General features: G+C 36.9%; 6 protein-coding genes across 9 annotated transcripts; 3 read left to right on the top strand and 3 right to left on the bottom strand.

Moving 5' to 3' along the window:
* The first annotated feature begins 8,675 nt into the window (after positions 1–8,675).
* Positions 8,676–54,453, top strand: LOC127803634 (uncharacterized). 2 transcript variants are annotated; one of them, XM_052340029.1, is made up of 7 exons: positions 8,676–8,996; positions 9,218–9,329; positions 34,474–34,665; positions 41,082–41,128; positions 43,624–43,744; positions 54,008–54,074; positions 54,150–54,453. In XM_052340029.1, the coding sequence occupies exons 1-7, from the start codon at positions 8,805–8,807 to the stop codon at positions 54,202–54,204; spliced, it is 786 nt and encodes a 261-aa protein (XP_052195989.1). In that variant the 5' UTR covers positions 8,676–8,804; the 3' UTR covers positions 54,205–54,453. The 2 variants fall into 2 exon arrangements, with proteins under 2 accessions (XP_052195989.1, XP_052195990.1); XM_052340030.1 differs by having other exon boundaries at positions 34,501–34,665.
* LOC127803633 (zinc finger BED domain-containing protein RICESLEEPER 3-like) lies at positions 17,987–20,437 on the top strand. Its single transcript, XM_052340028.1, has 3 exons — positions 17,987–19,774; positions 19,858–20,167; positions 20,266–20,437. The coding sequence occupies exons 1-3, from the start codon at positions 19,214–19,216 to the stop codon at positions 20,355–20,357; spliced, it is 963 nt and encodes a 320-aa protein (XP_052195988.1). The 5' UTR covers positions 17,987–19,213; the 3' UTR covers positions 20,358–20,437.
* A 2,084-nt stretch (positions 54,454–56,537) lies between the features above and the next one.
* LOC127804112 (uncharacterized) lies at positions 56,538–58,813 on the bottom strand. The gene is made up of 2 exons (XM_052340848.1): positions 57,846–58,813; positions 56,538–57,040 (listed from the first exon to the last, which is right to left on the bottom strand). Exons 1-2 carry the CDS (start codon positions 58,622–58,624, stop codon positions 56,971–56,973), a joined length of 849 nt encoding a protein of 282 aa, XP_052196808.1. The 5' UTR covers positions 58,625–58,813; the 3' UTR covers positions 56,538–56,970.
* A 3,420-nt stretch (positions 58,814–62,233) lies between these two features.
* Positions 62,234–82,946, top strand: LOC127803810 (pentatricopeptide repeat-containing protein At2g13600). 3 transcript variants are annotated; one of them, XM_052340337.1, is made up of 4 exons: positions 62,234–64,578; positions 65,176–65,340; positions 79,356–79,500; positions 82,799–82,946. In XM_052340337.1, the coding sequence occupies exons 1-2, from the start codon at positions 62,467–62,469 to the stop codon at positions 65,203–65,205; spliced, it is 2,142 nt and encodes a 713-aa protein (XP_052196297.1). In that variant the 5' UTR covers positions 62,234–62,466; the 3' UTR covers positions 65,206–65,340; positions 79,356–79,500; positions 82,799–82,946. The 3 variants fall into 3 exon arrangements, with proteins under 3 accessions (XP_052196297.1, XP_052196298.1, XP_052196299.1); XM_052340338.1 differs by lacking the exon at positions 79,356–79,500 and having other exon boundaries at positions 82,799–82,944; XM_052340339.1 differs by lacking the exons at positions 79,356–79,500; positions 82,799–82,946 and having other exon boundaries at positions 62,235–64,646.
* LOC127803812 (ABC transporter G family member 5) lies at positions 81,087–83,719 on the bottom strand. The gene has a single exon (XM_052340340.1). It carries the CDS (start codon positions 83,717–83,719, stop codon positions 81,809–81,811), a length of 1,911 nt encoding a protein of 636 aa, XP_052196300.1. The 3' UTR covers positions 81,087–81,808.
* Positions 83,720–106,944: 23,225 nt separating this feature from the next.
* On the bottom strand, positions 106,945–108,144 carry LOC127804398 (uncharacterized). The gene is made up of 2 exons (XM_052341257.1): positions 107,673–108,144; positions 106,945–107,456 (listed from the first exon to the last, which is right to left on the bottom strand). Exons 1-2 carry the CDS (start codon positions 108,142–108,144, stop codon positions 106,945–106,947), a joined length of 984 nt encoding a protein of 327 aa, XP_052197217.1.
* Positions 108,145–141,933: the final 33,789 nt, after the last annotated feature.

Here is a 141,933-nt window from a genome sequence, read left to right on the forward strand (position 1 = left end):
GCTAATGATGCTAAAAATTTGGACAATATCAATGTAGAGGTTGGTGATCATGTTGAAAAGCCTAGTTTTCTCTCATATTTGAGATTATCAATAGTTAGTTTGAGAACATCATTGGCGATGTCAAAAGTTGAGTTAAACTAAATTTTTGTGTCAAAATCAAGATTTCATCAATGGATGAGTTTGTTCACTTTGAAGAAGAATTATGAATACAAAATGGTCAAATCAACTAAGAAGCTAGTGTACGTGAAATATAAGAACTGTGATTGTAAATGAAAGTTGAGGGCAACCACCTTTAGCACTTCTTTTGGTTGGACAGTTAGGAAATATGTAAATATTCATTCGTGTTCATCTTCAATAATGCATCGTGATCATTGTTAGGCGAAGAACAGAGTAATTGGTTTTTATATAAAAATCAAATCCAATGATGTTAAGTGTATTTATAAGCCTAAGAGCATTGTCAACGACTTTCACAAGGACCTTGGGGTCAACATAAGTTATGATAAGGCATAGCGATCGTGGGAAAAGGCTTTGGACATGATCAGGGGGTACGGAGAAGTTATTTTAGTTGCTTCGATCTTTTCTGTATATGTTGAAGTTGAATAACCCTGGGATTATTACAGAATTCAAGAGTGATAGTGGCAACAGATTCAAGTACCTTTTTATGGCCATTGGTGCATGCCTTGTTAGATTTCGAGAATGGCATTGGCAACAGATTCAAGTACACGCTCATTACTCTGGGTCTTCTGCTAGTTCAGATTCAAAGAATATTGCAAAATGGCAAACCACCTGGCATTAGCAATGTACTTTGTATCTGAACTAGTAGAAGAGGTAAAGTACGTAAATAAACCTACTCCACTATCTAAGAAGACTGAGGAAAGTAATCTATCTTCTTAGCTATAGACAAGGATTATTACAAACATTGTGAATGCAAAACATGGAAAAGCTTTGGGTAGCAGTAAGCATTGGTTCGCATACTTCATTTATATAATCGATATCCGTGTGTAAATTACAATGCAATGTAAAAAGAAACGTAAAATTTCCAAAACAATATTGATTTTGATGCATCAATTATCAACGGATAGTCCTTCACCGATGTCCATTGCATCTGTTATCATCTGTTTACATACATCGGTTAGGAATCGATATATTGGGTTCATGAAGAGATAGAGAGGAGGAATGGCCAAGTCAGAGAGATAAATTTGCATTCCTATCTGAACGGTGAGTTTTTCGATCAGCCTGAGTCCTGGCTTTGATTGGTTCTCTGAAAAGATAGAGTGTAAGAATGGCCAAGTGAGAGAAAGACGTAAGAAGCGATCAAGGGGAAGAATGGCTAAATGAGCGAAAGATAGTTTTAACAAATGAGGGGAGTGAATAACTATTTATAAAGAGTTGTAGCGGCTTCCCAATAAAGCATACCAAAAGTCGGGCAACCATTCAGATGGTCACAAATCACAAAGAGATTTTCGTACTCTTCAGATCACAACCGATATGATAGGTTTGTATAATGCTGGGAGTCGTCACTCATGACAGTGTTATCAGTGTTAAGGCACCTCTTCATTGGAGGTTGTGGGAGGTAATCATGTGTCATTGTCTCATTTGCCTCAGATGAGGTGTCACATCAGTGATGACACCCTCATCAGTGATGAATCCTAGCATTATTCGATAGGGTTTGATCGAAGTTAATATATCTGATGTGCTAATATTTTCTATATTATTCTTACTTGATTTTACGCCTAATTCTTATGCTTATATATGTTTTCTATATTAATTTTAGGTAATTTATCATGTTGATAGGATTTGAAATAAAAATGAGAAAGAAAAACAAAAGTTATGAATTTTCGCTGCTCAAGGGTCCGATTAAAAATTAAACTTGTATCAATTGGAAAGTGAAAAAATTCTGAAAAAAATATAATTGGAACGGAAGTAAAAATTTGACTTGTGTGGTTAATCATCATTGTATAAATAATTAAATTTAGATTGTCAACCATTTAAATTAAATTGGATTAAATAAGTGAAATCAAAATACCCTAGTACTCTCCAAATCTTGAAATTCTCCATATTTATTTTTCGTGTTATTATTTTGTTTTCATAAATTAATTCTCCTTAATTAATTGTTTAAATAACATTTGGGTTAATATAATTTTAGTAATTATCACTCGATCCTCGAGGGAACGATATTCTTCTCACTACTCTATTATTGGTGTGATTTGTACACTTGCGAAAAATCGTTATTAAGTTTTTGGCGCCATTGTCGGGGATCGACAGTTGATAATATCACTTTCAAATAACTCATTTATTAATTTAAACCTATTTTATTCTGTATTAAATTTTCTTTTAATTTTGCATATTTTATCTTTTGTATAAGTGTCAGTATATATATTGTATTTTTAGTATTTCTTGTTCCATTACCTATTATTATAATTCGGTGTTTGTGTGTTTCATCTTCCATTTTTATTGTTATATATTTGATTTTTAAAAAAATTATATATTCCGCTGTTTCTTTCTGAATCTCTTATGATGCAATAACTTCTCCATCTTTCTCTATCACAATAACTTCCCCACATTTCTCGTCTTTGATCTCTTCTGTTGCTACAACAACTTCTCAATCTTTCTAGTCTTTATCCCTTCTCCTGCAACCATTTCTCTCCCTTCATCCTTTTTCGCCTTTTTTGCCACAACTACTACAATTTCATCTTCTTTCACCTCTTTTGCTACAACCACGTGTTTTTGACCCCTCTTATGAACATTCAACACTTTCTTATTGAAGGCTTCAACCTGATACAACTCAAACCAGAAACTAAACTTCTGACGTCCTGCCTCATACGAGGTCTTGTTTTTCACGTCAATCACATACAAAGATATATCAGTCATGTACTTATATTTTTTTGCATCAATATCATATTACCACTGACCTCCATACATCACAGGTACAAAGATAGGTCTCGAAGTTGCCATTCCTAGAATATAAATTGAATCAATTTCTAAATTAAATACAAACATATCGGTTCTGTAAGTATAAAAATATATCGGTTGTTTAAGGTTATATTGGTTTCTTAATATCGGTTGTGTAAGGATATGTTGATTAATAGATATCGATTTATATAAGATCTTAACTAATAACATGTTATTGATATATCAGTTGAGAAAGGATGAGTACATACATTTTTCATGACCGATATAGAAATCAATATAAAACATTTTTTATGATGCTTCTTGTGTTTAATTTGAACTTATATCAGTTGAAATATATCATGACGTAAATTATCGATATATCAATCGATATATGTTCAAACCAGTGAAATGCATACTCTTCACTCAATCGAGCTTTTGAATGAAAAACCAGAGCTAAGTTCATTTATGTTTTCATTCAAAAACTAGCAGATGAAAAGGACAAGATTCTCTGAAATCACTCAGTCTACAAAGATTGATTGGCTAACATTTTTCAAAGATAAGAAAATGAATATATGCCTGGTATGGAAACAAGCAATTGGATCTGTAAAACGAAGAACAACAATGGCTTTGAAGAAGCATCAACACTCAAATTGAGAGAGAGAAAAACAAGCGAGAGAGATTGACAGTGGGCGAGTGAGAATGTTCGTTAAAGAAGAATAAAATAAGACAGGGTCCTATCGTTGATTTAAAGCAGGGGCATTTTTGTCCAATCAATTTTCAAAACTCATAGTTTTGCAAATATTTTAAAAAATATCTTATTTTTCCAAAGTTTAGTACCGAGATTCCTATTTTTTCAAATTTCCCTTATACAAATAGTTCAAACCGACATAAAATGAGAGTGCAATGGTTATTATTGCTTCATTTGGCTAAGCCATTTGACTGCTTACTAGCTATTCATTTAGCCTATAAGCTATCAAACTTATTTTATTATGTGTTTGGATAGTTTAAAGAGCTTAAAAGCTCCGATACCAGCTTTTTCCAAAAGCTATCCAGCTCTAATTTTTTCAAAACGTTGCCTTAACTTATTTGAGTTAACCGAGTAAATGACGATTTTACCTTTATAACTTCAAGTCATTTCCAACCATACCCCCATCTTTATCCCCTGCATCAACTCATCTTCCGCCGTTAGACCTATCTCCAATGCCGGCTCAACCAATTTGAAGGCTTTAGGCAAAAAAAAATAAAAAATTTAGGCCTTCTTAAGAGTATTAATTTTTTTTTTGTAAAAAAATAAATAATATATATTTTTACAATTTTTTTATCATTTTATTAAATAAAAAAAAATTAAAGTTCAATCAACTACAAAATGCCATAAGTTAAAGTTCACCAATAATAAACAAATTTTCATTTCACAAACATTTGTTGAGCTATGTTCAACTTTGTATAAAATCAATTTTTCTTGCCTTTTGAGATGCAAAATTGTTGATTAAATCTTCACAATCAAGTTTATCTAATAAATCATATTCAATGGATAATATTGCTAATCCATTCATTCTTTCTTGCGACATAGTTGATCTCAAATATGACTTTATTAACTTCAATTTTGAAAATTTTCCTTTTGCAGAAGCCACTAAAATTTGAATTGTGAATAATATTCTATAAACAATATATGTATTCAGAAAATAATCGATTTTTTTTATGTAATGAAGAATTTTCATTGGACTATTTTTTTTCTCTTGAAAGTTTCTCTTAACACTCTTAATTCTAAAAATAAATCTAAACCGTCTATATCAAAAAGTCCATCAAATTTAAAAACATTTTCAAGATTCAAATAATACCCTTTTAAAACATCTTTATCCATTGATTTTTAATTTCTTGAAATTGTATAGAAATCCAATTTTTTTTTTCCATATGTTTCAAATTGCTCAAATCTATTTTGAAGTGAAGAAATGAGTTGATCAATCATATAAATAAAATAATTAACTCTAAAGGATTCTATTATATTTTATCATCATTGACATTTTCATCAAATTATTTTTTCTTATGAATCACGCGTTTTTCATGAAATACGGGTTTTATTTCCATTTCATTTGCAAGTTTTTGGGCTGAAAGATAGCAGATTGAAATTTATTTTCCCTATAAGTTTGAAAAAAAGAAAGAAGACTTTTTAATCGATCTATAGCAACATCAATATGCATATCTTCATTTTAAAAGTTCTTACCAAGTGAATTAACTGCATACAAAATATCATATCAAATAGTCATGTCGAATAAAAATTCAAAATTCTCTAATTCATACATTGCAAGACATTTAGTTTCACTTTTTATTTTAGGATCATCACTACTTTTTGCTAATTCAAACAAAACATCTCTTATTTTTAGAGCTTGAAATCTAATTATCTTGATACTTTCAATATGACTTTACTAGCGAGTTTGTGACAATGATTTGACAGTTAAATTAGTTATGTTATCTTTTAATATTTTTCATCTTTGGGGTGAAGAAGAGAATAATAAATATATGCGTTGTAGAACTCCGAAAAATTATACAACTCTAACACAAGATGTGGCAACATCAAAAATTACTAAATTAAGACTATGACAACCACATGGTGTATGTAATGCTCTAGAATTTATCTCCAATAGTTTTTTTTGAACACCTTATTGTTTTCCTTTCATGTTAGATCTATCATCATATCCTTGCCCTCTTATATCATTGATATCGAGATTCAAATTTTTAATTTCTCTTATAAGTTCAGTAAAAAGGCCTTTTCCAGAAGTGTCATCCACTTTTAGAAATCCTACAAAGAATTCTTAAATTATTATTGGACTAGTTGAAATATCCACACACCTCAATATGAGAGATATTTGTTCTTGGTGACTTAAATCTGGAGTACAATCAAGTATAATGGAAAAATATTTTGCCTTTTTAATTTTCTTTAAAATCATGCTCTTGATTTCATGTGCTAACATCTGTATCAATTCATTTTGGATATTATGTCCCAAGTAATGATTATGAATTCCACTATTTTGAATACGTTGGACATGTTTTTCTAACACTAGATCAAATTTAACTATCATCTCAATTAAACTTAAAAAATTTTCATTATTCACATGATAAATTTTTTCATTAGTCCACGAAATGTCAAATTATTTTTAGCTAAAGTTTTTACCACAACAATGATTTTTTTTGAAACATTTCTCCAATATTCTTTTTCTTTACTAATTCTTACTTGTACATACCTGTCAATTTATTTACTCTTAGAAAATCTCAATTCTAAATCAAACCAAGCATTCATGTTAAGTAAGTGGTCCTTTCTTGTTTCATGACTTTTCAACTTAGTATCTAGATTTTTCCAATCTTTAGTTCCTTCGTTGCCAAATTAGATTCCACTAGGTTTTGCACCAAACAATTTACACCAATAACAATAAACTTTGTCAAAATCCTTTGAATATATCAACCATCTTCTATCATGAGTTCCCCCATTTTATAGTCTCCTCATATAATAAAAAATAGAGAAATGTCTAGAAGTTTTATCTTAAGAACAATCTATATCACTTTCTTTAATTAGACATTTTTCGTTTAACAAGTCTCTTAACTTAATATCAATATTTTTCTATCTTCCCGGATCATAAATATTAATAGAAACATGACTCGGGTTATTGTCAATATCTTCAGTTTGCACGTTAATTTTCTTTTCTTCTGTATTTTCTTGACATTCTCCATCAACCATATTATTATCACAGTTTTCATCGTTATAATTCTCTATGATTTGTTCTACCATCATCTCATTATCTCCTATTTTATTTAAAGTTGTGTATTCAGTTGTTTCATTATTTTGACTATTTACATTTTTCTTATTACTCGTGATAAATTTTTTAAAAGCCCTTTTTTGAGATTGAATTAAATTATTTATTCTCTTCTTTTTCTTAAGTTTCTCATATCTTGATGCACATTTTCTATTTGACATATTAACTTTGTAATAAAAATCATGTAATTGAGTACAAAGAAAGGTATAATTTGGAAAGTCTTATAAACTCCAAGGATATAGCAATTTCTCAACAATGATCAAATCGATTGAATCCTAACATGAATCAAAATAAATTTTTGAGTGTTAATTGAATGAAAATCAATTGAATCATAACATTCAATTTTATAGAAGAATATAAATACATATTAAAATTCAAAAAAAAAAAATTGACAAACAAATTTTTAAAAAATTATTATTTCACCGCTCTCATTTTTGTGAGAATCCAACATTATTTTAAGAGAGAGGGATATGGTTGCCACTTTGTTTATTACTTTATTATTGTTCTAATATCATCCCATTCTTTGTCTAAATAAAGGGAAACTTCACTGGAATCATTGCTTTACATTCCATTCTTTTTCAAACGTGCTTCCCACCACTTTTTTTTTTTTTTATCATATATAGGCATAGATACACTGTATTTTTATTTTATTTAAATTTATGTCATTTTTTTATTTTAATTTATTAATTTTAAAAAATAAATTAGATGAATGATTTAATTAAATATTAAAAATAACCTAATAATTTTTTTTAAAATTTACATTAAACCTATGAAAAATATATTATAAATTTAGATTAGACCACATCTCAAATCATCTGTACTAAAGAAAAATAGTTGGAGATACATCATACATATATGTTGGTTGAAACTTGAAAGGTAACCAAAATAATAATAATAATAATAATAAAATAGTCACAACACAACAATGAACAATTAGCTAATCAAAGGCAGATAAATACTACAAGAATACAAAAGTTAGAGTATAAAAGAAATTAAAATTACTGAATAAATGTTACAGTCTACCGAAACGACGAAGCCTCAAGATTGAAGATTGAAGTTGAAGCAAGAAAACATAATGAGCAGATTGCAAAAAGAGAGAGAGCAGATTGCAAAAAAAGAGAGAGGGAGAACAGATTTCTTCTTCTCTCAATGTCAACGAAGAAGAAAAATACACAATGAGCACTGAGCAGATTGCAGAGAGAGAGAGAGGGGAGAGCACGGGGGGTTTAATGAGGAAGGGAAATGGGGTTTGGTGGGAGACAAAAAAAAGTTAGTGGGTTTAGAATGGTGGGAAGATAATAGGGAAGATAAAATTATATTTTATATTTAATTATTTAATAAATTATTTATTATTAATAAATACAAAAATATAAATTAAATATTTTTAAGATGATGGGCCTCCCTGATTTGGAAGGCCCTAGGCAATCGCCTAGTTGGCTTTATTATGGAGCTGACTTTGCCTATCTCCGGTTATTGCCATTGTTGTTGCCGTCGTCTCAACTCGTCACTGTCGGCGTCACCTCAGCTGATCATCGTCGATGTTCATATCTCACCGTCGTTATTGTTCATGTTTCTCACCCTCATTTCAATTTTATAATTTATATATATATATTGTATATATATTAATCTATAATATATTTGAAGAAAAAAATAAAAGATGTATATATATTTTTAATAATTATATATAATTTATTAATACCTAATGATAAAATTTTATATTATTCAAATATCAATAATATATCTATTTTTATTTTTTTATCAAATTATAATAACTTATTAGTTCTTTCAAATTAAATACATAATTATTAGCTAATAATTTAAAAACATATTTATCTAAAATATATTATTATTTTAAACATTATCTAACTTAAAAAATTTAGATCACTTACAAATTAAATAGCTTAAAAATTACAACCCAAAACGCATAGGCAAAGTAAGCCTATAAAAGGAGCGACTCTTTACCAATTGAGGAAAAAGCAATAGAACTCATCTTCTCTCTCCTTGTGTCACGACCTAAAACATGAAATAGACCCCGAAATTGTAATCGCCTGTTCGGTCTATTGCTTTGTACGGACGAGGTCTGGAAGTACAGCGAAGTTGACAGCAATGGGGTTGGAGGGATTCGAACCCATATTTGGGGAGACCAGAGCAGAGTGCTCGGCCCCAAATCCGTCACCGCTGCGCCCGTTTTTGTTCTATGTTCATGCTTCTGGTTCTTCTGCTCTAAGATTTCATGCCACCGATTTCCATTCCAGAACTTTCGAGGCCGTTCGCACCGTTGAACAGCTCGAGGACATGGTTAGCTCCTCTTTCTTTCTTTCTTTCTGAGATTGCAATAGAGACTCTAATTCTTGCGTTCGTGGTATGTAGATTTGAACATTGGCTTTTATGGTTGAAAACTATTTTTGACCTAAGTCAGAGAGAAGTAGTTTTGGTAGATTAATTGTCTGGAATCTGTGGTGAATATAGCATGGTTATTTTATAGAATTATTGCCATTAATATCCTTAATCTCCTACAGAGAGAGATGACTGGAATTGTGGGCTCGTGGTCTGAGTTTATGGATTATGTCAGGGCTTCCATAAAATCTGATGATGTAAAGCTTATCTTGGAGGGGCACCCAGGACGAGAGGGTAATTTTTTTTTTTTAACACTCCTTTTCTACATTATCATTTATAGTAAATAAAGTTGTTTATAATTGCCTACTTATCCTTCGAGCGTTAGTGTTTTTTTTTTTTTTTTTTTTTTTGTGGCATGAACAATTGCTAATATTTGTTGTTTTTACGTCTTGCTCTAAGAAAGTGGTTTCTTTTCAAGTAAGTGGGTGCTGTCTATACTTAAATGTTTCTAACTTTGGCTGACATTTTGCATTTTTTTTCTAAGTGCTGTATGAAGTAGATGGCTCCCCTTCCTTTTCCCTTTTTTCCCTCCCTTGCTTGTTTTTTGCAGGAAGTGTGAACCACAATTCTGTTAGTTTAGTTATGGTTCTGTTCTTGTCTGATCCTTCAACAGTTAATTTGATTTTTGTAGTTACTGGATTTAATTTACAGATAAAGTTTTATATGTATTATGGTATTATTTGTAATCTCATGCTGTCTTAGGTGCTTAAGTTTTTGTACTTTGACAAGTTTCATTCCCCAAGAAATCAGTTTGTTCTTTTCAGAGACTATTGGATTAACATTTACTTAATTTTTGTCCTATTGTTTGGATTGCTTGTGATTTTTTAACCTCTAGGTGACTATGGAGGTGGTATTGATGGTTTCTGGGTGACCACTTCCTCAAGTTGACTTTTGAAAGTTTTTGTTAATGATGCAAAAAGAACCCTGCCTTTTTATCATAATTATGAACATAATAATCAAAAAGCAATTAGTGAAAAAATACCACCAGTCCAACATGAATATACAAAGTTAATATGTAATAGTTGAAAAAGTACCACTGATTGAACATAGAGATACTACTTAATTTAGAGGCTTGAGTTTAATTAATGCTCAAGTCCATGATCATCCAAATATTTATTTACTTGTTCATTCATTTTAGCTTGTATGTGATGCTTGTTGGAATGAATGGTTGTGAATGATGAGACGTATTGTAGAAGCCCTAGAAATCTTCTCATGTGCAAACCAATATTAGATTTAAGCGGTGAATCGGATTCATCATAGCCTTCCACTGTTGTAGGGGTTTATTAGTCTGATTGGGTGTGTTCTGGCTGGGGAAACATAGTAGGGCACATTTCATGAAAGATTCCTTGATTTATCCTATTTAGACTATATGATGGGGCAGTGCTAAACGATACACTAGGGGTGTGCAAAAAAACCGTCAAACCGCGGAAACCGCCCGCACCAAACCGCACTGCACCAAACCGTGCGGTTTTTTGGGGGTGCGGTTTGGCACGGTTTGAGAAATTCTCAAACCGTGCGGTTTGCGGTTTGTGGTTTTTTTGGTTTGGTTAAAACCAAACCGGCCAAGTAATATATTAATAAAAAAAATAAAAATATCTAATAATTTAAAAATTAAAAAAATAAATTAAAAATATATACTTTCTGGACCATGAATTATATTGTGGATTTTTGTGTTATTTTTATATTATGAGCATGTGGTTATGTTGTACATTTAAAACTTTTAAATTTACATTTTTTATTAGATAGTAACTTATTTTAGTTTTAAACTCCAAGATACTATAAAAATTTAAAAATTATGATTTTATGCATTGATTTTTATGTTTTAATTAAAAATTTATAAGTTAGTGAAGGAAACACCAAATGAAACAATAAAGAAGCATCAAACCGCGGAAACCGCACCAAACCGCACCGCAAATGCGGTGCGGTCTGGTGCGGTTTGTGCACACCAAACAAGACCGCGTGGTCTGGTTTAATGCCAAACCGCACATGCGGTTTGGCTTATTAAATCCTTCCCAAACCGCCCAAACCGCATCGTGCACACCCCTACGATACACATTAGACCAAAAACTAAAATGTGAGGTTTGGTGTGTTCAAATCATTGCACTTAGTCGAGACAGTGGGTGGGATCTAACTAATCAATCCAACCAAAACTAAAATGTGAGGTTTTTAATGGCTTAGAGGCTAAAGATCGAGTTCCACATATGATGTGGTGACAAGTTGTTGTCTACTCAATTATGTGAATACTTCAAGACCTGTAAATGTGAGGGGTATTCATATGAAAGAGAATTCGATCGCTCGCTATTGGATCCCAACGGATCACGTTTTTTGCTTGAAAAGTGTAGGATTCAAAAAATTTAGTGGGAGTAACCATTTACTTTAAAGTCCTTAATTAGATGGTGTTTTACAAAGATAAATCTACTAATATATCTATTTATTTTTTGCAGTACAAACAATAAGCAATGTGATTCTACTCACACATATTTTGGATACCAATAGACTTACTGGCCCTAATTTCTTGGACTGGTTTAGAAATCTCAAAATACTGCTCAGTATGGAAAAAATTGACGATGTTCTGTACCTTAGTCCGCCCCAAACCTTACCTGAAGGTGTGACTGATGAGGAGCGAGCTACTTGGGAGATTTTGAAAGATCATGACCTGAGGGCCCGTACCTATATACTTGCCTCCATGTCCAATGACTTGCAGCGTCAGCATGAGAATATGCCTAATGCAATGAGTATGATTCATAATCTGAGGGACTTGTTTGGCAAGTATAGTTGTACAGCTCGATATGAGATATCGAAAAAGCTGTTTCAGACCAAAATGATGGAGGGGTCGGATGTGAGAGATCATGTCATCAACATGATCAATTGGATTGGTCAACTTGATGAACTGGATGTCTCCATCAATCCCCATCTCAGGATAGATCTGATCCTGCAATCGCTGCCGGATTCATTCTCCTCTTTTATAACTTTTTTTTATATGTACAAAATTGAGTGCTCGCTCCTAGAGTTGTTAAACAGGTTAACAATGGTGCAGTCACATATGCAGGGAAAGGGCAAGGAAGGTGTTCTTGCCGTGGCCTCTTCTTCTTCACAAAAGAAAAATAAGAAGAAGAAAAAGAAAGTCTTAGGGCCACAGAGGGACATAGGGAAGACAAAGTCGAAGGGTAAAGAAGTGGCCGGTAAGGGAAAGTGTTTCTTTTGCCAAAATAAGGGTCATTGGAAGAGGAATTGTCCCGACTATCTTCGAAGTTTAAAGGTCAAGCGACAGGGAGGTCAAGGTATTTCTTCTTTATCTGTGATTGAGGCTGATCTCACGATTGGTGGTCAATGTCCTATTTCTTGGATTGTGGATTCTAGTGCAACTTCTCATATTTGTTTGTCCTTGCAGGATCTCAGTCGAAGTAGGATACTTGGGAAGTGTGAGGTGGTTTTGAAAGTGGGAAATAAGGCAACAGTTGCTGCATTAGCCATAGGAACTACTTTTGTATTGTTAACTTCTGGACATGTTTTGAATTTAAATGACTGTTTACATATGCCAAATGTTATAAGGAATGTAGTGTCCATTCCTAAGCTTGTACAGAAAAATTATGTTTTCGTTTGCTAACAATTGTTGTTACATTCACTACTATAATGAGTGTGTTGGCAAAGCTGTAATGGTAAATGGTCTTGTTAAGAGAGACTAGTTCCGAAGATTTTTGGTTTTTTAAATATTTATGTTCCTAATATAGTGGTTTAGATATTTTCTTCATCCCTTATCTTCTTATCTCTTTATCCCTTTGTTTTAGGAAGTCAAAGACTAGTGGTTAGTTCCTATTTTAGGGGAAGTTAGTGGAAAAGTCAGTTTCCTTTCTTTAGGGAAATAGATTTCCCATTCCTTTCCAAATTATGTGTATATATTTTTGACTTCTCGAATAAAATGACACAAAGTTATTCAATTTTTTCCTAATTTGTGTCATGGTATCAGAGCCAGGCCTTTCTTGAGAACTGGATGTTAGTGTACAGCTTAAGTGTTAAGTTGTACTTGATACACTAAGATTTGATATTGTTAAGTGTATGGCCTATAGCTTAAGTGTTAAGTTGTACATGATACATTAAGGTTGGATATATTATGAGTAATATATCTACTTATTTCATGTTCATGATATTCAATTTGCACATCCTTGTCTTTTATATCTAATTATATATAGGATGCCTAAAGACAAAGTCCCTAGAGATAGTGTAGAAAAGAATTAAAGTGTGACTTTAATTGTAAGGTCTTTGATACACACAAGAGTATACCTTAAAACGTCTCTAGTTAAAAGTGTCACTGACGCAAAGAGATCAATGTGTACTATGCTGTCACCTTAGGGAAGGTGGTCGTTGATCTTACAGACTGTGGGCATTGGATGCCTAAGCTAGTACATGGGTACTTGTTGGAGAACAAGTTCACTGGATAGTGACTCGACTCGAGGATTTCAAATGGCTCTTACATAAAGAGTCTAAGGAAACCTCTTGTGGCAGTTGTGCAAGTGATCCTTCGACTTGAGATCACCATAGTGCCTTGCATGTGGATTTGTATACTCTTGACATTGGTATGGAAGCATCTCGATAAGGGGTGTGAGTGCTGCAATGATTGGGTATGTCATGAAGTATGTGAAGGCTGTGAGTGGTCAAGATAGGATGCATTGACCTTAGTTAAAGGGAGATGGGTCTCATGGGCCTTTTGGTGAAAGATGACTTGAAATTTGTGGCCACAACTGGATATTAATCCAAAGGAAGTCATCCTTTAAGGAGAAAAGAGTATTATGATCAAACTTGTTGGATTAGCAGTCAATTAGCTATTAGACTAGCTATGATTAGTAGACAACTAGGCCTTAATTTTAGGAGTAATTTTAGCCTTAATTATTGTACATTCATACTATAAATCTTAATAGAAAGAGGCTAGACTTCACTAAGTTCTCTGATTCAACATGGTATCAGAGCTACCATACAAACCCTAGATCTAGCCTCCACTGCATGAGTCTCCTCCACCTACGGCGTGCATCCCCTTCATTCCAGCAGTGGCTGTTTCCTCCCTAGCGTGTAATCTCCGACATTGCTGTAGCTACCTCTAGCCCCTCGTTGCCTCGCTGAAGGGATTTCGTTAGATCTTGTTTGGATGTGTCAAATCTAGAAGAGATCTCATTAGATCTCGTCCGAGCATTGCTGTTGATCCTGCTTCACACGCGACCACTATTGCTGTAACACCCCGCCTTCTAGGGCATTAATATATGCTAGGATTTTTTTTTTTATCAAATATAAACTAACAATAAATCCTTAACATAACTTTTATAAATTAACACTCCCAAATATAGTGAAGGAATGATACACTTTGAACATAAGCGGAAGCAAGATCAGAACCTGAAAGAAATCTCGAAAACATAACATACATGGGTACATACACATTGTTCACCCAACATAATATTACAAATATTGTTAAAATCTAAACAATACAATCGAATGAAATAGATCGTCCTAGCCCCACATGGGCCCACAAAATTTCCATTAAGCTCATGCCTCGATCACTTCCTTACCCTTTTGGCTGCTTGTCTCGCCTATAACGTGGAATATTCCAGGGACATAATCCAATATTAAAAGATGAAATCTTTTAAGTGAAGGTTATATAAGCATGAATGAATGAATGATGCATGGACATTTATAATAGATATCCTAGTGTAACTTCCCTAGCCCACCAGCCCGGCACGGAACCCTAGGCAGAATCCCGAACCTTTGCCAGATAAGCCTAACATTGTTTCATCAATTGCCCTTGGAGAATTACGGCTACACCTTTAGGGTGACATCCCAATCCCATGCACAAGTTTTAATATGACAATAATAACGTGTCATGCATACATCACGACTTCCCATGCAACAATATATGAAAAAATATGACGAAAATGATTATAACATACGTAAATATCATGCATAGAAAGGTAATCATATCGTATATGGGTTATAGGGACAAAACCACTCACTTTTCACAAAGTTCAGGTTACCTCGAAAAGCGTGCACCTGCCTCGGTTTTCATGCCAAACTTTGAAATTCGCACCAACTACTTCACCTCAAATCCAAAAGTACCCTAAGCAAGATATTTATTTAGATAATCAATAAAAACTATTTTTCCTTATTTTTCTTGCCATTTTCTCTATTTTTCTCTAATTTTTTTCTCTCTAATAATTAAAAATAAATACCTACGCCCATTTTTCTCCAAATCTTTTTCCATGATAAATCCTAGAATATTTTTCTAAGCATATTAAAAAAAATTACAGAAAAATCCAAGCCCGCACGTGCCAGCGCATATTAGGGCGAGTGAGATTGACGTGTGAAGCCCACGCACCGGTCATCTTCTTCGGCGACAGCTTACCGAAAAACTGAGATTTTTACATCTCGATAATCTACAGGCTTAATCGATCACGATGGTACTTGAATCGGCTCGAAAGGAGGTCGGGAAGAGGCTCAACAGAGAGCTCGAACTCTCGGCCAGGCGGTCCGCCTAGGTTTCCGGTGAGGTCTCAGATCTCCTTCGTTTCTGCTCTGTTCCTCACCAAACCCTCCAGAAATGATCTACTACTCTTGGGCAACAAAAGCCCTTTATCCTTAGCTCTCAATTCGTTCAAAAATGCCTTCGATTTGAGCTTCCAACTTCTGAAAATTTCAGCTTCTTCGAGCTCTATTTATAGGTGAAAATCGAGCCCTAAAACGACAACTTTCGCTTCAACCAAAGCCACTAGTGTCTCCCCAAGCCTTAGATCCACCAAAAACCCACCGAAAGCAACTCAAAAGCTTGCTTTAAACGATCAATTTTCTGGCCACTTTCGGCCGAAAGGTTTGTCCATTTTCGGCCATTCCAAGGTCGATTGACGGCCAAGATTGGTTCTAGGGTCTTGCCCTGAGGTCCCTTGCCACTTTCTCGAGCCTCCTATGGTCGAATTCGGTGATGGGATGGAGGTTGGTCGGCCATGGCTTCCAAGCTCTTTTGAAAATTACACTTTCACCCCTCTCTCATCCTTTAATTGCATTTTGGCTCTTTCCATAAGGCCCTTGGGTTTTCCAACATTACTATTGAGACCCTTACGTTCTAAATTTCTCACTTGACCCCTGAGATTCTAGGAATTACGTCATTTTGACCTCCCTCTGACAATTTCGAAAAACTGCACTCAGACCTGAATCTTCATTTTAGCCGTAAACCTTTTTGTTTCTTCTTGAAACCGCTGAAGGGTTGTCTTATATATCGAATATGAACCCCCTCAAGGTTTCGTTGACTTTTCAGAAGTCCCTTGTGTCAATTCGATTTTTCAGCCCAATCCAGAGCTGTACTAAAAATTGTCTCTGATCCAATTTCTCTTGATGCTAAAACTCATTTCTCATGATGCTTGCTAGAGACATTCCTATTTCCTCAGACATTTAATCTTTAGGGTACTCCCTTCGGCTATATTTTTCGGGCTTTTTTAGATACCAATTTTTCCTGAATTTCCAATTTTTCTTTAAAATAATAACCCAAAGTTCTTGGGTATTACATTCTCCCATTCTTAAAGAAATTTCGTCATCGAAATTTTTGCATTTTTACTTACTAAAACACCAATATCTGGCTAACAACTTGCAAGAGCAACGATTTTTATTTTCGTAAACACATCAATCTGCACTATTTACACATACATTGCTTATCGGCATATTATGTCTCTTACAGAATATCTCGTTTTAACTCTTTACCATTGGTCACATACATCAAGAATAGTCTATATTTTCTCAAACGTAAATGTGCTATTCATAATCAATATTTTTGGTAACATTTCTTAGAAAATCACATAAATTTGCTGCTACTCATTCTATTTCCTCGAATAACTGGGGATATTTTTCCCTAATCGTATCCTCGAGCTCCTATGTAGCTTCTTCCTCAGTGTGATTCCTCCATTGAATCTTTACCAGCGGGATGACTTTATTCTTCAAAGCTTGGTCGCGACGATCTAGGATTCGTTCAAGCGACTCTGGATAAGTCAAATCATCTCTTAGCTCGATTACCTCCACTCGAATTTCTTGGGTTAGGTCCGGTATATGCCTCCGAAGTTGAGACACATGGAAAACATCGTGGATGTTGGACATGCTAAGGGAAAGTTCTAGTCGGTAAGGCAACGGTCCAACTCGTCCTTTGATCGGATAGGGTCTTATAAATCGGAGTCTCAACTTACCTTTCTTCTTTTCCCGTGTATCCAAATTAGAGATGGAAAAATGGGCCCGGCCCGGGACCGGGCTAGGGCCAGCAGTTTGCTGGCCCATTTAAGGTCGGGCCGATTTGGCTCGGCCCGCTTGGCCTGGCGGGCCAAATGGTGGCGGGCCGGGCTGGCCCGCCGGCCCGTTAATCGCCCACAAAATGCCCCACCCTCAGCCTTGCCTCTCGCCCTCGCCCTCGCCCTCTGCCTCGCCCTCACCCTCATCTCTCCCTCTGTCATCCTCGCCCTCACCCTCGTCTCGCCCTCTGTCATTCTCGCCCTCGCCCTCGCCTGCGCCCCTTGCTCTCGCCCTAGCCCTCGCCCGCGCCCCTTGCTCGCCCTCACCCTCGCCCTAGCCCTCGCCCGCGCCCCTCGCTCTCACCCTCGCTCGCCCTCTGTCTCGCCCTCGCCCTAGCCCTCGCCCGCGCCCCTGTCTCGCCCTCTGTCTCGCCCTCTGTCTCGCCCTTGCCCTCGCCCTCGCTCTCGCCCGCGCCCCTCTCCCTCACTCGCGCTCGCCCTCTGTCTCGCCCTCGCCCGCGCTCGCCCTCTGTCTTGCCCTCACCCGCGCCCGCGCCTGAGCCCCTGGCCCGCGCCTCTCGTTCTCGCCCTCGCTCGCCGCCCTCGCCTCTCAGTCGCCCTCGCTCCCCCTCTGTCGCCCGCACCCCTCGCCCTCTCTCGCTCACTGCCTCGCTCACGCTGCCTGCCTCTATTGCCTAGCTAAAGCAAGGTAAGTTAAGTTTTTTTTTGTTAATTATTTGCCTACCTAAAGTTTTGTGTTAATTATTTAAAATGAATTATTTTAATTATTTACAGTGAGGATTCTTCTGTTTGAAATTTAGAATGGATGGTGATGATCAAATTTCGAGAGGAATCCCTAGTAATGTTAATGAGGAATTCATCTCACAATCACAATCAAAAAAGCCTAAGATTTTAACCTCTGATGTGTGGAACCATTTTGTGAAAATTGGTGTTGGTAGTGATGGCAAACCAAGGTGTAAATGCAAGGGGTGTGGTAAAGAATATTCATGTCCATCTAAATCAGGAACCTCTCATTTAAGTCGTCATATTCCTAAATGTATGATGATTTCTAAGTATAATGATGCGGGAGATATGCTTATTGATTATGAAGGAAAGTTGAAGAGAAAAAAATTTGACCCTAAAGTAAATCGTGAACTTATTGCTCAGATGATTATTTCACATGGTGCTCCCTTTAATATGGTTGAGTGGAAGGGGTTTAGAAATTACCAAAAGTTTCTGAATGAACATTGTAAGTTCATTTGTAGAAATACTGTTAAAGCGGATGTCTTGAGAATATATGAAATAGAGAAAGAGAAGTTAAAATAACAATTGGCCCAAATTCCTAGTAGAGTTTGTTTGACTTCTGATGTTTGGACTGCATGCACTAATCATGGATTTATTTCTCTTACTGTTCATTATGTTGATGGCAATTGGAAGTTAAATAGTAAGATATTGTCATTTGCTCATATGAAGCCACCACATAGTGGACATGAATTATCATTGAAGGTGTTGGAATTTTTAAAGGATTGGGGATTGGAGAAAATTTTTTTTTCCCTCACTTTGGACAATGCCACTTCAAATGACAACATGCAAAATATATTGAAAGAACATTTAAATTTGTCGAATACTTTGTTGCTTAATGGAGAGTTCTTTCACATTAGATGTTGTGCTCATATACTGAACCTTATTGTTCAAGATGGTTTGAAGGTAGCTAGTGAGGCATTGCATAAAATAAGACAAAGTGTTCATTATGTGAGGGGTTCAGAAGCTAGGATGAGACAATTTTATCAATGTATTGAGCAAGTTGGTGGAATTGATACATGAATTGGGTTGAGACCGGATGTTGTCACTAGATGGAACTCCACCTACATAATGCTTGAGAGTGCACTCAAGTATCGTCGTGCATTTCATAGTTTAAGCTTATGTGATAAAAATTATAGGTGGTGTCTATCAAGTGATGAGTGGACAAGAGGGGAGATAATTTGTGAATTCTTGAAGCCATTTTATATTATCACTAATTTGATTTCTGGATCCTCTTACCCTATATCTAATTTGTATTTTGGGGAAATTTGGAGGATAGTGTGTCTCTTGATATCCAACTTGGAAAATGATGATGAGTTGATTGCAAGTATGAGTGCAAGGATGAAAGAAAAATTTGATAAGTATTGGAGTGATTATAGAGTGGTTCTTGCATTTGGGGCAATTCTTGATCCAACCAAGAAGTTTAACTTTTTGAGGTACACTTATTCAAAGCTCAATCCTTATAACTATGAAGAGAAGTTGGAAAGGGTGAAGACGGCTTTGTATAGGCTTTATGGTGAATATGTTAACAATGGTTTATCAAGTTCAAGTTCAATGCCTTCCTCAAATGTTAGTGGATCACAAATTTCCATTGGAGGTGAACAAGCAAAGAAGTCAAAAAATATATATGATGTAAGTCTATATTTTTTTAAAACACTTGTTCATATATAATTGATATAAATATTTGGTTGACTATTTTTTTGATTATTTGATAGGATTTTGAAGCATTTGATTGCCAAGTTTCTAACGATGCCGGAAAATCCCAACTTGATCTTTATTTGGAAGAGCCAAGGATTCCAATATCGGGAGCATTTGATGTCTTGGCATATTGGAGAGAGCGAGCTAATAGAGGGAAAATTATTGCAAAGATGGCTTATGATATATTGAGTATTCCAATAACAACCGTATCATCGGAGTCCGCTTTTAGCATTGGATCTCGTATTTTGAACAAGTATAGAAGTCGTTTGCATGATGAAACAGTTCAAGCTCTCTTGTGCACACAAAGTTGGTTACATGGTTTTGGAGGTAATTTTTTTTAAACTTTCTAATATCTAGGATTTAACATAATATTAAACATTTCTCTTATATGATAAATAATTAACATATGTAATTTTTTATTATAGATGATGAGGAGGAGGAGGAGTCAAGCATTGATGATATAAGACTTTCTAAACAAGACTCAAATGTTGTTGTTGATGAAGAGGATGAAGATTAGAGGCATAATTTTTAATTGTTTTTTTTTTCTTATTTGTAATTTGGCCTCCAGAAATGACTTTTTGAGCAGGTTGTTTTTCTTCAAAGTTGGCTAAATGGCCAAATATGGTATCTAAAAAAAAAAAAAAAAAAATTGGGCGGGCCTGTTTGGCCCGCAGGCCCGTGGCGGGCCGGGCTAGGGCCAGCAATCTGCTGGCCCGTTTTTAAGCGGGCCGATTTGGCCCGGCCCGTTTGCCATCTTTAATCCAAATGTTGAGGAGACACTTTTAGATATACATGATTCCCTACCTCAAATTCCAAATCTCGCTTCCTTTTGTTTGCATAAGACTTTTGTCGACTTTGTGCAGTTCGGATTCTCTCTTGAATCTTCCAGATCTTTTTTGAAGTTTGCTGTACCAGCTCGGGTCCCAATATTTGTCTCTCTCCTACCTCGGTCCAACAGATAGGCGATCGACATTTTCTTCCATACAATGCCTCATAGGGTGCCATTCCTATACTGTTATGGTAACTGTTGTTATAAGCAAACTCCACTAAGGGTAGATGCTCTTCCCAGTTACCCTCAAAATCCAAGGCACATGACCTTAGCATGTCTTCTAACGTTTGAATGGTCCTTTCAGATTGTCCATCGGTCTGCGGGTGATAAGCTGTACTAAGATTCAATTGCGTCCCCACGCACTCCTGCAAGCTTCCCCAAAATCTTGAGGTAAATCTCGAATCCCGATCGGAGACTATGCTTACCGGTGTGCCATGAAGTCTAATTATCTCTCCAATATACTGCTCCGCAAACTTTTGGACAAGCCTATCCATCCGCGTAGGTAAGAAATGTGCCGATTTCGTTAGCTTATCTGCAATAACCCAAATCGCATCGTTACCTCTCTGACCCTTGGGAAAACCTGTCACAAAATCCATCGTGACATGTTCCTATTTCCATTCTGGGATATCTAATGGTCTCATGAGTCCAGCCGGTTTTTGGTGCTCGATCTTTACTCTCTAGCATGTGTCGCACTGCGCTACTTTCCTTGCCACACTTGTCTTCATTCCCGGCCATCAGTAGACCTCTCGGAGATCTCTATACATTTTTGTGGCTCCTGGGTGTATTGTATAACGAGTTCTGTGGGCTTCATTCAAAATTCTTTGTCTCAAGTCTTTCAGGTTTGGCACGTAGATCCTTTCCCGAAATCTTAGTATGCCATCATGCATTTCAAAATCGGATCTCTTAGGCTAGCCATGCTCGTCCACCCATAGATGTATTCGCTTATCGTCTACATATGCCTCCCGTATTTCGTTCACCAAATCCAATTGAACTACCATGCCAGTGATAAGGATGGACGATTTCTTCGGCACTACACTCACCGCCAGTTGGCTAAAAGCCTTCAACATCTGCCACTCACGAGCCATCATCCCGGCCATTGAAATAGGCACATTCCTACTCAGTGCGTCAGCCACCACATTGGCACGCCCCAGGTGATACTGTATGGTGCAGTCGTAATCTTTAAGAAACTCCATCCACCGTTGCTGTCTAAGGTTCAACTCTTTTTGCGAGAATACATACTTCAGGCTCTTGTGGTTCGTGAACATCTCAAAGGTTTCACCATACAGGTAATGTCTCCATAGTTTCAGAGCATATATCACGGTTGCTAGTTCCAGATCATGAGTCGGGTAATTTATCTCGTGCCTCTTTAATTGTCGTGACCCATATGCGATCACTCGACCATTTTGCATTAATACGCAACCCAAGCCTATCTTCGAGGCATCCGTGTATACAACGTATCCACCTGGCGCACTAGGCATTGCTAGAACAGGTGCTGAGGTTAGCCTATCCTTGAGCTCCTGGAAGCCTTCCTTGCACTTGGCAGTCCATTCGAACTTGACTTCTTTTCGTATGAGCTTCGTCATAGGCGCGACTATCTTCGAAAACTCCTCTACAAATCTCCGATAATAGCCTGTCAATCCTAAAAAGTTTCGTATCTCGGTTACACATGTTGGTTGCTTCCATCCTTGAACAGCCTCAATCTTGGTTGGATCTATCGAGATTCCCTCAGTCGATATCACATGACCCAAGAACGCAACTTGAGATAGCCAAAACTCGCATTTCGAGAACTTGACATATAGTTGATGTTTCTTGAGAGTTTCTAGCACTGCTCTCAAGTGCCCCTCGTGCTCGTTCTCGTTCTCGGAATACACCAATATATCGTCTATAAACACGATTACAAATTGATCTAGTAGGATGCAAATGGGTATTCATAGTCAAGTACAACTATGATGGGTCTTTAGAGAGGTTTAAGTCTAGGTTGGTGGCTAAGGGGTATACTCAAACCTATGGGGTGGACTACTTAGAAACTTTTGCCTCTGTAGCAAAAATGAATATTGTCATGGTACTATTGTCCGTAGCAGCTCACTACGACTGGTCATTGCATCAATTTGATGTAAAAAATGTCTTCCTACATGGGGAGTTAGAGGAGGAGATATATATGGAGGTTCCCCCAGCATTTGGGCTGCAAATTGAAGGGAAAAATGTTGTACGCAAATTGAAAAAGGCCCTTTATGGGCTGAAGTAGTCACCTAGGGCCTGGTTTGGGAGATTTACCAAGGTCATGCTCAAGTTAGGCTTCAAACAAACTCAAGGTGACCACACCTTGTTTATCCATCACTTGGTTACAGGTATGATAACTGTGCTTTTTGTGTATGTTGATGACATTATTGTAACCAAAAACAACATAGAAGGGATGGATCAGTTAAGAGTGTGTTTGGCAAAGGAGTTTGAAATCAAGGAGCTGGGAAAATTGAAGTACTTCTTAGGTATAGAAGTAGTAAGATTTAAGGAGGGGATTTTTATTTCTCAGCACAAATATGTACTTGACCTATTGAAAGAAATTGGCTTCCTTGGAGGAAGGACTGTTGATACTCTTATCGAACAAAACCATAGGATTAGGGTTGATCTTGACACGGGTACAGTTGACAAGGGCGCTTATCAAAGGTTGGTTGGGAGGCTTATCTATTTGTCACATACTAGGCCAGATATTGCCTATGCCGTGAGTGTGGCCAGCCAATTCATGCATGATCCTAGGGAGAGTCATATAAAGGCAGTACAAAGGATCTTTCACTATCTAAAGGGCACACCGGGTAAAGAAATTTTGTTTGAGAAGCAGAAAATCTTAATTTCGGAAGTCTACATTGATGCAGACTATGCTGGGTCTCTTATGGATAGAAGATCCACTTCGGTTATTGCACATTCTTAGGGGGGAATCTTATCACTTGGAGAAGTAAAAGACAAAATGTGGTTTTAAGATCAAGTGTTGAGGCTGAATTTAGAGCTATGGCTTTAGATGTTTGTGAGTGATTGTGGTTAAAAATCGTGTTGAATGATTTGCAGTTAAGTGGACAGCTCCTATGCGGCTTTATTGTGACAATAAGTCCGCAATTAGCATAGCCCATAAGCTGATTTAATATGATCGGACTAAATATGTGGAAGTAGACTGACATTTTATCAAAGAAAAGCTTGAAAGTGGTATGATATGTACTCCATTTGTCCCTACAAGAGAACATTTGGCAAACATTTTGACCAAGGGATTATCAAGCCAAATGTTTCACAAACTCTTGAGCAAGCTAGGAATGTATGACATACGCTCACCAGCTTAAGGGGGAGTGTTGGTGGACGACTACTTCTTTCATATTTGTGCTCCTTACCTATTTGTTCTTCTTTCCTAATTTAGTGCACATTGATATTATGCACGATCAGTATGATTGATTTCCTTAGGTGCTCTTTCCTTATTTGCTTGATTGCTTTATTCATAATCAATTGTACATTTTTTTCCTTTTGTATATATTTCCTAATATAATCTAGAAATCATCTAATTGGGAATATGCCTAATTAGACTTAGGAATGTTGCCTATTATGATAGGTGTGTATGTGTAAATATCAGCTGTGGGTTTAGCCTCAATAGAATAAGATTGGAGATTATTTTTTATCCTTTTGACACATCAATTACTAATTTACATCAATCAATCAATCCCAACAATTAAGATTGATTATAATAAATCCCATAGATTGTGGAATTGTTATAGCCTTTAAATCTACAAAATACTTGGATCAATCACAGCCTTGATTCACGACAGATGGGTATAAGATACTTGATGATGATGTATTAGTATTATATAAATTAACATTAGTGCTAGTGGGAGATTGCCAATGATGTGCCCTAATGCTAAATTTGGATGACATCTATTGGGTATAAAACATGTGATGTTTCTTTGTGTATAATTAATGGTAAGTTTATCTTCATTCATTACTCTCAAATTTTTGTATGAATGAGTCTTTAAATTTCTTGTTAGAGATGTCATTCTTAAGTTGTTAATAATAGGTGATGAGATTATCTAGTAATAGGATTTTTTAAATGTTCCTTGTTCTTAGATTTTTCAAATGGGGACTTTGATTACTTAATTATGGATTAGCATGTAAGTTTACTACTTTGATTAGTATGTGATACTACTGATAAATGATGGTGAGTCACATATCACAAAGCATGTGATGTGTTGAGTTGTATATAGAGACAGTTAGCATGATGCCATGACATCATCATGACATAAGCCATGACATCATGCTAACTATTTTTATATACAACTCAACACTACCCTTTAAGGTGGAGCATAGATATCATATGCATCATGGGGAAAGGCGTTTTTAATATCCAACTGACGCATAGCAGCCACGGAGAGAAATAGGCGAACAAAGGCCATTTTAGCAACAAGAGAGAATGTATCATTGTAATCCAACCCATAGATCTGTGTAAAGGCTTTGGCAACCAAGTGAGCCTTAAGACGATCCACTTGTCTATCGGAGTCCACTTTTGGAGTGAACACCCACTGGTAACCAACGAGAGTCTTTCCTGGTGGTAGAAGCATCAAATCTCAAGTACCATTTGAGTGTAAGGCTTCAATCTCATCGAACATAGCCTGTTGCCAACTTAGATGCAACAGGACTTCACCCGTGGTTTTAGGAACAACAACAGAGGAAAGACTCGAAACAAAGGCATTATAAGTAGGTGACAAAACGGTTATAGCACAAAAAATTATAAAAATGATGTGGATTACGAGTGGACCGTGTACCTTTGCGGAGAACAACAAGAAGGCTAGCTGGCTTAGGATCCGTGGTAGGAGGAACCATTAACGAAGAGAGTGAGTCAGGAGAGTCCTGTTAAATGTTGGCGTCGATAATGGGCTGAGGACGATGATGATATGTAAGAAGTGGATGGATCCATGGAGTGTGTGTTGGTCCCTTGACACACAATGACCACTCAAGAGGGGGGGTGAATTGAGTGATTAAAACTAATTAAACCAAATTCTTCCCTTTTAAAAACTTTTGAGATTTTCTTATACAAAATACACTTGTTATAAATATATATGTTGTTTGAGTGTGATAGTAATATAAATATGCAAATAACAATAATAACACAAGAATATATAGTGGTTCGGTGTTTCCAACACCTACTCGACTCTCTCAAGATCAACCCGGCACTTGAGGTTCCACTATAACCACACCTAGGTTTTCAACGAGCTCACCTAGGGAACTTTGACACAATACCGAGGTTTTCCCCTTAGTTCACCCCAGAAACTAATACAACAAATACATCTAGATTACTTGGGCTCTAGGAGGCCACTCAAAATCCACAATTAATACAAATAAATAATCCTATGTCCAACAAACTTGGACTAATATGGATATGAATATAATGAAAATATACAAGGCAAATGAATAAATATAATGATACAATTTTTACCACACTTGGAGAGAATATCTTCTTGTCCTTTGCCTTGGGCTCCAATGGATATATTTTTGAGCTTGAGCCTTGGATTGCTTTTCTTGAGAGCTTGGGTGTGCTTTAGAATGATAGATCTTGGAAGAGCATTAGCCTTCTCCAAAAATCCTTTCTTGATATTTATAATAGAGCTTCTAACAGATCTGTAACGGCTAGAAAAAATTCGATCGTTGGACCCGAGAGTCGACTTCTCTAAAACAGGAGTCGACTCCTATTTTAAGTGGGAGTTGACTCTAGTTATACGAGAGTCGACTTCTTTAATGCTAGAGTCGACTCTTAGAAAAACATCAATGCTGCTAGGTCGACTCTGCATAAAACTACTCTCGGCTGAGTTGCCTCTAGCTTTGCAAGAGTCGACTCCAGCTTAAGGGGAGTCGATTCTAAATATACAAGAGTCGACTTCTGAGGCCGGATTTTATAGAAAATAGATTTTATACATATAGCAACTGTTTGAAGACATAATCCATATAGCATGTATACATTACAAGATATTTACATTTTTTTAGTTTAAGTAAATGTTCTCATTTTATTTTATTTTATTTTATTTATATTTTACCTTCCATTTACTTTAATTCATAAATGTAAATAAGAAAGTATCCCCCATATGGATTCAATAAAAATATCTAAAAAATCAAAATGCAAATCAATAAGAAAGTAGAATTTTGGTTTTAATACAAAATCGGAATTTAACGATTTTACCACCCCAAAATACATACCTTTTATTTCTTGAAAAATTCATTAAAAATCATTTTAACAACAATGAATATTAGCTATCGAAATACTGGAAAATAGTTTTCCAAAATGAAAATATTTTTTTATATGTCCCCTTATAATGTGCTAATATTTTACTTAGAGCAAATAACATTTCTTGGCTCATTTTGATACACAAAATACTATAATACTTGAAATATGTTATCCAACATAAGATATATCAAAATTCCATTAGGGGATTTTAAATATACCAAAAATAGTTTTACTAAAATTATATTTTGTTAATCATCAAAACACACAATAGGTTGATTGGAGCAATTTGGCTTAACAGTGTGGACCTAGAGATAGTGTTGGTCCCGTAAGGTATGGCCACTCAAGATTGGGGGGGGGGGGGTTGGGTGAATTGAGTGCTCTTAAAAATTTATTTATTTAATTCCAAACAACAATTACGATTACTGAGTTCAAAATATCAAGCTCACTACAATAACAAATAGAATAAAAATGACCAATGGAGAATACGACGATATATAGTGGTTCGATGTCGATACACACACCTACTCCACTCTTCCAAGGTCGTAATCACCCCTGGGGTTCCACTAAATCAAACACCAAGGTTTCCACACTAGTTCACCTTGGAAACTAAAACCACATACACACCTCGATTCACAATGGTTCTAGGTAACCACTACTATCCACGAGAATGTTTAAGGGTTACAAAAATTTCAACTTGTCCACACTTGGATTGAATATAAACAATGAAAACGCAATAACACAAAGCAGTAAAACAAAATAGATATACCCTCGATCTGATGACCGAAAGATGACAAGTAAACGATTGCTGCTTTGACGGCTTATTGAAGGAAGATCAGTGTGCTTAGAAGCCGTTCGGTATTTGGATTTTGCGGGAACGCTTTGAGAAGGCTTTTGTATGCTATGAGAGCTCAAAGTTGCATTAGGGTTCTTCTGGTCGAAGAATAGAGGCTTATATATGAGAAAACGACTACCTGTAGAAAAATATACCAAAAATGTGTCCGCTGAACCCATCGAGTCAACTTGGCTAAACATCGAGTCGACTCAGTTTAAACTCGAGTCGACTCAGCTGACCGAGCATCAAACCAGCGAAAAACTACCTTCTCGGCCGAGTCAACTTGGGAGTCGACTCAATCAATATAGAGGGCTATTTTATGCTTTAAAACATGAAAAATTATATTAATACTTTTCAAAAATTCTTTGAACAATATTCTAAAACAATAATAGCATTTAAAAAATATTTTTGCAACTTAAAATATTTTATACGATAATTTAGGGTCAACATTTTATATGATGGATGTGAGTTTTGTTAATCATCAAAATTTAACAATTATAAGAAAATACGAAGTTGGCTCAATAGATAGTAGGGGGGGTCCACAAAGGAGGAGACAGACGGACCTGAAGAGAGCAATAGAAGAGAAGAAAAAGGAATAGTCAATACCTAGTTAATACTTTGTGAATCCAGCTAAGCAACCGAGAAGAAAGACTATTGTTCAAGGAAGGTGATATTAGCAGATATAAGATAGCAGTTCAACTCAGGAGAGTAACACTTATAGCCTTTCTGCAATCGGGAGTTGCCGAGAAAGATACAGTTGAGAGATTTGGCAGCAAGTTTATCTTGTCTAGGTGAAAAAGAATGCACAAAATTGATACATCCAAATACATGAAGAGGAATAGAATAAAGTGATTGTGTTGGGAACAAAAGAGAATGAGGAATTTGGTCCTCTAACATGGAAGATGGCATGCGATTTATCAGATAGCAGGTAGTAAGAACAACATCACTCCAAAATTTGGTGGGAAGATTGGCATGTAGAAATAGCGTTCGTGCAGTTTCAATGAGATGGCCATTTTTATGCTTAGCAACATCATTTTGTTGTGTGTAAAGACAGAAAGATTGATGTAAGATGCCATTAACAGTCATGAAAGTAGTAAACTGAGAAGAAAAGTACTTAGGGGCATTATCACTACGGAAAATACATATAGAAACTCCAAATTGGGTTTTTATTTAGGCAATAAATGTTTGAAAGATAGAACATGATTAAAACATAGTTTGGGGTTGAATTAAAAAGGTTTAGGTCTGATAATGCTAAAGATTACTTCAATCTATCCTTATCTTTGTTTCTTTTAGCAGAAAGGCATAATCCATGAATCTTCCTGCATTCATACCCCTTAGTAAAATGAAGTGGCTGAGAGAAAGAATGGCCATCTCTTGGTTGTTACTAGGGCTCTTCTCTTCCACCATAATGTTCCCAAATATGGGGAGAAATACCCTTAACAACCACATTCCTCATTAACAGGCTACCCTCTCGAAGTCTTGATTCCCAAAGTCCAATTCAACTCCTCACCAAGACCTTCCCTGAATTTCATGCCTCTAATTGTTTGACACCCAAAGTGTTTGGTTGTATCACTTTTGTTCATGTCCATACTCCTAATAGAAGCAAACTTGATCCTCAGTGCCCTCAAGTGTGTATTTATTGGATATTCCTCCTCTCAAAAAGGTTATAAGTGCTATCACCCTCCTACCAATAAAATTTTTATTTCAGCCAATGTTACCTTTGTTGAGGATACACCTTACTTTGCTCAAACTTATCCTCAGGGGGAGACTATAGTACCAGAGGATAAGGATAGGGATTTGTTCCTAACCTAACCAATTATCTTCTTTTCTCCTTTTTGTCACCTCAATGGACTCATCAAGCATGATATGATACCAGGGAAGTCTCAACCACTTACTTCCTGTCCACTGTATGTTTACTCAAGGAGAAAAGCACCAATTCCTCCACCTATGCAGGTTACAACATCTAATTCAAGTCCTGCTACTAATTTTTCCCTTCCTATTGACATTTCACTAGGTATTTAACCTACTAAACCTGAAACATCAGTTATTATACCAAATGTTGAACCTGAATCAAGTAAGCATGAGCTACCTCCTGGCACAACCCTAAGGGTAAATTAGTAAAGGTTCCAGTAGTAACCAGTTGTAGGAGCCATTAGTTGTTAACTAGCTGAGGGGTTAAGAGGTTAAGAGATTAGCTAATTGTACAACAGCTTATTGCTTTGCTATTACGTTAGTTAGCTTTGTTGTTATACTATTAGAAAGGTTGTTAATGTTGTTAGAGGCTCTATAAGAGACCTACAACAGTAAGAAGAAGGCATCGAGAATAATAACAAGTTCTTTACTTTCAATACACTTTCTTAACTTTCCCTCATTCTCTCTCGTTCTTCCTTTTCCTCATTCTATTTGTTTCTTCTTAAATTCATATATTTTTTCTTAGAATTCAACTCGAATTCACACAATAGCCCAGCTCTCAATCTGAGGGCTTGACAAGTGGTATTAGAGGTAGTGATCCCCGACGGCTTTAAGGCGCGATTGAAGACAAAAGCAGAGTGGTGATGAATGTAAGCAAGAGCAGCTATCAAAGGAGTGGTCGGATTGATGGACACTAGCAAATGCGCGACCTAAGGCGCGACCTAAGACAAGGCAGAATTAAAGGATGTGATGTGACCCAAGACGAGGCAGAATTGACGGAAACAAGCAAGGGCAACGACCGAAGTGGTGAATTGCGATTAAGGCAGATGGCGGAGGGCACTAGGTTGAAGCAATTGGAGGTTAGGGTGGAAGCTTTGGAGTTTGGGATGTCACAAACTCAAGAGGCGATGGTTCAAAGTAGGGAAGAGATGTCAAATTTGAGGGAAACAGTGCGGAAGGAGTTGGAGAAAAATTGGGAGGCTTTGGAGCAGTGTAGGGAAACCATGGAACTGTACATGCAGAGGCTCAACAACGTGCTTAGCATGCTGTCCTCCTTGCCCCAATTCTGATTGTGTCCAGATTTTTCACCATGACAAATCTCTGATTCGATTTTACCACACCAGGGCAGTTGTCCAAGAACTCGTGGGGTTCTTGAAGTAGAGGACCAGCCTACGGGGGAGTAGGAGATGCAGGTTAGGAATTTTTCGCCTTTGACTCATAATCATCCACCCATGCCAAGATTAGAGATTCAGATGTTTGATGGGATGAAACCAAGATGATGGGTAAGGAGATGTGTAAGATTCTTTCAATTCTATACGGTATGAGAAGAGTAGAGGATAAACCTGGCTGCAACTTATTTGAACGATATAGCTGATTCTTGGTATCAAGGTTGGATCCAAGATGAGGAAATCAAGGGAGTTGGGTAGAATTTGCTGAAGGGTTGTGTAAGCGATTTGGTGAAAGAAGCATGGCCTATGTGATTGAGGAATTTAGTAAATTGAAGCAAGGGTTGGTGGTGGAGTATCAAGTGCAGTTTGTAGAATTGAGATCTATTGTGTGTACTATGCAATCGGGATTGATAGAGCAATATTTGGTGTCCAGTTTCATCAGTAGGCTAAGGGAAGAATTGCAATCAATGGTGAAGATGATGATGCCTACATCGATGAGGCAGGCAGTTGAGAAGGCAAAGCTACGGGAGCTCACATTGGAAGTGATCTCCAATAAGTACACGATGGCAATAGAAATTCAGGTTAGATCCTAAGATCTAACAATGGTAATTTTGGTATAAACAAAGAGAAAAATGGGGAAGAATTAGATTGAAGGGGAAGAGTAGCAAGAGTTAGAGGAAGATAGAAGGTTTGGGAGAGAGAATTTAGAGAGGGGGAAAGGATTTCATTCATAGCATCAAAATTATCCCCATCCCCTTACAATCAGCCTTTTATAGGTAGTTCCATGGCTGTAACAACCGTATTAGCCATATGACTAACCAATTCATGACAGAATGCACTATTACAAATATACCCTCCTATTACCTTGGGGTTGTGACAATTTAGCCTTCGTTCTATCAACCATCGGAAGGGGATCAAGTGAACGTGAATTCTAAGGTTTTTCCCAACCCTAATGTAGCCAAATCAATTACTATGGAGTAGTGACGAAAGTTAGGATTATGTTATAAGTGTGGAGACAAATTCAGCCCCGGTCATCGATGCAAAAAACAGTTACTTAACATGGATGGAATAGAGGATGAAAATGAAGAAGAAGAACCAGCAGGAATTGGGTGACGAAGAAACCAAAGTTATTCTAAATTCTTAGGGACAAGGATTGTTTGATGAAGAGGGGATTGTCACGACCCTAAGGGTAAATCAGTAAAGGTGCCGGTAGTAACCACTTGTAGGAGTCATTATTTGTTAACTAACTAGGGGGTTAAGAGGTTAGGGGGTTAGCTAACTGTACAATAGCCTACTGCTTTGTTGTTACGTTAGTTAGCTTTGTTGTTATATTGTTAGAAGGGTTGTTAATGTTGTTAGAGGCTTTATAAGAGACCTATGGTAGTAAGAAGAAGGCATCGAGAATAATAACAAATTCTTTACTTTTAATACTCTCTCTTGACTTTCTCTCATTCTTCCTTTTCCTCATTCTATCTGTTTCTTCTTAAATACATATCTTCTTTCTTAGAATTCAACTCGAATTCCCACAATTGCCCAACTCTCAATCTGAGGGCTTGACACCTCCTAATTGTGATCTTAATCTTCCTATTGCCTTTAGAAAGGAAACAAGGACCTGCACAAAACATCCCCTACATTTATTAATGACCTATTCCAAACTGTCACCTAGACATAAAGCTTTTCTCACTAGCTTACACACTATTCCTATTCCCAAAACCTTTTCTGAAGCCATAGGTAATGAGAATTGGAAGAATGCCATGGAGGCAGAGATGGCAGCTCTAGAGAAGAATCAAACCTAAGAATTGGTCCATTTGCCTAAAGAGAAACATCCAGTGGGATGTAAGTGGGAATACACTGTTAAGTACAAATCAGATGAGTCCTTAGATAGGTACAAAGTAAGGTTGGTGGCTAAAGGATATACACAGATTTATGGGGTAGACTATCTAGATACTTTTGCTTCAGTTGCAAAACTAAATATGGTAAGGGTGTTATTATCCTTAGCTGTTAATTTAGGCTAGCCACTACAGCAGTTTGATGTCAAAAATGCCTTTTTGCATGGTGACCTAGAGGAGGAGATTTACATGGAGTTGCCACCTGGTTTTGGGCCACAAATTAAGGAAAAAGTGGTGTGCAGATTAAAGAAGGCTCTGTGCTTTGTATGGACTGGAACAGTCACTAAGAGCCTAGTTTGGCCATTTTACAAAGGTTATGTTGGGTATGGGATACAAACAAACTCAAGGAGATCATACTTTGTACATCGCTCAGCTATAGGGGGGAGTGACAACATTTTTGGTATATGTGGATGACATTATAGTCACTAGTGATGATATAAAAGGCATGGAAATGTTGAGAGAATGTTTGATCAAAAAGTTTGAAATTAAAGAGCTGGGCAGATTAAAGTATTTCTTGGGAATAAAATGGCTTATTCTAAGGAGGGGTTTTTTATTTTACAACAGAAATACATACTCGATTTACTCACTGAAATAGGAATGTTTGGAAGCAACGCAGTTGACACCCCAATTAAACCTAATCACCAGTTAGAAGAGGTCTTAGAGGATGGTGTGGTAGACAAAGGATCCTATCAAAGACTAGTAGGGAGGCTCATTTACCCAGCAAACACTCGGTTGAACATGCTTATGCAGTGAGTGTGGTCAACTGGTTCATGCACAATCTAAAGGAAACTCACCTAAAAGCAATATATAGGATCTTGCATTGCTTAAAGGGGACCCCCAAAAAAAGGTATTCTATTCAAAAAGAGAGAAACCATGTCTCTTGAAGCATACATAGATGTTGATTATGCAGGGTCCATGGTGGATAAAAGGTCTACATCCAGATATTGCACATTCATAGGGTGTAATCTTGTGACTTGGAGAAGTAAAAAGCAAAATGATGTAGCTCGGTCGAGTGCTAAAACAGAGTTCGAGTCAATGGCTCTAGGGATCTACGAATTATTGTGAATTAAGATACTACTGGATGACCTTAAGATCAATTGGACTACCCCTATGAGACTCTACTATGACAATAAATTGGCTATAAGTATTGCACATAATCCAGTTCAACATGATCGAACAAAGCATGTTGAAGTGGATAGACATTTTATTAAGAAAAAATTGGACAGTGGCCTGATTTGCACTCCATTTGTATCCTCAAATGATTAATTGGAAGATATTTTAACAAAAGGCCTGCCTGTGTATGTCAAAGATTGCTAAGCAAGATTGAAATGCATGACATTCACTCACAATCTTGAGGAGTGTTGAAAATACACGAGATATCTTATCCATATTCTTCGACATGATATGCTTACTTGATTGATCTTACTTTCTATAGTTGTGTGATTTATCTTCTAGAAGATTATGTTTTTGTTTTTGGTTGTATCCTAAATTGTATAGGTTTATAAATCTAGATTTGGAAGCTGCCCATTGTTATAGACTATTTTGTATACATTTTCATTGAACCCTTAAAAGGCGAAGAAGATTGAATATTTTTCAGCCATTTTTGACAAAAATTGTCCTTTGAAATTTCTTCTGTATTGTTGTTATAGGTTCTCTCTAAATGTTCCGTTTTCTCCTTTTTTGCATCTTCTTTCCTAAAATGAACAGTTCTGTGTATTATGTATTGATTTTCATTACTTGGTTTTGGAACTTGAAGAATACCATATCTGGTATGTTTGTTTAGGTGCTTCATATGCAAAATTAATTGCCCGGAGATCAAAAGGAATGCCAGTAATCTCTATTTCTCTTGCTAAACTGGAGGATGCTGCTGCTGCTCATGATGCCATGGCAAATCTTTCACTGGAGCTCTTTAAAGAATCCAAAAGCATGCATAATTTATCTAAAAATGGTGGGTGGTTTGCTCCTCAAGGATAGTTTGTTACTCATATCATGTCTTTTGCAAATAAGATTTTCATCTTTTGCTTCTTGAGATGAAACCTCAGTTGTATTTATTTTAGATTCTAGAGAATGCCTTTTATTCAGCATGTTTTCTCATCCTCTATCAGCCATAGAACATGTTACATATTGTAGTCATGGTTTGGCAGAAAAGTATGTTTTTTGTTTGATTCCTTAAATCTAAATTCAACTTCGTTGTTGTGCTTTTAGGGGAGAACGGGTTTATTTATAACCTTCAAAAATTATAATTTATATCTTTAGATTAATTTGCTCTTAGAGGAGAACATGTTTATTTATAACCTTCAATAATTATAACTTATTATCTTTAGATTAACTTTTGTTTGTAGGGTATGGGTTTGATATTTTTGCTATCATGATAGAACTTGTAGAAAAATGAGAAAGAGAAACGGTATTCCCGTATGATTTTATTGATATGAGCAAAAATATTTATACTTTGAGGAGCTAGTAAGCAAGCTAGAAATGGTAGATATCTATTCACCAGCTTGAGGGGGAATGTTGAAGATTATGAATAAGAATAAAGAAGTCTTTCAAGCCAAAGAGTCTTTCAAGACAAGAAGACTTGGAGATAATTAGATAATTAGAGTTTAGTGTTTTATTTATCTGTTTTATCTTTTCTTTTATCTTTTTGTTTTATCATTTTTATCTTTTTGTTGTATGTTTAAATAGTGTCGTAATCTAGTCCTAGATATAAGGAAATCTAGATAATATAGATGTAATCTAGGAGAATTCTTAGGGTCTTAATGGGCAATCATTTAATAAGGATGTTTGCCACCTATTGATTAGATAAAATATAGGAGATGTGTAGCAATATAGATTCCAATATTTCTTTAATAAAATGCTTATCAATCTCAATGTGCTTGGTTTAGTCATGTTGTACCAGGTTATGAGCAATATTTATTGCTGATTGGTTATCACATATTAGCTTAATGGGGTGTTGTATTTGAATCTTCAAGTCTTCAAGAATTATCTTTAGCCACAAAAGTTCACATACACCAAGGGCCATAGCCCTGAATTCAGCCTTAACACTTGATCTTGCTACCACCCCTTGTTTTTTACTCCTCTAAGACACTAGATGTAACGCCCCGTTTTCCAAATATACAACGATGCTCAATATAAGCTAACATCGTACACGGGTGTTATGGAAATTCTTACCGACGAAAGTGAAGGATCGAACTTGAAAGCTAACTAAAAGCTATATAACAAGGATTTCCACTATGTAGTCTCTGTATATGTACAATTGCTATACATAAATTCCAAAATCCAACAAATAAACTCCTATCACAACAACTTCCTTATATAATGTCCACAATGCGTCATTCGAGATACATACATAGTAATTACGACACGCAACCCTTAGTAGAACAAAGATAAACCCAAGCCTTTCGTAACCTCTGTTTATACAACTGTGATACACAAGTCCTAAAACAAACCCATATTAGTAGCCTCTTTATACAGTGTCTAATTTAGAAATAGACAGAAAAATCCAAAGATTACACAAGATCCATAGTACATGAATAACAGAAAGTTAAACTAAACTTCGGTCACCTCTTAACCTTTTCTCTTGCTTGACTCTGGGGTACCTGGTACGTTTGATATACCTGGAACGTTGAATATTCCAGGGGTATGAAACACCTAAGTTAGATAATTACTTCTAAGTGAGATGGTTCAGGAAAGAAGATACATGCGTGTGTATGCAAGTATGTCAAATATCATAAAATCCTTCCCCTCTATAGAAGCCCTAGACAGGATGTTGTCATGTCCAAACTCCTCGGCTCCTTTACACAGGCCCACGTGGTCAGCCCCTTTACATAAGCCCCTATGGTAGATCACACATGACAACCCACCGGCTAGCCACAAACGTCGAGATGCATGACAAATAGAGATACAATGCAATTTCAAAGAAACACATGTTATGCAAGTCACATACGACACACAAATGAAACCATAAATGATCAAGATGAAGCAAGAAGCATGCAGGAACCACTCACCTTAGCTTTTTACTTGTCGAGTGTACTGTTCACAACAAGCGGGCCTAGGTTTTTGTAGAAAACATTAGGTGGTGTTCTCTTTGTGTTTTAATTTTGAGTTTTGAGTTTTGAAATTATTTTCAGTTTTGTGTTTTGAGTGTTTATTTTGAAATTTTTGAAAACATGTTCTTTTTGTCATTCTGAAAAACTATTTCTGAAAACAAAAAATTAAAAAACGCGTTTACTTTGAAATTTTGAAAAACTATTTCTTTTTTGTTATTATGATATTTTATTTGATAAATTTAATTATTAAATAATAAAATTAATTCTTTTTAATAAAATTTTACCATTAAAGTAAAATAATAAATTACTAACATACATCTTAACAATAATTTATGTTAAATTATACATTTAATAATATAACATATGTTATCTTATATTTTTAGTTATAATCTAGATATATTACATTTTTTAAATTTTAAATAAATATATAATTTTATTTTTAAAATTTAATAATAATTTTTTTAATTCTGTTTTCTCTTCTTTTTTGTTTTTTTTCTTTTCTTCCTTTTCTTTTTTTCGTTTTCCTTTTTTCTCCTTTCTTCTTCTCCAACGCCCTGCATCTTCTCCAGCGCTGACGACCACTGCCGGCCGGAGATATAGACGATCAGAACCTACCATTAGAATCTCCAAGCCAAGGGGGTTAACATACCCCAAAACCAAGAAGATCCAACGGCCAAATCTCCTTAAATCTAAAGTTAATTGTTCGACCCATCTGCCAATCGCGCTACTAGTTGCCACCGGCCACCATGGCCGGTGGTTTCAGGCGATCTGAGGTAGCCATTCTACACCGCCCATCGACCAACATACCCAAAAACAAACAAGAGAAGGAAGAAGAGAGAGGAGCAAACAGAGGAGAGAGAGACGAAGACCAGCAAGATAAAACGGCGAGGGCGGTGGCTGGCGTAGTTGATGGCGGTGGTGGTGGCAGTTCACGACGATGACGAAGATGGCGGGTGCAGTTGATGGCCGACGCTGGAGAAATGAGGCGAAATGAGAGAAGGAATGGAAGAGAAGAGATGAGAGAGAGAGAGAAAGGAGTGATCTGCAGTTGGGGGGCCGAGATTGGGGGGGGGGGGTGTTGCGCGCATTTTCCGTGTTTTGGTGTTTTCAGTGAATTTTCATTGAAAACACCCAAAACAACAAAATCTTGTTTTGGGTTTTCTTTACAAATTTTTTTCTTGTTTTCAAAAACGCGTTTTTGAAAATAACAAAAAGAACACGTTTTCAGTGTTTTGAAAAATTGAAAACAGAAAACGCCCCGAAAACGCCAAAGAGAACAAGCCCTTAGTTTCTGTAATTCAAACATCAAATATTTTTACATAATCTTGTTTTACTTGATCTAACTTATTTTTTCTAGGAAGTTGCAGGGAAAAAAGAGCTCGAACGCACCCTGGGAAGGGTGCCCACGCGCAACTTGCTTAGCACACGTGCCTCCTTCTTCTCTGGTGACAACAAGCATCCCTTCTGATTTTTCGGCCATATCTCCCTTGTTTTAGTTTCGATTCGACTCTCGTTATTTTTCTATAACTTCTTTTCTCCCCCTCTACAGGAATACAAGCTTAGATCAGACTTATCTCGTTGTTTTTTGGTAGTTTCGACCCCAGATTTCGGTGAAGTTTCGAATTTTCCAGCGAAGCCCGTTTCTTCCTTGTTTCTCTACCGATTCCGCTCTTTTTTTTTTTTTTTTTTTTTTACAGAATTTCCCTCTCAATCTCAAGAACAAGTTCCTCACCTTTGATTCTCTCAATTTGGCATCAAATCACCTCAAACTCACTCGGTATGCTTTGTGAACAACCCAAGGCCCCTATTTATAAACTTTTCCGGGCAATCACGCTTCGCCACCTCAAGGTCATTTATGAGGCTTCATCATTACTTCCAATTGGCCAATAGATCGTTGCCACATACCCCGCCACCTATGCGTCTTGATTTGCGTGCCTCATCATGACTTCCAACGACGCATTCCACCGGTTCGTTTCTTTAATGATTCCGTTATGAGTTTTCAACAATTATATTGCGGCCCAAAGCTTTACTCTATTACACTTTGGCCTATGTTATCGCACCTTGACTCGAACCTTTCAAAGATTGCACTCTCGGAACGCTCATTGAAAACATATCATTTTCCTTAGACAATTTCACCCCAAGGCATTCCCTCCAACTGATTCAGTATTTATAACTACTATCAAACCAATTTTTCGGTATTCTAAACTTATCGAAATTACGTGGCAATCTCATACGAACATGGGGTATTACATGGGTATTGCACTGCGTGATGGCAGCAGAACAATCAGATCTGGACAACCAGATCTGGCGGCTGTACAATCAGATCTGGATGACCCAATAGTGACCCACAGATCTGGGCGCTTCAGAGTATGGGATCAACTCTGATGCGCGAACAGGGGCGGCTCATGAATGGCGACCAGGGATGGCGCTAAACGGTGGATAGGAGCGAATCTGATACGCGGACAGGGTCGGCTTTGATTTGCGATGCCGAGGCAACAAGAGCAGCGATAGGTCCGACGAAGAGAGGTCGACCTTCGCGAGACGCTAGGAGGCCACAACCGTTCCAGAGGTGGGAATCCCACTAGAGAACAACCGTGGTGGCGGTAGCGACAGGGATGTCGGATCGCAGAGGCTGCGGCCTGTGTAAGGGCAGCAGTTGCATGACTGGCGACCGATGTAAAGGCGGCAGCAGATCTAGGGTATAGCAAAGGAATAGGAGAAATTAGGGTTTCACAGTGGACAACTATGATTTAATCCCTAATTCCCGCTCTGATACCATATAAACTAGGCTGTGAAAAAGATATTTCTCTATTTCTTAAGATACATAATATATTGATTCTCTTTATAGAGGTAGAGAATAATACAAAAGGAAAGAGGAATATACACAGAATATATATAGTTTCTAAAATATACAAAGAATATTTTATATCCAAAAATACTTCTATTTCTACAATTATAAATAATATTTAATCATATAAATAAAAAATGTTGCAATCATTTTTATTCAAATAGTTTTAATTATAAAACACTTCTTTCAATGTCTTTGGTAATTTGATCAAAAGCACATTTTTTATTTGATAGCCAAACACATGTAATAACTTTATAAGCATTTTTAATTGATCTTACCAAATGATAAATTACATTTTATAATAAGGAATTCTTATAAAAGTGCTTATCACAAAAGTGATTTTCATGACTGCAGAAATTTTACAACAATATCAAATGGACCCTAAATGTAGTGTGCCTGCATATATCTGGCTTTGGTGTTATACTCTGCAAGGAATAACTCCAATGGGACAGTGGAACAACTTTGTCATACTCAGCAAGGAATAACTCCAATGGAGATGAATATTGACCTTGGAGTTTTCAGGATGGTGGACCTAGGGACCGTTATTAATGTCAGGGCTTTTGATGGCCCTTTGTGCACACCCCTTCCGTCCATATTTCCCAAAGCAGGAGGGGTAGATTGGGGTTTTTTCTTTTTCTTTTTCTTTTCTTTCTTTTTTTTTTTTTTGGGGGGGGGGGGGGGGGGGGGGGGGTGTCGTTAGATGTGGCTAGAAATTAGGCTAGGATCAGGCACCACAAGGCCTCCTGGTGCTCCATTATTCCTCTCTCAAGCTTTTCAGAGGTTTGTGTATGAGAACCTGTCGGAGGAGATCCTCAAAGGGGGTTGGGGTTAGCTATTCCTGGAAGGTGGTGTTCCAGCTAGGGATGCACCATAAAGGTTTTAGTGTAAGGGGAGCTTGGGTCTTAGGAATTACCTTAAAAGGCTTACTTGAGTGATTAGGTTTCTTGAGGCAATTCCATGTGATGATCATGGTCCATGCTTCCTAGGGGTAAAGACTTGCATTGGACTCCACTGGGCCTGCAGCTTGATGTGCAAAGGAGGTGGACCTTTCCCATCTTGTGGTGTTCCAGGATTGGAAGGCATGTTGCAGTTTTTAGTGGAAGATGACCATGGATCTTTCAGGAATTACCTTAAAGGGATTGTGTGCAGTGGTTACATTGATCAACATGATTTGATCATAGTTATTCCACAGTTATCTTTGTTGAGAGGATGGCGGATTGTGTTTGGCCCAGGCTGCAGCAGTGAAGTGCTATTCCACAGCTATCTTATGATAGCTATTGAAGTTTGCTGCAGTTGACATTTTTTCACTGTCTGAACGAACATCCCATTACTAAGGGCCTTCCTGCAATTGCTGGAAAGTTAAAAGTTTTGTTCATTGGTTGAACTATAATTCCCCAGTAGCTCTTAAAATCTGATCATGATGGAACTACAGGAGAATTAACTGTGAATCTGCCTGGATTATGTCTTTAGTGCAGGAGCAATGTTTTCATCTGACAAAAGAAATATCAGCAGAACAGGTACAGCTACTTAACATTGGTTCCCTGCACATTTCATTTCCTTTTATATTTCTAATTTATGAAGCTCTAATTCCATGATACTTTACTTACCTTCTTTTCTTTATTGTCAAAAGGTGTCAGATAAAATGACTTGATAACTAGTTATTAGCATATCTTTTGTGTTTCCACTTATGATGGACTCTTATAGTTTTGTGGCATACCCATGTTTGACGCGTGACACCGATGTATGGATGCTGTATGTGTATCTTCAACATGTCTAGTTGGACATGCAGTAGACATGAATGTCTTAGTGGTTCAGTATATTGTAAAACTATGTAGAAGAGACTTATTTTATCCTTAAAAAAGCTTTAGTTTAGTTTGTAATAGCACATTACTATAAAAGAGAGAATTGGTTGAGAGAATGCTGTATATCTTCAACATTGGACATGCAGAAGACATGAATGTTTTAGGGCCCCTTTCAAACCCATTTTCTTTTCAGTTTCCTGCTTTTGTTTTTAATATTTTGAAAACAAAAACAGAAAAAGGCATTTAATTGCTTGTTTTCATTTTCAAAAAATTTGAAAACTTCTGAAAAGAAATGAAAACAAAAAAAGAAAGGTGTTTTCATATTTTTTATTTTTTTTTATTTCATTTTCTTCCTATCATCTACATTTCCATTGCCAGCAAAGGTGTTTCTAGACTCCTAACGATCCCTATGGTGAACTGCTGGCAACTCCCATGGGAGTTGTTGACATCTTCCCAACTCTAGTTGCTGATGGCAGGGAGGCTGGGGAGGGGGAAGTAAAAAATGATAAAAGACAAGTAAAAACAAATGATTGTGATCAAATATGTTTTCATTTTTTTAAAATGAAAATGAATACTGAACTCCAAAAAAATGAAACCAACCAGAAAACTGAAAGCTTTTTCAAATGGGCCCTTGGTGGTTCAGGACTCCTTATTTTCTTTTATAAGTTACTGTCCTGGGGCATTAAAATTACATGAATTGGATGTCTCCTATCCACCCTAAACCCATACACTGATTTGAATTTATTAGTTGGGTAACCCCGATGTACATATAATTCATGTTGTAATTTCTTCTATGTAGGAAATTAGATTGCTCATTCACAAATAGAAATAAAATTGCTATAGCCTTTATAAAAGAAGTTGTTGGATTGTGGATTCAGTTCTTGAACATGGTAGTGAAAATATCAATCATGGTAATGAGCTGAACTTCATCTTTTTAGTTTCTCTTGATTTGTAGTTGAGTTCATTGTTGGTGCTTGGCCTACATGCCTTGTGAGACTTATTGATAGGATATTTAGCTGATTTATCTTATTTTATTTATTATAGACTTTATACTTTATCTTTTAGGTGGTTTAATTTTTTATTTATTTTGTTAAGATAATTGTAGTTAGGATAGACTTTCAGCCTATAAACAGGCCTATGATGTAATAAAAATTACCCTTTGACGACATTGAATAAAGAATTTGCTAATTTTCCTGCTTATTCTCTCTCTCTCTCTCTCTCTCTCTCAGGTTCTTCAACTTCATTTTCTTCTTCTCTTCCCCATAAATTCTTCTCTTTCTCTGTTCTTTTTCTACTGTCCCATATCACCTATCTTAATTTTGGGTTGTTACTCTTTATCTTTCATATGATATTATCTCAAAACTTTCCAAGCTTCAATTCTATTTTTTTCTTTTTGGTGCATGACACCCTTACAGGTCAACTATAGCTGTATATACTCTATATGGTAGTCTCTTTGATATAGGACAGGTCTGGTATTCTGAGGATACCTAATGATTGGAGGCTTACTTAGAGTTTGAAGCTAGGAAAATTTGTTGAATTGGCTAGGTTTAGGCATGTAATTGGTTGGTTTTAGAGGCAAAATATTGCTCAAAAGATGAAATTTGGGGCCTGAGAACATGCTGGAAGTAGGGTTACAAAAATACGAAGCTGAAATTGAAACATTAAAGAAGATAGATATGTATTCTAGGTGTCACACCTAGGGCATAGGCATCAGACCTACGGTTAGAATTGCATCACACAATTCAAAGAAAGCATCCATAGTTGTTCTATTCACCAATGAAAAAGGAGAGATTACTACGGTATTTATAGAGTTCTAGTAATCCTACTCCTAGGTTAGGAAAATCCTTTTCCTATTATGAAACTAAAGAAAACTGAAATTACTAATAATAAGACTAGAAAAATACTGTAAATAAAACCTAAATACTGTAAGAAAAATCTGAACACATAATTGGAGTTACAAAAGAACCCTAGGAGACATTATGTAGAATATAAAAATATCCTTAATATATAAAACATCAAAATTATTCCTAACAAAGCTCCCAAAAGGGTCCTTCATCCAAAACATTTCCAAATCAATGCTTGGAATCCTTGGAAGTTAGAACTAATTTTAACATGCCTCTTATATGTTATAAGTTGCTTCCTATGTCTTCCATCACTCTTGGCCCACAAACTTATCTTTTATGAGCTATTTGTTCCCTTTATTTTGGCAGGAAAAGAATGAAATTTTGCAGAGGCAACTTGATACAGTTCTATATTCAAAGAGGCAGAAGAAAATGAATGACAAATCAAACTCTCATGCATCGTCAGTTGCTGGTTTACAAGATTCACCAGGTTTGTATGTTTCTTTTTCTTGTTTTACATAGATTATTACTACACATTTTCAAATTAACAATATACTGTATTTTAGGAGTGGGTGAGTGAATGATTTTTTGTGAAGCTCGATCCCGATCATGACAAACATTGCCTACCTTTTCAAGCTTCGGGCATCCTTCTCATCCTTTGGGATATCCCCTCTGGCCAAATATGCCACTATCAGGGCCATCCAGCTGGGCCCATTTTCAACACATAAGTGCTTGGTCTCTTCCTTAATGCTCCTTTATAGGAAAGACTCGATGAGTATGCCTAGGAGTTATTTGGGAAGGGCAAAGAAGCAATCTTTGAAAGTGCATCCACGGATGCATTCTGAGATCGAGGAATATGCTCGATATTGATAGCTTTGAACTTCATAGTCAATTCCTTGACCAACGCTATTAGATCATTCCCTCATCTCCGGCTTCATATTCACCTATTACCTGGAGGACCACCAGGTTAGAATCAGAATGCACCTGTAAATATTTTGCTCCCATTTGCTCAACCAACCTAATTCTAATGATAAGGGTCTCATAATCCATGTCATTGTTGGAGGCCTTAAACTTGAAGTATAATGTGTATGGCCAAGTTTGGCCCTCAATCCCTTAGTTGATGTCTTTGAGGGCTTGATCCACGTGGTCTCAGCAATGAAATTGTCAAGATTTGCCCTTTGATAGCTTGCCTAGGTTGGTATTCAGTATCGTAGTTGGTCAGTTCCATGGACCACATCAACATCCAACCTAAGAGATCTGGCTTTCCCAAGATCTACTTCAAAGGGTGGCTCTTTAGAACAATCATTGGATTTTCTTGAAAATAAGGTCTTAACTCTTGAGGTGGTCACTAGGGCATAGGCCAACTTCTCCATCAAAGTATATTGAACCTCGACCCCTATGAGTCTCTTGCTTATATAGTGCACTAGTTTTTGTTTTTTATCTTCCTCGTGGATCAAGATTGAGTTGATTGTTTCTTTGTCCATCACAAGGTAAAAGTATAGAGGCTTGTGCAGCTCGGGCTTGGTCAACATTGGGGGCAAGCATAGGTATTGTTTAAGCTTATTGAAAGCCTCTTAACACTCTTGGGACTAGACAAATTTTTGAATTTGGGAAAAGGGCTCAAAAGAAAATGAGTCCCCTTTCTGCTGACCGAGAAGGGAATTAACAGAGTGCTACCATTCTACCAATCAATCTTTGCATCTCCTTCAAACTCCTCAGTGGAACCATATTGAGGATGGCTTGTATCTTCTTGGGATTGGCCTCGATTCCTTGGTGATGGATAATAAACTTGAGGAACTTTCCTACTGTAACCCCAAAATTGCATTTGGTCAAGTTTAACTTGTGTTGAACTTCCTCAAATTTTGGAAGCATTCCTCGAGATTTGCCTTGTGTTGCTTAGCTTTGTGGCTTTGATGAGCATGTCGTCGACATAGGCCTCCATATTTTGACCAAGCTAAACCTTGAAGATCTTATTGACAAGCCATTTGTAAGTGGCCTAGGCATTCTTGAGGTTGAAGGGCATGACCTGGTAGCAATAGGTGGCTTTATCAATGATGAAGGTTATCTTCTCTTGGTCATCGGGATGAAGTGGAATCTAGTGATAGCCTTGAAGGCATGAAAAAAGCTCATTAACTCTCATCCCACCGTGCCCTTCAATAAGAGCATCAATGCTCGACAGAGGGTAGCTATCCTTTGGGAAAGCCTTATTCAAATCTATGAAGTCAACACAGAGCCTCCACTTGCTCAAATCTTTTGAGATGAGCATTATGTTAGCTAACCACTCAGGATAGTCAACTTCTTAGACATATCCAACTTTCAAGAGCTTATTCACTTCTTCCTCGATAGCTTGAGCCCTTTTTGAAGCCAACTTCTTCCTCTACTTTACCGACCTAATGTTCAGCTTATGGATCATGATGGAAAGATCAATCCTAAGCATTTCATTGGCTGACCAAGCAAACTCGGCCACATAATTCCTCAATAAAGAGACTATTTAGCTTTTGGTAGGATCCACCAACCAAGAGTTGATCCTCAATATTGGGTCAAGTTGGTCTACTTGTAGTGGAATTTCCATCAATTCATCCACCGACCTGCCAACATTAGTCTCTTCAAAACTCTTAAATGAATAGTTTGTACCTCACGGGGGCATCATTGTCAACCACTAGTTAGGATGATTGGGTACAATAGGCTCTAGGTTGATCGAGGAAGGATTTGGCTCACTCCTTAAGCCCTTCACACCACCCAAGCGAGCGAGTGACGCTAAGTAGGATTCTCGCATCATTTTTCAACACAATAAAATCAAGGTTCGCCATTATCTTTCTCAACCCTAAGCCTATTGTCATCAGGATCTTGATGGTCCCATCATCCCATACTGTGCTTCCGTCAAAGCTGATCAAAGGGGCTTTAACAAGATTGAGTTGCTCATTTTGTACCCCATACCAAGGAAAACCCTTTTGTATAAGATATTAGAGGAGCATCCAATGTCCACTAGGATTTTTCTGAGGTCCCATCTTCCCACCATTGTTGAGATAACAAATGGGTCTTCAAATTTTGGTTGAGGGGGGAGGTCAACATCTAAGAAGGCCACCATCCCACTCGACCTCAAGTTCTTTTTGAGACTCGCGAGGCTTGTGATAGTTGTTGTCTGACCTTTCTACTTTGAGTCTCCCTCAAGGATTGGGCCTTGTGACCAAGATGTAAAACATTGGTGGAGGATTTTCATCTACCTTTTGCTTTCCTTCTTGATTATTTTTTTTTTTAGGGAGGGGAGGGGGGGAGTCTGAGTCTTATCCCGCCAGGGTGGACTAGGATGGATTCTTCCCTCCTTGGTTTCCTCATCTAGTTATTTCCACCTCACGAGAGCCACGAATTGTCAGAGATAGCCTTGATTTAGCAGGTCTTAAATTTCTTCCCCCAGTTGCTTGCATTCCTCTGTGTCGTGATCATGGTTGTTTTTCAGAGAAAAGAACTGAAAATAACAGGAAAATGTTTGGAGAACAAGAGAGGGCAATCTCTCCATTCATTTCAGCATGATATATATGGAAAAATTCAATTACAACACTGTTTGGTCAATACCAAACTTAGACAGCTTTTACACAATTTTTCCAAGACAAGGATCCTTAAATCTAGGATTTCCATACCTTTCTGACAGATCTTGACAGAAGATAGAAGATTTCATAGCAAAAATACAAAAAGTAATACTTGCTTTTAGAGTATCTAGAAAAATCTCACAGCTCAACACTCCTTGAGATTTTTCTTGGAGACTCCCAGCTTAATTCTCAAGAACTCAAATTTAGCTTTGGGCAACGCGTTAGTCATTATATCAGCAATCTGATTTTGTGAAGAGCAATGAGCCAACTTAATTTCGCCACGTTTTTCAGCTTCTCTAATAGCATGAAACTTGACATTTATGTGCTTTGTTCTCCCATGCTGAACTGGATTCTTTGTTATGGCAATGGCTGACTTGTTGTCCACCCACATCACAGTTGCTTCATTTAAATTTTGTCCCAAATCTGATAGAATTTTTCTTAACCATATTGCTTGATTTGCTGCACTGGCAGCAGAGATATACTCAGCTTCAGCTGAGGATTGGGCCACCACTTCTTGCTTTCATGAATTCCAGGAGAAGACACCACTGCCAAATGAAAAAACATAGCCTGATGTACTCTTTGAATCTTCTAAACTTCCAGCCCAATCACTATCTGCATAACCCATTAATTGCTTACTTTCATTCTTCAAATACCATACACCATAATCAGTTGTAACCCTGACGTATCTCAACACTCTTTTGGCTGCACCGAGATGAAATTAGCTAGGAGAATGCATGAACCTAGAGAGCAAACTTGCTGGATACATAACATCAGGTCTTGTAGCTAGCAAATACAATAAACTTCCGATTAGGCTTCTATAGATTGAAGCATCTGCTTTGCTACCATTATCATTCTTGGTTAACTTCTCATTTACTACTAAAGGAGTACTCACAGGCTTTGATCTCTCCATATGGAACTTCTTTTGAATTTCCCAGGCATATTTTCTTTGACAAAGGAATATACCGACTTCATTTTGATCCATCTCCATTCCCGAAAAATACTTCATTTCACCTAGGTCAGACATCTCAAATTCCTTTTCCATACTCAACTTGAATTGATTCAAAGAGTTTAAATCACCACCTGTGATCAAGTGATCATCAAGATATAAAGAAACAATGAGTTCCACTTCACTTCCAGCCCTTTTCACATGGAGAGTTGCTTCACTTTCACTTCTGTCGAACCCTTGTTGCAGCAAATAGGAGTCAATTATGCTGTACCAGGCTCTAGGCGCCTGTTTAAGCCCATAGAAGGCTTTGTGCAGCTTATAAACTGTCTTCACTTCCAGCAACTTGAAAGCCTTTAGGTTGTTCAACATAAACATTTTCAAGTCCATTTAGAAATGCAGATTTGACATCTAAATGGTAAATTTTCCAACCCAATCTCGCTGCTAGTGCCACCAAAAGCCTTATGGTATCAATGTATCATGTCTTGCAACTGGAGCAAAAGTGTCAGTGAAATCCACACCAAACTGCTGAAAATAACCCTTCACTACAAGTCTGGCCTTTAGTTTGTTCAGAGAACCATCTGGGTTGAGTTTGGTTCTATAAATCCACTTAACACCTATTACCTTTTGATCTTCAGGTCTGTCTACTAAGCTCCATGTCTCATTCTTTTCAATCATACCCGTCTCCTCCTGCATTGCAAGTCTCCAATCAGCATTACTAGCAGCTTCAACATAGCTAGCAGGTTCAAGTGAAGCCATATGACATCTTTCATAAATTTCTTCGAGAGTTCTAGTTCCCCTAACTGGAGCATCATCAACCATATTAGAATCCTCTTCTTCTGTTGTGACATCTTGTTCTTGGGATATATTTCCCCAATTCAAAATCTTCTTTGAGGCTTCAACTTTCTTTTTATTCCAATTCCACTTTGAGAGCTCATCAAATTTGACATTTCTACCGATAATGATTTTTTCAGTTTTCAAACTGAAAATTTTATAACCTTTGGTGGTGGTACTATATCCCATGAAGATGCCCATTTCAGATTTTTTATCTAACTTATCCCTTTTTTGTTCTGGAACATGAACATAACACGCACAACCAAATACTCTAAGGTAATTCACTGAGGGCTTGAATCCATACCATTCTTCAAAGGGAGTTTTTCCACTGAAGGCTCTAGTTGGCAGCACATTCAATAGATAGACTGACGTGTTTATAGCCTCAGCCCAAAATTGCTTGGGAAGGTCCTTCTCATATAGTAGACATCTAGCTATTTCCATCACTGATCTGTTTTTCCTTTCACTCACTCCATTTTGTTGAGGAGTGTAGGGAACAATCAATTGATGTTGTATCCCTTCCTTATCACATAAATTCTTGAACTCTCTTGAGACATACTCTAACCCATTATCAGATATGAGAATTTTCAGTTTGCAGCCAGCTTGCTTCTCAACCATAGCTTTAAATTTTTGAAATTCCATTAGAACCTCATATTTTTGTTTCAAAAAATAAACCCAACACATCCTAGAGAAATCATCAATAAATAACAAGAAATATCTATTGCCATTCGGAGATGAAATACTCATGGGACCACAAACATCGGTGTGTATAAGTTGAAGTTTTTCTGAAGCTCTCCAATTATTGTCCATAAATGGTAATTTGCTTTGCTTCCCATATTGACACACATCACAAACCATGTCATTTGCATTAATAGCAGGCAGGTCTTGAACTAATTCTTTAGAATGCATGAGTTTTAATGTGGAGTAACTGAAATGACTGAGTCTCTTATGCCATAGGCTTGAATCATCCTGAACAATATGATAAGCATGCATGGCTATTTGATTCCATTCAACCAAAAAATTCCTTTCTTTCATTTTCATAGTCATTAATTCATTCCCGGAGGATCATATATAATGCAGGACTTGTCTTTAAAGTGCAAAGCATAATGGTTCTCAAGCATTTGTCCTACACTTAACAAATTCTGCCTAATCTCAAGAACAAGTAAAACATCAAAGATGAACTTTGTACCTGAGGGTGTTTCAACAGCAATATCACCTTTTCCCTTGCTGCCATTTTGATCTCTCTTTTCATCATTCCTTTTTTCACCTCCAGATTTCCTTCCTCCTTCACTTTGTGCCTTGCCTTTATGAGTTGTCAAAAGAGCATGTTCACTGGTTTCTTCAAGTCTGTAAGCTTTTCTTTGCTCCACAACTTGAAGTGAATTGACTAATTCAGCTAATGAAAGCTGAGACAAGTCTCTTGAGTCTTCCAAGGAGGAGATCTTGGACTCAAATCTCTCTGGTAAACTCACCAACACTTTTTCAGCCACCCTTCTTTCAGGAAAATCTTCACCAAGCAACCTTATCTGGTTTACTGTCTTCATAAGTCTATCTGAATAATTTATCACAGACTCTGACTCCTTCATTCTGAGAAGTTCAAACTCTCTTCTCAAATTTAGTACTTGCATTTGCTTGGTCTTTTCACTTCCTTGAAACTCATCCCTCAATCTATCCCAAGCCTCTTTACCAGTTTCACAAGCCATTATTCTTATGAATATGGTCTTTGTCACGGCTGTATGAATAAGAGATAGAGATTTAAATTTTTTAGCACACTCATCTGCATGGTGCTTTATTTGAGTCACTATTGGGTTGTTTCTCAGGGGTGGAGGATCTCTTCCAGTCTCTACTTCTTCCCAGAGGTCCAAGTCTCTTAGAAAAGCCTTCATCTTCACAGCCCACATCCGATAATTTTGCCCATCAAAGACAGGAGGTGAGCCTAAACCAAAACTACTGGAAGCCATAGCAAGGTCTTGGAATTTCTGGTATTTACTTTTTGGTTAGTGAGGGGAAATCTTACTAGTTTTCTCTCGTTTGCACACAGGCCCTTAAGAACAATAGGGCTCTGATACCATGTTGTTTTTTAGAGAAAAAAATTGAAAAATAACAGAAAAATGTTTAGAGAACAAGAGAGGGCAATCTCTCCATTCATTTCAGCATAATATATATAGAAAATTTCAAGTACAACACTGTTTGCTCAATACCAAACTTAGATAGCTTTTACACAATTTTTCCAAGACAAGGATCCTTAAATCTAGGATATCCATACCTTTCTGACAAATCTTGACAGAAGATAGAAGATTTCACAGCAAAAATACAAAAAGTAATACTTGCTTTTAGAGTATCTAGAAAAATCTCACAGCTCAGCAATGGTCCTTATGGAATTAGCAATATTTTGCCTGATCTTGCTTGCGAGCCAGTGTTTTCATCTTGTTCGGCCTTTTGTACTCCTTGTCCTCAATGGCCACGAGGATTCCAATTCTTGAGGCGTTCAGAGGAGTATACCTCATCGGACTCCTCCAATGGTTGGATCGACTATCCAGCACTATCCCTTTGCAAGGATCCAATTGGCTCTCCTGCTTTGGATCTTTCTTCTCTTTCTCCTTTCTCTCGGCCTGCTCAACTCTCATTTTGTGGTGCACCGTCTCCACATTGATGTATTTGGTTGCCTGATTAAGGACATAAAAAAGGCAAGTAGGAGGATTCTTGACTAAGGAATTAAAGCAGTCAGCCTCCTTCAATCAATTTTAAAATGCAACCATTGCAATACATTGGTCAAATTCTTTGATCCAAAGGGCTTCTTCATTAAACTGGGCTACATAATCCCTTAACAACTTGCCTATCCCCTACTGGATGTTGACTAAAAGCCATGGTCTTTGGCAATCGTCTTAGCAGAGCAAAGTGAGTGAAGAAGCTCACCTTAATCTTTTTGAAGGAATGGAGAGACTTATCAGGAGGGCCAGAGTACCAATATTGGGTATTATTATCCAAGCTTGCCGGGAAGGACTGACACCACATGTGTGAGGTGAAGAGCTCTATATGGTCGAAGGGGTTAGTGGTCCCATTGTAGAGCTTGATGGCTGAATGCAAAACCTCTCGAGTGGAGATTCTGTCATTATAACCTAATTGAGGGGTTGAAAAGGGCCCCTTCCCTGCACTTCTTTCTTTTCTTATCCGTTCCATTTTCTTCTAAATGCCTAAGGTGCCTCTCCTGCGGGGGCTCTCCTTCCCAGGTTCAAGAGGAAGTCAAACCCTCACTTTCTGAGTGCTAATGGTTGCACTCCTCTCCTCAAGAGTTACTGACTCTCCCTTCATTAACAATGATGTTCCTTGTTTTGGGAGACATGTCGATATTCCCTCTGGGATCAACATCTTTCCTCCTGGGAGTGTGAATGGAGACTGTTGAAGTTGGCCCCATGTTGGGTGCCAAAATGATGATGTTCTGGAGTTGATCACCACTTGATTTGTCCAGCAGTCATGCCCATGATTGGCTTCTCTCGATCTAGAGGCATTCCTAGCTATCCTCGAGTCCAACATTGTCTAGGACTTCCTAGACTTGCAAAAGGAAGGCGAGGGTTGGTCACTCGATGAGTCCTCCAATGCTCAAGTCAATCATTAACCCAAGACTGAATGATGCAATTAATATGCTATTTATGAGGTACCTAACTCCTAGAAAGTAGTGCCCTTATATAGTTGCACTGTAGGGTCGGCGAAGGACCATGATCGTGCCACATGGTCGATTAGATGTTGGCCTGGTGTTGGGCTAGGATTGCACCATGAGGACAGTTGGATCTTGGACTTGTGGATTGACCTAGCCAGCAGGTGGTATTTTCTAGGCTTGGGCTTGGGTCTTGGCCTAAATCTTTGGGCTGGATTTCTCACCTTGCCTTGAATGGCCTTCTAGCTAAATTCGGGCCTTGTTCGAATCCAACCCTCTTAAGGGGCATTTCTGTCTTTTCACTAGGAGTTGAGACTTCCCCATATGCAACTCATGCAATAATCAGGCAACTTTTCACATAGCATCCAATCTAGTTTTTCGTGAGCAAACTAAACATATAGAGATAGGCTGTCATTTTTGTGAAGGAGAAGCTGATTTCTGGAAACATTAGCATCTCTTTTGTTGGTTCTAATAGTCAGGTGGCTAATTTGTTTACTAAGGCCTTACAAGGTCCAAGAATTGACTATATACATACTAAGCTAGGCACATATGATATGTGTGCCTGCTTGAGGAGTGTTGAAGGGTAGTTTTGTAAATATGCATAATGTATATATTGTAGTAGTTAGATTCTTTGAACTGTCTTCTCTTCACTCATCAATCCATTGTATCTGTCTGTGATGAGAGTGAAAATAATGAATTTCTTATCTATAAAAACAAATTTTTAGAAATACTCTTTGAAGCTTAAGCAAAGTGTTTAATCAATATAAATTGTAAAATTGGTGTCCCCGCCTTTCAATGTTGTCTTTCATAAGAATCTTCTAGACTAGATTCTTCTCTCTCCATTCGATGTTGTCTTTCATAAGAATCTTCTAGACTAGATTCTTCTCTCTCTCTCTCTCTCTGAACTCGTTCAAAGATCTCCTGTTCTATTTCCCTGTTAATCTGTGGGTGGATGTGGGGGTGATTTTGTTTTTATTTACTTGCTAGCAGATGACCTGGGTGATGCATGTTATGACGGAGAATTTCTATTGACAAAATAAATTGAAAAAATATTATTTCAGATCACAATCTACTCAAACTGTCTAACAACGATTATAATTGTGTGAAATTTATGTTATTGGTGATTTTTGTTGCTTGTAATTTTTATATGTGGAATATAATAGCATAATGAATGGCTATATATTGTGCTAAGGCTGTTTATTAATCAAATAATTTTTTATACAATTATAATTAGATGGTTAAAAGAGATAATGGGAAGTCAATTTTTAAGGTTGGAAAGAGTTAATAAATTCGTTAAATTATAATAAAGAAAAATGTTAATGCAAAGAAAAAAAAATAATTGGAGGGATGCAGGTGAATGTGATGGTGGGGAATATTGTTGTTTGAAACATATTCAAGTTATATAAATGATAGATCAAGATAAAGTTTAATAGTTTACCCATCTATTATTGAAGTTCTTGTTGTCACTCACATGCATGCGCACGCAGATATGACATAATTGAATAGAGTTTGTAGTTTAGAAACTTAAAACAGAGTAGTGTAGGCTTGCCTCCATTATACAGCTATAGGAATTTGAAAGGAACTAGAAATATAGGTATCATATGGGAGAAACAATGTTTAGGGGCATACACGTTTTAAATATGCATTTGTGTTTGTCCCTTTTTATTTTTGTTTTTCATTTCTTTTATGGTGGGTGGGAGGACTGGGGTAATAACTGCTTTATGTTTGCAATTGCAGATAAGCAGGCTGCTCAAAATCTTGACTCAACTAAAATGGCCAAACGTGTTGTGCCGGCATACCGCAGGTTATTTTGTATTTCCAGAATTCTAAATGTTGAAATATTTTATTATTTTGTTATTTAGATTCTAATTTTTTGCAGGGCCAAAGTACGAGGAGCTGTTTTGCAGGATACAGATGATGATGAAGATAAATAGAGTATCTTGACACCCTAAATCACAATGTTCATTTATGAAGTACTGAAGGCCCAAAACTTCGATGTTCTTTTTTTCTTTTTTAGTTCTAGCATGCGATGATATGGCATAAAAAGGACAGGGATAAGTCTCATGTAGAGTGTCAGGTTTTAACTAGTGTAAGTGGGTAATTGAGGGCCTATACAGCATGTACATTTGAGTTTTATCGCCATTACAATGGAAATTTAATGTGCAGTTATGCATTTTCCGCAATTTTTTGTTTTCTTGATGGATTTCTCTTGATATCAGAAGTTGTTAAATATAGTCAGAGATGCTGTGTATATGTAGACGTTGGTGGTGGGATCCATGCATACCTGTTGGAGGATTTTCATTCATATTAATTCACATGTAGGAAGAGGAATGGGGGAGTTCCATAGCTGATGTGATTTGAGACATGCTTGATATAAAAAAAATTATGGATTTATTTTACTGATGTAAATAAGTATATAACTGAAAGTTAAACAAGATTGCTACGGGACAACCAACGTAGTTTAAAATTTTTGAACTTTACTCCGATTCTAATGATTGAATCAATGTCGAAATCAAATTATTCACATATAAATAAAATAAATCTAATTTTTAAATTTTGAGTCATTCGCGGATTCAAGTCGTCCAAGCGTCCGGTCTCTAACTCGTGATGTGCGACACGCGTCCGTTGGTAAGGAGAGCGGAATAGAGTGTTAACTCCTTCTTTTTTTTGCAGCTTGTGTATGGACAGAAAATAACTTTCACGTTTCAAATCAATGCCAAAAAGAAACAAGAAGAGTGAATGCCATTTGTTTTTCAACTCTTGAAAAACTACACAATCAACTATTAATTTTGGGCAACTCATAAAGGGATATTTATAGAGTAAATATCTTAGGATTTTTTAAACCCTAATAGATTGGGTTAGTCCATTAATCATAGTTAAACTAGAATCTTAAGTGGATTTATCTTAGTCCAACTAGAAATATAATTAAATGGCCCAAATTTATTTATAAAATATTTATCCCAAATCTAATTCAAACTCAAATATTTATTATTTAATATTTGATCCAAATTTAATTTAACCAAAATATAATATTTAATATTTGGCTCAAATCTAATTTAGTACAAATATAATATTTAATTTAATATTTTGCTCAAATACTTTATTTAGTTTAAATATTAATTTAAACCTAAATATATTTTATTTCCTATTTGTCACTCCAACAAATAGAAAATTATTAAATTATAAACTCCTTCCTAATTTAATTAATTGTTATTTTAGGAAATTCTTTCATTTATAACGACTCATTGTCATATCGACGTCATTATGTCTATTTGTTCTTTTTTCGTGAAAATCTACGACACCATAACTTCTTGCCGAAGTGTCCCAGTTAACTGTACGTCTGCTATCCTGGTTTAAGCCAGAGATCGTGCCTATTGCACATAACTCATTAGGCTTCCGAATATGTTGGCAATGTGTCGGTACGAACACGTAAGACAAGATTAGCCTCTAGCAAGGCATCGTGGCTATCCAATTATTCAAAAGGATTCACAATCCGCAAATAACCTTTCACAAGCATAGTTACCGTGTAATTCGATCTTCTCGTCAATGTATCTTATGTAATCTCAAGTATGGTGATGTATTGCTTGATTATGATCACATGAATTTTCTTCGGTCATCCGAATATCTTCACTTAATAGAAAGTGAATCAATAACTCCTTATTGATCTTTTTCACCATGGCCATAAATTTAAAATGAATATCCATCGAAAGTGCCTTAGATACATCATCCTCTATCAAGGGATAGACGTGTCCCATCTTGGTTATACACCCATCTCCATAAGCTTCACGATATGCCCAACGATTGCCTACATGCAGCCTTTATTTAGGCTCATCGAAACGATGTCAAAGCATACCGATCTTCTTATGAAATGACCGTGACAACCTCAGGTCCAATGATTAGTTACACTCATCTCGTATGAGAATACCATCAACATATAATCAAAATAGATTCTCATGGCGAGTCATGTCCAGTGACACGTTCTCCAACATTAATCACCTATGTACTTGTCTAAGCATCTCAATACCTATGGGTGTAAGACCCCCATTACTATTACATAGCAAAAATATAGTACATACAAGTCTTACCACAATTGTCAATGTCCATTCTTGACATTGCTACGACTTGGGACGTTTAATGATATCTAGAAATTGTGATGCATCATCTCACATCTTTATAGATTAATCACAGTATATATCATATAGACTTCTATCTAGTTTCATTCAGTTATTACAATAATAACAAGAAACTAATAAAATAACTTCTTGTGAATTTGAACAACTCCTTATTCAAATAATAAATATGATTACAATTATCAGTGTACAACATGCTCAATCTGATTGGGTCTAGAGCACATACACTAACAATAACGTCAAGAAAAGAGGGGGGGGGGGGGGGGGGGGGGTGACTACCGACTTTCTTGGCAATCAGCTCTATAAACTAAGAAATACATTTAGATCTGCATCTGCACCTTGCAGAATATATATGTAAGCTCATGGGGAAATCGATTATTCTGAACCTGTATGTTACAGTTTTCCAAGAGCGTGACATCTAGCTTGATAACAGTAAGTGTGGATTATTATATCTTCGGATGCCACAAGATTGGCATGCAAGTGCCTCACTTGTAGCTGGTAACTATTGTAGTAGTAGTTGCATTGAACGATTTTCATAAAGTGAGCTCATTCACAGGAGGCAGCCCCTCTCTACTGTCTCCTGAATCTGTTTTTTTTGAAAAAGGACCAGCAGCTGGGTGTAAAGCTCATGTCTTCGTGCCTGCATCAAATAACGACACTGGATAAGCTGGTGAGCACACATTATCTTTTACGTGCCCTGTTGCGCATACTGTGTGTTTTGTTGGCCATAAATTTGGAGACTTTTCTTGTACGCAAAAGGGAAAACGTTTGAGAATGATATTGGGTTAATCAGGAGGAAAAAAAAATAAGGGTCAAAGTGCATGCAACACGAAAAGGGAATCTGATTTTGGTCAAACTTGATCTGAATTGCAAGTCTGACTCAAGTGGGTTCAGTGGGATGTCCATTTTGGAAAAGATTGATCTTTACTATTTATATCTAGACTTTGCCATTATGCTTCCTTGTAGCTTTTGAGGTGAGTCAAAAGCGCATGAGGCTACATTCTGTGTGAGGGTAGGTGAGGGTTGTTTTAATAGGTAGTCTTACTCTTATTTTATAAGGAAGTTTTCTACACCTTAAACGTGTGACTTTTCAGGTCACAGAGGAGCAATTTGTGACCTTCCCTTCAATTTCAAGATCTTAAATCATTTAACTTGGTCAAGCCAACTTCTTGTTACCTTAATCTAGGAAGAGTTCAGTAATATAAACACGAATATCATTACATGTGTGACAGATATTTTAAATTATTTAACAGCCCTCCTGGACTTATTTAAGAATAAGAAATAGGAAAATCTGGTAAAGAGTTCTTAATTTCTCTCTCTGTTATTATTGCTATTTTTTTTTTTTTAAGTTTTTTTGTGTACTGGTACATCTTAAGTGGGGTTTTAATCTGTGTTGATTCAATACTGAAGAGTTTTAGCATATGAATTCCCACAACAAAATATACCTGTTCCTGATGCTAGTAGTGCTTCCAGTGCTGCTGCTGCTGCTGTTGCTATTGCTGCTGCTACTTCTACTGTTCTTACCATTTCCCATAGACAGAGACTTCCACCATCCCTTTTGATCAACTGCCTTCTCCGGTGCCTCCATCAATGGTCTTGGAGAAACCTTCGAGCGGTTACTCGTTGTCGATCTCCGCTTCAGTCCCCAAGAAACTGGGGCAAACGTTTTCAGAAGGAAAACTCCAGTATCCATGCTTTGGCTTCGCGATATCTGACGGTTCGTGCACTTTTTCCTCCTCTGTTGCTTTAGTTTATCCGAATTCAGACTCCCACATGCCATTACACCATCTTTATGACCGGCTTCCAACCTCTGCTGTTCCAAGCTCTTCTGCTCATCAACGATATCTTTCAGGGAGAGTTCGTATGAAGACTCAGGCAAGTCCTTGATCATCTCCATGATTTCCTTTCTGCCGTCCATGATTGCCTGCAACCGCGATCTCGGGGATGGATAACTGTAACAATGATCGCCGGGGAGTAAAGGGGTCGTGCTTGTCCATAATGGAGGTGAGCAGGCGCCACAGCCGTCGCCTTCATGATCTATTGTTTGAGCCTGCAACTCCTCTGCTTCAGCAAAGCTTGAAAAACCACAGGCATCATGATTCCTGGTTCTCTGTTGGCCCCAGAAATCAAAATCTGCCGTCCATTTCCCGAACGCCGAGAAGTCAGTCGACTGACAGACTGTATTGAAAGAGGAAAGGCGGCGAAGATCATGAAGCCTGGACATGGGTATGGTCTGAGAAGAGAGGGTGGAAGCAGCAGCTTGAGAGTGTTATTTGGAGGTGTTTGCTGGGGGTATATACATAGGAGAAAATGAAGTCCCTTGTGAATCTTATTCTTCATGGACTTCAAAAGGGTGAATTTTGAAGTCTTTGCCGTCCTCTTTGGGAGAAATGGAAAGTGTCCACTACCCTCCATTTGTCTTCCACTTGTCTTTCTTTCTGGAAGGTCTTGTTACCATGTTAGAGGGTTTGATTTGAATTTTCAGGCTTAAGTAATGTGACGTTACCATCTCTGCTTTTCAATTACAAAGATGACAACTGGGTGGGTTACAATTTATTTATTCCATTCTACTGTGTTGTTTTGTTATTATTATTTGTATATATATTAAACATAAATAGATTTTGTTATTTGTATTTTTGTACACAATTTTATTATTGCTTGGAAGGATGCCCAGTCGTTGATAGATTAAAACCCATAATAGTAAATCAAATAAAGGCAGTTTTAGATACTTAAAACCCCTTTAAATGATTTCTTTTGGGACTCACCACTTTAAGATCACTCTCGTTTATTTTCACTATTTTAAATAAGGGCACGAGTGCCCGAGGCTGTGCAAGGTGATCATTAGTGACAAATTTAATAAAAATATATATATATTATAATACATTTAAGTAATTATCTCAATTTTTTTACAAATTATATGTATTGATATTTAAAAAGAGAGATTGTTGTTTAGTTAATTAGACGCAACTATAGTTTTAAAACAAACAGTTGCGGTTCTATTTTTTGGTAAAATTGGAACCAAATTATCTATAGATATTCTTGTTTTGATTCTTTGATAGTTTGATTTTGATTTCAATTCTCGATGATTCTTATTTTAATTCAAACTAATTTAATAAAAAAAGAAGTTAAATTTAATTTATATAAATCAAGTTATTTACGTATTCTTTTAGGGTTTAAAGGAATCACAACTCACGTATTTTATTTACTATTTATTTGAATTTGTAATCTCCTTATTTTAATAGAAATTATTTTTAAATGTAGTGATTTATATATTTTATATTTATTTATTAACGATTCAAATCGATTCCAATTTTGATTTCAGTTTTGCTTCTTTATTTTTAGAAATCAGAAATCAATTGTAAGTCTTCAATTTCAATTCCAATTCCAATTTTCGAATCGAAACCTAGAAAATAATTTCAATTGTTTGTAGTTGGATTCACGGTTAAAATCTAACTGTGGTCAGACCTATAGTTAATTTCAAGGACTGATGACTGATGACTGATGAGAGTCTTGTGCTGGCATTCTAGAAACTGTCAACTTTTCAAAGGATATTTATGTGGATACCCCTTGGGATTAAGACAGGGTTTAAGGTCCATCCCAACGTACATGAACAGCCCATCCCCAACCTACCCAATATAATGTGAATTAATAATTAATTTGATTTATGACGATGACGACGACGATAACAACCACTACTATTAAAGATTCTTTATTTAATCGGGAAGATATAAATTGAGTGATCAGATTCGATAGATTATGAATTCAATTCTTGTCCTGAGTAAGGGCTAAAGACCCAATATATAATTTACCTTTTCTAAAATTATTAAGAACATGAGCGTCGAAAATCACGCAAAAAAAGATAGATTCTCTATCTATTATATAAATCAACCAATCAAACCTTATTTTCAATTTTTATGATCAAAATAATAAAAACAAACACTAAAAATTAAAAATCTCAAATTTATCAAAATCATTTAAGTGAATCGAGCAATTCATTCTCTTACTAGGCTTTATTATGTTTTGATTCTTAATATTTTAATAGTTTAATTTATATTTATTAATTTTTCCCCTAGTTTACTTTTTACCCCCTCAAACAAAAAAGGATAAAATACTTTATAGGCCAAATTATCAAAAAAAAAAAAAAAAAATCTATCTTTGAATGTGTTTTGCATTAAATATACTCGAACTTCTTAAGTAATTATCAATGATAATAAGATTGTAAAAGAAATCTTTTTTTTGGTTAACGTATCATCAATAGCACCTCTCATTGATCTCCCCCACGATTTCAGCAGAAGAGGTAAATCAGGAAATCTAGTAAGCAGGTTTCGACCCCTAAAACAACCGCAAACATGAGGGCGACAAGTATTTTTTATTTTTTAAGATCGCTCATTGCCTATTAAACTATTTCCTAAGCAGGGTGCGAACATAAAATCTGGAGCTCAAAGAGCAACACCTCAGCACGTTCTTCCTTTGCCAGTTGATTTACGTCATGGGAGCGATAGCAAAAGAAATCTTTTATTCCTTATATTTGTATGTTTCTTGTATTTAGATACTTAATTTTTTTGTTATTTCAACTATATTCATAAATTATCCATTTCAAGTCAATTATACCCTTAAACTTTTTATTGTTTCAATTATACTCTTAAATTGTGTTTAATTTATTATTCTCAACAAATTTATTGAGATATGCAATTAACTTAGGGGCGTAATTGAAAAAATAAAAATTTTATGAATATAATTGAAACAATAAAAAGTTTGAATATTTAAATAGAAAAAATTGTATAAGTACAAGAGTTAAAAAATTTATTTGGCCATAATAAGATTATTAATGTTTTAAAGATTGATTTTGCAGTGAACAAACATTAAAAACAATTTAAAAATATGAAAAAATTCTCACTCATTTGAATTAAACGAAAACACTATTTATAGAATTATTTATACCCTTTTCAAAAATGGCCAAATTGTTAATCGTCAAACTAAAATGTATTTGTATTAACTAAATAAATGTATAATAATTAAAATTATAATTTAATACTAAAAAAATAACATTCATAACAAATTATGATATTAATCACATATTATAAAAACATTCTCATAATCTCATCACAAATAATTTAAAAAAAAAAATTAAGCCATTGTTTAATCAATTATTATTTGAATAGTCATTTAATTAGTATTGAAGGGGGTGTGAGCAAGTTCCTTTCATTTTGAAAATGATAAATTGCATTTAGACCCCTAATTTTTAGTGTTAAGAACTCTGTTAATAACCTATTTTTTAATAATATATTTTTATTTTATTTAAAAAATAAAAATTTAGCTATATTAACAATATTTGAGAGTGACAAAATTTATGAAGATTCAATTGTTACATCTTATTCTATATTAAAGAATTCGATCTCAATATTCATATTGCGACCAATATGAAACTTGTGATTAATAGTGAAATATCAATTCTTTTGCCGAGACTTAATTCTATCTTCATAAATTTCACGAGATATTTTTTGACAAAATTTTGTTATAGTATTTATAATTGTTTTCAGTTTATGCGAAGAGACTGACAAATAAACATTTATAGAAACTAATTTATCAACTCCTCAAAAAGTATTATAAGAATCGACATTAAATATCTCTCGTATTATCTAAATAATAATTTATTTTTGAAATAATTTTATCGAAACTCATTATATTTAAATTGTTACTTAAAAAATTAAGATTGAAAGGGTTATTATCAAATGATATTTAATAAATTTTTATTTCTTTTTATATACATAATAATAGCATCAACCATCATTTTAGTCTAAAATTCAAACGAAAAAAAGACTTGTTAACATCTAAGCGTTGAATTTCGGGGAGTTGGGTTTTAAGGAAGGAAGAAGAACGTTCAACCGTCGGGACCCAATTGGTGGAGAACACCTGGGCCAACGGCCTCCAGTGCACGTTGGCTGGAAATTCAAATCCTTCAGCGGCCGTGCTTCCTCCAACTCCAAACTTGTCAGGGTGGTCTAATGTTTTGATCTGAGTTGGACTTTCCAATTCCAACGATACTTTCTTCTCCAGGACTATGGAATGGCAAGGCATGGATTGTTTAGACAAGCAGTGGCTGATTTTTCCCTGGTTGATTCGTCGCCCTTTTCCAAGCTATTGGACGTCTGTCTTCAGTCAAAGTCGGTAAGGGACGCTCGCCGTATCCATGCACGCATCATCAAGTCCCAGTTTTCGGCGGAAATTTTCATACAGAACAGGCTTATAGACGTTTACGGGAAATGTGGTTGTTTGGATGATGCGCGCAAGCTGTTCGACCGAATGCCCGAGAGGAATACGTTCTCTTGGAATCCGATTATAACGGCGTTATCAAGATCGGGTTTTCTTGATGAAGCTGCGAGGCTTTTTGGGTCTATGCCTGGACCTGATCAGTGCTCCTGGAACTCCATGGTTTCGGGTTTTGCTCAGCATGGTCGCTTTGAGGAATCACTTGATTATTTTGTTAGGATGCATAGGGAGAATTTTGTGCTCAATGAATACTCGTTCGGAAGTGCACTTAGTGCCTGTGCTGGGTCATTGGATCAGGAAATGGGTACCCAAATCCATGCTTTGGTATCAAAGTCTCCATTCTCATCAGACGTTTATATGGGATCTGCCCTTATTGATATGTACGCCAAATGTGGGAATGTGGCCTGTGCTCAAATAGTGTTTGATGAGATGACTGATCGCAACATAGTCTCTTGGAATAGCTTGATCACATGCTACGAACAGAATGGTCCAGCCAGTGTGGCTCTTGATGTTTTTATGAGGATGGTGGATTGCGGGGTTGAACCTGATGAGGTTACATTTGCCAGTGTGGTTAGTGCTTGTGCAAGTTTGTCGGCCATCAAAGAAGGTCAACAAATTCATGCCCGTGCTCTGAAAGATGATAAGTTCAGAGATGACCTTATTTTAAGCAATGCATTGGTTGATATGTATGCCAAATGCGGTAAAGTTGTAGAAGCTAGGCTTGTTTTTGATAGGATGACAAATAGAAATGTTGTGTCTGAAACCTCCATGGTAAGTGGTTATGCAAAAGCAGCAAGTGTGAGAACTGCAAGATTAATGTTTGCCAAGATGACAGAAAAAAATATAGTATCTTGGAATGCACTTATTGCAGGCTATACCCAGAATGGGGACAATGAAGAAGCTGTAAGACTCTTTTGCCTTTTGAAAAGAGAAGCCATTTTCCCAACACATTATACCTTCGGGAATTTGCTCAATGCTTGTGCAAATTTAGCTGATTTGAAGCTTGGGAAGCAGGCTCATGCCCATGTCTTGAAGCATGGTTTTCGCTTCCAGTCTGGACCAGAGTCTGATATTTTTGTGGGCAACTCTCTTATAGATATGTACTTGAAATGTGGATTGGTTGAAGATGGGAGCTTGGTGTTTAAGAACATGACTGAAAGAGATTTGGTTTCATGGAATGCTGTGATAGTTGGGTATGCCCAAAATGGGCATGGGGTAGAAGCTCTTGCTGCCTTCAGACAAATGTTGGTAGGTGGAGAGAAACCGGATCATGTTACGATGATTGGAGTTCTTTGTGCTTGCAGCCATGCAGGGCTGGTTGAGGAGGGACGCCATTATTTCCTCTCTATGAGCAAGGACCATGGTTTGGAACCCTTGAAGGACCATTACACATGCATGGTTGATTTACTTGGTCGAGCTGGTTGCCTTGATGAAGCTAAGGATTTGATAGAATCAATGCCAATGCAGCCCGATGGGGTTGTATGGGGCTCTTTGCTTGCTGCTTGCAAAGTTCATGGTAACATGTGCTTGGGAAAATATGTGGCTCAGAAGCTCCTAGACGTTGATCCCAATAACTCTGGTCCTTATGTTCTTCTCTCAAACATGTATGCTGAGCTTAGGAGATGGAAGGATGTTGTTAGAATTCGGAAGCTTATGAGTCAGCGAGGAGTTGTTAAGCAGCCTGGTTGCAGCTGGATTGAGATACAGAGCCATGTGCATGTTTTCATGGTGAAAGATAAAAGGCATCCTCAAAAGAAAGAAATATACCTACTTCTGAAATCACTTATTCAACAGATGAGGCTAGCTGGATATGTTCCACATACTGATGATTTGGATACTGATGAGGAGCAGAACAACTCAGATTTTACCCTTTCTGACCATTTGGAATTGCCGCAAGTTGCTGTTGTTGTATGATTGTTTGGCATCCTGTCAAATGCATTCTTCTTGGTTCTTTATTCTTATAATAATGTTCTAACGTATTCAGGTTCTTTAGAAACTAAATTATGTGACCAATTTTCTCACACTATAAACGTATAATTCTGACATTTATATTTTGTGTTATTATGGACAAGAAATGATCCATCATGGTTAGTTGTCATCAATTTTTCTGTGTCTCAAATGTTCAAGTCTTGGAAGACATTTACTGGTCCATTTTCGTATATTTTATTTATTTGTTTATTTATATCTTTTATGTAGCTGTGTAACCAATCGTAAGGCAGAAGAAAAGAGCAGGATCGTAAAGGGAAACTGCAAAATATCCTCACTGCCTTTCCATTAACACATTCTTCTAATTGTATTTTTATACTACCTGCAGATAACTTTCACCTATAGTATAATACAAGAACTACTTTCAATGGTAAAATCCAATTAGTTGGACATTGGTGGTTGATTGTAATGCTCAGTTTGCTGCTTGTGCAATGCTTAAAGCCACAAGGCTTTTATTCTGATCCCATCTTGTTTTTTGTTTTATTTATTTATTTATTTATTTATTTTTGTTTTTTGCAGTTGGAAGAAAAGAATGAAATTATCTTTTAGTCAGAAAAAAGAATGAAGAATATCCAAACCCATCTAGACTCGAATTGCAAAAAGGAATGCTTTGGTGAATGGAAGTATCTCTGCTCCTTATAGACCTCAAACCTTCTTAGCTCATTGACTCACATAATTGTGCAAGTAAGTTATTCTTTTTCTTTAATGTCAATAGTGGCTTTTAGGTACTTAAAATGCATTAATTAAGCTGCTATATAAGAATCTGTTAAGTCTGTTAAGATATGCCATTAATTGCGTACAAAATGCATATTGATTCCAATTTTTCCAATTGGAATAATCCTAGAGAACTCTCTCTCTCTCTCTCTGTATGTATGGATAATCTTGTGTAGCCTCATCTGCATGTTTTCTTTCCTTTTCTTTTTCTTTTTGAACCATAATATCAGGAAAGCAGTCCAATAAATAGGCTATTTGGCATTCTTCTGATCATTGACCTAAATCATTCTAGCTGAAATTGAACTAACGGGCAGCCCTCGTAATTATATCTCTTAGGGATTTAATATTTGGCTTCCTCATACCTTAACGTATTTGACTGACACGATTTCATTTATGTTGTCCCTAATTTGTTGATTCTGTCTTCCAACTAAAGAGAGGCTGCCAGATAAGAGGGAGGATAGGTGTGTGTCTCTTTTAGTGGGATTGGTATATGATGAATAATATAACATGCTTTTTTAGAATCACAAAACAAGAAAAATGAGAAATGAAGGACCCAGAAAAGAATACAAGAACAACATTAGGAATCAGCCATATCAAGCTTATCCAATTATTGGACAAATCTTACTAACTCCCTCATTCAATAACATAGGCATTTGCAAAGTTGGGCCTAGTGTGGAAGAGGACCTTCCTTTAAATCATCAAAACAGAACTTGGGTTACAACATTTTCCAAAAAGGCTTTCAGGGACTGGTTTGTTATTTTTCTCACAGAAGTTTGTGAAGATAAAATTTTAGTTATACCTTTCCTTGGGATTCATGTCATGAACAAGGAATTGGGGACTTGGTAGGAAAAGGATGTTTAGATGACCTGTTAAGCTAGGATGCTTTGAAGTTCTAACATTATGAAATTATGAACATTATATTGTTTCATATGACCGCTTGCATATCATCTGCCCAAAAGGGGAAAAAATATTACATCACTAGTTGTCTAAAATGTATTAAGACACTTAAAATTGGCCACAGAACACATTTTAAACCATTTTCACTTGTTCCTGAATTGAATTCAATATTTGGGACAATTAAAAGGATGACCTTTCTATCATTCTTTGAGGTAGGATTAGACTACGTGGTAGAAAAATATGGGCTTTTACAGTAGTATTTTTACATCAGAACAAACATTTAACAGTCTGGTTGAAGGCTTCTAAAGCAAAGTGCTAAATGAGGAAAAGGAAGAAAAACAGCAAATGATGGCATCATACTGAAATTTCTTTTGTGCCACAACTAATGTTAGAATTGCATCACACATGGAAGAAAACACTGAAAAATTCTAGGCATTACCATCTTGAAGGTACAACCTTGATAGTGTTAGTGTTAGTACTCTAATGCTAGATTTAGATGACATCTAGTGACTGTAATCATCGGACTAATGATGTAATTCTTGCAAATGTAATAAAATATGTTTTCATATTTTAAGGTCATATCTTCATTCATACCTCTCCAATCAATCATATGAATGAACTTTTAGATTTCTTGACAATAGTCTTATTCTTAAGTGTTAAGAATATGTGACAGACTTTTGGGTTAAGGTTTTCTTAAAGGTTAATTCCCAATCCTTAGATTTATCAGAAGTGGGCTATGATTAATCGATTACGGATTGGCACACAGGCTACTATCTTTGATTAGTATGAGATGCTAATGATAAAGGATGGTGAGTCGCATGCTATAATCCATGTGATGGATATAGTAGACATGTGGGTAAATGTTAGTTAAACATCTATTGAATGTGGTGCACGTGATGGATCACATGGTTGAGAGGATCTATGATCTATCACAGGTTTCAATTGTGTTGCTGGTCTTTAGACTGGAGGCAACACAGTTGTCTTGTATGTTGATGTTAGAGATTTGTCGCTGTTAAGAACCATTCAGTTATCGGGTGGGAGACATACTGTGTGGTCTCTGTGTAGTGGCGTATGGATGCAGGTGATTGCTAATGAAATCCGTCGACCTCCGGTGTTATGTGAACATCCTATGCAATCAGTGGTGGTTTTGATTGGAGAAATCCCTGGTTAGGGTACACTTGATTGGAAAGCGTTTTCGATATTGAAAGGAGTTTTGATATGTCATCTCAATTACACCACACTGATTCTTGTCATAGTTATCGAGTTAGTGAGTTTGATCAACCCATGACTCTCACTCAATCAGGATGTTAGTTGATGGAGGGATTATAGTACATGGGAATCGGAAGTTCTAATAGGTTCTCAAGGAAGTTAGACTTCATTACTGGTAGAATCGCCCTAACATAATGATAGTTGTCAATCAGGATCTTTCGGGATATATCGAGGAAATGAAGAGATTCTTGTTGCAGACCAAAGTGTTTGGTCAGCGCCTGTCATGACCCTATGAGCAATAAAAGGGTATTATTGTAATAGGATAAAATAGTTTGTTAGGGATATTTTAGCAAGTAGTTAGAAGCACATGGGGGCATGTGCTAGGCTCTTAGAAGGCAAATATACCTATAAAAGATTGTTGTAATGGTTTGTTTTGTTATCCTAGAAATTAATGAATTGAAATATGTTTTTCTCCTCTTCCAAATTCTCTCCCCTTTCTTGATCTTCATCTCCCTCTTTTTTTGTTCTCTAATCTCCCTAACACTTCTTCTAATCTCTCCCTCATTCTTCCCATTTCCTCCTTAATTCCCTTATGTTCTTGGCTTAGCTGAATCGGATTCTTCCGATTCCCAAACTGATCCTAGGTTAAGCCCTAGGATCATGACAAATTGGTATCAGAGCCATCGTTTCTCGGCGACTTTCCTTGTTGATTCTCGAAATTAGAAGGCGTCACAGAGTGAGGTGCCTTGTAAGAGGCCGAATTGAGCCGATTAGATCACAAGAAGTTGCGAATTCCAGCGATTGCAGTGGCGAAACAAGGCCAGGCGACTTTAGCGATAAACGAATTCAACCTCAGCCCAAAAGGTCGTGACTGGAGTGGGTGACCAGAGGTGAAGCGAACGGCCCAGAGGGTTGTGATTGTCCAAGGCGAGCGTGAGTCCGTCGAAGGTGAAGTGGACGGCCCAACGAGTTGCGACTAGACTGATAAGCTTCCTACAGGTGCGGTTGTGTTGTGGCGGTTTTGATTGGAATTCCGATCAGAGTTTTGGGGTGTTGCTGCTTCGATCGGAAGGTATCGTGTGCTACGGTTTTGGTTGCCTTCCGACTTGTGTTGGTGAAGCGACTGAGGGGTGTTGCGATGCAGTGGGTTGGACTCGGGAGTAGGTGTAGCTATTGAACCAGCAGTGAGTTATGGTGATTTTGGAATCAGAAACGATTGCAAATTGTGTAGGGAGCCTTGGACGGTGATTGGGCAGTAGCTGTTCACTTAGAAATCAGACCTAGAAATCTCTTCATTGATACAAAATAATTGTGTACAACATCCTCTTTTAAGGAGAGGATTACTAGCAAAGAAGGAAAGAAATAATTGTAAGCATCCTACCATTATTATCTTTCTATATTTACATGATATTTACATAGAACACTGATCCTAGAATATTCTAGGATCAAGGCTAGATCAACACAATTCCAGCACTCCCTCTCAAGCTGGTTTGTAGATGTCATCCATAGCCAGCTTGCCAATAAGTTTATCAAACTGCTTCTTGTGTAGACCCTTAGTTAGAACATCAGCAATTTGTTCTGTTGTTGGAAGGTATGGCATGCATATTATTCCAGCATCGATCTTCTCCTTAATGAAATGTTTGTCCACCTCTATATGTTTTGTACGGTCATGTAATACTGGATTATGAGCTCTAGAAATAGTAGCCTTGTTGTCACAATATACTTTTATAGGTACAGAGTGAGAAAACTTTAGCTCTTCAAGAATTCGTTTGATCCACATTCCCTCACAAATTCCATGGGCAACAGCTCTAAACTCTGCTTCTGCACTACTTCTAGCCACCACATTTTGTTTTTTACTTCGCCAGGTGACTAAGTTTCCCCCCACAAAAGAACAATAGCCTGAAGTAGATCTTCTATCATCAATACTTCCTGCCCAATCTATATCAGTGTAGATCTCATCAGAGTGAGAAAACTTCAGCTCTTCAAGAATTCGTTTGATCCACATTCCCTCACAAATTCCATGGGCAATAGCTCTAAACTCTGCTTCTGCACTACTTCTAGCCACCACATTTTGTTTTTTACTTCGCCAGGTGACTAAGTGTCCCCCCACAAAAGAACAATAGCTTGAAGTAAATCTTCTATCATCAATACTTCCTGCCCAATTTGCATCAGTGTAGATCTCAACTTGCAGGTGACCATGTTTCTTGAACATTACCCCTTTGCTAGGTGTCCTTTTTAGATATCTTAGAATTCTGTAGACCACCTTGAAATGCTCTAGCCCTAGTGAGTGCATAAATTGACTTGCCATACTAATTGCAAAAGCATTATCAGGCCGCGTATGAGACAAGTAAATTAACCTACCCACAAGTCTTTGATATTGTTCCCTGTTCTTCACTTCTTCAGCTTTAGTAGCCTGTAGTTTCACATTAGGCTCAATGGGAGTCTCCGACATCCTGCAACCAAGTAAACCTATCTCTCCAAGAAGATCAAGTACATATTTTATCTGATTGACAAAAATACCTTCTTTGGATCTTGCAAATTCCATTCCAAGAAAGTATTTTAGAATTCCCAAGTCTTTAATTTGGAACTCCTTCTCAAGTTTCTTCTTGAGGGCTGCTAACTCTATCTCATCATCACCAGTTAAAATAATGTCGTCAACATAAACAATCAAAATTGCAACTTTACCATCTTTTGAGTGTTTATAAAATATAGTGTGATCTGTCTGACTCTGAAGGAAGCCATAACTGTTAATTGCCTTTCCAAAGCGTTCAAACCATGCTCTCAGTGACTATTTGAGACCGTATAGGGATTTCTTTAGTCTACATACTTTGTCGCTCCCAAATTTCTTTTCAAATCCTAGAGGCAAACTCATGAAGACCTCCTCTTCAAGATCACCATTAAGAAACGCATTTTTGACATCAAGCTGGTGTAGAGGCCAATCTGAATTTACTGCAAGAGACAACATGACTATGATAGAGTTTATTTTAGCAACAGGAGCAAAGGTCTTCTGATAGTCAATCCCATAAATTTGGGTGAAGCCTTTAGCCACTAGTCTGGCTTTGTACCTATCAACACTCCCATCAGCCTTACACTTTATTGTAAATACCCACTTACATCCTACTATTTTCTTGCCTTTGGGCATGTAGACTATCTCCCAAGTGCCACGTCGCCTTAGAGCATTCATCTCTTCTGTGACTGCTAATTTTCAATTTGGATCATCCAACGCTTCCTGTATATTCCTTGGAACAAACAAGTGTGAAATCCTAGATGTGAAAGCTTTATGATTTTTTGATAGTCTATGGTAAGAGAGATATTTAGCAATAGGATGTTGTGTGTAACTTCTAACACCTTTCCTAATTACTATAGGAATATCAAGATTAGGAATAGTAGGAGAACAATTGTTAATATTTGAAGAATCAACTGGGGAACTATTGGGTACAATTGAAGGAAGCAAACTAGACGTTGAAGTAGGATTTCTTGAACTTACAGTGCCATTTTTTGGGTTTTCAGACTGGTTTTGTGCAGAGTTGACATTCAGGTCTTTGTTCATTTGATGAAATCTTTGCCTAGTATAAACCTGAAGCTTAGAATTCAGATCATGATGATCGATTTGTAGTATTTCTCTCCCTGCATGAGAAACTCCTTTACTTGGCACCAAAGAACCAGAATCTCCTAAGTGACCATTATTAGAAACATGTGGTTCTTGAGTAGGGCAAATTGCATTTGGGAGTGGGATAGAAACATCCCCAAAATTATCGTCAACTTCATGTGTCTCCCCCTGAAGAGAATTTTGGGTAAAATAGGGTTGTTTTTCGAAAAACGAAACATCCATACTAATATGGATTTTTTTTGTGTGAGGATCATAACACTTATAGCCTTTTTTATGTGAGGCATAACCCAAAAAAACACATTTGATATCCCTAGGGTCAAGTTTGGAACGAAATTGATTAGGGATATGAACATACACAGTACACCCAAAAACTTTGATAGGAAGATCCGAATGTAACGGAGTGTTGGGAAAAACTTCTTTTAGGCACTCTAGAGGGTTTTGTACTTTAACACTTTAGTGGGCATCCTGTTTATCAAATAGGAGGCCGTCAAAACAGCTTCACCCCACAAATATTTTGGAATATGCATAGAAAACATTATGGCACGTGCGACTTCGAGTAAATGCCTATTTTTACGTTCAACAATGCCATTATGTTGAGGAGTATTTCGACAAGTAGATGTATGGTGAATACCTTTAGCTTTCAAAAAATCCCCCAAGTGCTCATTAAAATACTCGATGCCATTATCAGTGTGTAAAATACTAATTTTGGTTTGAAATTGATTTTCAACCATAGTGTAAAAATTTTTGAATAAGTATTCCACTTCAGATTTTTTCTGCATCAAATAAACCCAACACAGACGTGTATGATCATCAATAAAGGTAACACACCACCGTTTTTCAGAGAGAGTAGAAATTTTAGATGGACCCCAAACATCACTATGAATTATATAAAAATGTTTGGATGCTTGGTAGGGTTTTGGTAAATATGTAGAACGATGATTTTTTGCCAAGATGCAGCTGTCACATTGAAAACGTGAATAATCCATTCCTTTAAACAATTCAGGAAATAAACGTCGTAAATAGACAAAACTAGGATGGCCTAGTCTAAGATGCCATAGCATAATTGTATCTGGAACAAGAATTGAACTAATACTACTAAAGCCCTGAGCTTTTTTATTACCAACAAAGATACCATCGAAGTAGTAAAGATCGTCAATCATCCTAGCACACCCAATCATCGTCCCCAAACTCTGGTCCTGAAATTCACAATGAGAGTCAAAGAAAGTAGCACGACAATTAGAATCTTTGCATAGTTTACTAACCGACAAAAGATTGCAGGCTAGGTTAGGAACATGAAGGACAAAAGTGAGATGATTATTCGCAGTCAGTTTAATAAGTCCTTTGCCGGCAATAGGTATTAAAAAAATGAGAAGAACTAGTTATATGATCAGAGGCTCCGGAATCTATAACCCATGGAGAGAAATGAAGACAAGAAAGGGCTTTAGGTTTTCTACCTGTGTGTGCCAAGGAAACAGTAGGAATACCAGATGAGGAATTGGATTTTAACAGCTGCAAAAGTTGATCAATTTGCTCTTTGTTGAAGGGACTGGTATCGACCACATTAGCAGTAAGGACCCCACGTTGGCTCTTGTCTCCTTGCTTACTGCTCTTCCAATTAACAGGTTTGCCATGAATTTTCCAACAAGTTTCACGAGTATGGCGTGGCTTGTTACAATGGTCACACCAGACTCGAGGTTGCTCATTGCTTTGGCGCTGGTAATTTGCAGCCTTGTAGGCAGTAGAATCAGTAATTAGGGCAGAATTTTCAAGTGACTCACCAGTAGCCTTTTTTCCTAGCATGACACTCCTTTGGCTTTCCTCTCTTCTGACTTCGGCAAATACGTCACCAATAGGAGGAAGAGGAGACCGGCCAATGATCCTTCCTCGCACTTCATCGAACTCGATATTAAGGCCAGCCAGAAACTTGTAAATACGGCTATCTTCAACTAGTTTCTTGTGGTGGTTGCAATCATTTGTAGATTTCCACTCATATGTGTTGAAGAGATCAAGATCTTACCACAATCGCTTCAAAGAATGGAAGTACTTAGTGACAGAATTATCTCCTTGTCGGATCTCTCCCAGTTTCAGAGTTAATTCAAAAACCTGAGATTGATTCCCCAGGTTAGAGTACATCTGATTGACATTGTCCCACAATTCCTTTGCAGTAGGATAGCACATATAATTGGAACTGATATCTTCATCCATGGAATTGACTAGCCATGTCATTACCATGGAGTTTTCAGCATCCCAAATAGAATGGGATGGGTCATCCGCTACAGGTTCCTTCTTGTCCTCGGTAAGATAGCCAATTTTCCCTTGCCCACGAATATACATCCGGACTGATTGAGACCAACGAAGAAAGTTATCACCATTTAAGCGGATAGTAGTGATTTGGATAGAATGGGTTGGCTGGGTTGTTGGCATTTTTGTTGGGACAACAACAGTAGAGATTTCAGAAGTAACTTTGGACATGGCTGAGAAAGATTAAACTGCTTGATACGATCAGGGAAGAAGCCGCTGGTGTAAGGCTAGCAGCTACTTTTGGGAGGCAGCGACAGTAGTGCTGGGAGGTCGAGATCGCAGCGTTGGAAGGAGACGACACTGGGACAAGGTAGTAGCCACTCTAGGAGGCAGCGACAACAGCGCTGGGAGGTGGAGATAGCAGCGTTGGAAGGAGACGACACTGGGATCGCGAGCTGGGATCGCGAGCAGCAACACAGGAATCGCGAGCGGCCAGCAGCGTCTAGGAACGCGGTTGGTGGCATTGGAGTTGTTTGGGGATGGCGACTGAGAGTTGCAGATGGAGAGAGGCTGACATATTTGAGATTGGCGGCAACTAAGGGTTGTTGTCGGAGAGGCATTGGCGGCTTGATTCCAGATGACTGACCGAGCAGCCTAGGGTTTTTTTTCACAGTGTATGGCTGTGATTTGATTTTGGCTCTGATACCAACTTAGAAATCAGACCCAGAAATCTCTTCATTGATACAAAATAATTGTGTACAACATCCTTTTTTAAGAAGAGGATTACTAGCAAAGAAGGAAAGAAATAATTGTAAGCATCCTACCATTATTATCTTTCTATATTTACATAGAATACTGATCCTAGAATATTCTAGGATCATGGCTAGATCAACACAATTCCAACATGTTCTTTTGTTGCGATTTTGATTTGAGTTGAAGGCAGGGAAATCAGTTTCCATAGTTAAGGTCCAGGTTGAGAAGGCTTGAAGGCGACTTGGCCTGGTTGGTCCGACTGTGTTTTCAGCAACTCTGGTGAATTGATTGAGCTTGGGCTGATAGCTGAGGCCGAACTTGGAAGTGCAAAGCAGATTCCATTGAGCTTTGACAATTCCACAGATCCGAGTTGAAGGCAGGGGCAATCAATTTCAGCGATTAGAAGTTCAATGACTAATAGCAGCGAATCAGTGAAGAGCGGTATGTATACAATCCCTATCCCTTGGTCTTCCAAGTGTCATGTCCGTGAGATGTCGACCATGGGAAGCAGGGCACACGTGACACAAATGGGGTCTCAATTGTAGTCGAATGATGCTGCATTTTCAATGTCTAATTTTCATGCAAGAAAGCAGCCTCAATTGCAGTCGAAGGATGCTGCATTTTCAATGGAATGTCCTGCTCGTGAAGCCTTGCGAAGTGGCGCACGAAGGAGTCAAATGGAGTCTCAATTGCAGCAGGAGAAAGTTTCCTTTTCAGCTGGAATAGAGCCTCAATGGCCTCCAAAGGAGGCTGCATTTTCAGTTGCCAGCAACAAGGACAAATGAACAAGCAATGGGATTCATGAAGAGTGCAAGGAATTCGGTCGAATGTTCCGCGAGAAGTTGTAAGAATTTGCGATGATACTTATTAAGAAGTATCATTACAACTTTCCGGTGGAATACTTTGATGATTATCATGGAAGTTTTAACAAAGAGGAGTTTCTTAAAATGGAGAAGCCGAAGAAGAAGACAAGAAGGTGGGAAATTGATTCATCATTGACTTTCAAGTATGTGCTTGGGTATTTTGAATTAGGCAGCAATATCAAGAAGGATGTTGGCAGCATCAGAGAGGATATTGGTGATGGATTACATCCTTCAAAGGGAACCTGTAATGAACAGATTGATAGCGCAGTCAATGTAGAGGGATCATCTGATATTGCTGAAAAAGAAGTCCAAATAGATGGGAATTGCAGCCAACAAAAGGGAAAAGAAGTTCTCAATGGTGATGTTTTTGGGATTCTGCAACAAGAGCAGTCTAACTTTAAGGAAGAAGGGGAAGAGGAAGAAGAGGAGGAGGAAGAAAAAAGTGAGGAAAAGGAATTGGAGGAAGGCACTCAATCAATTGACAACCTCTCAAGCACTCTTACTAGTGCTGAGACACTTGGACAGGTGTCAATCATTGAGAAATCATTGGCTGGAATTGAGATTGCAGTAGCTCCTAATGTTAATGCTCACAAACAACCTTGGTATAAGCATTCAAGGCAAGTCTATAAGTCCCCATTACTGCATTTCGAGGCTGTTGCTGATATTTTTGCAGCAAAGCATGGCTGTGGGTTGAATAGGGGTACAATAACAGCAACTATGGTCATAGATCTGCTCTTCTTACTTGTAGTGGAGGGTAATGAAGTTTTCCCTAATGAAATTCTGGGCCAATTTATACTTGGAATTAATCTTGAAGTTAGGAATGAAGAAGAAGAGACCTAGAAGTAGAAAGAAAGAAAGGAGGATGATCTTCATAGAGAAGGTTGGAATTGGATGAAGAGCAACGGTTACTCGCGGCAAGTTCTTGGGGACAAGAACTCTCTTAAGGAGGGGGGAATTGTCATGACCTTATGAGCAATAAAAGGGTATTATTGTAATACGAAAAAATAGTTTGTTAGGGATATTTTAGCAAGTGGTTAGAAGCACATGGGAGCATGTGCTAGGCTGTTAGAAGGCAAATATGCCTATAAAAGATTGCTGTAATGGTTTGTTTTGTTATCCAAGAAATTAATGAATTGAAATATGTTTTTCTCCTCTTCCAAATTCTCTCCCCTTTCTTGATCTTCATCTCCCTCTTTTTCTGTTCTCTAATCTCCCTAACACTTCTTCTAATCTCTCCCTCATTCTTCCCATTTCCTCCTTAATTCCCTTCTGTTCTTGGCTTAGCTGAATTGGATTCTTCCGATTCCTAAATTGATCCTAGGTTAAGCCCTAGGATCATGACAGCGCCAAAGAGTTTGGGGTGTCTCGATTGACTAAGCGATGAAAGCTGTAATCATCATTAAGAGTTAATGATGTTATCGTTAAGAGTTAACGGATCGGGTTTAATGATTAAATCAATAAGAGCAATTATCAAGAGTTGACAGGCATGCCATTAAGAGTTAACGAGGGCCTAGGTTTCATCATGAGGTGATGAAATGGTCATTAAGAGTTAATGGTGGGCCTAGACGTAATTTGCAGAAACTTGACAAAATCGATCAACAATTTCTTAGAAGACGTCAATGTGTTCTCAACAAGCGGTTGACAGTTTCCTTGAATTGTTGACCGTTTCTATTATAGAGGGTTGTGAATCTCATGACTTGTTTTCATGTTTTTGCTTTGGTTGGAAAATGTGGCTTGTGGGAGAATGATTAAGGGGATGGGTGTGCTCTTTATGATATGAGCTTGTCTCCCACTTATCCCCTCTCTCTCTCCTTGGCTATTGACTGATTATTGAGGATATTAGGGTTTCTGGGGCTTAGTATATAAGAGAAGAAGAAGAAGAAATGGTTGTTGATTGTGGCTGCATTTGATGCTCCATTTTTCTCTCTTGGCTGTTCTACCTTCTTCTCATTCCATAGCCTACTTCCTTTCCTATTGCTCTCCTTCTTGCTTTCTAATCTCTTGATTGCTAAAGTAGCAATCCCATCCAAATAGATTGTCTATAGGATTGGGTATTCTTTTCTTGAACCCATTTCTAGCTTGAATCACCAATTGATAGTTGATCCTTCTCCAACTAGTTTCTGTCAAACTGAAACTAGTAATAAGGTAGGAAAAAATTAGAAATGAAGTTATTCGTAATAAGATAGGAGTAGTGCCAATCGAGGAGAAGATGAGAGAGACTAGACTAAGATGGTTTGGTCATGTGAGAAGGAGACTAAGAGACGCTCCTGTGAGGAGAGTTGATGAAATGGAATAATTAGTCAAAAAAAGAGGTAGAGGCAGACGCAAGAAGACTTTGGGAGAGACATTAAAGTTTGATATGAAGTGTATGGACCTAAATGAAAATATGACAAAAGACAAAATTACATGGAAGTCTAGAATTCATGTAACCGACCCCACATAGTGGGATAAAGATTGGATATGTTGTTGTTGTTGTTGTTGTGAAGTGTGGATGTGCTTACTGGTAGAATTTTGATTCCACATTTGGAAACAAATAAAATTTGATTGGCAAATCCTGTTTGAACCTCCCAAACTTCTTCTATTGTGTAAATAACACAATATGACTGAAAGTACAAGGGCCATAAAGATTGCCCATTGTCCACTAATTTAGTAACTCAAGGTAGAATTGGCTCCTAAATAAGGTAAGCACAACAATACAACATTTAGAGTTACTTGTTTGAATTGCATCTTAAATTGTTGTAATGATTCCGTGGATTGCTTATATACAGGTTATTAAAGACATGTATAATGGAGTTAAAACACATGTGAAGGAGATATTGAGGATTTTCCAATAACAATTGGATTCCATGAAGGATTTTCCTTAAGCTCTTAATTTTTTCCCCTAATGATGGATGAACTCACTAGATATATCTAACTAGAGGTGCCTTGATATCACACTCCCATCTTATGGGTGGTATGTCCGATTATGAATCTCAAGCTGGAACTTAAGGAACTCGAAGCCTAAAATCCATCCATCACCATAATCATGGAAAACAAACAATGATATACAGAAACTAGAATAGCAAAGATGTAATGTCTCTTAATTTCATGTCTGGCAGATGGCCTTGATGAGTTTACTAACAATCTCCCTATCCAAGCCCAACCCTAGGCATCTTGGTGAGCACTTGAAATGGTTAGGTAGAGTGGTAAGCTCACAACTCAATGATCATGCCTCAAAATATTACACTTCCATATGGATAATAATAAAAATGATTTTATTTCAAAATATTCCCAATGCATTCATATAACTCAACAATAAACTGTGCATATGGTGTAACATATATTTTTTGGTGTATAAAACATGATTAATCCATGTATAGCCAATTGATCCATATGTACTAGGGTGCCTCAAGATAAAACTTGGGTCCATATCCATAAGTATCCATTGGAGTCACTAAGGACGCACTTGATCTTTTCCCCAACCATTGACAAACTAAAATGTCATTTTTAAAACTTAAGGGACTTTTCTGTAATTTTAAAGAACTTGGGGGTTGTGAATAAATAATAGAACATAAAAGGTCCAAGCGAAAATAACAAAATTCCTTTCAAAACTGGTTGAGTCAATTGGCTGATTGGGTCAATTCTGACCCTTAATTGGGGAGTCTATGAAATTGGGCCCCCTTTTTGATCCAATTGCACCAGCCCCCACCCAAACCTATTTGGGCTTGACTCAAGCCAATACCGTATGTATCAGTTGGTCCCGTGCAGTGCATACTATATGGTTCATAAAATGACACTAAGTATGCATAATACTGTTCCGATCCAGATGCCGATGAATGATGATCGCATATGGGTAGTATTGGCTAAAATCTTAAGATAGGGGATACTGCTTGGTACCAGGCCAAATCTTTTTTTTTTTTTTTTTCTAGGTAATCTGATTTTTTTTTTTAATTTTGTTTCCCTAGGTAATCTTATTATTATTATTATTTTTTTCTAACTTTTCATATCTCACTTCTCGTTCTCTCTTAGCAAGGCAAAAGTCAAAACCCTTAACCCTTCACCTGTCTCTAAACTATGCAAAAAAGTGCAAAAATGCAACTGTTACGCGTGTTTAAGTTGATTATTTGATTTTGAAATATTTTCATTTGTACTTAGAAAAAAAAAAACCTTTTTGTCAGATTATGTTAAATTGGTTATTTAGGAAAAATTGTTTTTTTTTTAATAGGTTATGTACATTGTTTAGTTAAAATTGTCATAGGTTGTGTATGTTTACATTAGGTTTTGCTATTTTTTATTAAGAATTTTCTTATATTTGTATATTTTCATAATTTATATTATTAATTTATTATAAATCTGAAATGGTACTGGTATTGTACTATACCAATGATAAATCCGATACTTTGTCTAGTATGATATTGATAACCATGGTGTAGGGGCGTTCGTCAAAGGTCCAATAGCTGTCACTTGAGGTGGTTAAAGGTGTTGACAATGGCTTTTATGATTTTACCAAGTTAAACAGTGAAGGAAAGCAATTGGAAAAAGGGTGTTCCCATTTGACTTGTTGCTAGCGATGCATCGGTGAGTCTTCTTTCCCTTCTTTTCTTCTTGCTAGAAGCCTTGGGTCTTCTTTCATCTTTTCTTCTATGCAACCGCATCAAATCTCTCTATCAACAGCTCTGTTTGTATGACACATAATGTTGGATAGTAAAACGCTAACATGTGTAGAATATGAGTGCAATGAAGATCGGAACATTAAGATAAATGTGTTAACATACATCATCATCATCATCTTCACCTTACCCTAACCAAGTTAGGGTTGGTGGCATAACATTCATAATGCTAATTGACTTGTAAAAGTCACATTGGAAAAATAAGTCCATGCAAAAGGATAATGTGACAAAATTTTATGCCGAATGTCTTTCCTAACACAACCCTCTAGCGAGGGAATGATGAGATAAAGTTTCAACACCATCTTCATATGGAAAAGTTTCATGAGATGGTGATTAGTGAAGATAGTTGATATGATCCTGTTCCATTACATAATTGATGTTGTGAAAGCAACATGTACAATATGGAAACTTGACTAAACATGTAGACATACATAAAAAGATAAAATTAAAAATGAGGTTATTTGTAATAAGGTCAAATGGGCTTTCATGAAAGTGTGATACTTGAGACATGATTAAGATGGTCTAATCATATGATAAGAAAACCAATAGAGGCATTTTTGAGGAGAGTGGATGAAATGGAACAAGTCTTTTACAAAAAAGATAAAGGAAGATTAGAAATAACTTGGTAGAAGACTCTTAGGTATGATATGAGTTATAAGGCCTTATAGAAGATATACCATAAATAGAAATGAAAGATGAACTAGAATTCTTATAGCTAACCCCATCTAGTAGAATTAGGTTTGAGGTTTGATATGTTGTTGTTATTGTTGGTTCCATAAGTTTGTCATATATCCCATTCAAAAATAGCATAGGGGAGTAATCCATAATAGGATTAAAAAATGCGTTATTTCCATTCCATGTAATTTTTAGCTTTGCTGTTTGTCCTTTCTCTTTGAACTTCTGTTAAGATACCTATTATATCATTTTCAAAACATAAAAGGCTAGTTCAATAATTTGTGGTTCACATTGCTTGAATTGAGTGATCGAACATGTCCACATTGGGAATATTATTTTGTTAAAATTTCAACCACTACTTTCGTGCTATTTGTTCAACCATAAGAGTTAGAAGGCCACTGTAATCTTGCAGACATGGCTTTAAACAAATGCTAACCATAATCAAAAGTCATTATTTAAGAAAAAACTGTCAAGTAAATTAAGGAATATGGTGATGAAAGTACTTGGCTTCCATTACGTTTGAGGGAACATGCTGATGTAGGTTCACTTCTGTTGTTGAGTTGGCAATTTCCATTATGTAATGATTAGACTGTGATCCCAGGAAAAAAACACAGCTAATTAGTTAGGTATGTTTTTTTGATAAGATTGATTATACCGCTCGAGACTTAGTAGGGAGCAACTGAAGCTTATGAGACTTGATTTGTGAATTTGGATTCACCAGCACTACCACCTACCACTAGACTACACCTCTGATGATAACTGGTTATATATGTCATATGGTGCAAAACATTGTACAGAGAGGGAGAGAGTTCAGGACAATTGGAACAAAATCTTGCCTCTTATTTAACATGGTTATGGTCTTTGAGACCAGATTACAGAGTCACCCCGTGGGCATTCTCTCCGGTGATTTTTCTGGGGTCAAAATTTGCCAAGTGAATCACCCTTAAGAATGTGTCAAGATTTGCTAAATTTTTCTGGCACTGGGAATGAGGTGGGGAGCTTGGGGTAATTGTTGGTAACGACAAAAGTATATTGTAGAATATAAACAGAACAAAGTATATTGTAGAATATAAACAGAACTGGATGATATATTTATTTAGCATTGTCAGGCTCCTGGACAGCTGTTTGTGACAAATCTCTCTGTAATTAAGTGTCTGCCTTCAAGTTTGTAACAACTGGCCAGTACAAAATTTTGGCTGTAGTATTCACCTCACAATACTAAAATTACTGTTCTTTCCAAACTCATGTCACCTTACAGGCTGTTGCATACTTTACAGCCTTAGAGCTTTGGTCATTTCCTGTTTCTTTACAAACCCAATAATTGCAAAATAAAGAACTGGGGGGGGGGGGGAGAGCGAGAGAGAGATAGAGATTTGTGTTTTATATTTATGAATGTACTAATACATGTTACACTTCTTGTTGATGTTGATATATTTTTTCTTAAATCCGTATTTTGAATAAATTCCAAAATATGTGACCCAACCCTATCAACATGTCATTAAGGGAGAGAGTGAGAGAGAGAAATGCTACCATATGTTTATTCAAAGAAAGGCTCCTTTAAGGCCCCTGTGAGAGCATCTGCATCTGAGGATGGCATAAGAAATAAACCTGTAGACCAAAATAAAGCACACCATAATGACTACATTCCTCCATCTGCTCTCCTCTCCATACCCTTCCTCTCTAAGCACATCCTCGCCGCTAACTGCACATTTCCCAAACATGTACTCCAAGCACTTCTCCTTACCAGAAGAGAACTCGTTTATTAAGAACCCTTCGAATGGATACTTAAACAGTGATATGTAATGCATGAAAATCCAGTAACTCGGTATCCCATGTTTTGACACGAAATAGCCAGAGAACAGAAAGAACGAACCCATCACACCAGAGATCACTGAATTTCCGACGATGAAATTGGGCACAAGAGCACTGAAACATACCACGACTGAATTTGCCGTATAGAGAATTAGCCAAATCAACAACAGGAAGTGAAAGAAAGCCATGAAACTTTGATTTAGCCCGACGAGCCAGTACAGTGGTATTGTAAATAGGAGAGCCAATATGAGTAGAAATGGCAAGTACACAAGACCATTTGCCATGGCATATGATGAGACCCTGTAGCTTCCACATGATGTCTCCTTCATTAATATCTCCCTGTCCTGCAAGAAAATTGGTAGAGCTTCTGTTGTACTTGACAACAGAAATGTCAATATGAATGCAAATAGGCCTACCCTTTCTTCAGCTCCTGTCAAATCATCTTTAAGATCATAGAAGATTGAACCCAATATGAGCCCAGCTACTAACATCTGAAGGGTTCTGCAGGCAAAGAGCTCCTTGGTGCGAAATATATTCTTCGAGAACCTATGAGTAAGAATCAAGGTTTCTCCCAATCTAGAATTTGCAAAACCGCTGGGAAAATCAATCCCCGCATCGATAGTTTCTTCATCAATCACTTTAGATTGTTGAAATAGTTGTTGTAGAGTGAATTTACCACCATTACTCTCACCTTCGTCACATTTCTTGTGTTGATGCAGTGGCAGTACCGTTGCCGGCAACTGTGGTTGCATTTCTTGGTTCACTCGTTGCTGCTGCTGAATTGCTTCAATGGAATCAATTGCAAACTCGACAACATTGACCTGAAGAGGAAGTTGCAGACCCATGAGCCTCATCTGCAAGCCGAGCTGATCAACTGTTCCATGGTGCAAAACCGAGCCATTAGCCATCAGAAGAATGGAGTTGAACAGCTTAACAATTCTGAATCCAGGTTGGTGTATACTGAGGATTATAGTTCGAGCCCTGGTTTCAGCCATTGTCTTGAGCATGTCAATGATCTGAAGAGCTGATGTACTGTCAAGCCCTGAAGTTGGTTCATCAAGAATTAGCACTTTGGGATCATGTATGACATCAACACCAATAGATACTCGTCTCCTTTCTCCACCGGAGATGCCACGTACCCTATCATCGCCAACCCGAGCTCCTGCTACATGACCCAGTCCCAGTTCTTGAATCAATGACTTCACTCTCGGCAATAACTCTGACTGAGGAAGCCTTAACCGGAGCTTTGCACTGAACATTAAGCTCTCTTCAACTGTGAGCAGTGGAAACAGTGTGTCCTTCTGGGTGACGTAGCCTGATATCTTCTGGAACCGGGCTTTGTCCACCGGCTTCTGGTTGACAAAAATGGATGCACTCTGTGGTGTGAGTTTTCCGGCAAGGATCTCCAGCAGCGACGACTTCCCTGCCCCGCTAGGGCCGACAATCGCCAAGATTTCCCACGGCTTGGCCCGGCAATTCACTTCCTTCAGAACATGCTGCACTCCTGACTGTTGTACGTCTCCTTGCCGCTTGTGTTGTTGGGCCTTGCCGCCAAGGCACCTAAAAGGGTGCTGTCCTTTCTGTGTGTAGATTCTGTAGTTGATGCCGATTGCTTCAATCTCACAGCCTTGTTTCTTCATTGAACAAAGCTCAGTTCTTTTTCTTCTTCTTCTTCTTCTCTGTTGCTGGTTCTGGAACCAATGCAGCCTAGCAATGGCTGGCCCTCACCTCCGCTTGTTGCTCAAAGTTGTTTAATTATATGGTTCACGTGAACTTCTTGTTTCTATATATATATATATATATATATTACTCCATTTGCTGTCACGGAAGTACTTGCACAGTTCACGTGGCCTGGTGGCTGGTGGTGCTCTCTCTCTGAATTTAGTCTTTAAGGCGGGCACTTGAAATCATTGAACATTTGGTTACTGTTATTGTTATATGACAAATATATCGTTATTAGAGATGTTCTTTTTATTTGTTAACATTATCTAGACTAATGTTATTGACATCTAGGAGTAACATTTTTTTTTTCATTTATCCAACCTCCAAATTAGATTTTGGAACCAAATGAAGGTATCTCTTGTTTATTTTTATTCATATTTTAATATCATTATCCCTTTCAAATAAGGATTTCACAATTCTATTAAATATTTTCTGCTGTCTATATCTACAAAGTGTCACGGCCAAAATAAACAAAAAACATCTAAAAAAAATTCAGTGTAGAGTGAGAGGGGCCAATGTTAGTTAGTGGGCCAACCCTGTGGGTCCCCTTAGTTTGTGGTTGAAATCATCTTATAGACCCTAGCACAAGGGGAATCCAATCTTACTAAATATGTATTTATAAATTCTTTTAATTGGGCTTGAATAGGATGAGGATTTAACACCCTTATTTGTCATTTTAAATTCATAAATTTAAATCAAACAATACAAATAGCATTTGGATTTGGATTTGGATTTGGTTTGTTAATTCTTCATCATAACTTTCATGAATAAGTTTGATGACAGACAGTTGAAGATTGCAATACCTTCTTGTACTATTATTATGATTATTATACATGTTGGATGAATGAATTTACACCATAAAAGAAGGTGGTTATTAACAAAGAGTGGAAATCTTTTACGTGGAGGGGAGGAGAAAGGGAAGAAATGTGGGGGAGGGGGTTTGTCTGGATGTGATGAGAGATGGTAGCTGCTGCTTCTGCAGCACAGCACCACCCGTGATCCTTTGCTTTGCTTTCCTTTCAATTTTTGATTTTTGATGGGTCACCAAGGGATGGGAGGGGCCCACCCCCCACCTCAGCCCCTCCTCCTGGCCACTCATTTCTCCTAAACAAACAGCACCTCCGCTCGTGACTTTCCATCTCATCCTCCTTCATCATCACTTCTTTTACATTTTATTTTTGTCATTAAGACTCTGTTTGTTCCATTCTAACATACTTACGGAAGAAAATATTTTTTTTTAATTTTTTGATAATGTTACCAATTGTGCGATCAATTATGATCCTTGGCTCCTATCTCTCTATAACCTCACCTGAACCCAATGCCTTAGGCTCTATACACACACACATATATATATATATATAGTTGTCTTGCAATCTTGTCTCGAGACTACAAGGAAGAAAACAGTCTAGGGGCAAGGGGAGCTCCTCGCATAAATACTCCAATATTTAAGTTATATATTGAGGATATTGAAAACTGTATAACATAATTTTCACTTAGGGCAATCTTAAATCTTTTTGGTTTGGGATGTTTATCCCAATATTCTAATATCTTATTAGAATTAAGATTTTTAATAGATAATATTTATTCTTTTTGTACCAAGTTTTATTATGATTCTTAAAAGATAATGTCTATCCTTTTTATGGGACCCTCAAAGGGATTTGTAGATGTTGGAATTATCCAGTTTGTGCATTGCACAGGACCCTCCCCCAAAATTAAGGGAAAATTTACATCTTTTTAGCCCCCAAAAGATGTTATTTTGGTCTTTTAGCCTTTTTTGGGACCTTTAATATACTTTTGTTTATGACACAACAATTGCTCCCTACTATTTCATTCGAGTTTCTTGGATGAAAGAGTAGACTGTGTTATGGTTTACCCTTACTTATTTTTCCTAATCCACCATTGTTGTTGCTAGTTTTTTAGAAGTTTGTTTGTAACTCTCCTAAAGGTGAGACTTGGCCTCTATGGCTCTTTCTTGGAGTTGTGTCTAATTTTCTTTGACGTTTTAATCCTCCATAAGGTATAATGACCCGTATACCCGTTAGTGGGTTCGGGTCATATATATATTGGAATGAGATATTTACTTTATGAGAGTGATAATTTGGTGAATTATATGTGATATTTTTAGGTGATGTTCAATGGAAGTGAAAATGTCAAAGATTTGACTTAAGTGGTCATGGGACTTGAAATAAATCAAGGTATGTATTGAAATATTATGTGGTATTGATAGTGTTAATTGGAGGCTAATCTAGCACTTGGATAATTCTCATTTAGGTGTTGATGCAATAAGGGCATTTAAGTAAATAGGAAGGCATGTGTGTGTGTGTGTGTGTATATGCTAGCTTACCTTGCATAAGAAGAAAGAAGTGGATGGCTAAGGAGAGAAGAGACCATTGGGAGAGGGAGAACAAAAAGGTAGGGTTCCTTTCTCTTTCTTACTTGTTTATGATTCAAAAGGGTTGTGGGAATTAGAATTATCTTCATCTTCTTACTCTCTTTCTCTTCTTGCTAGGTTCACTTGTTGAGAGTGTGAAGTAAGGGTTTCTTGGAAGCTTATTATCTCAAGTAGGATCATCAAGAAGGGCTCTTTAAGGTAAGTTCTCCTTCATCTTTCTTTGTTTAAGAGGCAAGTTCCTAGTTTATTTCTTTTACATGGCAAGCTTCCCTTATGGTCCCTTATTGATGAAATCCTTGGTTTTCCTCTTTCGATGATGATCTTGATTCATCCATTTCTGGGTTTAAAATTCCTAAAACACTTCATTTGAAAGGGGTTTTTGTATAAATTTGGTTGGTTGCGTCTCGTGTCATTTTTTTCAAATTTTTGATTAACCATGCATATCATCTAAATGGGGACTTGTTTCACCCCATATTTTTAAAAGGAATGGTGTGTTTATTGTTAGGGTGAAGTAGCATGCAAGAATTTAGCATTGCTTGTATGTATTTTTGGTGTTATGTGGGTTGTTCGTGGCTTAAAGGGTGTTGTCGGTAAACCATTTCCCATAATATGTAGACTATCTTGGTACAGAGTGTCGGTCGACTATTGTCTTAATTGGTCAACTATTTGGATGAAAAAACCTCTGTCGGTCGATAGTTTCCTTCCCATCGGTCAACTGTTTTTAGCTTTTGGCAGCCTATACATACTCTACTATTTTAGGCATAACTTTTAATGAAAATATTTAATTCGAGATTCGTTTCTTGCATTGTAAACTAGACTTGATAAGCTTCGATTTGGAATAAAATTTGAATTAATTGGATAAATTTTAAGTGGTTTCTTCTTGGTCCCAAAACATGTCTAAATATTCTTGGGGGGTGATTATGCATTCATTGGCATGACATTGAACCCATTTGTGTGCATGTGAAAGGGGTTAGAGGACACTATGTGAGCATGCATAACTTATACGTATATGGTTAATGTTCCTAGTGTGGGCTTGTTGGCATTCTTTTTCTTTGTGCTTGGTATAAGGGCGGTTTAAGGCATTGGGTGGGAGCAGATTGTCCTTAAAGGTGTATGTACTCATGAGCATCACCCTAGGAGTGAGTTTTCTAGCTCCAATAACCTTGTGATTTGTGTTGTGGTTAAGAATTTGGGTGGGAGTTGATTGTCCTCAAGGGTTGTGTGACAAAAGGGCCCGACCCTAGGAGTGACCTTTCTATCCCCAAATGTCAGTTAAAGTTGTGGGTGCAGGACGGAATGTCATGGTGTTGTTTATTTTTGCATTTACTCATGGGTTGTCTGGAATGCATGGCATTGGCATGATTCATTAGCTTATACTCTTGTTTTGATTGGGTTGTTAGTGATGGGTTATTGATATTATTTTGTTCATGGATCATGCCTTCTTTACTAGTTGTTATACTTGCTGAGCCTTGTGGCTCATTCCTTTGCTTTGTATCATTCCAGGTAAAGGTAAAGACAGGGTTGAGGGTGAGTCTAGCAAGGGTTGATCTTGTGTCTATAGATGTGTACAGAGCTCACATGAAAAAAGACCCTGGGGTGTTTTGTGATGTATTATAGTTAAAGGATGTATCTTCTGTAATATCCCAAATTTCCTAAAGGGCTCAAGAGTAATTTTAACTTGGGCATAAGTGAAATTATCAAAAGATTAGGGGCTTAAGTATAATTTCTTATAGTTATCAATACCAAATTGATTGCAGGGAATGTCCCGGAGTGTAAATATCTAAGGAAAATGATATGGTCTTGATGAACGTTCCGAGATAGGATTTATGGTATTAAAAGAAATTAGAATCGAGATAATTTTCGGTACACCTTCATTTCAAGCCGAAAAATCGAATCATCGTAGGGACTCTCAGGAAGTCAACGGAACCTTGAGGGGGGGATCCGGTTTTTCATAACGATTAACCCTGTGGTGGTTTCGGGATGAAACAAAGGTCCTGTAAGGGCGCAAGGATGAAATCGTCCTTATCAAGTAAGCTTGGAGTTATTAATTTTGTATTTTCAGTATCGTAATGCAAATTAATTTGAATGTTAGAGGGTATATTTGCAATTAAAGAAGTTTGCAAATGAAATAAGAATGAAATATTGGGTTTAATGTATATTTTCCTATAATTATATTAGTGTAATATATATAAATATATATATGCACGCATGATGGCAAGGAATGGCAGATAATGGGTGATAGATAGGCACACGTGATGGGGGAAAAGTTTACACCATTTGCGGGCATTGGGAAGAGAGATTGACAGAGTGATTTGAGGAGGAAATTCAGGAGATTAATGTTATAATATATATGTGTGTATGTGTGTGTGTATACTTGCTTGCTTGGAGGCCAAGTATTTATAGTGAATGTGAGAAATTAAGTCTATTTTTTCTCTCATCTGAGAGCCATGACCGAGAATGAGAGATCAAGAGTGTGAGAAGAGAGAGAGATTGAAGGAGAGATCATGAGAGAGATGTTGTCATCGCTCGACAGCAGCGGGCTGGATGCGCACGGGAGGTTGGCGGTGTGGTCACATGGTAGCATCCGTTTCAGAGGCAGCGACCTGGAGCAACAATGGAGGGCAGTTGAGGCAGCAGCGGAGCGTGGTGGCGCACGTGGAGGAGACTGACGACATTGTGGTGAGCAGTTAGGAGCATCGGCAGTCGGAGATGGCTGTGAGCAAAGGTGAGCGGCGGTCTGTAGTTGGTCGCACGGGAAAGCCAACGAGGAGGCCCATGACCACTAGCTGGTGGTCAGGTGGCAATGAGGTCAGCAAGGGGGGAAGGCATCGGCAGCGGCTAACGGAGGGCAGCTAGGCAGGCGGAGGCCGGCTAGTGCGCAGGTGGTGTGAAAAAGAAGATGAATAGGAAGGAGAAGAAGGAAAAAGAAAAAAAAAAAAGAAAAGAAAATGGAGAAATATTCTGAAAAAATCTTAGAAAAATCTGAGAATTAAATTAGGAGCTTGAGGAGTATGCCTGAAGTCAGCAAATTGATCGAGCACGGGTTTCGAGGTCAAGACAAGCATACCGAGGGAGCCTGGGAGGCTAAGTTAAGGTGAGTTTTGGAATTTTTTATATTCTTAGAAAAATATTTTAGGAATTTTGGTATAAAGATATCTGGGAAAAGATTTGAATAGATATTTGTTTTAGATTTCCAAGGAGGAAAATAGAAAGAAAAATAAAGAAAATGTAAGAAATTATGGAAAAATAGGTTTTAATGGTTATTGGAATAATATGATGATTAGGGTGCTTTGAGACTTGAGGTGAAGCGACTCGTGTAAATTTTGATGATCGGCATGCAAATCCAGGCGATGTACGTTGTTTGGGGTGTTTTGAAATTTGTTAAGGTGAGAGTTCTTATCTACAAACTTGGTTTATTGTGAGTAAAATTCCCTAGAAAATCAGGAAAGTTATTTTATGAATTGTTGTAGAGAAATATTTGAGAAAATATTTGAAGAATATTTAGTTTGGATTTATTGAGAAAAATAGGTGGAAATAAAGGAAATTATGAGAAAATTAGGAAAAATAGAATATTGATATCGTTGAATAAATATGATGGCCAAAATATATTGAGGTTCCAAATTGAGTACATTAGAAGCCTGACACGTGAATCAAGATATTGTGAGATACGATTGAGGTAAGTGGTTCAACCCTAAATCTAATTTTATGTAAATAATTTTATCATGTTGTCATGTCTTGATGTCAATATGTCATATAAATTGCATTTACATGCTATGATGAAATATGCGATGATATTTTTGATAATGCATTCGCATAAGGGTTTGACAGTACGGGCAGGGACCGCTGCTCTTCCAAAGGTACACCCATACACCTCGGCCTGGTAAGAAGGTTGTAAAAATGAGGAGTAGCATTAAAGTACGGTCAACTCAAACCAAAATGAAATAGAAAAGTACATTTTGCATCCATGAACGAAATATGTTTATTGTTCCCTTACTTATATGATTCATCATCTAACCTAGGCTTTGCCCTGAAATATTCAAAAGTTCCAGATGGAGATGGTAGCAGAAACCAGAATGAATGAAGCATGAAATGTTACTTAGCAAAGTGCATGATGAATTGAATGTATGTTATGTAGCCCATGTATTTAAGTTCTGCTACTTTGAATTTTAAACGTTTTGAGGAATGATGATGTATAACCTTATTTATGGTTAATGTTAAAGTTAAGGTTCGATTCTAGCTTTCGCATTTGATTTTATGATGATTCTCTTTCGAGATAGATGTATGAAAATTTTGGGATGGATATGAGGAATGATATGGTTTAGCAATTAGTTGTGAAAGATTTTTTTTTTTTTTTTTTATCCTAGAATTGTCCTAAGTTATAACACGCCCACAAAAGTGGGGAGTTACCGTTGGTATCAGAGCGAACTAGTAAAACCCTAATTGGAGATTTAGGGGGACCGCTAGAGATTGTGGACTCAGAGCTTATTTTTATTTGGAAACTTAGAAAAGTCTGACTTGGTGATTAACTGTTATTTCAGTTGAGGATTTTCAGAGCTTAACCCTATTTGGAGAATTAGAGAATAGCAACTTGGAGACTTAGGGGAAAAGAAACTAATGGTTCGTAGAATGAAATCCCTATTTGGAGATTAGGAGATTGATTATTGAAGTACTATAGGTTATTGATTGGAGGATCTAACCTTGTTAAGCGATATAACAGCTGGTTGGATTAACTTAGCTATTGAAGTTAAGATCTGATGATATGATTCGAGTGTAAGATTGACTCAATAACTATGATTATGGACCCATGAGATTAGGAGACTGTTGATTTGAGATCAACCAATTTGAAGTCGCCAGTCAGCTAGCTGAATGAAGAGGTAACTGGTAGTTATCGAAATGATCGAGTCATAGACTGTTAGTCTAATGTAACGTAATGTAGCTGTCAAAGATTAGGTTCAGGAATGGATCATCAAGATTCAAATGTAAGGAAAAATTAGCGATTCTGAAAAATAAAATGTATAGGTCGAGGACCCTAGGGTTTGGGTCAAGGTAAAAGAATATGATGACATACTTAAGTATTTCTATTCTAAGGATAGGAAAATAGCATTGGCTAAGATGATGGATCCAAGTCCCAATGGACTAGGGTGCGAGGTGTGCCACTAGCTTGTTGAGTGAGGCTGGAAGCCTTGGGAATCAACCCAAAATAAGATGGATCGTACTAAGGAGACACGACCTAGGGAGAAAGAAGCAAGTAATGTCTTGAATATGGATTGTGTGTCCCGTTTAAAGAATTGTATCTTGGTTCGTGGTTATCTTGTGAGTTGGTTATGAGACGAGCATAGTGAGGCTCGAAGGGTAGATTGACCTCAGTGTCTAGTGTGACAATGCTAGTGGGATCATGAGATGGTTCGTTATTGCATATGCCTCGAGGATAAAGTTGGGTTGCTTAGGAAGAGCTATTCCACGTGTAAAATGGACATGGTAGATTGGAGGTATGCTTGTGAGCCATATAGACGCTACTTATTTGGTGATGTGATCACTGGTGTCGAGAGTCTAGGATATACATTCTTGCAAAAAGAGTTAGACATGAGGCAGCGACAGTGAATGGTAGTTCTTGGAAGTCTATGACGAGACCATGCAGTTTTAAAAAACCGAGGCGTGCCCATGCAGGAGGTCAACGCCTGGTGTAGGAGTAAGCCTACTATGTGATCAGGTGGATGGTAATAACGTGTGTGCTCGCTGACGGTAAGTGTACTGCCTAGGAAGAACTAATTTAATGGTCATGTGTCGATGGTCAACTGGATCTAAAGAACGAAATGCGAGAGTCTGTGAATTCTTGGTAAACGAGATTTCGGGTAGTAAAGCATGGCCAGTTCAAAACATTGACGAAGAGTTGTGAGGTGGCAACCTCAGTTCGAGGAAGAGATTGGGTACCTAAAAGGAAAGGGTTGCTTGTGGGTCGTATTGACCCTAAGGGAGGATGATAAAAAACCTAGTCGACAGAATTTGCGACTACGATTTAGTGTGCCAAGTGGGCTTGAGAATTCGAAAGTTCGTGAGAAGAGGCACGTGAATAAGTTATGCCTTGTGCATTGCATGAAAACCTGAATCGTTATTGGAGGTTTAAAGTATCATTCGGTAAAGAGTCCTTGAAAGTTGTTAAGGTTTGGTTGTTTATAGAAAATGATAGGAACCAGATATCATGATCTGATTCGGGATTTTCAGAGATAAATCGGTTTGAGATTCCTAAGGAATTTTCTAAGGGATTGATTTTAAGGGCTATGGAGGATCTAAGGATTAGTGATAAAACTTAAGAGTTTTTCAAAAAGAAACCCAACGAGTCTTTGGGGAGGAACGTTGAGGAAATAGAGTTGAATCTCTTAAAACTGTGAAAGCCATGATTTAGTGAGAACCAGAGTACCATAGGAGACGTACGTACCTACTCGCTTCAGTTAGCGGGATGGTTATGGATTGATGTCTTTGAGAATCTTTCGGCGTGCTTGAGAGAGACAGGTAATGGTAGATGTGCCAAGATGTCAGATCGCAATAGGAAGCATCATATTCTTAATAGATCAAAATCTATTGGAGATCTAGGATTTTCAATTATGGAGAATGGAACTCCTGTTGGGCTAGACGGTTAGTCTAGATAGCCCTGGTGGGAAAATCAGGAGATGTGTAACTGAACGATCACTAAAGTGATGTCAACAAGTTATGGAAATAAGGAGCTTGTCGATATGTGGTATGTGCGCTTGTGGTCAATGAAAAGCCGTGAGAAAGTGAGGTAGTGAGAGAAATACCAAAATGTGCTCTCAGAAGATTTATTGGGATTATTTCCTAATAATGAGTTTGAAATTTCTGCTGATAGCTTCAGAGTATTGGATGCTTAGTTATGCATGACTCAGTTGAGGGTATAAATTATTAGGCTGTAAATGAGGTGATAATTAAGAGTTGGTATCTTTTACCTCGAATTTGATGAATTATTAAACAACTGCAAGAGACTGAGATATTTTTCTATGATTAGTGTGCGATCGAGGAAAAGATAAGGGAATGAGACATCCTGGATACGACAATGGAGTTATGATTTAATGATTTAACCAATGCACCAGTTGCATTAAAGCCACATTAGTGATTATGTTTTTTGATGATATACTAGTATACTCCTCGAATAGGGAGATGCATGAGAAACATTTGAGGATAATGTCGGGGAACATGAAATCAAAATTGATTGTCATAGGTACCATGAACTTAGGGAGTTCCGATGAAGTCAGGATTTATGCTATGGGTTCAATGTCGTGGCACATGTATAATTAAGCCATGATATATGGATCTAAGATCAAGATAGTAAGTCTTGTAAGGTATGGTAAATTATAACGAAAGAAATCAGATGATTTCAAAATATGACTATAGTCGATTACCGTGAGATGGTGCCTTAAGGATCGAGCAGGATTAAAAGATGATTGTGGATAAGTGATAGAAACTTGAGGTTATATCAGGTGATGAATACCTACAAGAATGAGGAAACAACAATTTATTAGAAACCTTGAATAGATTAGCACAAGTAAAGATCAAGCAATGATTAAGTTTGAGATGAATTAAGGTGAGGCATAACTAGTTTCGAGGACAAAAATCATTAGAGGACATGTGATAATCAAGGTGATGTGGTAAGACCACTGACTTGTTGTGGCAGTCTGAAAGCCTATGAAACAACCTAGTGATGACAAGATATGTGATGATGCATATTTGTGACATTTGAGGATCAAAGGATACATGAAATAGTTTGATGACATAAAATATTTGTTTGGGGATCAATTTGATAGAAGTCAAGATGTAATCAAGATCAAGGACTTTTGTGTTAATATTGGAAAAATATCAAAGCATGATAAATGATGTCGTGAAAAATCGATAATAAAGAAGTGGCATGTATAAAGATATCGATTGGATGATTTAGTGAAAAATAAATTAAAAAATGATGATATGAGAGTCGTGGGCTCATTATGATGATGTGTGTATTGGCTTGGATAGGAGCTCGAGTTGAGACTCGTGGCTCAAGGATCGAGTTATGCAATTATGGGCTTTGATAGGGAAATTTGAAAGGCGCGGGTGGGTGACAAGTGTATAGATTGATAAACGTGGTCAACTCAAAGGTTCTAATTTTGATACGCGATGGCATTCTCAAGTTTCGGATATGATATATGTGCTAAAGGTCTTGTAATTAAGAGATGATTATAGACGATACAATTTTCCTTAGGATATGTGATCACCTTTGAAAAGCTACAACAAAATTATTTGAAATAAGGTAATGAGGTATGCTCTTCCTTAGTTATTTGATTAGTCAGGTGTTAATTTTGAGAATAAAAATTTGAGATTTGTAATATATGACAAATTTCGAGGATAAAATTTTTGTAAGGAAGGGAGAATGTAAGATCCCAAATTTTCTAAAGGTCTCAAGAGTAATTTTAATTTGTGTCATAAATGAAATTATCAAAAGATTAGAGGATTAAGTATAATTTCTTACAGTTATCAGTATCGAATCGATTGTAGGGAATGCCCTGGGGTGTATATATCTAAGGAAAATGACATGGTCTCGATGAGCGTTCCGAGATAGGATTTATGGTATTAAGAGAAATTGGAATTGAGACAATTTTTGGTACACCTTCGCTTCAAGCTGAAAAATTGAATCATCGTAAGGGACTCTCGAGAAGTCAACAAAACCTTGAGGGGGCTCCAATTTTTCATAACGATCAACCCTATGGTGGTTTTGGGATGAAACAAAGGTCCTGTGAGGGTGCAAGGATGAAATCGTCCTTATTAAGTAAGTTTGGAGTTATTAATTTTGCATTTTCAGTATTGCAATACAAATTAATTTGAATGATAGAGGGTGTATTTGCAATTAAAGAAGTTCGCAAATGAAATAAGAATGAAATATGGGGATTAAATGTATATTTTTCTATAATTATATTAGTGTAATATCTATAAATATATATGCACGCGTGATGGCAAGGAATGGGTGATAGATAGGCACGTGTGATGAGGGCAAACTTTGCACCATTTGCGGGCCTTGGGATGAGAGATTGACAGAGCGATTTGAGGAGGAAATTCAGGAGATTAATGTATAATATATATATGTGTGTGTGTGTGTGTACTTGCGTGCTTGGAGGCCAAGCATTTATAGTGAATGTGAGAAATTAAATATGATTTTTCTCTCATCTGAGAGTCAAGACTGAGAGGGAGAGATCAAGAGTGTGAGAAGAGAGAGATTGAATGAGAGATCATGAGAGAGATGGTGGCATCGCTTTATAGCAGCAGGCTAGATGCACAGGGGAGGCTGGCGGTGTGGTTGTAAGGCAGCATCTGTTACAGAGGCGGCGACCTGGAGCAACAATGGAGGACGGTTGAAGCAGCAACGATGTGCAGTGGTGCATGCGGAGGAGACCGACGAGATCGTGGTGAGCAGTCAGGAGCATCAAAGGCCGAAGATGGCTGCGAGCAGAGGTGAGCAACGGTTTGTAGCTGGTCGCGCGGGGAAGCCAGCGTGGAGGCTCGCGGTGGCTAGTGACCGCTGGCTGGTGGTCAGGTGGCGGTGAGGTCAACAAGGCCGGCAGGCCTCGGCGGTGGTTGGCGAAGGGCAGGTAGGCGGAGGCCGGCTGGTGCGCAGGCGACGTGAAGAAGAAGATCAATAGGAAAGAGAAGAAGGGAAAAAAAAAAGAAAAGAAAAAAAAAAGAAAAAAGAAAATGGAGGAATATTCCAAAAAAATCCTTGAAAAATCTGGGAATTAAATTGGGAGCTTGAGGAGTATGCCTGGAGTTAGGAAATTGATCGGGGCACGTATTTCGAGGTTAGGACACATATACTGAGGGAGCTCGGGAGGCTAAGTTAAGGTGAGGTTTGGAATTTTTTATATTTTTAGAAAAATATTTTAGGAATTTTGGTATAAAGATATTTGGGAAAAGATTTGAATAGATATTTGTTTTAGATTTCCAAGGAGGAAGATAGAAAGAAAAATAAAAAAAAGTAAGAAATTATGAAAAAATAGGTTTTAATAGTTATTGAAATAATATGATGATTAGGGTTCTTTGAGACTTGAGGTGAAGCGACTCGTGTAAATTTCGATGATCGGCACGGAAATCAAGGGCGATGTACGTTGTTTGGGGTGTTCTAAAATTCGTCAAGGTGAGAGTTCTTATCTACAAACTTGGTTTATTGTGAGTAAAATTTCATAAAAAATTAGAAAAGTTATTTTATGAATTATTATAGAGAAATTTTTCAGAAAATATTTAAGGAATATTTAGTTTGGATTTATTGAAAAAAATAAGTGAAAATAAAGGAAATTATGAGAAAATTAGAAAAAATAGAATATTAATATCTTTGAATAAATATGATGGACAGGATATGTTGAGGTTTCGAATTGAGTAAATTAGAAGCCTAGCACGCTAATCAAGATATTATGAGATACGATCGAGGTAAGTGGTTCAACCCTAAATCCGATTTTATGTAAATAGTTTTATCATATTATCATGTTTTGATGTGAATATGTCATGTAGATTGTGTTTACATGCTATGATGAAATATGCATATGTACACGATGATATTTTTGATAATGCATTCGCATAAGGGTTTGACAGTACGGGCCGGGACCGCTGCTCTTCCAAGGGTGTACCCGTACACCTCGCCCTGGTAAGAAAACTGTAAAAATGGGGAGTAGTATTAAGGTATGGTCGGCTCAAACCGAAATTGAATGGAAAATGACATTTTGCATCTATGCACGAAATATGTTTATTCTTCCCTTACTTATATGATTCATCATCTAACCTGGGCTTTACCCTGGAATATTCAAACGTTCCAGATGGAGATAGTAGCAGAAATGAGAATGAATAAAACATGAAATGGCACTTAGCAAAGTGCATGATGAATTGCATGTATGTTATGTAGCACATGTATTTAAGTTCTGCTACTTTGAATTCTAAACGTTTTGAGAAATGATGATATATAACCTTATTTATGGTTAATGTTAAAGTTAAGTCTCGATTCTAGCTTCCGCATTTGATGTTATGATGATTCTCTTTCGAGATAAATGTATGGAAATTTTGTGATGGATATGAGAAATGATATGGCTTACCAATTAGTTTTGAAAGAAAAAAAAATTATTCTAGAATTGTCCTAAGTTATAACACGCCCGCGAAAGTGGGGTGTTACATCTTTTTGTCATGTTAAGTGTGTATGCCTAATGGTTTCGTTATGGTGTTTCATATATTATTTATGTGGCATGTGATGGTGGTGTGGTTTAAGTAGCTTTTATATCATTCTACCGATGACCCTCTCACATATCATCTATACTAGCGGGGGCTCCAGGAGGTGGGCCATTACATAAGGTATTTCTTCAAGTATTTCGTTGAGTAATATTTTTTCTTTAGGAGAATCTGATGGGGTCATTAGGAGCTGTGTGAAGGTGGCCCAAGAGCTCCAAAGCAAATTGATGCTCTTTCGGGTTTAGATATTGATGTCAGTGGTGCCCCAACTCTTTCTTCCGCAACTTTGGCTCTTTCTCGACTCCCAGTTGTAGATCTTTTCGATGATATAGTTGTCCTTTGAGTTGTCCTTATTCCCTTTTGATTTTCTATTGTGTTGTACACACATTTTTTTTCTTTTGGTGTAATGATTTCTTCTTTGTAAGACTTTCTTTTTGTATTGACTTTGTTGTTTGGTGATATTGCTATCTCTTCACTTTGCTTGCTTCACTTTTCTTGCACATTTATGTAAACATCCCCCAACTCTTCTGGGGGAAAGTTGGTGTTGTCAAAGGATGTTGTTTTGAAGACTTCTTCATCGTTCCCCAGTCCTTTAGGTGGACTAGTTTTGTCATGGATTTTTTTAAGGGAAATCAAGGGGTCTAATACCAAAAACCAACTCTTGGTGGATCAATGCAAGGTTTAACAAATTTTTAAAAAACCAAAACATGCACAACAGAAGCATAAATATAAAACAACCCTTTCAAGATATGATATTAATCATTCATATGCATCAAAATAAAAACCATCCATAGGGGGGTGTAGCTAGACATGGCCACGGTTCATGAACCGCCGGTTCCGGTTCAAGAAATCTTTGAACTTGAACCGAACCGCCCAAGGGCGTTTTGGGACGGTTCGGTTCCGGTTCCGGTTCGTGCCGGTTCGGTCAACGGTTTGGACCGGTTCGGTCAACGGTTTGAGCCGGTTTGGTCAACGGTTCCAGTTCCGGTTCAAACCGAATTTTTTTAATTTTTTTTAAATATTGTTGTATTCAATTTTGGTCCTTGTTCCGTTGTTCGGTTCGGTTTGGTTTCGATTTTTAATTGTTAAATGTAATTGTAAATATAAATATTCTCAACCATATTTTTAATAAAAAAACACTACTAAAAATTGAAGAAATATAAGTAATAATTTCATTAAAAATAATTAAAACAACTAAACAAGTATGTAATATAAGTAATTAATTTTTACAAATGTGAAAAATAAAAAATAAAAAATAGAATTAGACTTAATTTCATTAAAAAATAATTACAACAAAAATGTAATACAAGTAATTAATTTTTACAAATGTGAAAAAAAATAAAATATGGACTTGGATCCTACGCATCTTCATTGGAGTCGGAAGTCGCCGTTGTTGAACCATCATTAACCCATTCGTCAGATGATGATGAATGGATAAGTTCTTCTTGACGTCGCATGTTAGCTCTTTCCCAATCATTGAGGCAAACTTGAGCTTCCAATGATTCTGGAGCCAATCTTGATCTTCTTTCGTCCAAAATGTTGCCTCCACTACTGAATGTTTGTTCAACGGCTACAGTTGAAGCTGGAACTGCAAGAAGTTGACTTGCAATAATTGCAAGAGTTGGAAATGTCTCCTTGTGCCTTTTCCACCACTCCAAAATTTCAAAATTTAAACCTGTATCATCACCAAACTCAAAAACTGTGGTTAGATAAGTTTCGAGCTCCGAATGTGAGCTCGATCTAGGTTTTTTCCTCCTTTAATCTAAAAATTTATGACCCCATTTCATTGGTTGGGAGGAAGAGGAATGCGGAGCCATGGATGGAAATGATTCTTCACTACTAGGAGCAATAACATATGCTTCATATAATTGATTGCATAAAGTTCTAACCTTAGAAATTATAATATTCACATCAATTTCTTCATTATTTTCTAATCCTAACAACGAATAATAGTTAGACAAACACTCAATTAAACCATCAAATTTACACCTAGGATCAAATATCATAGTAACAAGAAAAATTTCAGGAATAAATTGATAATAACGTAACCATTTTTCTCTCATTTCTAAAACAGCATGACAAATTTCTTCAACATTAATTCCTTCCATTAATACATCGGCCACATTCATTGCTTCTATTAAAAATTGATGTGAAGTTGGTTTATAAACACTACTAAGTGTATGAGTAGCATCATTAAAAATTCGTAAAATATTCAAAATTGAACTACAAACATTCCACATAGTTGGAAAAATAGGATATTGTGGAATATAATTTGCTGCAAAAGAACACAATAAATCTTTATATTCAAAAGATTGATTAAGTAATTTAAAAGTTGAGTTCCAACGAGTAGGGACATCTTTTGAAAAACGTTTTGGGGTTTGACCATTGGAGGTGCAAAAATGTGCCTATGCTTTTGCAGTTCGAGGGTGTACCCAAATATAAGAAATAACATTTCTAATTGGATCTAAATAAGAATTAAGTGACTTAATACCATCTTGAACACATAAATTTAAAACATGACATGCACATCTAACATGAAAAAATCTTCCACCAAAATTTGGTTGGCAAATTCTTTTCAATTCATTAATAGAAGCAGTATTAGCCGATGCATTATCAAAAGAAATTGAAAAAATTCTATTAACTAATCTATATTCTTGTAAAATTTGTTGAATTAATCTACAAATATTTTCAGCATTATGACTTTCATCAAAACATCGATACGCAAGAATTCTTTTTTGTAAAACATAATTTTCATCAACCCAATGACAAGTAATACCCATATATGAATGAGTTTGCCAATGATCACTCCAAATATCACTACAAATAGAAACATTAATATTATTGTTTTGAAAATATGTTATCAATTCAATTTTTGAGTTTTTAAACAATTTTAACAAATTCCTTTTCAAAGTATTTCTAGGAATTGATTTAAAACTAGGATTAACAAAGTTTTGACAAAATCGAGTAAAACCTAATTTTTCACCAAAACTAAAAGATAAATGATCAATTACTACCATTTCAGCTAAACCAGACCTACAATTAGCTTCATTATAATGAAATAATTGAGGAGAGTTTGAAGAGGTAGCAAACCCAGATATTTGTGTTTGATCGCGGCTCAATCCAACCTTGAGCGGGTGCTTTGTTTGCAAATGTCGGGCGAAAGTACCATATCCACCTCCTTGCTTGAATTTGTATACTTGATTACAATAATTACAAGATACATCAAATTTACCATCTCTTTTTGGTGTTTTCTTGAAATGAATATTAAAAATATCAGAAGTAGAAATTTTTCCACCTCCCTTTTGTTGAGTTTCACTCTCTTGTGTTTGAAAATTTTGAGCTTCAAACTCAACATTTTCAACATTTCTACCTTCACTTGCCATTTTTTTGAAAAAAGTATGATAATAAAAAAATATAATAATGATAAAATAATATAGTAACAAGTAATAAATAATTAACAATATAATTGAATAAATTGATAAATAACAAAATGAGAAGATTGAAGAAATTGAAATTAAAATATTAAATGAGAGACAAAATTGAGAGAATAATAGCTTGAGACTTGAGAGAGAGAGAGAGAGAGAGAGAGAGAGAGAGAGAGAGAGAGAGAGAGAGAGAGAGAGAGAGAGAGAGAGAAAGTGTGAAAAATGAGTGGGGGAGGGAGGGGTATATATAGATAGGAATTATAAAATTTAAAAAAAAAAAAAAAGTTGGGGGAGGTCCAACGGTCCAAATTGGACCGTTGGGGGGGGCGGGGGGGGTGTCCAACGGTCCAAATTGGACCGTTGGGGGAGGGGGGGTGCACAGCCGCACGCGCACGGGGGGGGGGGGGGGGTTGGGGGGGGGAGGGGGGGGTGTCCAACGGTCCAAATTGGACCGTTGGGGGAGGGGGGGTGTGCACAGCCGCACGCGCACGGGGGGGGGGGGGTTGGGGGGGGTGGGGGGGGCCGGTTCCGCGGAACCGGACCGAATTTCGCCGGTTCGGTTCGGTTCCGGTTCCGGTTCCGGTTCCGGTTCGGCCGGTTCCGGGTCCGGTTCCGGTTCGAACCGCCGGTCCGGTTCAATTTTGGCCATGTCTAGGTGTAGCAGTATACCTCCATGGACATTTTTTTGGTACCAGTTATGAAACAAACCTTCTCTTCCTTGTTGCTAAATCTAATCTCTGAACCTGTAACCTCGGGTGACTACCTCGCCTCCTCAAGTGTGGAGGATCTAGTCGGTCCATGCCTGAGCTGCCTTGAAACCCTTTACCGGAGCCATCCTAGCACCCTCTCGATGAAGGTGAACAAAAGTTGTTCTAGGGTTCCTTTTCAGTTGCACCGTGGCTATCCAATAGCTAGATATAAATGGGAGAAGAAAATGAGAAGCTGTTGCAGCAAAGCTTGGAGCAAGAAGAAGCAACAATAGAGGAAAAAGAAGCAATGAAGTAGCAAAGCAAGAAAAAGCAGTGAAGTAGCAAAGCATGAAGAAGAAGAAGAAGAAGAAGAAGCAGTGAAGCAGCAAAGAAAGAAGAAAAAGAAGAAGGGACTAGCTAAGGAAGCCCTCGACCCTTTCAAATCCTCTCTACTGTTTCCTTCTCTGCTAAGCATTCACGTGGCCATCCATCCTTCCAAATCTCTCTCTTATAATGACTCCATCAGAGCATTTAATGCTCTGATGCGACAAAGCGGATGAGCATTAAAGAGGCAAATAGTGGACCACACAATAAGATCGGTCAATCGCTTAAAGCGGTTGACCACTACATGCACCAGTCGGCCGACATTGCCAGTAACGCTCTAGCTTTGTCATATTACACTTAGGCCCCTCTATTAACTTTTAATAGCCTTTTCACTAACTCTTGATATGTGCCCCATTAACTCTTAATGTCCTCCCATACCATAGATCCATATAGCTAACTCTTACTCGCAACCAACATCACTAACTCTTAGTGATGAGGAACACATTAAGAATAACGATTCACTAATCCGATACATTACTCAATATGCATGTGACTTTCTACGTTCACATGCATGTAGCAATCAGAACACGTTAACTCTTTGACACCAGCCGAACACTTCAACCTACTAAGAGGATTTCTCCAAATCCCTAGAGCACCCTAAAAAATCCTAAGTATCTTCTAGCCAGGACTCATGACAATCCTAATGGCAATGAAGTCTAAACTTTAGATGAACCAATTAAGGCTTTTCAATTATCGTGCACTATAGTCCCTTCATTGACTAACATCTTGATCGAGTAAGAGTCATAGGTTAATTAAACATACAAGACTCAATAACTATGTCAGATCTAGTACGGTGTGATCAAGGTAGCATTTTGGAACTCTTCTAACATTGAAAACTCTTTCCGATCACGCTCATCTTGGCCAAGGGATTTCCAATCACAACCAACTTAGATCACATAGGATGTTCACCCCTATCCAATAGAGGTTAATGGATCCCATCAGCGAGCATCTACCTCTATACACCACTACACAGAGACCACACACAGAGCATCCCCACCTCTCACACTGGATGGTTCCGCTCAATGGGAAATTCTTGACACTAGTGCACAAGACAACTCTGTCGCTTCTAGTCAAAGGACCAAATACATAGTCGAGAACCAACAACATATCATTAATTCTTCAAGCCACATGATATGTCACAAGTATCACATTCAGCGGATGTTTATCCAACACCCACCCACATATCTACTAAATGCATCTCATGCAATGTGGCATATGACTCACCACCCTATCTCATTAGCATTTCATGCTAAACAATGGTAGTCGCCCATGTGCTAGTTCATGATCAATAAATCATATTCCTCTTCTGATAAATTTGAGGAGTGGGAATTCCTTTAAGAAATCCTGAACTAAATATCCTTGTCACATTACTCTTAACTCTTAAGAATAAGATCTCTACCATGAAATCTAGCAACTCATTCATAAAGAAAATACAAAGAGTATGAATGCAGATATGACATTTTATTAATTATCAAGAATACATTATAAGTGTCACTCACATACATCTCATGTAGTGTAAATCTAGCATTCAGGGCACCATCACTGATATTTTTATTGATGATGTTCATGCATTTAGGAAGATTCCTTCATTACTTCTCAGTCCCTTGGGTGGACTGATTTATTGATAGAACTTTATGTTGAGGGAGATTGCATCGTCTGTAATACCCCACATTTTCGTGAGGTTGCCACGTAATTTAGACGAGTTTAAAACACTAAAAAATATGCTTGAAATGGCAACAAGTGATCGAATCAGCTGCAAGGAGTGCTTTGGAGCTAGATACCTAAAGACAAAGGTATATCTTTGACAAGCGTCTTGATGCGAGATTTATGACGCTGAAAGAAATTAAATTAGAGACGATTTTCGGTTAAGCTAAGTTATAGTCTTAAAAAATCGAATGATGGTAAGGGGCTTCCGAGAAATTGACGAAACCCTGAGGAGGTTCTAATTTTGTAAATGAAACAACCCTGGGATGGTTTCGGGATGAAACAAAGGTTTGTGAGGGCATTGGGATGAAATCATACATATCGAGTAATTTTGAGTTATTAATTATGGATTTTAACTATCTCAAAAAATTTGGAGTGTTACAGTTCATATCAGAGCAAACCTAAGGAAAAGTTCGCATGTGGCTAGATGAGCAAAGCCACTGTAGGTTTTGGGAATTAGGTTATGATTTTTGAAATATTTAGTGGCATACTCTTGTTGCTTATTCAATTTGAATTGTGCCATGTTGTGATGATTTAATAGATCACCATGTCTTTTTGATAGATGGTGAATACAAGAAAGAACGGGCACGAGAGAGGCAATGGCGAAGAAAGCAACACCACCGGGCACCCAGGAGGTGGTGTGGGAGGTCAGAGAGATGCATGAGCTGACCTCGGTGAAGGCTGGATAGATAGGATCGAGAGAATCCTAGAAGGCATGGCTGGGCGAATTTTGGAGTTGCAGCCTGAGCAAAGAATAGTAGATGCTTTGGAGAGGTATCTACGACAAAAATCGCCAGTGTTTGGAGGAAGACTGACAGACGACCCCGCAATCAGTGAATACTGGTTGGACCAGATCGAAAAGATCCTACAAAGATTGAGAATCTTGAATAAGGACAAGGTCGAGTGTGCGACCTATATGCTGGAAGAGGAAGCGGCCCAATGGTGGAGGTCTATGCAGCGAGCGATACCTAATCGGGCAGGATCTCAAGGGTCAGGGATAGACGTAGAATTGGGGGAAACACCCCAGATGTCGTGGGAACCGTTTAAGACCATCTCCAACGCGGAAGAAACATCCTCCCTAAGTCAAAATTTAGGGAGCATTTCAAAAAAATTTTGCTCCAACGCAACTCCCTATCTGTCAAGTCACTCCTCAAATTTTTGTGGAGCCTGAAATCCCTCCTTACTATTGAGGAGCCATATTTTGCTCTCTACATTTCTCAACGGCTCTATTTTGTTTCTCAAATTTGAAGCTCAGTGATCTATGTTGAATATTAGATTTGAAGAAGAGTAGTAGCAGCCGAGAAAGCCACCAACAGCGACGGTGGCGGCGCAGAAAAGAAGGAGCAGCGGTAGTTCACGGAGAAAAAAAAGCCATCGATAGAGTGAGGAGAAGAAGGCGCAGTAGCTGCAGCGAGCGGAGAAGACGAAACAGCTTTTTCTTCCTTCTAGGCCATCTTCAACGCATAGCAGGTGAGTTTGTATTATTTTAATCATTTTTTAGTTATTTAGAAATTCTATTCTTTCTGGGCATGTTCAACGCACACTGGCAGCAAGTTATAAAATTTAATTCATTGTTTTGTTTTGTTTTATTTATTTATTTTCTAATATTAAGAAGTTGTTTATTATTTAAGATTTTGTTTGATTATTAATTATTTTTTGACTTGCTTGATTTTGAGTTAAGATGTGTTTGGTTTACTAGAAAAATGTTTATATTTTGTGTGTATGTATTTTATTATTTTGTGTGTATTTGATTATTTAATTTGTGTGTATTTAATTATTGATTATGTAAACGTGTATTGCATTATTTTAATATATTATTTTAAAAATAATCCTAAAAATGGATGTCAAAATTACTCATTTAAATTATTTAATGTGATATTTAAAATATTAATTTATTATATCATAAGGAGAGTATTTATTTTTGTAATCTTTTATGCGGTTTGACCAATTAGCTTTTGCTTGCCATGGAGAGAGATAATGAACCATACTACACAAATTTGTTGAACGACGACTTGCATATTTATGACGAGTATGCGAATGTTACTACCACTCCATCCCAACCTAATGCATCCGAACTCAACACTCAAAGAAAGCCACAAACAAGAAATTTCTCAACACAAGAGGATTTAATGCTCGTGTCAGCATGGCTAAATATTAATGATCAAACAAAACAAAGGTATTGGGAAAGGATTCATGCTTATTTCAATCAATATAAAGAGTTTGAATCTAATCAAAATCCCAATTCACTGATGCATCGTTGGTCTACAATTCAACTTGCTGTGAGCAAATTCTCTGGATACTATAACCAAATAGATGGCAAAAATCAAAGCGGAACAACAAAACAAAATAAGGTAACCTCTGTCGTTATTTGATAGTTGATAATTATTAATATCATGTTGCTAGTTATTGGTTTATTGATATTATTTTTTAACTGTCTAGATTTCTGAAGCAGTAGAAATGTACAAGAGCTTACAAAAATCTTCTTTCACATTTCTACATTGTTGGCATGAGTTGCGACATGCACCCAAGTTCGCCTTGGGTTATTCGAAGAAGAAATCAAAAATTTCTGAACAAGCAAGTCCTGCAACATCATCGCTATCTACTCCTGATTCATTGAACTTGTCTGATTTTGATATTCGACTCAATGAGCCTTCATTGGAATGACCAATGGGAAGAAATACTTCAAAAGAACGTGGACAGAAAAAAAAAATCTAAGGTAACAGAAGTTCCTACTGATTCAATTACAAAAATGTTGACAGAAATTACTGAAAAGCGAACGCAGTCCAAAATGTTATTACTTGAACAATCGAAAGAGATGTTAAAGCTAGAAAGAGAAAGATTGGAAATAGAAAAAAAAAAAAAAGGGAAGATCGAGAAACAAAAAAGGAAGAGGGAGAACAGCTGCTTTATGAAGAAAGAATTATGGGCATTGATACTAGTAATATGGATGAATTTCAAGCTGAATATTACAACGAGCTCAAACTCGAAATTCTTCAGAAGAGGCGACATGCAAGATCATCAGATTTGTGAAATTGTAGCTGGGATTAACATATGTATCTTTTTCTTTTAGTAATATATGGAGTTGGGATCAAATGAATTCCATGATTAAATGAACTCCACGAACATTAATTTAGTAATGTATCTTTTCCTTTTAGTAATGTAATGAGATGTGTTTAGTATTGATGGCTATTTCTTATGAGTGTTATTTTGAAACTGATTATTTTTTATTAATACAATAGAAACGAAGTACATTAATTTATTAAACGAAATATATTAATTTATTTAGCGAAGTACATTAATTTATTTCAAGTCGAATGTTTACCATACAGTTCCCACAAATGCTCAACAAGATCATTTTGGAGTTGTACATGAGTCTGTTTGTCTCGAATTTGATGGTGAACTTGTATGAACTCCATAACTTCACTTGTGTGATTGTGAGACAAATCAATTGTTGGAGGAGCAGCAACTGCATCATAGTTGAAATCCACATCTTCATGAGTTGTATCACGTTCATCTTCAACTATCATATTGTGTAATATGATACAAGACGCCATTATATATTTGAGTGTTTCAACATCCCACATACGTCCCGGTCCATGTACTATTGCAAATCGTGATTGTAGAACTCCAAATGCTTGTTCGACGTCCTTTCTAGCAGACTCTTGTTGTGCAGCAAAATATTTCTTCTTATTCCCTTGAGGAGATGGAATGGTTTTAACAAAAGTACGCCATGAGGGATATATACCATCGGCAAGATAATATCCCATGGTATATTCATGTCCATTGATAATATACGAAACTTCAGGACCGCGACCTTCTGCCAATTCAGAGAACACATGGGATCTATCTAGCACATTAATATCGTTTAATGATCCTGGTAATCCAAAAAAGACATGCCATATCCATAGATGATAAGAAGCTATTGCTTCCAAAATAATCGTTAGTTCATGGGCGTGACCTGTATACATTCCATGCCATGCAGTTAGACAATATTTCCACTTCCAATGCTTACAATCAATGCTACCCAACATACCTGGAAATCCACGCTGCTCAGCCACGCTCATCAACCTTGCGATGTCACTAGTATTTGGGCACCTCAAATATTGCTCTCCAAATATTTCAACTACTACTTTCGTGAACTTCTTCAAACTCTCTATTACTGTACTTTCGCCAATCCTAACATATTCATCCACAGCATCTGCAGGTGATCCATATGCGAGCATCCTTAATGCAGCTATCATTTTTTGGAGTGATGATAATCCGGGAACTCCTACAGCATCAAATCTTTGAACAAAATATTGATCATGTATTTCAATTGCTGCTTGAATTCGTAGAAATAATAATCGATGCATACGAAACCTTCTCCGAAATAATTGTGATGGATATGTTGGTGAATCTACAAAATAATCACGATAAAGCCTCTCATGACCTTCAGCTCTATTGCGATTGATGACACGGTGGTTCAGCACAGATCCACCGTGATGTGAAAAAGAGTCACAATCCATATGTTGAGCATATTGCTCTACTAAAGCATAGCAATAGCCTCATCCTCTTCATCATCTTCAACTTCTTCATGGATCATTTGAATGAACATACGGATGTTGTTGGACATGATGGCTAAAACAAGATTATTGAAGATTGGTGATAACGGTTGGTGTTGTAGATTTGTGGATTGTAAATTTTTTGACCCAATGGATCATCTATTTATAAGGCATATGAATATGACCGTTGTTGGAATATTTCAAAGGAATATAGCCGTTGGAATATGACCGTTGTTAGAATATTCTATTAGAATCTAGCTGTTGGAATATGACCGTTGTTGGAATCTTTCAATAGAATATAGTCGTTTAGAATACGACCGTTGTAATATTCCATTGGAATATAGCCGTTGGAATATAACCATTGTTAAAAATATTAATTTTTAATTATAAAAATATTTTAATTAATTTTGCTAAATAATTGTTTTAAAAAATATTAGTAAATTTATTTTAAAATATAATAAATATTGTAAAAATCTATTACCATCATATTTATTATTAAATTATCAAATAACTAATAAATTTTGTAGTAATAAAAATTATAAGTGAGGTAAAATAATTAGAATTAAAATTTTTTAATAAATAAGTGAGATAGAGAGTGGGATAAGGAGTGAGATAAGGAGTGTGGTTGGAGCACGCACAGTTTTCTAGGCAAAATCAGAATAGGGAGTGAATTATTTATAATATAATAGGGAGTAAGATAAGGAGTGTGGTTGGAGATGGCCTAAGGAATTGTTCAACAGGAAATTCTTTCCCATTGGTTGGAAGATGGCTAGAGCTCAAAAGTTTATCAACTGACGCCAAGGGCCAAATATGTCGGTGACCCAATACGAGGCTGAATTTTTGCGGTTAATCAAGTATATGTTGTTGTACGGGATGGACGATGTGGAGAAGGGATGAAAATTCTTGCAAGGCTTACGAATATAATTTCAACAGTTGATGAGCTTGGTCCATGTGGAGTCTTATGCAGACATAGTTTTCAAAGCTATGATCGCCGAGGAGAATATGACGTGAGTGGTAGAACTAAAAGCCACAATAGCTCAAAGTAGAGGACAGTCAGAGAAATCCAACTCGACTTCAGGATCGCGGGATGGGAAAATTCAGAAAAATGGGAAGGCATGCTTTAGATGCAAAAAGAGGCAACCAGGCAAGAGGTGCGATGGCCAAAGCATTGTCTGTTACACCTGTGGATAGCCTGGGCACACTTCCAAAAATTGCTCGAAGGGAACGGTTCAAAAAGGTAAGGCCATAGCAGCAGCACTAGTGAGCGTGATCTGCTACAATTGCAACCAGCATAGGCACATCTCGAGGAATTGCCCGAAGAAGAAAGAGCAGCAGCTAAAGATTGAAGAAGGAAAGGGGACCAAACATGGGCGGGTCTATAATTTAACCAAGGAGGACGTAGAGGCGAATCCTGCAGTTACCCAAGGTACTCTCTTTATTTTAGATACTCTTGTGCATGCATTGATAGATCTAGGGTCTACTCATTCTTTTATATCGCATGCATTGGCTGGGAGTTTGAGAGTAGAAACCGAGTCTATGGGGTGTTTGATGGTGATTTCAACACCTATGGGTAAGAGTATGAAGTTCTCAGAAATGGTGAGGGGATGCAAAATTAGCCTGAGTAATGTTCAATTCCAGGCTGATCTGATTCTATTAGAAGTTTATGACTTTGACTTAATCTTAGGGATGGACTTCTTGTCCAAGTACGACGCCAATATAGACTGTCGTAGGAAGATAATGACCATAAGAAAACCAGAGGAAGGGTGGGTCAAATTTCAGGAGTAAGGCGACCTCGAGGTTGGAAAGATGATTTCAGCAATGAAGGCAACGAAGTTGTTGAGCCAAGGAGCTCATGGATTCATAGCTTATGCTCAGTTAGAAGAAAGAGAGGTACCGAAGCTCAATGAGGTGCGAGTAGTACGAGAATATGAGGACGTGTTTCTAGAAGAATTGCCAAGACTACCTCCACATCGAGAAATTGAGTTCTCGATTGAGTTAGTGCTAGGAACCCAGCCGATATCAGTCTCGCCATACCGAATGGCTTTGACAGAGATGAAAGAATTGAAGAGTTAGCTACAGGAGTTGACTGATAAGGGGTTCATTAGGCCAAGCATATCACCATGGGGCACACCCGTGCTATTTGTAAAGAAGAAAGACGGGAGTGTAAGGATGTGCATTGACTATTGTCAGCTAAATAAAGCCACGGTAAAGAACAAGTATTCGTTCCCAAGGATAGACAAGTTGTTTGATCAACTACAGGGAGCGAAGGTGTTCTCGAATATCGATTTGAGATCCGGTTATTATCAGTTGAGAATTAAGCCAGATGATGTTCCGAAGACGACATTTCGATCGAGGTATGACCATTTTGAGTATTTTGTAATGCCATTCGGATTAACTATGCTCCAGCAGCGTTTATGGATCTTATGAATAAGGTGTTCAAGCCCTACCTGGATCAGTTTGTGATCGTTTTCATAGATGATATATTGGTGTATTCTTCGAATGAGAGTGACCATGAGGAGCACTTGAGAATAGTGCTAGGAACTCTCAGGAAACATCAATTATATGCCAAGTTCTCGAAGTGCGAGTTGTGGTTGTCCCAAGTTGCATTTCTTGGGCATATGATCTCGGTCGAAGGAATCTCAGTAGATCCGACCAAGATTGAGGCTATTCAAAGATGAAAGCAGTCGATGTGTGTGACTGAAGTGCAAAGCTTTTTGGGATTGGCAGGCTACTATTGAAGATTCGTGGAAGGGTTTTCGAAGATAGCTGCACCTATGACGAAACTCATACGGAATGAGGTCAAGTTTAAGTGGACTGCCAAGTGTAGGAAAGCTTTCAAGAGCTCAAGGGCAGACTAACCTCGACACCTATTCTAGCAATGCCTAATGGGCCTGGTGGATATGTTGTATACACCGATGCCTAGAAGGTTGGTTTGGGTTATGTATTGATGCAGCATGATCGGGTGATAGCGTATGGATCACGCCAGTTGAAGAGGCACGAAGTGAACTACCTAACTCATGACTTGAAGCTGGCAGCGGTAGTATATGCTCTAAAGCTATGGAGACACTACCTATATGGAGAGACATTTGATGTATTCACGGACCACAAAAGTCTAAGGTATGTGTTCTCGCAGAAAGAGTTGAACATAAGGCAGCGATGATGGATGGAGTTCCTAAAAGACTACGACTGCACTATCTTGTATCACCCGGGGCATGCCAACGTGGTGGCTGATGCTTTGAGCAGGACTGTGCCTATTATTATGTCCGGGTTAATGGCCCAGGAATGGTTGCTGATTAAGGCTTTTAGCCTGATGATGGTGAGTGTAGTGCCGAAGGGATCTTCTGTCCTAGTAGCTGGCCTGGCGGTTCGGTTGGATCTAGAGACCAAGATACGGGAGGCTAGTGGGAGTGACCGGCGTATACGTCTATGGGTAGACGAGCAGGGCCAGTCCAAGAGTTCGGATTTTGAGATACGAAATGGCATTCTCAAGTTTCAGGGTAAAGTGTACGTGCTAAACTTTCGAGAGTTGAGGTAGAAAATTCTAGATGAAGCCCTCAAAGCTAAGTATACCGTGCACCCAAGATCCATGGAGATGTATCGAGATCTTTGGAAAATCTATTGGTGGTCGGGGATGAAGGCCAACATGGCTAGGAGGGTGGCACAGTGTGATGTATGCCAAAGGGTGAAAATTGAGCATTAGAAACCTACAGGGTTGATGAGACCTTTGGAAGTTTCCGAGTGAAAATGGGAACATATCACGATGGATTTCGTGACAGGATTTTCCAAGAGTCGAAGGGGCTATGATGCCATTTGGGTGGTGGTAGACAGGTTGACAAAGTCAACGCATTTCCTGCCTACGAGGATGGATCAACCGGTACGAAAATTCGTAGGTAGTATGTGAAGGAAATCGTATGACTCCATGGTGCGTCGGTAAGTATAGTTTCAGATCGGGACCCGAGGTTCACCTCGAGGTTTTGGGAAAGTTTGTAGGAATGCATGGGGACTCAGTTGAAATTGAGTATGGCTTATCACCTGCAAACTAATGGGCAATCAGAGAGCATTGGAGGAAATGGGGAAGAGCATCTGTCATTGGTAGAATTTGCGTATAACAATAGTTACCACGACAGCATTGGGATGGCTCCTTATGAGGCTTTGTATGGAAGAAAGTGTCGGTTACCCATCTGTTGGACCGAAGTAGGGGAACGACAGATGTTGGGGCCCGAACTTGTGCAGCAGACTACCAATAAGATTCGAATAATCCAAGAGAGGATCCGAGCTGCGCAGAGTCGACAAAAATCGTATGTAGATCAAAGAAGAAGGGCTCTAGAGTTCGAGGTAAGAGATTTGGTGTATCTTAAAGTATCACCCTAGTATCTGGTGACACGTGGAAGCTGTAAAGGAAAGTTGAAGCCAAGGTATATAGGATCATATTCAATTGTGAAAAGAGTCAGACCTTTGGTCTATCGATTGGAGCTTTCGCCTAGCCTGTCCGTGATTCATAATGTGTTCCATGTCTCCCAACTTCGAAGGCATGTGCCGGATCCAACCCTCGGAGTTCGAGTAGAAACAATTCAGCTAAGAAATGATTTGACTTACCCGGAGTCACTTGGAGCAATTTTGGACCGCCGAACTCAAGTGTTACGGAATAAAGAGATCCCGTTAGTGAAGGTTCAGTGGGAAAAACACTTGGATGATGAGGCAACGTGGGAACTTGAGGAAACAATTAGAAAGAAATATCCTTATTTGTTCGAGGAAATGGAAATAGAGTAGAAAATTTTTATATTTTCTTCCAAAAATTATATTCCAGAATGCAATAATTATTTAACCTTCAATAATTTTGAGTATGTTTCAAATTTCGTTGACGAAATTCTTTTAAGGGGGGAGAATGAAATACCCCACATTTTTGTGAGATTGCCACGTAATTTAGACAAGTTTAAAATACTAAAAAAATATGCTTGAAATGGCAACAAATGACCGAATCAGCTGCAGTGAGTGCCCTGGAGCTTAGATACCTAAGGACAAAGGTATATCTTTGACTAGCGTCTCGAGGCAAGATTTATGATGCTAAAAAAAATCAAATCAGAGACGATTTTTGGTTAAGCTAAGTTATAGCCTAAAAAGACCGAATGATGGTAAGGGGCTTCCGAGAAATCAACGGAACCCTGAGGAGGCTCTAATTTTGAAAATAAAACAGCCCTAAGATGGTTTCGGGATGAAACAAAAGGTTTGTGAAGGCGTTGGGATGAAATCGTACATATCGAGTAATTTTGAGTTATTAATTTTGGATTTTAAGTATCTCGATAAATTTTATGTTTGAGGGTGCAATTGTAATTAGAGAATTATCAAAACGAAATAAGGATGAAATTAGGAGTTCATGTGGTAAAATATCAAAGTTTGAGAACTTGAAATAAGGATGAAATTAGGAGTTCATGTGGTAAAATGTCATTTGGAAGAAGTTTCGGGTATTAGCTTGGATTTCATAAATTAAATCCATTCTAACTTTGGATTTGAAAACCCATTCAATTATAGTTTTGAGTCTTTGGAGTCCAAGGCTTAGCTTGAGACAAGTGGCACCATGTGATTGGTTCAAAGAATCTATAAATAGAGACCATGGGTTGTTCTCAAAATAATTCAAGGGAGTTTGAGGGTTGAAGTTGAGGAGCTTGCTCTTGAGAGAGCAGAGGAAATTTTGCAAGAAGAAGGGAAGAGATCGGTGGAGAAGCGGGGGAGAACGAGCCTTGTCGAAGTTATGGGTCTTCATTGGAGTTCACCAAAATCAGTCAGAAAAAAAAAAGCGAGGTGAGTCTTTTTTTTTTTGATAATCCTGTAGAGGGGGAAGAAAGGGTCGCGTAGGTTCAAACGGAGGTCGAATCGGAGTTAAAATAAGGAAGTTATGGCCAAACAATCAAAATGAAGCAAAGTTGTCTGAAACTAGTAGGCTGCGTGTGAGATACACGCGCCGGGAAGTGGCTGCGTGTGAAGGCGCGTGGCTCATCTTCCCAGGGCGCGTGAGGGGCCATTTTTCTTTAAATTTTCCAATTTTGTTCCTAATTTAATTCCCTTCAACCCTATGTAAAAATATTTGAGGTTAGATTTACCAAAATGTGTATTTTATGCAGAAACCTAGGTCATTTGCTGTGAAATTGTATCTTCCAAGAGATAGACCTTCAAGGTGAGACTCCAATACTCCAAATCCTATTTTTTTGTTCTCTTATAAAAGACTTCTATTACTTGAGACGTGTTTTGTGAAATTCTTGTACGTAAACTCTTATTGTTCTCTTACGTGAAATAATGTTGCATATATGAAATGTATTTTTCTGAAAAATATATATTGTTGCCTTTTTAACTGTTGTATTTATAAAATTCGTGTAGCCATACTGTTATACCTATTTGTTGTTAGCCAAAAGCAAAAATCGAACATGCCTCGAGAGGCGCTATGCATGCGCCATCGAGAACGCTCTCGTGGGGAAGACCGTGAGCCTAAGGGATAGCGGATGTGGTGCTTGCATGAGTTCTATGAGTTCGGGCCAAGGTGACATGGTTAGGGACCTCCCAAGGGGCACTATGCGTGCGCCATTGAGAAAGCTCACATTAGAGGAGGCTGACATGTTCACAAGGCACTTTGGAGTAGTCCTCGTTATTTTCCTCATATGTTTTATTCTTGTTCATGCATTGATATAAATTGTTTTGGAATTTCTCACTAGAAGATTCATCTTCTACTTGGACTATGTCCCTGGAATATTCAAATGTTCCAAGTTCGACAAGCGGTTCTAAGGGAAAGAAGGCAGCTGAAGAATAAACTTAATTTGTTGCCTGTAGCATGTTTAGCATATCTTTATTTATGTGCGAACCTATGTATGTTTTGGATATGTTTGAGACATTTAGTTATCACTTGCGAAAGATGATGTCCATGTAATGCATTTTGTAGACGTCTTGAACGATTTCATTTATGATAAGTAAAGCATTATGGTTGTGAACCATATCAGGTTTGTAACATCCCGCATCGAGCGATAGGAAGAACCGAAACAACTTATCCTGATGGGCCTACGCGAACTTCCCAGGGGGGTCACCCATCCTTGGATTTCCCCAGGTCAAGCATGCTTAACCCTGGAGTTCTTAGCCTGCATTCAACCCAAAAGGTATCCAGCTGGTGTTGTTTCCTTCCTTACTTATCCTCGATATATACTATCATCCTCTGGGCTCTCGGGGTATTACAAGGTTAGATCTAGCTTTCGTATTTGAAATTTTAACACCTGTCTTAGCTATTCGATTATTGGGTTTGTTAAGCTGAGAAGATGAAAATTAGGGTTTTGGGGAATTTGTGTGATGTATGAAAGTGATTGTGATATGGAAAAAAATTTATATTCTCGAAATCCTAAGTTATAACACGCTCGAAAAATTTGGGGTGTTACATCGTCGCTTCCTAGTCCTTTAAGTGAATTGGTTTATGGATAGGACTTTAAATAAAGGGAGATTGTGTTGCCCCTAGTCCTTTAAGTGGATTGGTTTATTGATAGAACTTTATGTCAAGGGAGATTGCGTCGTTGCTTCCTAGTCCTTTAAGTGAATTGGTTTAAGGATAGGATTTTAAGTAAAGGGAGATTGTGTTACCCTTAGTCCTTTAAGTGGACTGGTTTATTGATAGGACTTTTAGTTGAGGGAGATTGCGTCATTGCTCCCCAATCATTTGTGTGGACTGGTTTGTTATAAGACTTCACATTGGGGAGAACTGCATCGCCACTCCCCAATCCTTTGGCTTTGATGAGGCATTCATTAGTGTTTAAATGCTATGAAGGCTTGTGGGCATCTTATTATCTGCGTGTGTTCAGGGTGAGCACTTTGTTCATCCATGTAAGTGATTCCTAAATATCTTAATAGTCTTTTTTGTAACCGTGTGCACTCAAGGCTAGTCATTCGTCCATCGACGCAAGTGACCCTAAAGAATGCCCTATTCTTCTTTCATCTGTGTGTGCTCGAGGTGAGTCCTTCGTCCATTGACACAAGTAACCCTTGAGCATCTTAACAATCTTTTTTTATCCACATGTACCAGAGGTGATTCCTTCGTCTGTTGACGCAAGTGACCCCCGAGCATCTTAACGGTCTTCTTTTATCCGTGTGTGCCCAAGACGAGTCTTTCGTTCATCAACGTAAGTAACCCCCAAGCTGATATTTTACTCGTGTTAGTTTTTATGATAAAAAATAAATGATTTATATCTTAAGTCAAATATATGATTTTCTAGTTTTTAAACAAAAATTATTTTCAAGTACCTTTGTGAAAATGAAAACCAAATAAATTACATGTATGGAGATTTGCAAAAACAAGTATTAAGATTTAAAAGAATCTCCTAAATGTTTTTTACAAATTGGTTTTAAACCATTGTATAAATGAAACGAAACATTGTCAAAGGCAAAAGACCATGCATGCTTTTTATAGATTAATGTTTTTGTCTTTGACATGATTTTTGTAATACCCAAGATTTTTAACTCAAATGCTTGAGAAAATAAGATATTTTAGAGGATTATAAAAGTCATGAGGTAAAAGTTCAGTTTCTGAACTAGGGATAAAATCGTAATTATCAAAGTTTGGGTAAAAGATTTACCAAAACTCTTAGGGTATTAGCGTAATAAACCCTTTCTCCATGGGCATAAAGGTAATTTTAGGATGGTTCGGGGGTCAAGTCGCAAAGGGTCTAAGTGCAATTACTTGAAAGTTTGGGCCAATGTGTAATTCTTAAAACACCATAACCAGGTCATTGGAGTAACGAACTGAACCAACTAACCATTGGAAGTCATGATGAGGTTGCGGATGTGAGTTTACATTCCAATACAACTTTGGAACATTTTCAATTTCAAATAATATTCCATTTTAGCTTTGGATAACTTTGGATTCCAAATCTTATCTTTAGGGACATGTGACAAGCAACCATTTGTCACTTAAAGAAAAGGATAAGGCTTTATGATGACCTATTGAGGTGGCGGATAAGGCTTCATAATGACCCCCTGAGGCGGCGACACGTGATTGGCCAGAAAGGCTTATAAATAGGCCACGAGTGGATTTTTAGTTTAGCTTTGGATTTCAAATGCATGGCTATAAATACTCTTCTTCCTTCCATTTACTCCTCCAACTTTCTTCCTTGATACAAACTAGATAATAAGGTGTGAGGGTTTTGTTAAGAGAAAAGCATTAAGATCTATTTTTCTTCCAACCAAGTTTGAAGGTAAGTACATTATGAACTATTTATATATTTTTATGAAATCAAGTTATGGTCTCTCATGTCATGTTTACAAGCAAGTTTCAGGATTGGTGTTTAGTAGCTACGCACAAAGGTTCTTACCCCCACAAATTGGTATAATCTTTCGTGTCTCCTCATGATACAAGTTCAAGTTATCTTATGTTTAAATAAAATTAATAGTTGATTTATGCTTACTGAGATTTTTCTCACTCCCCTTATGTTTCCCCTTCCCCTTCAGGTGAATATAAATAAGAAGATTGGAGCATGGACATGGCGTGTAATGATTTCAGGAATTTAAGTTTTAGTTTTTTTTTTTCCCTATGGATGTCTAATAGATAAACCTATTTAAGTTCCTTATTTCTTTCTGATAAAACAAAGTTTTTCAGTGTTAAAACTCGTTTTTTTTATATGAATGCTTTAAAACATGTTTTGGAATTATATATAAGTTAAAGAAAGTCTTGACTCTCATTATTAAGTTACAAGTGTCACAATTTTAATGATGAAATTCAATTATATTTTATGATAGAATTATTTTATTAATTTTTATTTACTTGGTGTTCTAAATTTCTTTTATATGATTTATTAAGCACCAAAATAAAAAATTAATTTCATCATACAATTAAATGTAAAAAATCTTATTATAAATTTCTTAATGACATTTGAAATGTTATTTGATCAAAATTATTGAATCCAATGTCAAAATATCTTGTAATAAATTTTTTAATGGCATTTGGAATATTGTGATTTTAATTAATTAAAAAAATATTGAATGAAAATTAGTTTCAACAATCTAATGTCAAAAATCTTGTGGTAAAATTTTTTTATGATATTTGAAATGTTGTATTTTTATTTGATTAAAAATGTTATACCAAAGTTTTTTAAAGGGGTTGAAAATAAAATAAGTATAGTTGTTGCCCCAAAATTTTGTACCCTTGTCACTTGCCAAGCCCAAGACTTAAGCAAAAATAAGGAACCACTTATTCTAGAAGCTAACTTGTTCATTTATGTGCACAAACTTATATTTCTTTTAATCTGTTGACTAATGCTATTAATCAGTCGACTAACACTACTGCATCTGTCGACTAATGCCTTCAATCTGTTAACTAACATAAACTTTAAATTCAATTTGTCAACCGAATTTGTCACTAAAAGCCTCCAACGGTTAGCTTTTCAAAATCCAACGACTATAAACGACTAGATTTCTCTTGAAGCTTGTGGGACACCTATAAATACAAATCAAAGATAATCTAGAAGAGGCTAATGGATGGAAATGAAAGGAAATGAGCTTACAAATTATTTTCATATTTCTCAATTGTATTTGTGCTTTAACTTTTCTCTCAAAGGCTTTGTACTTAATTTGTTTTACTTGATTCAAGCCTTATATTTTACATTGAGAGATCTTGTAACTAAGAGATTTATCTTTTAGATTATCTCTTTATTACTCAATTCTTGTATTTCTCAACTTGTAAGTTAGAGAGCCTACTTGTGTATAAGTAGAAGGTTTGTAATTTTCTAGTCTTAGACTAGAGGGTCTACTTGGGATCAAGTAAGAGGTTTTAGTGATTTGGTTTAAAATTCTTAACGATGAGCTAAGGTAGTGAATTAAACTTGGTTTATATAATACCCAAGAAATTTGGATTATTTGAAAATAAGCATTTTATTAGAAAAACAAAATTTCAAGGAAGATTGATATCTAAATAGCCCAAAAAATTGACCGAATCAACCGTAGGGAGTACCCTGGAGCCGAGATGCCAAAGAAAAATGATATGGCTGTGATGAGTATTTCGAGGCATGATTTATGGCATCGAAAGAAATGAGATCGGGAACAGTTTTCAGTACAGCTAAAATGCAGCTGCCAATTAGGCTGCAATACCGAATTGTTATAAACGACTTCTGGGAAATCAACAGAACCCTAGGAGGGCATCGGTTTTGCATAAGGAATAACCCTGAGGCAATTTCTGGATGAATCAATAGTCCGATGAGGGCACTGGAGCGAAATCGTCTATATCGAGTAAATTCGAAGTTATTAATTGTGGATTTAAAGCATCATAATGCAAATTAATTTGACGTTAAAGGGTGCATCTTGCAATTTAAGGAATTTTCAAGTGTAATTAAGATAAATTATGAGATTAATGGGTGAAATATATTTTATATATATATATGCCCATAGGGAGCAACATGATGAATTTGGCGCCGAAAGACTCCATTGGCTCTTCGTTTGAGAGCAACTTTCGTCAAAAAAGTTTAGAGAAATCAAGAGGTTGGGTCAAGTGGATTTTGAGAGATGATGGCTGGGCAATATTAATGGCTAAGTGTAGTTGCAAATGGGTGTATATACATATATATATATTATATATGTGTGTATGTGAGAATGAACATGGAAAATGAAGAAGGAAAGAGAAAAACAGAGAGTTGCAGGGGGAATGGATGCTCTTGCAGTAGCCGAGAGCTCACAATGATGGCCTGAAGCGCCCGAAGCAAGCCGCAATGGACAGATAGCAACCATGGCCGCAAGCTGCGGCCATGGCAGCTCGAGGGCGAGCTCAAGCAGGCGGAAGGTGGCTCAGTGGTGCGAACCCAAAAGGATTTGATCCTATGAACCCACAACCAATGCAAGATATACGCACCCCAAGAACGCTAAACACAGATTTGGATGATCCACACGAAACCCTTGGACACGAAAGAGCAAGGACCCCGAATGTTGAAGATGCCACAAGGTTGATCAAGCCTTGATAAGTCGGTTAGTTCATAAAAGAACCCAAGAGAATAGCACCTCTCAAATCTGGAATTCCAGAAAAGTAAATCACTCATTCATTGATTGATTTTCAATTGTTGGAAGAGTACAATTTATAGAGAGAGTAAACACTTAGGAAAATACAAAAGACCATAATTACTAGCCTAGGAAATATTCAAATCTGATTTCCCACAAAATATTAAATCTCTAACTTAATTAGCCTAGAAACTCAAAGTATTAAAGATGCTTGAAAATATGAAAAGTCAGATTGGGTTTTCAAGATTAAATTTTCGTGCACCCATGTGGCTAAGATTTAAAACAACACGTGCAGCCCAAAATAATAAAGTACAAGCCCCAATGAGTCAGCCCAAGTGTCCATTATGGCCCAAGCTCTTCATTTAATAGTATTCTGGCTCAAAAGACTCTCAACAGCTCCCTCTTCAGCCCATATAATGTTGATGACGTCTTGCTTGCTTTTTAGGTCAGAATCTTGATAATTTTGATTGGCCCACATATCTAGAACCAGCCCATTCAAAGCTTCTTTAAGTCTTTTAGCTCTTGCCCTTGTAATTGGCCCTACTGGAACATGCAATGGGTCACTTGAATGATTTGAGTCAGCTTGTTCTTCGTGATGATTCTTATCATTCCCTCTCTCCTCAAAAGGATTCGTCCTCGAATCTTCACCTGCATCAAATGGAGATAGATCAGAAACATTAAAGGTAGCACTGATATTATACTCACCAGGTAAATCTATCTTGTAGGCATTGTCATTGATCCTCTCAAGAACTTGGAATGGACCATCTCCTCTAGGAGCCAATTTAGACTTCCGTTGAGCTGGAAACCTTTCTTTGCGCATATGCACCCACACCCAATCTCCAGGTTCAAAAATAACACGCCTTCTTCCTTTGTTGGCCTTGGATGCATATTGCTCATTTTTCTTCTCAATTTGTTGCTTGACACGTTCATGCATTTGCCTCACCATTTCAGCTTTCTTTTTTCCATCAAGACTTGCTTTCTCATTAACAGGCAATGGTAACAAATCCAAAGGAGTTAGTGGATTGAAACCATACACTATTTCAAAAGGAGAATATTCTGTAGACGAATGAACACTCCTATTATATGCAAATTCAATGAATGGCAAGCAATCTTCCCAATTTTTCAAATTCTTTTGAATAACGGTTCTGAGCAATTGAGTTAAAGTTCTATTAACAACTTCAGTTTGCCCATCAGTTTGTGGATGATAAGCAGTAGAAAACAACAATTTAGTACCTATCTTTCCCCACAAAACTTTCCAAAAGTAACTAAGAAACTTTGTATCCCTATCCGACACAATGCTTTTGGGAACTCTGTGAAGTCTCACAATTTCTTTAAAGAACAAATCAGCAACATGAGTGGCATCATCAGTTTTATGGCATGGAATGAAATGTGCCATCTTAGAAAACCTATCAACAACCACGAAAATGGAATCCATTCCCCTCCTTGACCTAGGTAGCCCCAAAACAAAGTCCATAGAAATGTCTACCCAAGGTTCATTTGGTACAGGCAAAGGTTTATACAAACCAAGTACGTCGGTGGCAAGGGGGCTCGATGGAGGTCGAGAGGTGACCAAAGAAGCAAGGGGCGCGGCCATGGCCGTAACCGGGTATGCTGAAACAGCAACCAGACGCGGTCGCAAGCGAATGCAAACGGGGGCGTGACGGTCGCAGTAGTGGCCGAGGAGGTCGGCGGCAGGCGACGATAGGCAGGGCAAGCGTCGACGGCAGGTGGGCTTGCGGAGTTGCAGGCACAGGTCGCAGGTGAAGGCGCGAGGAGGAAGAAGAACAGGGGAGAAAAAGAAGAACGTAGGGAAAAAAAAAGAGAAAAAAATTAGGAAAAAATGTGAAAAAATGGAGAAAATTCTCGAAAAATGTCAAAATGATTCGGAGAATTTTTTCGAGGCCAGAGAAGTGTTATGAAGCCAAAGAAATTAATTGGGCACACATTTCGAGGTCAATGCACGCGTATCAAGAAGGCTTTAACAACTAAGTCTAGGTAAGTCTTGGAATTTTTAATATTCTTAGATAATTATTTGATGAATTTCTATGATAAAATATTTGGTGAAATATTTAAGTAAATATTTATTTTAGAATATTAATGAGAAAAATTAGAGAAAAATAGAGAAAAATGCGAAGATATTGAGGAAAAATAGGTTTTGATGATTTTTGAAATAAATATGATTTATAGGATCGTTATGTTCGAGGTTAAGTGATTTGTGCGATTTTTCGAGACGTGACACGCAAATCGAGGTAATGCGCGTTTTTTCAGGTATTCTAAAGTTCGAGCATCAGGTGAGTTTTCCTATCTTATATGATATGATTGTTTATTATGCATGATATTTATGAAAGATATGATTGCTTATATATGCATGATATGTACAAAATATATGATTCATTTTGTCATATTACATGAAAAGTTGTGATATTTGCATGGCATGATATTATTGTCATACTGATATTTGTGTATGAGAATGGGATGTCACCCTCAGAGTGTAGTCGTAATTCCCCAAAGGCAATGATGGAACAACGTTAAGCTTATCCTGCAGAGGTTCGGGATTCTGCCTAGGGTTCCGTGCCGGGCTGAGCCTGAAAAGTTACACTAGGGAAAATGTTTGTTAATGTATTTGCATCTTGCATTGACGTATCATGTTTTTAAACCCTCACTAGAAGTTTCATCTTCTAATGGGTTATGCCCTTGGAACATTCCATGTTCCAGTTAGGACTTGCAGATATGGCAGGGAGATGATTAAGACGTAACGGCACGTGATGATGTGGCCGATGAGTTTGGCGAGTTCTCCTTGTATTTACTAATGTTCTACCCTTGTGTTTAGTTTTGATGATGAAAAACAATATCGTATTTTATCGCCAAGTCATGAGTCAAGTTTATGGTTTTCAACAAAAATCAATTTCAAATACTTTGTTAAAATGAAAACCAAATGATTTATATTCTTATACATGGAGATGTGAATAAACATGTATTATGATAAAATCTCCTAAAATATTTTTCGAATTAGCTTTGAAGTCGTTGGTCAACATAGAGCTAAAATTATTCTAAGGCAAAAGACCATCTTTAACATATATGTGTTTGATGAAAATCCAATCTTAAGTATGAAAAATCATTTATGTTAATCTCATACTTCAAAATAAGTTTTCATATTTTGAAACGTGCATGAAAGGTTTTGGCTTGAAACTTAATCGTATGAAAAATCCTTTAGTTCATGCATCATGTCTTGAAACTCATTTTGATAACGTTTCAATATTTTTTCCAAGTCTGGAAGACTAGCACCTTATAAGGAGACATATATGAAAACGTTTTAGTTTTAGAAAACTAACTCCCGGTAATTCAATAGCTAACATTCATTAGTGATAAAATGATTTTTAACGAATTTTTCAAGAAATAGAAAGTGTATATCTTGGAGGTGGTAAAATCACAAAATCCTAAGTTCCTACTAAAATCCAAATTCTACTTTTTTATTCTTATGGATTTTGATTTTTTTGATATTTTTATTGAATCCAAATGGGGGGTACTTTCTTATTTACATTTATGTATTAAAGTAAATGGAAGGTAAAATATAAATTAAACAAAATGAGGACATTTACTAAAGAAATGTAAATATGTGGTAATGTTTTATATTAATCAAGTGTGCTTCTACATGTTATCTGTTAAGTTTCCAGTTTTTTCAAGAAGATAGTCGACTATGCTTGTTCAGTCTGTCGACTATATCTTGCATCTGTCGACTATTTTTGCGTCTGTCGACTATTGTGAAAGGATAGTCGACTATGCTATTTCATCTGTCGACTATGTTTGTTCATGAATTTCAAAATTTTCTTTGTAATTTTTGATCTGTCGACTATGTAAAAGGATCTGTCGACTATGAGATTTTTGTGTTATAAGATAGTCGACTATGCTTTTCTGTCTGTCGACTATGGCTAGTTTTATTTGATAAAATAGTCGACTAACCTATTTTCTCTATCGACTATGTGTTTCGCAGAAAGCTTCCAACGACTATTTTTTCAAATCCCAACGGCTCCAAACGGCTATATTTCTCTTCAACTTTGTGGGACACTTATATATACATATCAAGGAGATCAAGAGAAGGCTAATGGACGGAAACGAATCGAATTGAATTGAGCTTACATTTTATTTTCATTTGTATTTACAGTGTTCTGTGCTTTCATTGTTATACTTTTCTCTCCAAAGGCTTCATTCTATTATTGTTAATACATTCATTTAAGCCTTGTTCAATCTTGAGAGACATTGTAACTAAGAGATTCATCTCTTAGATTCTCTCTCATTCTATATTTCTTATGCTTCCTAGCTTGTGTAGCTAGAGGGCCCATTTTGAGTGGGAGGTTTTGTATTTCCTAGCTAGGTGCTAGAGGGCTTGCTTGTATAAGCAAGATGTTGTAATTCCTAGTCTTGGACTAGAGGACCTACTTGGTTTAAGTAGGGGGTTTTAGTGGATGGTTTGAAAAATCCTTAATGAGGAGCTAAGGTAGTGGATTAGGCTTGGTTAAGCCGAACCACTATAAATCCTTGTGTTTTCTTATGCTTGTGTTCTTTGATATATTTATCTTTCCAAGCATTTCATTATTCCTCCTCGGTTCTCATATTTATCTTTGTTCATTTGTCATTTTTATGGTTTACGCTTTAAAACTCTAAATCCTCAATCTGTATCAAAAAGTTTTTATATTGATGTTCTATCATTTAAGTTTTTAAAATAACCAATTCACCCCCCTCTTGGTGTGTGCCATAAAACCTACCTGTTCTAACATTTACTTCCTCATGAGGAGTCAGGATATATTATTATATTGATGATCATGTATAATTGTTATGGTTTAATATATTTTTGAGGTATCTTTAGATTGTATCAATTGAGGTACTTAGTTGTTATCTTTTGATGATGAGTCTCCATGTAATTAAGTATTTAAAGATGTAATAGTACGAATTCTTATTTTATGATTAAAGTGGATTACGATTCTGTATCATATCAGGTTTCGATTTTAGCTTCCGCATTTATGATGATTACCTGTCTTGGCTTATTGATTCCTGTTTAGTATGCTGGGAAGGTAAAACGGGATTGTCGAGAAATGGTTTATATATATAAAAATATATATATATATTCTCGAAATTTCTAAGTTATTTAACGCTCGAGAAAAGTGGGGCGTTACAGTTTATGCCGAACCACTATAAATCTTTTGTGTTATTTATCTTTCTTATTTTTTCTCCTTTAAGCATTATATTTGTCATTCTATACATATTTTATGTTTTAACTCACTAAAACCTCATTTGTATCAAAAAGATTTTAAGTTCTATCATATTTTTTAAATTACCCAATTCACCCCCTTTTGGGTGTGCCATAGCATTTCAAACCTATCATAAGCATTTTAACAGCCTTTTTTTATCTGCGTGTGCTCAAGGCGAGTCCTTCATCTTTCGACGCAAGTGACCTCCAACCATCTTAACGATCTTCTTTTATCCACCTATGCTAGAGGCAAGTCCTTCGTCTATCAATGCAAATGACTCTCAAGCACCTTAATGGTTTTCTTTTATTCGCGTGTGCCCAAGGCAAGTCTTTCATTCGTTGACCCAAGTGACCCCCAAGTATCTTAACAGTTTTCTTTTATTCACGTGTGCTTGAGGCGAGTCCTTCATTCATTGACGCAAGTGACCCCCAAGCATCTTAACGATCTTCTTTTATTTGCATGTGCCTGAAGCGAGTCCTTCATCTGTCAACGCAAGTGACCCCTAAGCATCTTAACGATCTTCTTTTATCCCGTGTGCCCGGGGCAAGTCCTTCGTCAGTCAACGCAAGTGACTCTTGAGCATCTTAACGATCTTCTTTTATCTGTGCGTGCTCGAGGTAAGTCCTTCGTCCTTTGACCCAAGTGACCCCTGAGCATCTTAATGATATTCTTTTATCCGCATGTGCTTGAGGCGAGTCCTCCGTCTATCTACGTAAGTGACCCAGAGCATAGTAATGGTCTTCTTTCCATGATGATCCTTTTGTCGCGATATACTTGATCAAATTTTAGCGACAACAAATAGGTTTTTCACACCTAGTTTATGATACTTTAACTTGTTTTCCATATTAGAAGGAAAGTATTGCTTCTAGTGGTTGGTATTCCACATTTTGTCAACGTCACCTCCTTGTAGAGTCTATAAAATGCTTGTCTTTGGCCCGATCATCTTTTTAATTCTGTACAGTTCTTCCCAATTGGTTCATAGCTTTCCTTCATCTCGAAGTGCATTTGTGATTGTTGTTTTTCGCAGTACTAGGTCGCCTTCAGATAATGGCCTAGCTTTCACCCTTGAGTTATAGTAATTGGCTACTCTTCTTTGATAGGCGACCATCCTGAGAATGGCTTTGTCCCTCTTTTCGTTAATCAAATCCAAGTTTTCTCTTAAGGCTACGCTATTCGTCTATTCATTAAATCCACTCCACTAAGGGCATTCTGCCCTAATTTTAACAGGGATTAATGCCTCTGTTCCCTAGACTAGGCTGAACGGTGTTTCATTAGTAAAGACTTTGCTTGTGGTTCTGTATGCCCATAGAATTGGTGGTAGATAGTCTGCCCAGACACCTTTTCATTTCTTTAGCTTGTACTATATATTCATTAGCGTATACAAACATGTCAACTAGTGACGTTGGTTGTCTCAAGGCCAAGATTCTTGCAATGATATGGACTTAGTGCCTTGAAACATCGTTGTGATTGCCATGACAACATGTAAGTCTTGTATTTCCAAAGTGGCATTTTTTAATCGATCCACATAGTCTTAGAGTTTCTTTATTGTTAGGTTTGCACAATTATGTCACCACACACCCAATAGTGGGTGAATTGTGTGTTTTAAAAATTTTCTTGAAATATGAAAATCTTTGCTTGAAATGAAGTTTTAGTGAGTTAAAATAGAAAATCTAAAATGGTAAATGCAAGGCTTGAAAGATATAAAGGAAGAATAAACAATAATACAAGAGAGTTTAGAGTGATTCGGCTAAACCCAGCCCACTCCATTACTTTAACTCCCCACTAAGGATTTTCAAATTTACTAAAATCCTCCTACTTTAACAAGTAGACCTTCTAGCACAAATCGCTAGAAAATATAACCTTCTACTTATACATAAGTAGGCCCTCTAGCACAACTATTAGGAATTATAATGATAAAAAATAAAAGAAAAGATCTGAGAATTAACATTCTTAGTTACAATACCTCTCAAATATACAAATGAAAGTTAAGAACAAACTAATACAAATGATATCTATTAGACTTTTGAGAGAAAAAGATAAAAGCACAAGCACTAATGAGAAGATGAATAATTCTTGTAAGCTCAAATCAATTCATTTCCATCCATTAGTCTTCTCCAGTGCATCTATGAGTTGTAATTATAGGCTTCTCCAAAGCATAAGGAAAAATTAGCCATCAATAACTGTTGGAACCTGCAAAAAGTAGTCATTACAAAATTTCAATGAAGGAAATGGTTGACAATTTCACACAACCAATCGATAGTTTTCTTCGGCAATTTTGAAGCACATATAGGCTTTAGCACACGGTTAACTCTTTTATAAAAGAGGTCGATTTCTTTCAATAAATGATCAACTGTTCTAAACAAGTCGATAGTTTTATAAGAAAGTCGACACTATACAGTCAATGTCGACTGAAAATGAACTAAAATGAAAACAACAAAGAGCATGAAAAATGTAGACAATTTATAGAGATTGTCGACTATTTTTGTTGTAAGGCTTAAAATGGTTGATAGATGCACCAAACTAGTTGATAGTTTTTCCTTGCTTAGCAGCCCAAAAATCAAAAGCACAAAATAGTTGACAATTCCACTAACATGATAGACAATTTTGACTTCAAATAGAGTGTTCATGATATGAAAAATATTTTGACACTCTAACACATTTGATTTCACAATAAATATAAAAGATTTTGCATACTTTGAAAGTATATGTATCATTTGGTGTTGATTGAATTTATCATTTTCATGCTCCAAAGATAAAATATAATTCATTTTCAAATGCCAAATATTAAATTATTTTATTATCAAAACATCATCAAAGGAAAAACAACATTTATTTTCATGTCAAATGCTAAGTAGGTACGTAAAATCTTTTTTGCATTGAAAATTTATGACAAAAGCTTTTATGAACTCTTTTCACAATTGTTTGAAGGAGGAGATGGATCCCTTACCGAGGCTATTGTACCAAATTCAAGCGTGGTCAGTCAAAGTTAATAAAAAAGCTTAACACATAATAGCGTCTTTCCCAGTTGTGAAGCATCATAATAGACTCATAGTTTTGTATGTGGTCATAAGGATATGTCTTGTCGGAGTAGGGATTGATTTGGGGCATCTTGAATTTCGGAGGGAATCATTTTCCATGATTTATGGGGCGAAAGGTGTTTTCATTCCGTCTGAATCTTTTTTTGTAGCCACTAATTTCCTTTGTTCTTGGACTTGCTCCACTATCGTTTTCATATCCTCAGCATCCTAGCTAGTAAGATTGGATTGATTTGGTTGATGCTTAAACACTACTCATAGGGATGTACTTTCGACTACTTAGTGATATTTTTCGCCATGAGGGATGAGAACTCTCTTATTTTGGGTTGATGCTCCCCATAACTTGTTTAGACGATCTCAGGAGCTTTCATGGGGGAGGGGGGATAGTTTCTCGAAGCGGTTCTTAGTGGGGATTCTCTTGAACTCTCTTTGTCTGATTCTTTTCTCACGGAACCTTGGGACGTACCACCTCCTGTGGACCTCTGTCGACCTCCTTCAGATCTCCTAGGGTCGAGACTTTCTTTTCCTAAGGTTGAGATATGTAGTTTTGCAGTATGGGGGTTAATGTAGTCTGTGGCAAGGCACCTTTGAAGAACATGGTCATCTCTTAGAGGGCATTAGTACTTTCTTCATGGTGTTGCTTAAGTGCTTTGTACTCAATGAGTGGGACAGTTTAAGGAATTATCCCGGAGGCTCTTGGAATTTCAGTCGAAACGATCTCTCGTAGTTTCATGTTAGGAGGGCTATCAACATCGGGACATGAGACTTTGCCACTAAATAGATCCACTTGACCAAATCTAATTGATTTACTTATCTTGTAACAACCAAATGTATAATGGGAAAACAAAACACATAGATATCAAATACCACTTTATTAAAGATATTAATTCACAAGGTGACATCACTTTGAAGAATGTTGGTATAAAGGATAATCCAATAGATATGTTTACAAAGTCTCTCAGTTCAGGTAAACTCAAGCATTGGTTTAAATTTGATTGGTTACGCAGTACTTGAACACAACCCTACTTAGGACATATTCCTACTATCGTGCCTGGAAAACCAGCCTTGCTTAGCAACCAAAGGTAGCTTATACAACCAGTGAAAAAAAGGCTATGCAGTCGTCAACTTTCCCTAGCCCCTCTCTTCATCGCTTTTGGCTAAGCATCTTTCAGTGGAGGAAAGGATGCGACTAGTTGTTTTTGGTGAAAGAAGTTAGAGATTTCGTTTTTACTATGTTCATAGAATGAATGTCAAGGTTGCTAAGATTGACTTGAATTCTTATCGTCTTTACCCAATTTATGATAGATGTAGAATTTTTAAAACCAATCAAACGTGCATAGGGCCATCCTTTCTCTATAAATATATAGCTCCCTCTAGCTCATTATTTAATCTATAGCTTAGCATGTGCAAATTTCATTGAGATTGGATGTATTGGGGCTTTGAGTTAAGAGTGAGATAATTTTATTTTTTGCATCTCTTTTTATTCACATAATGAATTTGGGCTCCTCATTCCCCCAAGGATGTAGCCACATTACCGAACCACATTAAATATGTGTCCCTGGTGTGTGGGCATTGCAGAACTTAGTTTCTATTTTCTTTTTTTCCCAACAATGTTAAAAGTTCTAATACGATGAAAAACATTTACTACTTGGGGAATAAGAGTAATTTGACTAATTTCAAGTAAGACCCTAAATATTATGATTGGCACCAATCATCAAATCAAAGCATTTTCATATTTTCTCTGCTATAGTGTCTGTGATGAAGTTTTTGCTTCTTCTAAATTTTTGCTGTTCATAATCATCAAATTTCCTCAACTGGAATCTCTGTCTATTTTTCTAGTATACTTAACTAAGAAAGCCAATTTTTATTGATGTAGATCTGATTTGTTCTTCCCACAATTTTATATTAATCTTATCATCATTGCAAATCCTATATTTAATATACAAATGTTTGTTTTCTAAAAGAGTACTGTATTATTATATTGTTTTTGCATAGGATTCTCACAAAAGCTGGCCGAAATTAGAGTTTGTCGCCTTTCGTAGTTTTGGAAATTAGATCCATATGTTATTCACGTAGATATTAAAGTGAAGAAGTGTTTTTAGTGCTTTACATGATTGTAAGATTTCTTTAAAACTAAAAATAAAAGTTTATTGAACAGTCATAAGCTCGGTTTTTATCATATAATACAAATGTTGAATTGAGATGATAATGTTATGATAATTGTATAGCTATAAAAAAAAAAAAATGCATAATTGAGACAAGACTCATATTGCAATAAAGTTGGAATAACGTTCATTAAAAATAAGGTATACTGTACATATATATTAGATTTAGATACTTATATAATGCCATATTATATATATATATATAGTTGGTAATAGGAGGTAATTAAGCGACATAAACCTATGTATAAATAATGTGAAAGGACACCAACTTCTACTACTAAAGATTTTTTGATTAGTAGCTAGAGATGCATGCATGGGCATGGCATGGCAGGATTCATATATATAATATATATATATAGGCTAAAGGCATATCAAGCTCAATCCCCTCACCTTTCACTATTTAACCATTTTATCCCCTTAATTTAAATAAGAACCTATTAGCCCCCTCAATTTTCAATTTTGAACTTATCAACACCAGCGAGTGTTTTACACACGCGATTGCGGTGCGTGCAACACCACCATCTTTTTCTTCTTCTTTCTCGGCCTTCTTTGTCACGGGCGACCTCTCGCTCTCTGCCTGGCACCACCACCATCTTCTTCTTCCTTCTTCATTTTTCCCGGCCTTCCTTATCACCGACGACATCTCGCTTTCTCTCTCTGTCAGTGGTCACCAGCGACGTGGGAGGCGTTGATAGAGGTCGGGGGGCCGTCGATAGCAGCGACTGGGTATGGGCGAGTAGATCTGGGGTCGGCTCCTTGGGAGGCTGGCAATGGCTTGGACGGGCAGATCCAGACAGATCTGGGGTCGGGAGGTTGGCGATGGCGTCGATTGGAGTCGAGGGGGCTGGTGATGGCAGCGACGGTTGGAGTCGAGGGGCCAGTGGGTAGAACTGGGTCGTGATGGCGTCGATTGTGGTTGTGAGGGCCAGTGATGGCTTTGATTGGGTTGGGCGAGCAGCAACGCGACAGCGTAGGTCAGTTCAACAGTTAGGAGATAGGCAAATAATGGCACGGAAAGTCATCTTCCTTCTCGGTCGTTTCAGGCGGCTATCTGCCGGCGGCTGGCTAGCAACCCTCTTTCTCTTTGGCAGAGCAAGACACGTGGCACACTCTCATTGGCTTGGTCAATGTGGGGCCCACGTTAGACCACGCGTGTAACTAATGCCCAATGTTTGCTAAACTAAGGTATGTAATTATTACAAAATTAATAGTTAAAGTGCATAATAAGTTCAAAATTGAAAGTTGAGGGGGTTAAAGAGGTTGTTGTTTAAGTTATGGGTCAAAATGGTTAAATAGTGAAAGGTGAGCGAGTTGGTATGCCTTTAGCCTACATATATATATATATATATATATGGAGAGAGAGAGCGCTAATTATTATATAATAAAAATCCAAACAAGTGATGAGATGTCAATGTTAGTGTCTCGGGAAGATGCAATCGTTTGAAAGGCATTGGTAAGCACAACTCAAGGGGATAATAGAAGTAGGCTATTGACGAGCAGACATCACATTTTGTGTGTATATTTATATGAAGAGAGAGAGAAAAGGAAAGAATTAAGAAACAGAAGAAGACAAGGAAAGATCACAAGTGTTTGGAGGGCTCAATAACAAATCTCTTATGAAGTGGTAATCTATTTGTCCTCAAGTGAAGAGCTGGATGGACCTTTCATCTTTGCAAGAGTGATGTATATACAGCTGGACACATCTTTATCAACTAGCAGGAATCTTCTTGTATTTGGTTTCTATGGTCTTTTTTTTTCTCTTCTTTTTGGTGTTTCAGCCTAGCCTCTATATGGGCTTTGTTCCCTCACCCGAGAGAAATCTCGATGCATCTACCCTTGTTGGGTTCATGGATTTGAGCCAATAAAAAAAAGAAAAATAATGGCTTGGGCCTCCTTCGAAATTTTTAGCTTCCAAAACAATGCCCATTCCTGCTGTGACAGAACAGATGATATCCATCCATTATTAAGCTATCAAAAACAACTTTGGAACATAAGAGAGATAATCCAGCTCCAGGATTCTTGTAAAGGGCTGATTACTTTATCTGGCTTCAATCTGTTCGCTACTGTGAAATAACCTTTTTTGGCACATTACAGAGGCTGTATAGATCGGAATTCAGACTTTGCAAACATTTCAGGTTTGGAGAATAAGAGTAATATTAGCTCTCTCAGTATGTAAACATTTCTAAGGAAGGATTGAATCAGTAGGCAGAAATCCTTTTGAATTGTATCCCAAAGAGCCCTGTAAAATACAACTTGTAATCCATCAGGGCCTGGTGCTTTCAATGGCGCCATTACATCCAGAGTTTCCTGTATTCCTCCAGGGTTGGTATACAACAGAGCTTAATTTTATCAATATCAGTTAGGATAGGAGAAAATAGGCTTTGTAATGGAGTAGGATCACTAGGATTAGAAGAAGTATAAAATGATCTACAATTGCTTCTCTTTAATTAAACCAAACCCCCTGAATCTAATTTTAGAGCTTCAATATTAGTTCTTCTTCTTATTATATATAATTGTTGCAGCATGAAAAAAGAAAAACAAAATGTACCAACATCGCCTTCAATAAGCCAACCTAGATGAGCCTGCTGCTTCCATTTCAGTTCTTGCTGAGGCAGCTGCTCGCTGAGCTCGGCTTTTTAAGGGCTTGCTATTCAAATATTCTTACGTTTGAAGGGCAGGTTGCTGGAGATTATGTATTTTCTGCATATATAATTGCTTGTATCCTCCTTAATATTTTGGCAAAATCTGTAAGCATTTGAACCTTTAAAGTCAGCATTTCTTTACTCATAGGATCTCTTAGCCACATTGCCCCATATCAGAATGTTTCTTTCAAGCAAATCTGGGCTTCGAAAGTTTGATAACAAAGGGCGAATTATCCGACTTATCATAGGAAAATGTGTGATGGAAGCTTTTGGGGGTAGAGAACCCTCCAATCAAGGGTACATACCCCTCTGTCAGCCTTTCATTAATAAGATGTAGCCCTTTTCTATGTTTACCAAATCTATCAAAAGAAGAGACTCTAAGAACCTTTTGAAACTGGTTTGGGAGTTAGAAGAAGTATTATTACCTCACCATTTCTCTGAGCAACTACAAATTATGTTAAAACCTCATATGAATAAACCTAGTACTCGTAGATATTCCCTTATGATCTGAAGACATTGCTCCATATGCATGCTTTTTTGGAAGGGCATAGACAAGATTTAAAAGCCATGCTCCTTTTTATTGAGAAACTTTTAAATATATTATTGTTTTCAAAAAATTTTAATTAAATACTATTTTTTTCAAACATTTTTAACTGCCACATAAGTTTTTCACGTCGGGGAGAGAGTGTCAGCGTGGCGTTGGGCGAGCACTACTGAAAGTATTGAGTTTTCAAGAAAATCACTACTCTTAGTAGTAAATTTTTATTTTACTAATTTCAACTTATTAGTTCAAGGCTTAGCTCAAGAGATAGTAATTTAATAAAGAACTCATTGTTGGCCCAAATAATGAGACAACCCAAGAGCAGAGGAGAATGAAAGCCCAAAGTCACTACTATCTAAAGAGTTAAAAACGTCAAGACTCTTGCCCTTGATGAGCTAATGGGATCCCACATTGCCTATGAGATAAAGCTCAAAGAAGAGGGAAAAAATGACAACAATAGCAAGAAGAAAAGAATCATTGCATTGAAGTTCATTAAAGAGGAAGAACAAAGGGATGATAGTGATGTAGATGATGAGCTTGCTCTCATAGCAAGAAGATACAACATGTTGATAAAAAGTAAGCTTCTTAAAAACAAATCTCAAAAGAAGATGGTGGAGCCCCAAGAAAAGAAGCCCCTTATTTGCTATGAGTGCAAGAAATCTGGCCACATCAAGCCTAAATCTCCATTGATCAAGAAATCGAAGAAGAAGGCTATGATGGCCACATGGCCTGACACCGAAAAAAGTGAGCAAGATGAAGAACCAAAAAAAGAAAAAGTTAGTTTGGTTCTCATGGCTTTTGAAGATGAGGAGAAACCAAAGTCTTAATGGAGCACAAAGTGGTTCTTGGATAGTGGATGCTTAAGGCACATGACTGGAGACTCGAATAACTTGAACTAGAATCAAAAGATGGAGGTTTTGTAACTTTCGGTGATAATGCCAAAGGTAAAATAATTGGTATTGAAAAAGTAGGTAATGCTCATTCCACTATTATTGAAAATGTGCAACTTATTGATGGATTGAAGCATAATTTGCTTAGTATAAGTTAACTATGTAATAAAAGATATATTGTAATATTTGAATCATCTAAATGTATAGTTAAACATGAGTCAAAAATCACATTTTTTGGTCAAAGATATGAAAATATATATATTGTTAACCTAAATGACTTATTAGCAAACAATGTGAAATGCTTATCTGCAACAAATGAATAATGTTGAATTTGGCATAAGAAGCTAGGTCGTGCTAGTATAAATTTAATCTCTAAATTAGTAAAACTTGATCTAGTTGAAGGTTTGCCTAATAAAAAGTTTGAAAAAGATAAGATGTGTAATGCATGTTAACAAGGTAAATAAGTAAGAACTTCATTTAAATCCAAGAATACTGTAACATCCCGATATTTTAGAAAAAAATAATAATATGTAATTTTGAGTATTGAAAATAAATTATTGAGGATTTATGGTCTTAAGGAATTTAATTGAGGGGATTCTTGGTAACTCGTCGAGATGATTTTTAGGGTCGATAGATTTTTACTGAAAAATGATGACATGTCGTGTAAATTTGTAATTTTGTGAAATGAAGTGCCAAGTAGTGAATTGGGCAATTAAGATAATTAATTATTTTATTTGGGGGTATTTATGGAATTGCAAATATGTGGTATTTTATTTATGAAATTACTATATTTATGGAAAAAGGCAAAAAAATTGGGGTATAGGTGTTATTATTAAGGTGGGGTGTGTATGTTAATTCTCGAAATTTATGGGTGCTAAGTGTAAATTCTAGAAACGGGCTATGGGCTTCTTTAAGATTAATTGTGCGCATATAATGGTTGAGAATGGTTGTAGGTCGAGTGGCATGCGCCCGCAAGGGTGAGCGGGAAGTCTTGGGTCCGAGCTGGAGGCTGTGCGCATGCGCTAGAGGAATTTTCTAGCTAAAGGCACCCCAAAATGATGTTATTTTGATAAGGCAGTAAGGAGCCACCGGCTCCCATGCAGCCAACCTCCAGCCACAATTTTGCTATATAAAATGTATGTAATTGGCAGTGTGTTTAGGCAGCAACCAGAAGAAGAATTTAGAGAAGAAAGAAGCTCGATTAGCAACTGCAAAAGAGAATAAATTAAGGAAAGATGGAAGAAAAAATTGTATAATTGAAGTTTAAAAAATTGTATAATCTATTGTTAGAGAATGTTGTTTCTTCAGCTCTCCCAAATTAACTTTTTTGTAAAAATCTCTCAGGTGTGTTCTAAGTTTTCAACAGATACTAGCTGGAGGTGAAGAATTTGAAGATTTCTTTTGATATTCAAATGTTGCTTTGTCATTTCTGTGTAACAACTATTTCTTTGATATTCTATATAAATAGAAGGTGAGTATGAAGGTTTCAAGAAGATAGAGAAATATAATATAATTAGCAAATTTGACAGAAGCATTCAAACAAGAGTGAGAAATTTCGAGTGTTGTAAGTTTGCTGGCTGCTGGAATTCTCAAATTGTTGGTAACTTGTTTGAGATTGTTTTTTATTGTAAGTTTGTTATTGTTACTCATTTATTGTGAGGAGGTTATATTTGATAATAATGTGCTAGTGATTTTTTCTTAGGCAGGAGATTGTATATTGGTTTTAGCTCTAATTAAAAGCTAGTATTGATTTTTGCTATTTAAATTCAATCTAAGTCTTGAGAGAGAGGATTATGATCTTTAAAAGCTAAACCTCTATAAATATCTCTTATTCCTTTGTGGTTGTGTGATTTTATTTCTCTTATTTCTACTACAAACGCAACACACTAAGATAAAAAATTTAAGAGTTTTAAAAATGAGCTAATGTAAGGATCCTTAACCCGGTAACCCTTAAGTCAAGGAAACCAAGGTGGAGTCCCTAGAGAGGAGAAAATGATAAACTAAAACACAGTGGAAGCATAATATAAATAGATAAGCTGTTAAGTACGGAGGAGACCATACCCAACAAGAACCACTAGTCAGTCGCTAGGGTACTACAATACACAATAACAAAAGAACAAAATGGTGACGTGCAATTGCGCCACTTGGTGCAGTAGCAGGCTGTTTGGTGGCTTGTGTACGGATTGTGCACATGACCCTCGCGTGGTGTTGTTTTGGGCACCTAATAGCTGGAAAAATTCTAGCCATTTTTTCCTCACCAGCGCGCATAGCCCTGACCTCGAACCCACGACCTCTGCCCAGCCACCTCACGCGCTTATTGCCTAATCCATGAGCTTCCTTGCTTCTTAATATGCATATTTTATATTTAAGACGACCCAGCTACCAATTTTTTAAATTACACTTATATCCCAGAATTTTTGAATATTTGCTAATACTCCCTCAAACAAAAAGACATTAATTTTAATATGTTCTACCTAATACCTCACACCCATAAATTGACATTAAATTGAAAAAAAACTGGTCATTATAACTAAAACTATTAATTTTCAAAAAACGCAATTCACTCCCCATTTTGGATATCTTTTGGGGCAACAAAATTGATCCAACATTAGATTTTAATAGATTTAAAAATTAACTTTTACATCAAAAATACTATTTTTGGAAGAAAAAGAAAAACATCATTAGCCACTGTCTATGGTGGATTCCGAAGATCAAAATCGACCATCAAACTTCCCTTATGCTAATGACCTACATATCCAAAGAATAAAAGAATCTAATAGTGGGGTCATAGTAGAGATCTCTGTTTAAAGTTGAATTTTACCCTAAAATCATGTGGCAGGTCGATGGTCATAACTATTCTTTGATGACCAAAATCAATGGTGGTGTTAGTGGTGCAAGATAATGGTAGCAATGGCATATGTGGTTATTCGCAGTGGGTTGAGCCGATGACCATGGCAGTAATGCTTGCAAAAGAACACAAAAAAGAAGATGAAGGCAACATATGGTTAGAGAAGATGAAGGGGGTGATGATAGATGATGGCTTAGTGGCTATCGAGGGTGAACGGCATTGCTTCACGATTACCCCTAGAGAAAACTTAGGGGGTGGATAAAATAAAGGGAACCTATGGTTCCCTCTTTTTATATGCTTACACAGCTCAATTAGGTTGCAAATTAGGCTTCCTTTGGAGCGAGCATGGCTCACTTCATGTTAGTCAAATCATGTTTTCCATTTTTTTTCTCTTTTTTATCAACTAAATTATTTTTTTTAAAATAACATTTTATTCCAAATTCCCCCATTTTAGTCATTTGATTACATGAAAAAAATTAAACTTAAAAAAATGTTTATATTCCCAAAAAATTTAGATCTTTGCAGTTTTCTTGCCTGACACCAATTCTATTAGGTACCATTCATGCCTCTAATACTAGCCTTCTAGGGAGTAACCACATTTTTGTCTCAACTTACCTAGGTTGCATAACGATTAACATAGGTGGACTATACTAATATAAGATATTCTTACCTCGAGGCTATCTCATTCTAGTATTGCTTATATTTGAGTGTGCTTAACTTCGTGTATTTGACCAAAACTTAACACTTAGTTGTCGGCATGACTGCTAATATCATTCCTTGGACAACAAGCCTTACCAAATCACATATTGGTCTAGTAATTTAAGGTAATTACACTCAAACCTCAACTAATGGAATTATACCACGATGACCTTAAGACTTTCAACTATCACGATATGGTCTCTAAACATTATGGAAATTGCATTATTGCCCAAAATTTCTACAAAATCATATCTATGCCTTAAACTTATACATATAAGTAGATATTCAATCTTAAAATATCACATATAAGCAAAATAATCCCAATCAAGGGAATTTAAGCTTACCCAACACCCAAGTCTATCAAGTAGCTTAATCAATGCCCTTTTAAGGGTACTTTATCTAGTTTTTCCCAATCCTTGCAATACCTACACATGCAAAGGGGTATACATGCTCACTAGCTCACGAGTAAATTGGTTGTCACCAAAATTAATGTGCAAGGCAAGTTAACCAACCTATACTCACATTGGAAGCCAATTTGATTCATTACGTACTCAGCACCCTTAAGCTTGGATTCCATCCAAGATCTCACACCAACTACTCATGCAAACACATAATCAAAATCATGGGGTTCATTTAACAACATCACAACCTCATATTGTCAAATTAAGCCCAACTAAATGTGTATTCAAACTTTCACCATACTTAACCCAAACTAGCCACTTGACCCAAGGAGTTTTAGGCTTGGATTTTGCTTGTCTCTCATAGTTCTAGCACATGAAAGACCTTCTCTATGGATTTCATAGAGTAGGATATTAACTTCAAATTGCTCAAAAAGATAAAACTATAACTTACTCAAAGCTTTAAACCCATTGCAATCTAATCGAGTTGTCCCTTCCCTTTAAACTCAATTCTTACTTAAATCCTAGAACATCTAACACATGCAAGGCAATAATTAGGATGTAGATATTATGAGAAGTTAGATTATAGCTTTGAATCAAAGAAAAATTGAAGAAAAAATGGAAAAATTGAAGAAATGAACTTACTCGTTGCAAGTAAGGTATAACTAAGAAAATCGTAGATATGGCACTCATCTTGTGCTCAACCAATCATGTTGAGAAACAACTAACACCTTCATCTTTCTTCTTTTTCTTTCTTTCCTCCTTTTCCCTTCTTTGGCGTGGCTTGTCCCTAGCAACAAAGTGCTTTGACACATCGTACCTTGTTTTCCCTCTTAACCCATCTGCTTCACTTCTCTCAGGGTTTCTCTTTCCCAAATTCTCTCTATTTTCTCGACTTATAGACAATTGATGGGTGATGTATATATAAAGGCATGGCACTTGCTATGCATGTGCAAGTTAAAAAATAAAAGATTTTAAATGAAAGTTTATTAGATGACAATTAGCAATTACAGTTTAATTTTTATATTTTTTTAGGAAAAATTTAAACGAAGATTTGATTTAGTGTGGTAAATTTGAGTATGTTATAATTTGAAAGTTACAAGTTTAAATCATTTTAGTTGATTTTTTTTTTTTTTTGTTTTTTAAGCAAAACATATAAATAGTATTTTAGGAACTTACTTTACTAATAGAATTTCATAACACCAAAATATGTTGTTTGCTTATATAATAGTATAAATATAGATAATATTGATTTGCTAAGGGTTTCATGCCCCACTACATGGGTCCTACCCTCGCTATCTACATATATAAGTTTTCATACTTGTACAAGTATTCACCGTTATACTTTAATTATCCTTATGTGTTAATTTATTCAAAATAACGGAATTTACTTTATTAGTTTTGTTTCAGTCATTTGGATTTCTATAAACTTTCCTTCTTAGTCTCATTCTGCTTAAATCTTAGTCACTAAACCTAACCCCAAGATTCATTTTCTAGGGCATGCCTATGTCCTCTTAAAGAATTACTAACCCTTTTGGTTAATAATATGTTGGTTTGTTCAAGTCATGTCTCACTAACTCATCGGGACTTTTATTTCATTCTCAACCATCCCAGGGTTGTCTCTTACTCAAAGTCTAACTTTCCTTGGGGCTTAGTTAATTTTCTTGAAGTCCCTTTCGAGAATTCAATTCTCATAGTCGATACCACTCGTAATTAGGGCACTACTCTTGATTCATATACCTGAATCACTGTTAAACTCATCTTAGGTACTCATCTTAGGTTGCATTTTAACAATTTCACTTCCATAAAAAGGCATCTAAGACCCTAGAAATCTCCTTATAAGTTATTTGACACCTCTTAGCTCATAGGTCGCTAGTTCACACCCAGGTAGATCATTTTGCCCCTAAGACCCCATTAAAGTCTCACTTAATCTACTTTGTCTTAGTCTTATCTTGAAAGTGTGGATTTCACTCCATTTCGACACTTCTCCAAGACATAGGTTTAAGCATAGGGTGTGACACCTGAATATAAGCTAAATCATATACTAACTGAAACTATCCGTTCATTAATTCATTATTGCTCCATCATTGTGGTTTAGTGGTGTCTTGGTTATATGGTTCACTTGTTTATCAAGGTGGGGACTTATGTTTTTTCCAAATGAGGTCTCTAACAATGTTTTCACTTAGGTAGCGTTTGTTAAAATGAGCAAAATAAGGGAGTATCAAGATAAGTTCGGAATAGTTTTCAAATCAATATATGGAATGGTCAAGATAAAGTTGAGAAGCATTCCAAGATTTTTATCAAACTATTTGTTAAATTCTTTGGAATGAATTAGAGAACACATAAGTCATTTTTTTTTTTATATGTAGAGAACAAGATATGTTTATCTTGAGGGGATGAGAGATATGCATATTCTAAAAATTCAAGATAAGAAATCATTAATTATTTTTTAAAAAATGGTCAGATAAGTTTAACAAACATGTTAGAAGTTATAGAAATCTGAGATGAATCTCATATCTTAACTTTTCTACCTCATATCTTGATTAACAAATGCCCTCTTAAGAGGCATGAATGCACTGATAGGTTGCTTGTATGAAGGGTTTCAAAGTAAGGTTATTGTAGGTGAACCCAAATGAGGACCTTAGTGCTACTTGGTAACCTGTTGGTATCTCTTGCTCCTAGAGTTTTTCTTTACAAAATGAAAAGAAAGATTCCCAGTATATTAGTAAAAATTAAATATAAAATAGTGATTGATAATATTTTATAAATATACATGTTAAAACTTTTACTAAAGGAAGCTCAATTTATTACTAAAACTTAGATTTATATTTATAGTTGAAATCTATTAATATAAGGTCTATGTTATTGTTAATGGACTTAATATAAGATACTAGTGATGAACCCGTGTGGATACATGAGAGAGTTTAATTTAAAAATAAAAAAATAAACTTGTTATTTTAAATAATTTTAACAGAATTGATAATTATAATTTTTTTAATCTTTAATCATTTATCAAAATTTAAGTTTAATTAATTATTCGTTATTCAATATACTAATGGAGAACACTTTTAATTCAATATACTGTCATTCAATGTGTTAAAGAATAATTAACACATTAAGTAGGTCATTTGATAAAATATTTATAAATTTTTTATTTATTATATTATATTATATTTATAAATAAATATTATAAAATCTATATATCCAAAGAGATTTGTTATTTTCTATTTATTATATTATAATTATAAATATAAATTAAAACTCTTAAATATAAGTAAGAATCAGT

This window comes from Diospyros lotus, chromosome 6 (genome assembly GCF_014633365.1).
Source record: "Diospyros lotus cultivar Yz01 chromosome 6, ASM1463336v1, whole genome shotgun sequence".
NCBI classification, from domain to species: Eukaryota; Viridiplantae; Streptophyta; class Magnoliopsida; order Ericales; family Ebenaceae; genus Diospyros; species Diospyros lotus.

Bases quoted from the DNA above. Each gene is read 5' to 3' on its own strand.
- LOC127803634 (XM_052340029.1), top strand. From the start codon at position 8,805: ATGGGGTTGGAGGGATTCGAACCCATATTTGGGGAGACCAGAGCAGAG. The intron at 8,997-9,217 runs GTTAGCTCCTCT...AATCTCCTACAG, and splicing joins TTGAACAGCTCGAGGACATG to AGAGAGATGACTGGAATTGT. The intron at 54,075-54,149 runs GTTATTTTGTAT...AATTTTTTGCAG, and splicing joins GTTGTGCCGGCATACCGCAG to GGCCAAAGTACGAGGAGCTG.
- LOC127803633 (XM_052340028.1), top strand. From the start codon at position 19,214: ATGCTTGAGAGTGCACTCAAGTATCGTCGTGCATTTCATAGTTTAAGC. The intron at 19,775-19,857 runs GTAAGTCTATAT...ATTATTTGATAG, and splicing joins AGTCAAAAAATATATATGAT to GATTTTGAAGCATTTGATTG. The intron at 20,168-20,265 runs GTAATTTTTTTT...TTTTTATTATAG, and splicing joins TTGGTTACATGGTTTTGGAG to ATGATGAGGAGGAGGAGGAG.
- LOC127804112 (XM_052340848.1), bottom strand. From the start codon at position 58,624: ATGTCCAGGCTTCATGATCTTCGCCGCCTTTCCTCTTTCAATACAGTC. The intron at 57,041-57,845 runs GTATATTTTGTT...TATTTGATGCAG, and splicing joins ACTACTAGCATCAGGAACAG to GCACGAAGACATGAGCTTTA.
- LOC127803810 (XM_052340337.1), top strand. From the start codon at position 62,467: ATGGCAAGGCATGGATTGTTTAGACAAGCAGTGGCTGATTTTTCCCTG. The intron at 64,579-65,175 runs GTATGATTGTTT...TGTTTTTTGCAG, and splicing joins TGCCGCAAGTTGCTGTTGTT to TTGGAAGAAAAGAATGAAAT.
- LOC127803812 (XM_052340340.1), bottom strand. From the start codon at position 83,719: ATGAAGAAACAAGGCTGTGAGATTGAAGCAATCGGCATCAACTACAGA.
- LOC127804398 (XM_052341257.1), bottom strand. From the start codon at position 108,144: ATGGATTGTGACTCTTTTTCACATCACGGTGGATCTGTGCTGAACCAC. The intron at 107,457-107,672 runs GTATGTTGGGTA...CTGAATTGGCAG, and splicing joins TGAGCAGCGTGGATTTCCAG to AAGGTCGCGGTCCTGAAGTT.